At 43.0% G+C, this 128,798-nt stretch overlaps 3 protein-coding genes and 1 long non-coding RNA gene across 8 annotated transcripts in view; 3 read left to right on the top strand and 1 right to left on the bottom strand.

The window, feature by feature from the left end:
- Positions 1–2,049, top strand: part of TLR1 (toll like receptor 1) — a 7,735-nt gene extending 5,686 nt beyond the window's left edge. For both annotated transcript variants that reach the window (XM_088836274.1, XM_088836275.1), the window contains one exon: positions 1–2,049. This exon is cut by the window's left edge and continues 877 nt beyond it. In XM_088836274.1, coding sequence (XP_088692400.1) covers positions 1–1,580 — 1,580 coding nt within the window. In that variant the 3' untranslated portion in view covers positions 1,581–2,049.
- An 11,203-nt stretch (positions 2,050–13,252) lies between these two features.
- Positions 13,253–20,197, top strand: TLR10 (toll like receptor 10). Its single transcript, XM_088836273.1, has 2 exons — positions 13,253–13,505; positions 17,113–20,197. Exon 2 carries the CDS (start codon positions 17,201–17,203, stop codon positions 19,637–19,639), a length of 2,439 nt encoding a protein of 812 aa, XP_088692399.1. The 5' UTR covers positions 13,253–13,505; positions 17,113–17,200; the 3' UTR covers positions 19,640–20,197.
- A 13,380-nt stretch (positions 20,198–33,577) lies between these two features.
- Positions 33,578–70,450, top strand: LOC129562076 (uncharacterized). Of its 3 annotated transcripts, XR_016037435.1 has the most exons (7): positions 33,578–33,782; positions 36,512–36,734; positions 40,773–40,904; positions 57,836–58,983; positions 60,470–60,593; positions 68,212–68,392; positions 69,241–70,450. It is a non-coding gene; the product is annotated as an uncharacterized LOC129562076 (long non-coding RNA). The 3 variants fall into 3 exon arrangements; XR_016037436.1 differs by lacking the exons at positions 40,773–40,904; positions 68,212–68,392; positions 69,241–70,450 and adding an exon at positions 63,675–66,947; XR_016037437.1 differs by lacking the exons at positions 57,836–58,983; positions 60,470–60,593; positions 68,212–68,392; positions 69,241–70,450 and adding an exon at positions 53,277–54,029 and having other exon boundaries at positions 33,583–33,782.
- Positions 70,451–83,305: 12,855 nt separating this feature from the next.
- KLF3 (KLF transcription factor 3) lies at positions 83,306–119,100 on the bottom strand. Of its 2 annotated transcripts, XM_055434181.2 has the most exons (7): positions 118,961–119,096; positions 109,696–109,755; positions 103,957–104,052; positions 96,738–97,224; positions 95,708–95,858; positions 89,914–90,074; positions 83,306–87,272 (listed from the first exon to the last, which is right to left on the bottom strand). In XM_055434181.2, exons 3-7 carry the CDS (start codon positions 104,011–104,013, stop codon positions 87,091–87,093), a joined length of 1,038 nt encoding a protein of 345 aa, XP_055290156.1. In that variant the 5' UTR covers positions 104,014–104,052; positions 109,696–109,755; positions 118,961–119,096; the 3' UTR covers positions 83,306–87,090. The 2 variants fall into 2 exon arrangements, with proteins under 2 accessions (XP_055290156.1, XP_055290155.1); XM_055434180.2 differs by lacking the exon at positions 109,696–109,755 and having other exon boundaries at positions 118,961–119,100.
- Positions 119,101–128,798: the final 9,698 nt, after the last annotated feature.

Here is a 128,798-nt window from a genome sequence, read left to right as displayed (position 1 = left end):
TGGTTTGGCGTACAAACATTGAGTATTTCTCCATTTCAAATGTGAAACTACAAGGTTACTTTGACTCTAGAGATTTTGATTATTCTGACACTTCACTGAAGGCCTTGTCTATACACAAAGTTGCCCATGATGTGTTCAGTCTTCCACAAGGTTATATCTATAAAATACTGTCAAATATGAACATCCAACATCTCACAGTGTCTGCTGCGCACATGGTCCACATGGTCTGCCCATCCCAAATTAGCCCGTTTCTGTATTTGAATTTTTCCAGTAATCTCTTAACAGACATGGTTTTCAAAAACTGTACAAACTTGGTTAATTTGAAGACACTTATCTTACAAAAGAATCAGTTAAAAGAACTTGTAAACATAGTTAATATGACCCAGGAAATGAAGTCTCTACAACAACTGGATGTTAGCCAGAATTCCCTGATGTATGATGAAAGTGAAGGAAATTGCCCTTGGGCCAGAAATTTATTAAGTTTAAATATGTCTTCCAATATACTTACTGACTCTGTTTTCAAATGTTTACCTCCCCGGATCAAGGTTCTTGATCTTCACAATAACAGAATAAGGAGCATCCCTAAAGATGTCACTGGTCTAGAAACTTTGCAAGAACTCAACCTTGCTTCCAATTCTTTAGCCCACCTTCCTGGATGTGGTATCTTTAGCAGCCTTTCCATACTGATCATTGATTATAATTCAGTTTCCAATCCATCAGCTGATTTCTTCGAGAGCTGCCAGAAGATTAGGTCCCTCAAAGCAGGGAACAATCCATTCCAATGTTCCTGTGAGCTAAGAGAGTTTATCCAAAGTGTAGGCCAAGTATCAGGTGAAGTGGTAGAGGGTTGGCCTGATTCTTATAAGTGTGACTATCCGGAAAGCTATAAGGGAACCCCTCTAAAGGACTTCCATGTATCTGAGCTATCCTGCAACACAGCTCTGCTGATTGTCACCATTGTGGTCCCTGGGCTGGTGTTGGCTGTTACCGTGACTGTCCTCTGTGTCTATTTGGATCTGCCCTGGTACCTCAGGATGATGTGCCAGTGGACCCAGACCCGGCGCAGGGCCAGGAATGTCCCCTTGGAAGAACTCCAAAGAACTCTTCAGTTCCATGCTTTTATTTCATATAGTGGGCACGATTCTGCCTGGGTGAAGAATGAATTAATACCAAACCTAGAAAAAGAAGATATAAAAATTTGTCTCCATGAGAGAAACTTTGTTGCTGGCAAGAGCATCGTGGAAAATATCATCAACTGCATTGAGAAAAGTTACAAGTCCATTTTTGTCTTGTCTCCCAACTTTGTCCAGAGTGAATGGTGCCATTATGAACTCTACTTTGCCCACCACAATCTCTTCCATGAAGGATCTAATAACTTAATCCTGATCTTGCTGAATCCCATTCCACAGTATTCCATTCCTAGCAGCTACCACAAGCTAAGAGCTCTCATGGCACAGAGAACTTATTTGGAATGGCCCAAGGAGAAGAGTAAACATGGACTTTTTTGGGCTAACCTAAGAGCATCCATTAATATTAAACTGATGGGAAAAGCAGCAGAAATATGTTACACAGAGATTTAAAATTTTTCCTCTGCTGCATTTGGGAAAATGTTGCTGATTTTGGAAGCTCTAACAATGACCTTATTTTGCATCGACATGGATATAAACATGATTTTGAATTTAGGATATAGATAAAAATACAGGATTTACCTCATGGTTCAACAGTAAAGAATCTGCCTGCTAGTGCAGGAGAGACAGGTTTGATCCCTGGCCTGGGGGGATCCCACATGCTGCAGAGCAACTAAACCCATGCACCACAGCTACTGAGCCTGCACTCTAGAGCCTGGGAGCTGCAACTCCAGAGCCCAAATGCCACAACTACTTAAGCCTGTGAGCCCTAGAGCCCATGCTTCGTAATGAAGAGAAGCCATTGTAGTGAGAAGCCCTTGTACTGCAACTAGAGGATAGCCCCTGCTCATCACAACTAGAGAAAAGTCCACACAGCAACCAAGACCCAGCACAGCCCCAAATAAAATAATTATATAATTAATTTTAAGAGTGTGTATGTCTTTTCAGGCCCCAGTTTCTCGTGATATAATTTCAATTGAAACAATTAATTTCTAACACAAAAGGGATTCATCTATTTCTCATTGCTGCTGCTGCTAAGTCACTTCAGTCGTATTCGACTCTGTGTGACCCCATAGACGGAAGCCCACCAGGCTCCCCCGTCCCTGGGATTCTCCAGGCAAGAACACCAGAGCGGACTGCCATTTCCTTCTCCAATGTGTGAAAGTGAAAAGTGAAAGTGAAGTCGCTCAGTTGTGTCCAACCCTTAGCGACCCCACGGACTGCAGCCTACCAGACTCCTCCATCCATGGGATTTTCTAGGCAAGAGTACTGGAGTGGCTTGCCATTGCCTTCTCCGATTTCTCTTCTGCTGCTGCTGCTGCTAAGTCACTTCAGTCGTGTCCGACTCTGTGTGACCCCATAGACGGAAGCCCACCAGGCTCCCCCTTCCCTGGGATTCTCCAGGCAAGAACACTGGAGTGGGTTGCCATTTCCTTCTCCAATGTGTGAAAGTGGAAAGTGAAAAGTGAAAGTGAAGTCGCTCAGTTGTGTCCGACCCTTAGCGACCTCACGGACTGCAGCCTACCAGGCTCCTCCATCCATGGGATTTTCTAGGCAAGAGTACTGGAGTGGCTTGCCATTGCCTTCTCCAATTTCTCTTCTAGGACTGAATTTATTGAGTTTATCATGTAATCAAGAGAAGCACCTGTTCAAACAACTTCAGTTGGTATACGTTCCTGTGTGCCAATCAGGGTCAATGTTAGAAAACTTCATGCCTTTTGCAACTATAGCTGGGTTTCTATCAGTTCAGTTCAGTTCAGTTCAGTCACTCAGTTGTGTCCAACTCTTTGTGACCCCAAGGACTACAGCATGCCAGGCTTCCCTATCCATCACCAACTCCAAGAACTTGCTCAAATTCATGTCCATCAAGTCAGGAATGCCATCCAAGCATCTCATCCTCTCTTGTCCCCTTCTCCTCCTGCCTTCAATCTTTCCCAGCATCAGGGTTTTTTCCAGTGTCAGTTCTTGGCATTAGGTGGCCAAAGTATTGGAGTTTCAGCTTCAGCATCAGTCCTTCCAATGAATATTCAGGACTGACTTCCTTTAGGATCAACTGGTTGGATCTCCTTGCAGTCCAAGAGACTGTCAAGAGTCTTCTCCAACACCACAGTTCAAAACCATCAATTCTTTAGTACTCAGCTTTCTTTATGGTCCATCTCTCACATCCATACATGACTACTGGAAAAACCATAGCTTTGACTAGACAGACCTTTATCAGCAAAGTAATGTCTCTGCTTTTTAATATGCTCTCTGGGTTTGTCATAGCTTTTCTTCCAAGGAGAAATTGTTTTTTAATTTCATGGCTGCTGTCACCATCTGCAGTGATTTTGGAGCCCAAGAAAATAAAGTCTGTCACTGTTTCCATTGTTTCCCCATCTATTAGCCATGAAGTGATGGGACCAGATTCCATGATCTTCATTTTTTAAATGTTGAGTTTTAAACTAGCTTTTTCACTCTCCTCTTTCACCTTCATCAAGAGGCTCTTTAGTTCCTCTTCACTTTCTGCCATAAGGGTGGTGTCATCTGCCTATTTGAGGTCATTGATATTTCTCCTGGCAGTATTGTTTCCAGCTTGTGCTTAGGTTTCTATAGCAGATTTCTAAAGAGATTGTGTCCTCGTTTCCATTCAGCATTTTTCTCTGCATGTTGAAGGCTGTTTATTGTTAATGCTGGAGATTCTTCACCTGAAGGAATTTCTTCTTGGCCATGAGGAGCCACTTGGTCCACATGAAGGGCAATTCAGATATGCTGGAGGTTGTCCTTGGAAGCTTCCCTCAGCCAATGTTGGAAAGTGAATTGACAGATAAATAACCCAGCTTTCTCTCCCGTTTTGGGACAAACCTGGGGTCTAATTTACCTTCTCCCTGAATCTCCCAGTAGAATGGAAAAGTTCTGATTTTCTATGGTAGAAATGACTTTATTGGCTTGCTTTCTCTTTTTGTTTCATAGTCTCATTCCTCCAAGGGTGTTTCCAAGATCACCTCTGAAATAAACTACTTGTAGTTGCATACTTGTTTCAGGGTCCCAAACCATGGATGTGTTACGTTTCAAGCCAAATGGAACTTGAGTCTGGTTTTCTGTGGCCAGAGGTCTTGCTGAGATTCTAGTTATCTGAACTGGCAAGCAGAAGCACATTTGCCCTTTTGATCACGAGAAGAAATGTAGCCAATGTTTCCTGCTTCTACACACAGCATCCCTGTCTTTTGGAAAACCATTTAAGTCGGGTAGGAACAGATTGGAGAAGTGCAAGGAACGGGCTTTATCAGATTTTTTGCTCAGCTTTATTTTATCAGCTATTTTCTATCTTCATCGGTCACACTGTATGACAGCCAGTTCTCGACAGGTGTGTGGACTGACTTGTCACAGCTGCACCTTGTCACAGCTGCACCATCTACTTCTCAGTTTATGCCCTATAATGTCACTAGTAGCGCTGTTACCGATGGTTCTAGAAACCTGCTTAGTTCTTTGGTATAGGTACAAAACTGTAAGTACGTCAAAGGATGTGTATCCCTTGAAGAGATCCTTGATCTCTAAAGGGATGGGAGCCATTAAATGAGGCATAGTCTAGACCATTCCTCAGAATCCCCAGTGGAATTGAAATTTACTCACTCCTAGTCGCACAGAGTCGGACACGACTGAAGCGACTTAGCAGCAGCAGCAGCAGTAGTAACCAGGTCAATAATTCACTCTTGGATGGTTTTCTATTTTTCTTGTTTCATTCTTCTCAGGCCCCTAATTCTGGAGCCCCGAGATTACTTCTTCAAAATCAATGACCTACACACAAAGCTCATGTCTGAGTCTTCACTTTTGGGAGGAAAAACCCAAGTAACACTTACATATACTAGTTGTTTCTTGCCCTAAAAAACTTACAGTCAATCATAGGACATTACATGTATCCAGATAACTAAAACAAAAATCAATGAGACAAAAATATAAATGGAAGTTCAGAGACCATTTAGACTGAGTGAAAAAAATCTTAGAAGTGAAGGTTTTTCCTCTGGGCCTTGAAAGAAGACTTAAACTTTGGATTTTTCAATGTGTAGATGAAGAATGGAAAGGCCATTCTAAATAGAATGATGTATAGAGAAGAGACAGGAATACCCAGGCCTATTCTGGGACTGTTGTCTTAATTTGACTGGACCATGAAGTTTATGAAAAGCAGCAGTGAAATATTAGTACACAAAGTTAGATTAAGATCATGTTGTCATTGGTATACCTATGGCTGATTCATATTGATGCTGATGATGTTTGGCAAAACCAACAATATTGAAAAGCAATTATCCTTCAATAAAAATAAATTTAATATTAAAAACAGATCATATTGTCAGGGGTTTGAAAGTCAAGCTATGGAGACTTGACTAGAAGTCTAGGGATTGACTAGAATAGTCTAGTCTTGACTAGAATATAGGGCTATATGAAAGTTATCATTTATGCTTCTATGATAATTAATAGTAGAAAGCAATTTAAAACCATGAAATAGATGCTAAAAATGTATGAAAGTGCTCATTCTGTAAGGGATGTTGCAACAGTCATTAGAGCTAGATTTTCCTGTTTCCTCTAGGATGATTGCCCTTCCTGTATTGACCTTTAAGATTTCACAACCAAGTTTCAATTGCTCAGTACTAGTCATGCATCGGTTTGCTAGGGCTCCAAACCTCGGTGGCCTAAACAACAGAAATGTATTGTCTCTGAGTCCTGGAGGCTAGAAGTCCAATATCAAGTTTCCAGCAGGGTTGGTTCCCTCGAGCGGTGGGAGGGAAGGATCTGCTCCAGGCCTCTTCCCCTGGGCTTATAGATGACTGTCTCTCTCTGTGTTTCTTCACATGGTCTTCCCTCTATGCCTGATTGTGTCCAAATTTCCCTTTTTTATAAGGACACCAATCACATTGGGTTATGGCCCGTCCTGACAACCCAGTCTGAACTAATATACTACCTGACTACGTTTCCAAATAAAGTGACATTATGAGGTACTGGGGTTTAGGATGTCAGCAGAAGAATTTTGGAGAACACAATTCAACTGGTTACTTCTTATGAGTCTAAGAAAAATCCCTAAAGGGAGTCGTAAAGTCAGTTAAAGTTTATTTAACAAACTGAAGACTTGGAGAAGTTAGATCAATCCTTTGTGTAAATAACTGATCTTGTCAGTGGTCTTAAGGAATTTACTAGGAGCTTGAAATTGTATTTGTAGAAACTCCTGCTGAAGAATTCCAAGTTGGGAGATGAAGAATCAGTTCAAAATGTGAACAAATATGTATGAATAGTAAAGAAAATAAGAAAGACGTCACATGTAAAGGAGAGGAAACATTGCAGATTGGGAGAATGTAAGCTCTGCTTCTCAATGTCTGGGTTGTAATGCTGACTCTATTACTTATATGTGAATGGTGCTGGATAATTTACTTGATCTTTTCAAGCCTAAGTTCATTATTTGAAAAATCTGTATTGTCAAGGCTATGGTCTTCCCAGTGGTCATGTACAGTTGTGAGAACGCAGAACGCCAAAGAGTTGATGCCTTCGATATGGTTATGGAGAAGACTCCTGAAAGTCCCCTAGCCAGCAAGGAGATCGAACCAGTCAATCTTAAGGGAGAGCAACCCTGAATATTCACTGGAAGGACTGATGCTGAAGCCGGAGCTCCAGTATTTTGGTCATCTGATGCGCACAGATGACTCGTTGGAAAAGTCCCCGATTCTGGGGAAGATTGAGGGCAGAAGGAGAAGAGGGTGTCAGAGGATGACATGGCTGGATAGCATCACCGATGTAATGAACATGAACTTGGGCAAACTCCGGGAGATGGTGAGGGACAGGGAGACCTTTCATGCTGCAGTCCATGGGGTTGCAAAGACACAACTGGGCGACTAAACAACAACAACCCTTGGAGTTGCTAGGCAAGACCTTTGGATTCCCAGTTATGAATTAAAGGTTGGTTACAATATGCCCCCCTAAGGGCAGAGTTCACATGGCCACCTTTCCAAGTGGTTCTGGTGAAGCCCCTTTTCCTAGGATTGAGGTAAGAGGGAATTCATAATATACTAAAAACACTCTCCAAAACCCTCTTCCAATCCTTAACTCCTTTCAGATTCTCCAATCTCTTCTCTTAACTAGAAGTCAGCGAAGGGTTGAAGTTATCCAGTCTCACACTTCACTCCAGGGTTCTCGACCAAATTGAGATTAAAATAGTTCCATTTTTACCAGTTTTTTATATTAATAAGACTGCAGGGAAATGGACATGTTTATATAGTGATAATGTGGGGCTTCCTAGGTGGCACTAGTGGTAAAGAACCTATCTGCTAATGCAGGAAACATAAAAGACGCAAGTTTGATCCCTGGGCCAGGAAGATCCCCTGAAGCAGGGCATGGCGACTCACTCCAGTATTTTTGCCTGGAGAGTCCTATGGACAGAGAAGCCTGACGATTACAGCCCATGATAATAGGAGGGCCAAGTAATTTGGATTTTATATAAGTGTGTGTGTGTATAAAATCATGGCCTTTGACCTGTAATTCCACTTCTGGAAATCTATCCTGAGGAAATAAGTTGAAATGTGAACAACTATTTCTTCACAAGGCTTCCCTCATAGCTCAGTTGGTAAAGAATCTGCCTGCAATGCTGGAGACCCCAGTTTGATTCTTGGGTTGGGAAGATCCGCTGGAGAAGGGATAGGCTACCCACTCCAGTATTCTTGGGCTTCTCTCGTGGTTCAGCTGGTAAAGAATTTGTCTGCAATGCGGGAGACCTGGGTTCAACCCCTGGGTTGGGAAGATCCCCTGGAGAAGGGAAAGGCTACCCACTGCAGTATTCTGGCCTGGAGAATTCCATGGACTGTGTAGTCCATGGGGTCACAAAGAGTCGGACACGACTGAGCAACTTTCACTTTCATGTTAATTGCAGAGTTATTGTTAACAGTGAAAAATGTGAAACCCTTCAAATTTCTAACAGTGAAAGGATGTGCCAGGTTCATTTAGTGACATATTTTACAATTATTCAAAGTACTGTATACAGTTAAGATGGTAAGTTTTGTGTTATGTGTTTTTTTACCACAACCTAAAAAAAAATGTAGAGGACGTTTATTCATTAACATAAGGGAAAGCTTATATTACAACATAAATGAAAAACATAGGATGCCAAATAGTATGTACAGGATGGTTTTCAATGTTTAAAATATGCAGAGAAAAAAAATCTAGATGAAAATATGTAAAAACATTATCAGCACTTGCCTATGGTTGATGCTTGCTTTTGCTTTTACATTTTTCTGTACTTAAAATTTTTATGACCAACAACAACAAAAAGAAATGGGATTTAGGAGAACAAAACTCGGTCTCTGTTAGAGGTGGAAGCAGTAGAGAATAAATGTTATGAAGCTGGGTCCTGTGCATATGCATTCTGGAATTAAAGCCTGGCTCAATTTCTCTATAAACCGTGTCCTTGGATGAACTCTTCAACTTCTTCCAGCCTCCTTTTCATCATCTGGAAAATGGCATAAAAACCATACCTCGCTTATAAGATTGTTAAGAAACCAGAGTTATAATGTGTGGAAAGCCAGGGTCTGGCTATTCACTCTAGGGCTGGACGCGCACGATGGGCAGGAAGACACTCCCGGGACAGGCTACCCCAGCCTGGGTTCTGCCTCTTCCACCTCCTTCTAGCCACCCTGAGTGGTTATGTAATTCCTCTCTGCTTTGTTGCCCTGGATGTAAAATAGTCTCATACTGTTGTTAGGAGCATTAAATGAGTTAATATGTGTAATGTCAAAGAGTAGTGCCTGGCCCAAAGCAAAAGGTCAATAAATGTTAGCTCTTATGATGATGTCATTATTATTGCAGTTTCTGTTGTCTTCATTATCTTATGTCATCACATGTGAAACTGGAGATGAGCTGCTCATCATGTTCAGTCTAGATTGTCCTGGGCTGTCTATATATACAGACATATATTTCTATCTACATATAGATAGATACAGGTATAGATTTTCCCCCCTTTCTTGCCCCTAAAACCTAAGGATAAATTTCTGAGGACACAGGTTCTGATAGATGTTTATACAACAGGATCATTTGTAGAGGGAACAGGGTTAGCTGAGAAAGGGAGCCAAAGCTGGAAACAGGGAGGCGAGGAAAGGAGAAATAGCAGTATTTGGCATTATCGGGAAATATTTTGTGGTGAATTAGAGTTTCAGTTTGTTGGTTAATTGTAGCATGGCCATTTATTAACTTAAAACTCTAACCCTATTTGTTTACTATGGCAACCACTAACCATGTGTCTCTACTGAGTTATTAAAATGTGAATCTGAATTGAAATGTGCTGTAAGTGTAAAATACATATTATTCTATGAAACAAAGAATGTAAAATATCATGTTAGTAGTTTTTTATATTACATGTGAACATTTTGATGTAGCGGAGTAAACAAAATAATCAAAATTAATTTCACCTATTTCTTTTTGTCTTTTTAAACTTGTTTACTAGATAATTTAAAGTTACTTTCATGACTTGCCTTCTTTCTGTATTCTATTGGACAATGCTTCTCTAGTCCTTAGTAATAAGGAACCAAATCTCTGCAAAATTATTAGGCTTCCACTACAACCTTGACGTACACCTTTTCCTATTTGGAACCAGCCTGTTGTTCCATGTCCAGTTCTAACTGTTGCTTCCTGACCTGCATACAGGTTTCTCAAGAGACAGGTCAGGTGGTCTGGGATTCCCATCTCTTTCAGAATGTTCCACAGTTTATTGTGATCCACACAGTCAAAGGCTTTGGCATAGTCAATGAAGCAGAAATAGATGTTTTTCTGAAACTCTCTTGCTTTCTCCATGATCCAGCGGATGTTGGCAATTTGATCTCTGGTGCCTCTGCCTTTTCTAAAACCTGCTTGAACATCTGGGAGTTCACGGTTTACATACTGCTGAAGCCTGGCTTGGAGAATTTTGATCATGACTTTACTAGCGTGTATTGTCACCTTGCTTATTTAACTTATATGCAGAGTACATCATGAGGAACGCTGGGCTGGAAGAAGCACAAGCTGGAATCAAGATTGCTGGGAGAAATATCAATAACCTCAGATATGCAGATGACACTACCCTTATGGCAGAAAGTGAAGAGGAACTCAAAAGCCTCTTGATGAAAGTGAAAGAGGAGAGTGAAAAGGTTGGCTTGAAGCTCAACATTCAGAAAACAAAGATCATGGCATCTGGTCCCATCACTTCATGGGAAATAGATGGAAAAACAGTGGAAACAGTGTCAGACTTTATTTTTTTGGGCTCCAAAATCACTGTAGATGCTGATTGCAGCCATGAAATTAAAAGACTCTTGCTCCTTGGAAGGAAAGTTATGACCAACCTTGATAGTATATTAAAGAGCAGAGACATTACTTTGCCAACCAAGGTCCGTCTAGTCAAGGCAATGGTTTTTCCCGTGGTCATGTATGGATGTGAGAGTTGGACTGTGAAGAAAGCTGATCGCCGAAGAATCGATGCTTTTGAACTGTGGTGTTGGAGAAGACTCTTGAGAGTCCCTTGGACTGCAAGGAGATCCAACCAGTCCATTCTAAAGGAGATCAATCCTGGATGTTCATTGGAGGGACTGATGCTAAAGCTGAAACTGCAATACTTTGGCCACCTCATGCGACGAGTTGACTCACTGGAAAAGACTCTGATGCTGGGAAAGGTTGGGGGCGGGAGGAGAAGGGGACGACAGAGAATGAGATGGCTGGATGGCATCACCGACTCTCTGGACATGAATTTGAGTGAAATCCGGGAGTTGGTGATGGACAGGGAGGCCTGGCGTGCTGTGATTCATGGGGTCGCGGAGAGTCGGATACGACTGAGCGACTGAACTGAACTGAACTGAACTGAACTTATTTGTTTGAGGCCTCCCTGGTGGCTCCGGCTTCCCTGATAGCTCAGTTGGTAAAGAATACACTTGCAATGCTGGAGACCCCGGTTCCATTCCCGTGTTGAGAAGATCCACTGGAGAGGGATATGCTACCCACTCCAGTATTCTTGGGCTTCTCTTGTGGCTCAGCTTGTAAAGAGTCTGCCTGCAATGTGGGAGACCTGGGTTCGATCCCTGGGTTGAGAAGAGCCCCTGGAGAAGGGAAAGGCTATCCACTCCAGTATTCTGGCCTGGAGAATTCCATAGACTGTGTAGTCCATGGGGTTGCAAAGGTCAGACACGACTGAGCGACTTTCACTTTCACTTCCCCTGGTGGCTCAGTGGTAAAGAACACCCCAGCTTTCGCAAATTTAAAAATTTAAAAATTTAAAAATTTTCTCCCCTCCTTATACTCTTCGAGTGTAGTAAATGAATGATGAACAATTTGAATTCCCTAACCACGTGAGGATTTTTTTTTTCAGAAATTCAGGAAAAACTTGTGACTATTTTCTCTTACTGATACTTGTAATTAAACTAGAGGAGCTCTACCAAAACAACATATTTTCCACACCAGACTATGTGCTATACTGCAAGAGCTTTAGGGGGAAAGCAGCTTCTTCGGGTGGGCTGACTTGGGTCATGTGATTTTCCTACTGCTCTGCACTGGGGACTTAGGCCCTACCAAAAGCAAGACAGAAAATAGGCCTATAGACTATTAGGTGGTCAGGGGGTCCTCTGACCAATAAAGATGTTCCATTTTCGATGATGAGACAAAGAGCCAAGTCAGAATTCTTGTCTTGGGGGAGGTATCTACACAATGAGGCTCAGCTCTGCCCTTAAGTCAAGACACTGAGAAAGGCAGAAAGGAGTAGGAAGAAATAGGAGCAGAGGCAGCAGTAAAGAGAAGCTAGGAGTCAAAAGTGAAGCAGAAAGAGTCAAAGAGAAGCCAAGTCATAACTAGAGTAGAGAACAGCCCTTGCCCACTTAGGAGGGTACAGCAGCAAGACAGCGTGGGCATCAGGGCTGCCCCAGGGCGTCCTGAGGAGTCAGCGTCCCAGGTCTGTGTGAAGCCTGGACGTGTGCTGCTGAGCCTCCTCGTTTCCTGTGGGTTCCTTCTCTTTTTCTGTAGTGTCTTTAAAATAAACCTCTACCACTTGAGGTAATCCAAAGCTCTCTGTTGGTTGCAAGTTATACACGAAGGCAGAAATACGGTACGAAGAAGTTTGAGATGAGGGGAAGGCGTGAGTGAAGAAATGTGTACGAGTGATGACTGAGTGTGTGTGTGAGAGAGAGGGAGACAGACAGACAGACAGAGATAGAAGAATATTGGGTCAGGCATCGCTGAAGCCGAGTAAGAGGAGAGGGAGAAAAAAGGAAGGAAAAAAAAAGGGAAACATTTTTGAAGGGAATAAAAAATAATCACTAGCCAAAGATATCAGCACATACGGTTCTGAGCCTACTATTCTTACTGCTAACTGCAAATAAAGATTTAAAGATTCTAGAAATTCCAGGTGAAGGCAGAAGGAATAGTATACAAACCCTTGGGCACCTGAAGTAGTGAAAATTTTGGGCTTTGGAGTCAGATAGACTCAGTTTTAAATCTTGACTCCATCTCTTACTGGAGAATGGCCTTGGGGGAGTTTCTTATTCTGTCTGGACCAGATTCACCATTTTCTAACTTGGCTTGACTTGTTTCTGAAAATTAAATTTAAACATAAGTAAAGAAAAATTCCCCATTCACTGGGAGTGTAAAATGTTTTAAAAATGCTGGGCTCTGGGAAAGGGAAGAGTATGTCTTTGGACACAAAAAAAACGAAAAGTGTTTATTTTATTTTATGAGAGGGCTCTATAGAATATGTGTACTGGAGATGGATGGTACTAATGATTAAACAGCTATGTGAATGTATCATACTTAATGCCACTGAACTGTACACTTAAAATGGCTAAACTGGTAAATTTTACTTTGTGTGTGTGTTAGTTGACCAGGCATGTCCGAGTTGACCCCATGGACAGTAGCCCACCAGGCTCCTTTGTCCATGGAATTCTCCAGCCAAGAATACTGGAGTGGGTAACAGTCAGATTCTTTACCATCTGAGCCACCAGTATTTCACTGCAATTCTTTAAAAAAATAACTCAGGATTGTATAGGGGCTTCCCTGGTGGCTCAGAGGTTAAAGCGTCTGCCTCCAATGCAGGAGACCCGGGTTCGATCCGTGGGTCAGGAAGATCTCCTGGAGAAGGAAATGGTAACCCACTCCAGTATTCTTGCCTGGAGAGTCCCATGGACGGAGAAGCCTGGGAGGCTACAGTCCACAGGGTCGCAAAGAGTCGGAGACGACTGAGCGACTTCACTTCACTTCACACTTCCAAGACTGTATGAACTCATGCAACGTGTAATGCCACCAGCATGCAGTAGAGGGCAGAGGAGGGTACGCTTCACAGAAAAGCTTGATTCAGCCACTTCTGCAGCCAGTCCTGGTCCTGTGCACCTGCAGCTCTGTGGAGCCGCTGCAAGCCTGAGGGTAAGAACTCTAATTTTGACTGCTGTGACACTCATGAAAAAGAGAGAAGGGCTGTGTGGGTCTTTTCTAAAGAAAATGGGAGGAAAGGATTTATTCAGATTTTCAGATTTTCATATTCCATAGATGGGAAGAAAGTAGCCTTGTTCAGATTTTTAGTATTTATTATTTTGCCTATACTAATCTGAAGGTTAATGACTAGTGAGTGACCTTGGGCTTAGTATTGACCACTGCTGATCTTAGGAATTGTCCTGCAGTTGCTTGAGAGTTTGGGTTTCCTTTTTCTGGTTTCTTGAAATTCATGACCCCTAGCAGAGCATAGATGGCTTCGAGAGAGACACGTATGTGGGAAGCGAGGAAGAGACCACAGTGGCACTAACCCTGCCAACGGAATTCGTCTCGGTAATCACACTCTATGCTATTTCATTTCAGAGTTTGAATGCCTTCTGTTTGCACTCTGAAGGGACGAGATAGGTCTGGGTTCAAATTCACACTCTAGCAATTCACTGGCTCACCTTGGGCAAGTTACTTAACCTTTGGTTTTATCTCCTCCGTTTGCAAAATGGGGATAAAAATATCCATCATTTTGTTGGGTTGTTGAGAAGATTGAACAAAATAATGTATGGAAAGCATTTATCTCAGTGCCAGGGAAACAGGAAACACTCACAAAATGTCAGTCATTCTTACTTTTATTTTGTAAAGATCTTCCAACATTTGATGGGTTTTAAACCCCTTCTCCATTTTTTTTGCATCATTTGGAAAAGAGAGATTAGATTAAGTATTTGGCAAGCCACCGACTGTCATTTTATTTTATGGTGTCTTTTGACTTCGACTTAAATCATAAGCTATTTTAAAAAATCATTGTTTTTCACCTGCTTTCAGCACTCAGTAAGAGTAGCATGACTGTAATAAAAATATATTTGTTGATTGCACCTTTCATCAAGAGTTTACATCCTACTTTTTAATATGTTTAAATGAAATGGCATAATTTATATGCATTGCCTGAGAGAGAGGACCTTTCTATTATATTAAGAGAAGTTCAGAGTCAGTTCCACTTACTTTTTTAGAGTAAGTTTCAGATGAGATTGTGTTACTGGGTAAAAAAGAGAAGAGATGAGTAAAACATGAAAGCTATGACATCTCAACTTACAGGATTCCAGACAAAGCAAGTGGGTTAGATTTTGCTGCATTTTTCAAGGGTTCTAGCTCCTAGACATAGGAGCAACTTAAGATGAATTGTTATGAGTTGAAGTACTCTTTGAGGTAATAATGTTAAAAACACCTCATCATCTTAATGTCTATAAACTGCCAGTGTCCTACAAGCCATCCTGGAGCCTGAGAAGAAGAAAAGTCAAGGAAAAAAGTAGTACTAATCCTGTCTTCATGAAAAAATATTTTGATAATTTGTTCATTGTGGGTTTTACATTAATTTTACTTAAAAATTTTTATTAAAATATTATTTATCTTGATTAACAAGTTTCTTGGTGCCTCTCAAAATCTGTGCTGAAATCACCCTAGTCTTGGCCCTGATAACTGCTACCATTTGTGACATGCTAAGCGTGATACCATCTGAGCCACCAGGGAAGCCTGAGTGGTTTATATATATTGTCTCTTTAACGCCTTTGCACACAACCCATGTTACAAATGAGAAAACAGAACCTTTCAGCAGTTAAATGAATAATCTAAGTTATCATGGCCAGTGAGACGTTAAGATTGGACTTAAACCCAGACGTATTAATTTCTATCACTAAACTCATTCTCTAATCATCATATACTACATTATAACAAGAATTCATAACTCCAATTAATTCATTTGATATATATTTTTGAGAGCATAATATGTACCACACTGTGCTAAGAAATACAATATTGAGATCATTAATCTACTTATATATACATAATGTATATTTACTGAGCACATGCCACGTACTAGGCACTATCTTTCTGCTTGGAATGTAGAAGTGAGCGAGATCGTCAGACCCCTTCTCTCATGGGTGTGAGAGGTGGGAGTGGTAGTCAACAAATAAATAAATGAACAAAAGTTTCAGATAGTGGCCAGTGCTCTATTTTGTAGAGAAATAAAACAGGATGAAGGCAATAAACAGCAAGTTAATCTAAATGGCCTCTTTAGATTAAGTGGTCAAAGCGGGTTTCTTAGAGGAGATATACTCTAAGCCAAGACCTAAATGATAAGAAAGATCTGGCCAAGGAAGGATGAAAGAAGAGCATCCCACGCTGAGGTCGGGGCAAGATGATGCAGCCAAGAAACAGAGGGGCAGTGTGATTGGAGTGCAGAGGGCCAGAAGAAGAGTGATAGGCAACGAGATCCCAGAAGGAAGCAATAGCAGCACATGCAGGATGCGATGGTTCAGCATTTGGAGTCTGGATTTCATTCTAAGTGCAACAGTGTCGATACATTAGATAGGACATAGGTAGGGAGCTACAACAAGTGACTCCTAAATACAGTAGCTTCAACAAGACAGTGCTTGACTAAATGGCTTAATCCACGTCAGTCCTTGTAAGTAACTGATCTAAAACCTAAGTTGGGTGGCACTTGCAGATTTATTTACTGGATTTCTTGAACTGTGTTTAAGGAAACATTGAAGAATCAATATGACCTAGAGAGATACAATTTTATCATGATTCATGTATTATAGCACATTTTGAAAGTAGATTTATCTTGACTCATCCTAGGAAGACAAGATAGCAGAGTGGTTAAGAGCCCAGGTTCTGCCCTCACCATGAATTAAGTTTGTGTCTGTGGTGAAGTTTCAGGACCCCTTTAAGAACCACATTCTATCCCTATAAAGGCTGAATTGTGATAGTACTTACCTTACAAGGTGGTGGTTTTAAGGGTCAGTCTATGGAATATCAGTGAATGGTAGCTGCTGTCCAAAAAGACATCAAATGGCCACTGCCTCATTTGCGGGAGAGTCAGTATGGTGTGGAGATGCTACCAGATATGATGGATATATGTCATCATACATTTGTCCAAAACCTTAGAATGTACAACACCAAGAATTAACCATAGCATAAACTATGGACTTTGGGTGACTATGATGAGTCAATGTAGGTCCATCAATTGTAACAAATGCAACACTCTGATGGGGGTGGGGGTGGTTGATAATGGGGCAGGCTGTGCATATGTTGGGGCAGGAGGGATACGGAAAAATCTCTGTACCTTCCCTTTAATCTTGCGGTGAATCTTAAACTGCTCTTTTAAAAATGTTTTAATTTTTTAAAATTTCTTTTAATCTTCCTGAAGCTTTCAGGCTATCAAAAGGGGATGTAGTGATGGTGGTGGTGGGGACTGCTGAATATGACCTGGCAAGGCCGTTCCTTATTTGAACTGGGTGAGAGGCACTTCTGCCAATTATGATGTATCTATCTCCCTTTGGGGAATCTTGACTTGTCTCAGTGATGGGGGTGTAACACAGCAACTGGCTTGGAAATCTATGAACCAAGCTCTGAGATGAAGTCAAAGATTCAGTAAATGGGTTGGGACCCAATTCCAAATTCTTGATGAATATAATCAGATGTTGGCATTAAAGAACAGCCCTACAGGATTTAACAAGTCACATAACCACCTAATGGTATGTTGTCTTTCCAGGATTTGAATTCATCTTCCTCATTCATGTGAGCTAATGTGTGATAAAATTCATCTGAGCTGAACCAGTGATAAAATCCTTGGAATCACAATGAGACATATCAGAAGCATTTACGTATTTTGTAGTATTGTTACGTCTGTGCATAGTGGGGCTTCAGAGCTGCCAGAAGAAGGGGAGTTGACTACCAACTTCTCCAGTATGTCTTTAAGAAAGGTTCCTGAAGACTTGACCCCAATCACAACCACATTGGATTTGTCCTATAATCTCCTTTTTCAACTCCAGCATTCAGATTTTCGTTCTCTCTCTAAACTGAAAGTTTTGATTCTATGCCATAATAGAATCCAAGAGCTGGATATCAAGACCTTTGAATTCAACAAGGAGTTAAGATACTTAGATGTGTCTAATAACAGACTGAAGAGTGTAACCTGTTTCTCACTGGAAGGTCTCAGACATTTAGATCTGTCCTTCAATGACTTTGACACTGTGCCTATCTGTGTAGAGACTGGCAACATGTCACACCTGGAAACCCTAGGTTTGAGTGGGGCAAAAATACAAAAATCAGATTTTCAGAAAATTGCTCATTTGCATCTAAATACCATCTTCTTAGGATTGAGAACTCTATCTCATTATGAAGAAGGTAGCCTGCCCATCTTAAACACAACAAAACTTCACATTGTGTTACCAGGGAACACAAATTTCTGGGTTTTTTTGCATGATGGAATCAAAACTTCAAAAGTATTAGAAGTCACTAATATAGGTTTGCAAAAGAGCCAGTTTACAGGTTATGAATCTCAACAAAATCTTATTTTAGAGAATGCCAAGACATCCATTCTGTTACTTAATAAAGTTGACTTATCCTGGGATGATCTTTTCCTCATCTTCCAACTGGTTTGGCACACGTCAGTAGAGTACTTCCAGATTCAACATGTGACCTTTGGAGGTAAGGTTTATCTTGACCACAATTCATTTGACTACTCAAATACTGTAATGAGAACTATAAAACTGGAACATGTACATTTTAGAATTTTTAATATCCCCCAGGAGAGCGTCTACTTGCTTTTTACCAAAATGGATATAGAAAACCTGACAATATCAGATGCACAAATGCCTCACATGCTGTTCCCTATGTATCCTACAAGATTCCAATATTTAAATTTCGCTAATAATATCTTAACAGATGATGTGTTTAAAAATTCTATCCAATTGCCTCATTTGAAATCTCTCATCTTGAAGGACAATAAATTGGAGACACTTTCCTTAGTGAGTTGCTTTGCCAGCAACACATCCTTGAGGCACTTAGATCTCAGTGAAAATATGTTGCAACATGAAAATGATGAAAATTGCTTGTGGCCAGAAACCTTGGTCACCATGAACTTGTCATTCAACAAATTTGCTGATTCTGTTTTCAGGTGCTTGCCTAGAAACATTCAAATACTGGACCTGAATAGTAACAAAATTCAAACTGTCCCTAAAGAGATTATTCACCTGACATCTTTGCAAGAGTTAAATCTTGCATTTAATTTTCTAACTGATCTTCCTGGGTGCAGCCATTTCAGAAGGCTCTTAGTTCTGAATGTTGAAATGAATTTAATTCTCAGCTCATCTCTGGATTTTTTCCAGAGCTGCCAGGAAGTTAAAACTCTAAATGCAGGAAGAAATCCATTCCAGTGCACTTGTGAATTAAGAGATTTCATTCAGCTTGGAAAATACTCAGAGGGCATGATGGTTGGATGGTCAGATTCATACATCTGTGAATACCCTTTGAATCTAAAGGGGACTCAGTTAAAGGATGTTCATCTTCCAGAAATATCTTGCAACACAGGTTTGCTGATTGTCACCATTGTGGTTATCATGCTCGTTCTGGGGATGGCTGTGGCCTTCTGCTGCCTCCACTTTGATTTGCCCTGGTATCTCAGGATGCTACATCAATGGACTCAGACATGGCTCAGGGTTAGGAAGACAACTCAGGAACAACTCAAAAGAAGTGTCCAATTCCATGTGTTTATTTCATACAGTGAACACGATTCTGCCTGGGTGAAGTATGAATTGATTCCCAGTCTAGAGAAAGAAGATGGTTCTGTTTTGATTTGCCTTCATGAGGGAAACTCTGACCCTGGCAAGAGCATGACTGAACATACCATAAACTGCATTGAGAAAAGTTACAAGTCCATCTTTGTTTTGTCTCCCAGCTTTGTCCAGACTGAATGGTGCCATTATGAACTCTACTTTGCCCACCACAATCTCTTCCATGAAAGTCTTGATTACATAATTCTTATCTTACTGGAACCCATTCCACTCTACTGCATCCCTACCAGATATCCTAAGCTGAAAGCTCTCATGGAAAAGAAAGCATACTTGGAATGGCCCAAGGATAGGCGTAAATGTGGCCTTTTCTGGGCAAACCTTCGAGCTGCTCTTCATGTTAATTTATTAGACACCAGAGGGACATGTGAACTACAGACATTCACAGAACTGAATGAAGTGTTTCGAGGTTCTGAAATCTCTCTGATCAGAACAGACTGCCTGTAGAGCCCCACCCACTCCTAGGGAGATTGGGACCTACGTACACTATTAGGATGTAAGTTGATGCAACCTTTGTGATGGCAATTTGGCAATATCTATTAAAATGAAAAATTATCATTTCTTCATGTCAGTTCCTTGAAAGAGTTCTAATAACGTATCCTATAGAAACACATTTTGCAGAGATTTATGTAAAAATGGTGTTCATCCTGGCGTTGTTTATAATCCTAAAAAATTGAAAACAGCTCAAATGCCCACGAAGTAAGGATTGATCTGCTAAATCACAGTACATTAACACAACAGAATATTACATAGCCATTAAAACTGAGGTTGCTGTGTATTTATTAACTGGTATGGAGAAAATTATATTTTGGTTTATCCATTGAAATAAGAGTCTAAAGGAACCTAGACCAGCACATTGGTGTAGTAACAGTGTGTCTGGGTCTGGGAGTTTGGATTACAGTTGGTTTCTATGTTGTATATTTCTATAATGTTGGAGTTGCTCAGAATGAATCTATATTTCTTTTGCAAGCAGAGAAAACAATAAAGATATTATTTTATATATAAAGTACTTTTGATTATTTATTTATTCATTTATTGTTGCCCATGCTGAGACTTTGGGGCTTCGCCAATATCTTAGTCTCAAAGAATCCGCCTGCAATGCAGGAGCCGCTGGAGACAAGGGTTTGATCCCTGGGTCGGGAAGATCCTCTGGAGGAGGGCATGGAAACCCACTGCAGTATTCTCGCCTGGACAATCCCACGGGACAGACGAGCCTGGTGGGCTACAGTCTATAGGGTCACAAAGGGTTGGGCATGACTGAAGCACCTTGGCATGCATGCATGTGCTATGTCTTTGCTGCTTCTCACAGGCTTTCTCTAGTTGTGGCAGGTGGGGGCTACTCTTCATTGTGGTGTGCGGGCTTCTCATTGTGGAGGCTTCTCTTGTTGAGAAGCATAGGCTCTAGACACATGGGCTTCTGTAGTTGTGACACATGATCTTGGTTACCCCACAACATGTGGAATCTTCCCAGACCAGCGATCAAACTTGTGTCCCCTGCATTGGCAGGTGGATTCTTTACCTCTGGACCACCAGGTAAGTCCTAAAGATAATTTTTAAAGCCTACATGTCCTACTCATTTTCTTTGATCTTCCCTTCTAGCCTCACAAATCACTGAAAGAGAACAAGCTCTCTTAAAGTTTGCAAAATTGTATTTCAAAAATGCGCATTAAGAACAAACATGTTCTTTCCCCGATTAGGAAAATGTCTGTGGCTCACCCGCATGATAAAGGAAGGAAATGCCTATGAGATCTGACACCATCATCACTTATGTCCTTGCTTCCTATCACTGAGCCCTTTTGAACTATTGGTCTTTTCCCAGAACATGAGTCTCTTTTTATGTGCCCAGACTCTAGGACTTGCATCATGCCTGCCTGTGATACTTTCCTGCCCTAGCTTGTTCAGGAAATCTTATACATCCTTCAAGCAAAATCCAAATATTGACTCTTCTTTGAAACCTTCCTCATTTCTTCCCCAAGTATGATGCTCCTCTATTCTCTATAACATTTTGGACATATTTGTATCACCAAATTAATTACATATGTTTTTAAAACCCATTCTCCCTCTTCTATGAGCTCCACAAAGGTAAGAACAGACTTCCCTCTGTCCTCGTATCAGCAGCAGTTTGTTCAGTCCATGGTTCAGAAAAGATGCTCAATGAACTTTCATGGAATGGACATTGGGTTAACTAGAGAAATTTAGCAGGGACCCAACTGGCTTTAGGATGTGCATGCATGCTCACTTGCACAGTCATGTCTAACTCTGTGTGATGTTATGGCCTGTAGCTTGCCAGGATCCTCTGTCCATGGGATTCTCCAGGCAAGAATACTGGAGTAGGTTGCCCTTCCCTCCTCCAGAGAATCTTCCTGACCTGGGGAACCTGCATCTGCTTGCGTCTCCTGCATTGCAAGTGGATCCTTTACCAACTGAGATACTTGGGAACCCCAGCTTCAAGATAGAGTGGAATCTGAAGGTGAATTCTGAGAAGCTGAAGAGTAAGATCAGGCATACATTAAAGTTGGGAAGAGAAGACAGAGAACCCAGAATTGAAGGAATCCTGAGTATAGCTTGAATCAGAGAATTTGCCAATATTTGGTTGTTCTTAACTTAGGAAAGGCTTCCCAGATGGTGCAGTGGTAAAAAAAAAAATCTGCCTGCTAATACAGGAGATAAAAGAGTTTGGGTTTGACTCCTGGGTCAGGAAGATCCCCTGGAGGAGGGCATGGCCACCCACTCCAGTATTCTTACCTGGAGAATCCCATGGACAGAGGAGCCTGATGGGCTACAGTCCATGAGGTCGCAAAGAGCTGGACACAACCGAGCAATTGAGCACACATGTACTCGACTTAGGAAAATATCTATCTCAGCTCTTTCAATCTAATAAAACCAATCTCCTAAGCAGGCTAAAACTGTGTTCTGCATCTTACTTTATTTCCTTATGATTTGTGGTTTTATGAATTCCTCACAGTAGTGATCATTTAAAAAAGAATATTCAGGAAGGTCCCTGAGAGTATAGGGAGAAGTCTGGTGTGGATCTAGAAGCCAGAGTGTGTTTCCCTTTGGCTGACGGCTGTCTACTCTGAGGAGCTGGAGTTCAGCAGCCCTGAGGCTGAATGTCCTTCTTCCTCCTTCCTGGTCTGTCTGGTAAAAGGGGAAACCCTAGAAAACCACAGTGGAGCCATGACAGAGGACAGAGAGAATGCCTTTCTTCCCAGCACCCAGCAGCTGGGCTGCTGATATCAGTGTGCTTCAGGGCTTCTAGCAGAGTCAGATATACTGTATGAAGATTCTGTAAATCTTGTATAAATTACTCAGTGTAAGACTTTTACAGATTTGTTAGTTTGGAACAAACAAAGAGGATAACACCAGCCCTAAAGTTTTCAGGACTGGGTTATTCATGGAAGTTATTCCAGTTCTCAATCTAGTAGGTACAGTTTTTTTTTTTTTAAATAGACATTTTGTTATAATTTAAAAAATAACACATTAGGCTTAGTTCTCAGCAACTTCTAATTTCAGCAGCTGGACAACCCCTAAGTCTTCCTCACAATTATTTGAGATCTGAACTTTGTCTGTAGTCTCTCCCTACTTGCCAAGGCATCCTGCATTGGCAACCCAATACTCCTAAAACAATGTGCTTGTTTTATCAGTAACTCATGACCTGGGGCTGCTCCTCAGATTAACCACTGTTTATCCACAAGCCAGAACATGTTCTCTATATAAAGGATGAAGAATAATTGGGGTCCTGGCTTCCCCAGGAGGACAATTTTATCACTGATGCTCCGCCGGGGAAGCTTCCCACGGTACCCTAGCTCTATTTTCCTCCCCTTTGCCACTGGTACTGATCTTAGCCCTCTGTTATCATTTTTCTACTTATTTTGCTTATTCTGTCTTCCCCCGCTAGAATGCAAACTCCTTTAGAGCAGAGATTTTGTCTGTTTTGCTCACAGATGTTGTCTCCACCTTTGCCCAGGACAGTGCCTGATGCATAGCTTCTCTTCAAGGATTTTCTGAAGGAAACACAGTTTGTCTGTAGACACTTCATTGATTGACCTCCTCTGCTCTTCTGAGGTCCAGCAGGGCAGCCAAGTTCACCCACTTCAGTGCTGGGCCTTGTAAATCAGGCACATAGATTTACTAGTCAGGGAGCATTCCTCACGTTCAGCAAGTATATTTTTGCTTACATTTTCCGGGACCGGGCTTCCCTAATAGCTGAGCTGGTAAAGAATCTAACTGCAATGCAGGAGATCCCGTTCGATTCCTGGCTTAGGAAGATCCACTGGAGAAGGGATAGTCTACTCACTCCAGTATTCTTGGGCTTCCCTTGTGGCTCAGCTGGTAAAGAATCCGCCTGCAATGTGGGAGACCTGGGTTCAGTCCCTGTGTTGGGAAGATTCCCTGCAGAAGGAAAAGGCTACCCACTCCAGTATTCTGGCCTGGAGAATTCCCATGACTGTATAGCTCATGGGGTTGCAAAGAGTCACCTTCTTTCATTTTCCTGGCCCAGCTGTCAATAGGTTGTCTCCCCTGCCCCCACCTTTGGCTCTTCCCTTTACTTCCTCCTGTTGGATTCTGCTTCATCTGAGGGTCTTGCTGTGGATTGCCCTTGAATGATTTCAGAGTCTGCGATTATATGGATTACCACAAGTGGGTTTTATGGGTCAGTCCCCCATCACTGCCTCTGTTCTTATCGCTGTATCAGCTCTTCAAGAGGAGAAATGGAAGTTCTGGGTCTACAAGGTCTCTGCTGTGGCCCACACCTCAGACCCTGTCCATTCTCCCCTACACCCAGATCTCTGGAAAGACTTGAATTTTCTCTTTCTCGCTGTAGTTCCCTGATACCATGTCTATAATGATGGCTTTATTCTTAGGGTCTGGTACTGCCAGGCCTGACGATGTCCTCTAAGCTGGATGTCCCTAGCCCAGATCCAGACCTGCATAGACCCTGGTCTTCACTTGATCCTTCAAGGTACTCCCTGACCCTCTGCCTCGCACAGGAGGCCAACCAGGTATCCTGCAGAGCTCTTGATTTCATGCCTATGGGTGCTCTCAGGGACTGGTGTTGGGTCCCCATCTGAGGTGGACAGTCTGGCAAGCAGCTCACTTCTGCTGGTTAAAGCTGTGGAATCACTCCAGACTGGGCCAGAATGGTACACACACACTGGTTTGGGATAACTCTCTGGACCACAGAATGACTTTGGGGGTCTGGGATACCAACAGGTTACCACGAACCCTTGGGCTTGAGCCACCATGTAAGCCTGTGTCCCTCTGTGATTCGAGTGTGGTGCCACCTCCTGTCTTCAGTACCTGAGGCAGGTGTGACAGTGGATGCCACCCCCACCATGACCCCTGAGCCTCTGGCATCCAGGGTGATAACCACCACGCTGCAGGCTTTGTGCCAGGTACGAAGTAGTCCTTGGAGGGTGGCTTTCAAGGCTGAACACCAATGGGTCTTCTGGTCACTGTTCTCTCTTGCATCCTGTTGACATGGTGAAATCATGCTCTCCAGCCCTGTCATGTGGACGAGGGCAGTTCCTATTTTGTAGCAGTGGAGTTGAGCCTCTCTCTTCACGCATGGACCCCTCACTACCCTCCCCGCTGGCAGTGGTGTGAGTTCAGTCAACACTGAAAGGGCTCCCATTCTAGACATGCAGTGATCCCGCCTCAGGAGTCCAGGCTGGGATATGCCTTATTCTCTGTTTCCACCATAAAATTCTGAATGGTAAATTTAATAAGACCAGAAAACAAATATTAGTTTACATTTCCCTGCATACTTTTTGGAAGACAAGGCACGGTACCACCAACCTTTGAGAGAGAGAAATTGGAAGGCAGTGTGGACAGATGATGCAGGTCATGAGTAATAATAAAACCATTATCAGAGACAGGCTAGCAGAGAACCGAGGGAGAAGGCAGTGGCAACCCACGCCAGTACTCTTGCCTGGAAAATCCCACTGACAGAGGAGCCTGGTAGGCTGCAGTCCATGGGGTCGCTAGGAGTCGGACACGACTGAGCGACTTCACTTTCACTTTCACTCATTGGAGAAGGAAATGGCAACCCACTCCAGTGTTCTTGCCTGGAGAATCCCAGGGATGAGGAAGCCTGGTGGGCTGCCATCTATGGGTCGCACAGAGTCGTACACAACTGAAGTGACTTAGCAGCAGCAGCAGAGAACTGAAGGCACAAAAAGATCTACACTGTTTAATGGAAACAGGTCCTGAAGAGCCCTGGTCCTGTGATTAATTACAGCATTGCTACTGTTTATTCCTGATGGAAACTCTCCAGGAACACTACATTGGACAATATGAAGAGATGGTTCTTGGATTTGAACAGGAAGAGACAGTGCCTGGACTCTATAAAGAATTTTTTGATTTACCAAATAGACAGTGAACAATGTACAGGTAACTCTTCTCCACCCATTTCCAGGAATAAGTCACTATACTTCACATAGGTCTGTACTTTTAGAAACATTTTAAAATCAGATTATTTATACAGACAGGAGCTCTGCAAATTTTTTTTCCTACAGCCCTGCACACCCTAGAGGCAGCTTTGAGAAGGAGAATATCCTGGCGTATGCAGCCAGAACATACATTGTTTCTTATTTATTGGAGGCATGATGTCCTTTTTTTTTTTTCCAGTTTTAAAATAAGTTATTGGCAGCAGAACAGTCTTTGCCTTGAGTGCTAATGAGGATGTGATGAAAGTCCGTGCAGAGACTGATGGGTCTGACATATTGCAAAAGGCAAATTCCACCATATTAAGGTTATAGGACGTTCCTCTTAGGGTTTTTATAAAACCTGAAAGAAGAATCTCATGATGGGTGAGAGTACCACATTATTAACTTCTGTTCTCCCCAAAGCGGAAGTTAGAGCCTTAGCTGTGCCCACAAACTCTCTAATCCTAAGGCAGTGAAGTGTTTGTCATCCTGGAAGCACAGTACCTGTGACCCTGGGGGATAAAAAATGGGCCAGAGAAAGAGGCTGGAGGAACCTCTACCAGCGACTAGCTCTCATTGTCTTCTTTATGTTTTATTTCTAGTTGGAGGATAGTTGCTTTACAACATTGCATTGGTTTCTGCTGTACAATAACATGAATCAGCCACACGTGTACATCAGTTCAGTTCAGTCGCTCAGCCATGTCCGACTCTTTGCAACCCCATGAATCACAGCACGCCAGGCCTCCCTGTCCATCACCAACTTCTGGAGTTCACTCAAACTCATGTCCATCAAGTCGGTGATGCCATCCAGCCGTCTCATCCTCTGTCATCCCCTTCTCTTCCCGCCCCCAACCTTTCCCAGCATCAGAGTCTTTTCCTGTGAGTCAACTCATCGCGTGAGGTGGCCAAAGTATTGGAGTTTCAGCTTTAGCATCAGTCCTTCCAGTGAACACCCAGGACTGGTCTCCTTTAGGATGGACTGGTTGGATCTCCTTGCAGTCCAAGGGACTCTCAAGAGTCTTCTCCAGCACCACAGTTCAAAAGCATCAATTCTTCAGCGATCAGCCTTCTTCACAGTCCAACTCTCATACATCCCCTCATTTTTGTACCACCCTCCCATCCCTCCAGGTTGTCACAGAGAGCCAGACGGAGCTTCCTATGTTATACAGCAACTTTCCACTAGCTATCTATTTTACGGGGCTTCCCTTGTGGCTCAGTGGTAAAGAATCTGCCTTCAGTGCTGGAGACCCAGTTTCGCTCCCTGAGTTGGGAAGATCCCCTGGAGAAGGAAATGGCAAGTCACCCCAGTATTCTTGCCTGGAAAATCCCATGGATGGAAGAACATGGCGGGCTATAGCCCACGGGGTCACAAAGAGTCGGACACGACTATTTTACATATGGTAATGCATATGTTTCATTATGAGAAGGAAATGGCAAGCCACTCCAGTACTCTTGCCTGGAAAATCCCATGGACGGAGGAGCGTGGCAGGCGACAGTCCATGGGTCTCAAAGAGTCGGACACGACTGTTTTACATATGGTAATGCATAAGTTTCAGTGCCACTCTCTCAGTGTGTCCCACTTCCTCCTTCCTCTGCTGTGCTCACAAATCTGTTCTCTGTCTGCGTCTCTCTCTATTCCTCCCCTGCAAAGAGGTTCATCTTTCTAGACTCCATATGTACGCGTTAATATAGGATATTTGCTTTTTTCTTTCTGATTTACTTCACTCTGTATAACAGGCTCTAGGATCATCTACCTCACTAGGGCTCAAATTCATTCTTTTTTTATGGCTGAGTATATTCCATTGTATATATGTGCCACAACTTCTTTACCCATTCATCTGCTGATGGACATCTAGGTTTCTTCCATATCCTGGCTGTTATAAATAGTGTTGCAACCTCATTGTCTTCTTTTAACTCCTAGACTCACTAGCCCCATGGAGATCCAGAGACCATCAGCCCTCCTCCTGGTTCTTTTGTTTCTAGAAAAGAGCTGAATCAGTCTCCATGATGCTGTTTTAAGTATCCTGGCACACTGTGTAATAATACAAATTGCTGACCTTTCTTGGGGTTTATACATGTCTGTCACTGTTCTAAGGCTGTCATGAATTTTACTTGTTAATTCTCATAGACCTGTGAATTAAATTTTATTATTATTCTCACATAATAAGGTGCCCAAGGTACTAAAAAGGTTAAGGTTTCATGGTTAGTCTGATTACCGTGAGAAATCTAGGCAGTCTGATTATAGAGCTGGCTTTCGTATCTTTTCTGCTATTCAGCCTCCCATGAGTTTGGAAACTAACTACTGCCCTGCTGGACCTTGTTCTTGGATGGAAGGATATTGTTGCACAAGAGCAATTGGCATGATTTGGTGTATAGCCCGAATGCTGTCAGTCCTCACTGCCTGTGGCTACAGGGAAGGCTCATCAACATCAAGGAGCCTCATCCTTGGTCCCCGTGAATACTCCTATGAGACCCCAAGGGGCTGTGCATACGCTCACACTCCACACTGTCAGCCACACTCATGGTCTGGTGCTACTGCAGTCTACTGCACGTCAGCTATCTCAGGGGGCTAGCCTGGGGCCTGTCAAGGTCCAGGAAGGAGCCTTGCACTATTAATACTGCCGAATGAAGTGCCTTCCAGACTGTGTTAATCTTCATGTTGAGTGCTTCTCCTAATAATCCCAAATCCATTTATCTTGTGGTGAGGAGCCACGCTGAGTCCCACGGAGTGGTGGATTCAGTCTCTGTCTCCTCAGAACTGGGTGTCAACATCTCAGCATCTCAGAGCTGCCATGCTAGGATTCAGAGTCGCACCGAGTCAACAGGATCAATTCACACCTGTTAGAATGGCCATCATCCGAAAGACAAGAAATAACAATTATTGGTGAAGATGTGGAGAAAAAGGAACCTTAGTGCACTGTTGATAGAAATGTACATTGGTATGGCCATTATGAAAAACAATAGGGAGTTTTTTCAAAAAATTAAAAAGATAATCCATATGATCCAGCAATTCCACACCTGGGTTTCTGAAAAAAACAAAACAAAACAAAACCCCACTAATTTGAAAAGATTATACACCCTCATGTTCATTTCAGCACTATTTACAATAGCCAAAATACAGAATTAACCTACATGCTCATGGATAGTCAATGAATAAAAAAATGTGGTATATAAACAATGGACTATTATTTAGTCATTAAAAAATCTTGCCATTTGTGACAACATGAATAGATCTCGAAGACATTATACTAAGTGAAATAAGGCAGGCTGAGACAGCAAATATTACATGATCTCACTGATACATGGACTCTAAAACAAAACTAAAAACAAGTACAAAAAAACCTAGCTCATAGATACAGAAAACAGACTGGTGAAGAAGGGATAGATAGAAGCAGGGGTAGGGATATGAGTGAAATGAGTGAAGGGGATGAAAAGGTACAAATTTCTCATTATAAAGTAAGCCAAGGGGATACAATGTACAGTATGGTGACTATAGTTAATATACCGTATGGCATATTTGAAAGTTGCTAAAAGTGTAGATCTTGAACATTCTCATCACAAGAAAGAATAATTGGTAACTCTGTATGGTGACATGTTAAGGAGCTTGGTAGGCTGCAGTCCATGGGGTCGCTAAGAGTCGGACATGACTGAGCAACTTCACTTTCACTTTTTGTTTTCATGCATTGGAGAAGGACATGGCAACCCACTCCAGTGTTCTTGCCTGGAGAATCCCAGGGATGGGGGAGCCTGGTGGGCTGCCATCTCTGGGGTCGCACAGAGTCGGACACGAGTGAAGTGAAGTGACTTAGCAGCAGCAGCAGCAGCAGGGATCATTTTGCAATATATACAAATAGTGAACCATTATATTGTACATCTGAAACTACTGGAATATTATATGTGAATTATGTCTCAATAAAAAAATTGGGAAACATAAGACAATCCTATCAGTGCTTAGAGCTTTATCTGAAAATGACAAATAATTTAAAATCTGATGTCATATTAAATGACTCTGTTAGAGAAATAGATAAATAAACCTTCAAAAACAAAACTTATTATTGATTTGAGTGCACATAAATATACACTATAAAACTACCAATTCTCTAAAGTATCCAGTCAACATTTTAAAATAAAAAGTGATGTGGCTACATACACAATCTCATAAACCTTCCTAATTAAATACACTAAGGAAAGAGGCCTTTTATAGGCATGCTGCTGCTAAGCTGCTAAGTCACTTCAGTCGTGTCCGACTCTGTGCAACCCCATAGACAGCAGCCCACTAGGCTTCCCCATCCCTGGATTCTCCAGGCAAGAACACAGGAGTGGGTTGCCATTTCCTTCTCCAATGCATGAAACTGAAAAGTGAAAGTGAAGTCGCTCAGTCCTGTCCAACTCTTAGCGACCCCATGGACTGCAGCCCACCAGGCTACTCCATCCGTGGGATTTTCCAGGCAAGAGTACTGGAGTGGGCATAATAATAAAGGATAAAAATGGTAGAGACCTAGTAGCTGCTGAAGAGATCCAAAAGAGATGGAAAGAATACACGGAAGAACTATATAAAAAAGATCTTAAAGAACCAGATTACTATGATAGTGTGGTTAGTCACCTAGAGCCAGACATTCTGGAGTGGGAAGTCAAGTGGGTCTTAGGAAGCACTGCTATTAATAAAGCTAGTGGATGCAATGACATTCCAGCAGAACTATTCAAATCCCTGAAGGAGGATGCCATCAAGGTTTTGCATTCATTATGTCAGCAAATCTGGAAGACCCAGCAGTGGCCACAGGATTGAAAAAGTCAATCCTCATCCCAATTCCCAAGAAGCGTAGTACCAAAGAATGTGCTAACCATTGGACAGTTGCTCTCATCTCCCATGCTAGTAAGGTCATGTTTAAAATCTTGTGTGCTAGGCTTCAGCATTATGTGAACCAAGAACTTCTAGACATCCAAACTGGGTTTAGAAAAGGAAGAACTAGAGACAAATTGCCAACATTTGCTGGATGATAGAGAAAGCAAGGGAATATCAGAAAAACATCTATCTCTGTTTCATTGAGTACATTAAAGCCTTTGACTGTGTGGATCATGACAAACTGTGGAAAGCTCTTACCTATCTCCCGAGAAACCTGTATGCGGGTCAAGAAGAAACAGTTAGATCCCTGTATGGAACAACTGATTGGTTCAAGATTCACAAAGGAATATGACAGGGCTGTCTGCTGTCACCCAATTTGTTTAATGTATACGCTGAGCACATCATGATAAATGCCGGGCTGGATGAGTTACAAACTGGAATTAAGCTGGGCGGGAGAAACATCAACAACTTCAGATATGCAGATGATACCACTCTAATGGCAGAAAGCAAAGAGGAACTAAAGAGCCTCTTGATGAGGGTGAAGGAGGAGAGTAAAAGCTGGATTAAGACTAAATATGAAAAAAACTAAGATCATGGCATCTGGCCCCATTACTGCATGGCACATAGAAGGGGACAAGGTGGAAGCAGTGACAGATTTCCTTCTCTTGGGCTCCAAAATCACTGCAGACTGTGACTGCAGCCATGAAATCAGAAGTCAACTGCTTCTTGGCAGGAAAGGGATGACAAACCTAGACAGTGTATTGAAAAGCAGAGATATTATTCTGCTGACAAAGGTCCATACAGTCAAGACTATGGTCTTCTCAGTGGTCACATAGGGTTGTGAGAGCTGGACCGTAAAGAAGGCAGAACACCAAAGAATTGATGCCTTCAAAGTGTAGGGCTGGAGAAGACTCTTGAAAGTCCCCTGGACAGCAAGATCGAACCAGTCAATCTCAAGGGAGATCAACCCTGAATATTCACCGGAAGGACTGAAGCTGAAGCTCCAGTGTTTTGGTCATCTGAGGCACACAGAAGACTCACTGGAAAAGCCCCTGATGCTGGGAAAGATCAAGGGCAGAAGGAGAAGAGGGCGTCAGGATGAGATGGCTGAACAGCATCACTGATGCAATGAACATGAATTTGGGCAAACTCTGAGAGATGGCGAGGGACAGGGAGGCCTGGTGTGCTGCAGTCCATGGAGTCACAAAGAGTCAGACGTGACGGGGTACAACACGGAAAGAGGAAAACATCACATATTCATTCCAATAAAAATAGTACCATAAGTATGTGTAATCAAAATAACAATAGCAAAAAATTTAAATTTCTGCCCACTTAAAAATATTGTCAGATATTCTTTTGGCTTCTTTTCTTTAATATTTTTGTGAAAAGTGAAAGTGAAGGAAAAAATCTTCTGATGCTTAATAATAATAAATTATGAAAGTGAAATTGTGAATCATTAGCCTATTGGGCAAAAATAAACTTTGGTCCTTTGCTGTTTCCTTTCCCAGTTTTTGTACATGATTGTTACAGGATTCTTAACTGTGCACATACCATAAACCCGTGTCTTTTTTCTTAGCCTTTACAATTATATAGCAAGTTCGAATTAGAATTTTTAAACATTTTATTCTTTAGAAAAAGTTCCAGAAATCAGCTCCCCCAAGGCAAGTATGTGGTTTATATAATCAAAACAAATAGTCGAACTACATCTACTGCTGCTGCTGCTGCTAAGTCGCTTCAGTCATGTCCGATTCTGTGTGACCACACAGACGGCAGCCCACCAGGCTCCCCCGTCCCTGGGATTCTCCAGGCAAGAACACTGAAGTGGGTTGCCATTTCCTTCTCCAATGCATGAAAGTGAAAACTGAAAGTGAAGTCGCTCAGTCGTGTCCGACTCTTAGCGACCCCATAGTTGAACTACATCTGCTAGATGAGATTAAAAACAACAACGAAACCTCTTTCCTCAAAACTGGGTGTTAACACCTCAGCATTTCAAAGCTGCTATGTTGGGATCCAGAGTTTCACCCAGTCTCTAAGGAAATCCATTTGTTCAGCACTCACTCCTATCCTTCCTGGGAGCTCCAAACCAGTCCATGGGGGGCAAGGAGTATGAAACGGCACCCTATCCCTTCCACTATCCATCCTCCTTCCCACCCCTCCTTGGTGACCCCTCAAAACACAACCCCCTACTTATGCATATCAATTTATACCTACAAATAGAGAAGAGTGAACATCACCCAAACAGCCAAACTTCTCTTCCCAGTTTGGGTTTGGTTAGGACACCCTGCAGCATGCGCTGTGCTTAGTCGCTCAGTCGTGCCTGACTCTTTGCAACCCCATGGATGGCCAAGCTTTTCTGTCCATGGGGATTTTCCAGGCAAGAATACTGCCATGACCTCCTCCAGGGAAACTTCCTCACCCAGAAATCTAGCCCAGGTCTCCCGCATTGCGGGAGGATGCTTTACTGGCTGAGCCATTGGGGAAACCTGAGAATACTAGAGTAGGTTAGCCTATCTCTTCTCCAGAGGATCTTTTACAACTAGGAATAGAACCGGGGTCTCCTGCATTGCAGGAAGATTCTAAACAATCTGAGCTACCAGGGAAGCCCACCCTGCTGCATATTTTATGCCCATTAGATGGGCAGGTTTGCCCCCTAATGAGGCTCAGGAGAGGATGGAGGGGGTAAATTAACTCCAGAATCTTAGAAAAGAACTTAGAGCCAACATCTTCTTGAGACTTTACAAGCAAAAAGCTGGCTAAGCTTTACACTGAACTGATAAAATAGATCAAAACTGAATAGATAGCCCTTTGTTTTTCATTTTGAAGTCTCTGTCTTAAAACCAAAGGACTTTGGGGGCTTCAGGCCCCAAAAGGACACAAATGATAAGCGAAGATCACTAAAAACAAAACAAAAAACACCAAGCCAGATTAAAAAAGAAAAAAAAAAGGTCAAGAAAAGCAGCAACTCAAGAGGCACTGTAACTTCTCATTTTGCAACGTGCATCTAACCTTGAAGCCAGGGCCCCAGAGAAGTCGGGTTAGAAGCAGTTTCACTTCGTGATTGCTACCCGCGGGGCCTTTCCGGAGGCAGAAAGCAGAAGTTCCTGTTATTAAAATAGATCCCATTGTGCATGCGAGAGCAACACCGTCGGCCGGGCGTCTCTTCCGGCTAGTTCACCGTTTCATTTCTCAGATTGGCTTCCCCCAACCCATTTATATGAGCTCTATTGGAAACTCGGCTTTTGCGGGGAGCTATGGAGTGTGTGCTGAAGCATCTGGCCACTTAGTGTATAAAACGCCAAGTGAAACACTAAGTTCTGCGGTAAGTCATTTAATGAGCCCTCGTGTCAGAGAAAGAAGGTTCTGGGAAAACCCTTCATGACCTTCTTTACCGCTCACCTTGACTGGGGCGCCTGCCACGCCAGTCACTCTTCTGAGCACGAATTGCAGGAGGCTCGTGAGACTGGCACGTTAAAAGGAAGCTGTCCTCTTTTTCTTTTGTTGCTTCTCATTTTGATTTCTTCTTCCTCTCCACTACCTCTGAAAGGCAAGGAGTAGAATGGGGCCTGCTTTTCGGGTCTGCTTAATTCTTACTCCCAGGCCACATCAAAACAACAATGCAGAAATGCTGAAAGCTCCAGCCTCGGCACCACCTGAGAGCTTGTTAGAAATGCAGGATTTCAGGCTCCACCCCAGGCCTATTGAATTAGAACATGCATTTTAACAAGACCTCAGCTGATTCAGTTTGCTCGGTAGGGTTTGGGAAGCATTGGGAGAGAAAGCTTTGAAAATGAAGGGAGGTCTTGCCCTCCGCCGCCGGGGGTGGAGGGGTGGAGGGGTTGGGGGTGCGGGGGTAGCCCTGGTGTGACATATTGGGTCACAGCGACATCTTGTGGTTACCGTAGTAGTAGCGGTTGAGTTTTCCGGTGAGCAAGCCGCTATTGACTGTGCAAGCGTGCTCAGTAGTTCAGTCGTGTCTGACTCTTTGAGACCCCTTGGGCTGTAGCCCGCCAGGCTCCTCTGTCCATGGAATTTTCCAGGCCAGCAGTTAATTGTTCATCCCTGGAGGAAATAGATGAATGCTGCACTAGAGTCCAGAGGTCTCTGGGTTCGGCCTCTCTCCGCCAGGCTGTCAATCAAAGAGATACGGGCTCTTTTCCAAGGATGCCTTCTACCAGAGTTGAGAATGGTTTATAGGCACAAGGATTTTCTGCATTACAAGCAGCAGGATCAACAGATCTCGAAGTATTTCTTTCCTCTTCACAAGATTTATGATACAATTCATAAAGCTGTTAAAACTCTGTGGCACAAGAATGGTTCTGCTGCTGCTGCTGCTGCTGTCACTTTAGTCGTGTCCGACTCTGTGTGATCCCACAGACGGAAGCCCACCAGGCTCCCCCGTCCCTGGGATTCTCCAGGCAAGAACACTGGAGTGGGTTGCCATTTCCTTCTCCAATGCGTGAAAGTGAAAAGTGAAAGTGAAGTCGCTCAGTCGAGAGATCATAAAAGAGTCGCTCCCCCCTTTTAAGCATGAAGCTTGCTTTAAATAATTGTTTGTATTTGCTGAACTTTTAGTCTGTTTCAAGAACTAAAAGCCTGCATGTGCTAATCAATTAAACCTCACATCAATTCAGTGAGACCGTTCGGTTTAGTCACTCAGCCACATCTGAGTATTTGCAACCCCATGGACTGCAGCACGCCAGGCTTCCCTGTCCATCACCAACTCCCAGAGTTTGCTCAAACTCATGTCCATCTAGTCGGTGATGCCATCCAACCATCTCATCCTCTGTTGCCCCCTTCTCCTCCTGCCTTCAATCTTTCCCAGCATCAGGGTCTTTTCCAATGAGTCAGTTCTTGGTATCAAGTGGCCAAAGTATTGGAGCCTCAGCTTTAGCCTCAGTCCTTCCAATGAATATTCAGGACAATTTCCTTTAGGATTGACTGATTTGATCTCCTTGCAGTCCAAGGGACTCTCAAGAGTCTTCTCCAACAACCCAGTTCAAAAGCACCAATTCTTCAGTGCTCAGCTTTCTTTATAGTCCAACTCTCACATCCATACATGATTACTGGAAAAACTATAGCTTTGTGTATACGGACCATTGTTGGCAAAGTAATGTCTCTGCTTTTTAATATGCTGCCTAGGTTGGTCATCCTGGAGAAGGAAATGGCAACCCACTCCAGTATTCTTGCCTGGGAAATTTCATGGACAGAGGAATGTAGCGGGCTACAGTATGGGGTCGCAAAGAGTTGGCCATGACTGAGCACATCAGCAGGTTGGTCATAGCTTTTCTTCCAAGGAGCAAGTGTCTGACAATTTCATGGCTGCAGTCACCATCAGTGAGACAGGTGCTATATTTAGTTTGAAGACCTACCTGGCAGTGATACTTACTGGTTGAGAAAAGTCTATACTAACAAGAAATTTATGACGCTAGTAACTCTTGAAAGTGAACTTGCATTGAATTAAATCCAAGCACTTCTTCATATATTTAGGGAAGAGTAGTGCAGACATATACGATATGTTATCTACCTGGCCTCAGACTGTGGTTGGGATGTTTATATACTTGGAGCCTCTTGCAACAGCTCCAAGGCTCTCCAGAGGATTCATGGCTCACAGTCTGAGAGCTCCTGATGTAGAAACACCACCAGTCCTTCACTGATGCCATCCCAGGCAGTCATGAACACAACTGATTTCATCTAGTCTCTGATGATTAGCAGAATAGGGCTTGACTTGGCCTCAGATAGGAGACTTCTGGGGAGTTGGAACCTGATTTCCAAGAAGTTCCCCATGATTACACTTCTAGCTTGAAAAGCTACGTTATAGAGACAAACAGACTCCATGTCCAGTTGTTCCCTTCTCTTCTCCCACCCATACAACCTAAAAAGAATAATTCTCCTAAAACAAAGTTCTGTTTGAGTTCTTCCCCAACACAAAATGAGTCCAATTATGCCCAGCTGGTTATGTGAGCTAAAGCCTATTCTGGTATCTAGGTTTTCAAAGTAAAATCTAATACCAACCAACCTGCTTCCTGCTCTTCCCTTTACTCTGTCTAGTCTATTCCTCTAGTCTCTTCCATTGGAAAATGGTGGCCTCAGTGGAGACATCTAGGAGGCCACGTACTGGCTAAGTGACCCTCCTCAGGAAGCATTACCTTAATTAAGTCACTTGGAATGCAGAGGTCCTGCACAGAAACAGGAACACAGTTCTAGCAAGGAATGGACAGCGTTTTCTCAAGACCAAGCATGAGTTTACTGTGAAAAATATCATTATTGACAAGTAAGTATTGTTCTTTGTGACCCCATGGACTACAGCATGGCTTCCCTGTCCTTCACTATCTCCCAGAGTTTGCTCAAAACTGACTCATGTCCATTGAGTCAGTGATGCCAACCAACCATCTCATCCTCTGTTGCCCCCTTCTCCTCCTGCTTTCAATCTTTCCCAGCATCAGAGTCTTTTCCAATGAGTTGGTTCTTGGCATCAGGTGACCAAAGTATTGGAGCTTCAGCTTCAGCATCCGTCCTTCCAATGAATATTCAGGTTTGATTTCCTTTAGGATTGACTGGCAAACCAGTCTCCTTGCTGTCCAAGGGACATGGTAAGTATAAACAGCGGTGAGTATTCTCTGCTGCAGGCCCTGCCTCAGTGGAAGAAATCGCATAACCAGAAGGTTGCTTGATCAGTATGAGTCATGGCCATTTCTTGTTTCTGGTTGCCCAGTTTCAAACCCCTTTTTTCAAAAGTACATCATTTACAGACTTGCCTAGTGGTACTGTGGTCATGATTCTGTGCTTCCAATGCAGGGGGAATGGGTTCCATCCTTGGTCAAGGAACTAAGATCCCACAAGTCATGTGTTGCGGCAAAAAAATAAATAAATAAAAGCACATGATTTCCTTTTGGGCATTCTTTCTTCCCACTGGATGTATCTGGGAGACAGTGACCAAGGTTACAGCACTCCTTCATTAATGGGTAGAGAGATGGCTCAGGCTAGGACATGCTCTCTACTTGTTATTTGAATCTTGACGGGAGGATCAAAGAAACAGAAGAGAGTTCTATTTCACCCCAGCCTTCTAGAACCTGCTTTTTTAGACTTCCTACTGGAGTTTGAATCCTGTCCTCCAGAAATATCCTAATTCCTGCCTATTTCCAAGCCTCCATTCTGCTATTGATTCTGTGAACCCCCAATATCCTTCCAAAATATTTTTTTCTTTTAATTAATTTAATGCACTACTCAACTATTGCTAAAATAATGCTATATAAAAATATCACCCTCAAAATCTCAATGGTTTGTAGCAACAGAATTTTATTTTCCTAACCCACAGTTCTGTCGGTTGGCCAGGGTGGCTCTGTTTTAGACTTCAGGTCTGGTTAGGTCTGTTCCATGTACCTCTCCCTTGAAGACACCAGAAGCTATTCATGGCATATTCTTCTTATGATGAATGATAGTGGGCAAAGTGAATCACCCCAGTGCATTTAACATCTCTGGTTGAGCATCATATGTGTTATTCTGTTGGCTAAAGCAGGGGACATGTGCATTCTACCTACTTGAAGGCAGGCAATGAAAAGCCACTATAAAAAGGGCACCAATGTGTTTGTATTATTCTATTACTAGGAAAGAGTGTAAAGTCAGGACCATTAACCTACCTTGGTTAACCAGAAAATAATAAACTATTAACAGAAATTAATTTAAACCCAGATATTTTCACCAATCTTTTCCTTTATGATTTGTGCTTTCCAAGTCTTGTTTAAGAAATTCTTCCTTGCTGTGTATCAATTATATTTCAATAAAACTGAAAGAGAAAACAGAAAAGAAATTTTTCTTTGACCCAAGAACGTGATAGTCTTTATTTTGTTTTTCACACTTAAATCTTTAGTCCAGACTATGGGTAAGGCAGGGATTCAACTGAGTTTTTGTAAATGGCTGACCAATTGCCCTAGCATTGTTTTTTGAATAATTCATCCTATTCCAACTGATTTGTAAAACCACTTTTTCCGTGTATCAAGTTTCCATAAATGCAGGAGTGTCTTTCTGGACTCTTTCCTGTTTCTGTATTCTATTGTCAACCCCTGCTAATACTCTACTTCTCAATTATTTGGTCTTTAATCTTCATTTATTGATAGAATCAGCTTGTACAATTCCACATATATACACTCTAAAAGTACCCTGTCAACATTTTGTTTGGAATTTCTTTGAATTAAAGATTAATATGGGGGAGGAAAAAAGGTCTTTACCCTTCTTGCCTGGAGAATCCAATGGAGAGAGGAGCCTGGCAGGGCTGGCAGGAGGAGGGCCTGGCAGGAGTCCATGGAGTCACAAAGAGTTGGACACAACTGAAGTGATTTAGTACTCACATAACTATACACCTTATTTTATGCTTGTTAAAATGATATAAATGCAATCTTTTAAAAATAATAACTTTTAATATCATTAAAATTTGCTGCAATGTGTTGCATATAAACAACTTTTGTATACTGATCTCAAAGCCAGTGACTTTTATCATAATAGGTAACATTCACATAGTCCTCACTATGTGCCAGACACTGTTCAAGGCATTTTGTATGTATGGAATGCACTCAGTCTCCCGATGACTCTGTGAAGGAAGTTTTATTATTATAATCTTTTATAGATGAGGGAACTGAAGTGCAGAGAGGTTAAGTAAATTGTCTAAGATCCTAAGTGGTGAAGTCAGAGTTCAAACTCGTCCAATATCCAAAGCTATAACCAAACCTATATTTGTTGTGGTTATATTTACAGCTATATATATATATGTAACTGTATTTGTCTCTTATCATTGTTAAGCTCTTTCATCAGCTCTAATAATTTTCTGGTTAACTCATGGGAAACTCTTAGGCTTCCCATGCAAACAAGAACAACAAATACTTCAAACATCAACTAGCAAACACATGGTTAATGCCCTATTAAAGCAGGACAAGGTGTGGGGTGTGTGTGCGGCTGTGTGTATCTCTGTGTTTGTTTCTGTGTGTGGATGTGTGTATTTGGAAGCACTAGGAGGAGGAACTCTATGAAGAGCAGCATTCTCAAAGCTAGTGGAATTCACTGAGCCCTTGGGGTGGCTGGTGTACTTTCCGAAGGCCCAGGAATTTCTGGCATGGCAGCAGCGAGCCGAGTAGGGGCATCCTCAGAGAGGCCTGCAGGCTCCAGGGAGGCCTGAATAGGGAAAGGCCCAGGGCCAAGCTCAACAGAGAGTGTCAAATGACAGGCCTGCTCCTTCCCCACCCTCCACCCCCAGATCTGGGCTGAATCAAAGGGCCATTCAGGCCCCTCCCTTTCATAGACTGAGGCCACTGGGGCTGTCCCCTGAGGCTGAAACGCAGCAATCCCACGGGCTTCTGCTCCAAACAGGCTTGTGTTTGAAACCACAATATACTTGGCTCCCGTATTATACACATTACTTTCCTGGTGCTGAAGAAAAGAATTAGAAGAATGAAAGTGAGAGGCCTTGAGGGATGGGAATTCTTTTTTCCAGTCTAGTGAATGAGGTTAATAAGTAGAAAAATAAAACTACTCTCCGTGAAGGGTCTTTGGAAGGGTTACCAGGCCATGATAATTAAAAGCAAATTAAAAGGCTATATCATTCATTCAGCCTCAGTCGTCTCTCTCAGCCCTGAGGGAACTGAGTGTACTTCAGGGCAACGAGAGGGGGAAGAGGGGGAGTTGGAGGAGGTTGAAGGGGGAAGGACTGGCTTCCTCAGCCATGTGGGGTGGTAGCATTTAAGGAGAAGCAGGGACAGCCATCTCTGTAGCCATCTGCAGTATCCCACCCAAGTGAGTGAGTGAAAGTTGCTCAGTCATGTCCGACTCTTTGCGACCCCATGGACTAGACAGTCCATGGAATTCTCCGGGCCAGAATACTGGAGTGGGTAGCCTTTCCCTTCTCCAAATGTGAGGTCAATTAGGGAATTGACGGACTGATAATCCCCACCAGACCCCACTGCACATTGGACACTTGCTCACACGTTTCAAAGGAATATTTTCTAGTGCTTACAAAACAAACCCAAACTAACCTTAGGTGGAGTCATCTACCACGAGTCCCTTGTATCTCTCTGGTTCTGTTTCCTTTCTGTAAAATGAAGATGGCAAACTTGATCTTTTTTCAAACAGGGGTCTCCTGAGTCCTCTTGGAAACCTGGACTGGAGGAGGAGGGAGGAGGGAGTAGGGAGCTATAAATCGAGTCATTAGCCCATGTCTGATTCTACCATCTTTGATCTCAGACCATTTTCAGCATAAGCTGGTGGAGCAGTTAATTCTGATAGGACCATTTCTATGACCTACTGACTCTGTCAACTGTTCCAGGTAACCCCAGAGGTCAGAGCTGCTGCCTCTGCACTGGCTTGGTCCATGCTGCCACCTTGAAGAAGGTGTGGGAGTTTTCTGCCAGCATCATATCTTTCTCCAGAAGACTAGGAAAGACTTGTAATGACCCAGGTGGGTGGTGTATGACCACAGGTTCTGTGCTAGTAGCTTTAGGAAGTAGCCATGAGGCCTGGGTTGAAGTCAGATCCCACAGAACTACATCTGTATTTTCACAAACTCAGGTGAGATTTTGCATAAGCTTCTGCAACAGTTTCCCCGAGAAACCTTTTGTGAGCTCCCAGTTTGTGTTGTGATGCTTTTCTGAAGCACCTCGGTTTAAGTTCTACTGTAGAAATTAAAACGTTAGTGGTATTGCCAGTTCGTCCTGCAGTCAGAAACCGTGGTTTTTCACTATAAATTCCTAGGATCTGGCAAAGTCCCTGCCACTCAAAGGTGATTCATGTTTTTACCAGTGATGCCGCCAGCTGACAGCCAGCTTCAGCTGCTAGACAGACGGGCCTTCAGATGCTTCCAGCCTCCAGCCTTCAGGCCCTCTAGCTGAGGCCTGCAACACTGACGGCCAGAGACAAGGTGCCCTTGGCGTACTCTATCCAGATTCTTGACCCACAGGTTCGTTGAGCGTTGAGGTCCTTTAATGGACCAGAACCTGGTGGTCCGGAGTCGACCGATGGGAAAGTAAAGGACAGAGAAAGAGGCTGATATTCCTTGGTTTACGCAGAAAGCCAATAAAGCCCCTGCACGGGGCTTGCTCTGTTCACGAAGGCCTCAGGCGCCCTCTCGATGGGGTGAAAGCGCAGAGCGTCTTCTCGAGAGGGTCTTAGAAGCCTGGGCAGGAAAGTGAACCCAGAGAGCCTCTAGGCTCCAGGAATTAGCCTGAAAAAGAGAGAGAGAGGGAGAGGGAGAGACAGAGAGAGAAAGCAAGACATGGGGACCAAAGCTCTGTTGGAGCAAAGATGTTTTAATCAACATGGTGTGGGCATATATACTGTAGTTATTCTCAGCAAAGATAAAGATTAAAATTCCAGACTTACAAAACATAGGCGATCCATATTAAAGAGAGAGGGTTGTAAATAATCACTTTTACCATATGGTTCATAAAAAAGAAGAGGGTACTTATCACCATATAGAAAAACTAACGAAGGAAATGCCTGGATTCCTCAGCCCCCCCGGGAGAGGCTTGCCTCTCCTCTTAATTCCTGAATATTCAGGAATTAATAAGGAACAGAGAATTCCCGACAGAGCCAAAACAGCACACAGCCTCCTATTAGATGCTTCCTGACTGTTGAGCATAATAAATGTTTTTACCGCATCACTAAGTGTTGGGTATATTTGTTCAACAGCCATAGTAATTGGAACAGTGCTCAGTGATAACACTAAGAACATTACTAAGTGCTTGGCCATGAGTTCTTTTAGATCCCTGGACCTAACTAGATGGTAGAAAAGAGAAGGGCTATCCCAGGAAAAGAGCAGAACTCTATAGTGTTCCTCTAAAGTTTTAAGGCATAAATATCTGTAAGTATCTACTATAGTATAGTAGAAAAGATTATTTTAAAGATCAAGATCCTATCAAGCTGGAGGAAACTTAAACACATATTACAAAGTCAAACAAGCCCATCTTAAAAGTCTATATGTTGTAATATTCCAGCTAATATGACATTCTGAAAAAGGTGAAACTATGGAGACAGTACAAAATATCAGTGTTTGCCAGGGGTTAGGGAGGAGTGCTTGAACAGAAATTCTCTGTTCCTTATTAATTCCTGGATATTCAGGAAGGGGGTGTTTAAGGCACTGAAGCGATTCTATATGATACTCTGATGATGGATACAAGTTGTTTTACATTTGTCCAAACCCGCAGAATGTATCACACTACAAGTGAACACTGATGTAAACTGCAGGCTTTGGGTGATAATGGCGGATCAATGTTGGTTCGTCGATCCTAACCCTGGTGCTGATGTGGGGGAGCCTGTGGGTATGTGAGGACAGAGGGTCTACTTTCCACTCAGCTTCTTTTTCTTCTCACTCAGTTTTGCTGTGAACCTAAAACTGCTTTGAAAAACAAAGGCTATGCTTTTAAAGGGGGCCATTGAGGAAACCAGAATTAAAAGAGACACATGTACTCCAATGTTCATTGCAGCACTGTTTATAATAGCCAGGACATGGAAGCAACCTAGAGGTCCATCTGCAGATGAATGGATAAGAAAGCTTTGGTACATATACACAATGAAGTATTTTTCAGCCATCAAAAAGAATGCATTTGAATCAGTTTTAATGAGGTGGATGAAATTGGAGCCAATTATACAGAGTGAAGTAAGCCAGAAAGAAAAACATCAATACAGTATACTAACGCATATATATGGAATTTAGAAAGATGGTAACCTGAACCCTGTATATGAGACTGCAAAAGAGACATAGGCATATAGAACAGTCTTTGGGACTCTGTGGGAGAGGGTGAAGGTGGGATGATTGGGGAGAACGGCATTGTATCATGTATATTATCATAAGTGACCAGTCCAGGTTCGACGCATGATACAGGATGATTGGGGCTGGTGCACGGGGATGACCTGGAGGGAGGATATGGGGAAGAGGGAGGTGGGAGGGGGGTTCAAGAAAGGGAACACATGTACACCCAGGGTGGATTCATGTCAATGTATGGCAAAACCAACCAATATATTAATGTAAGATAATTTGCCTCCAATAAATTGAATTAAAAAAAAAGGGGGGGCCATTGAAATGTGGTTGTATTTGTTTAAGAGCCTAGGGATTCCTCCTTCCCCCTCCCCAGCCTCCTCAAGAATCAACAGACTGTGCAGTCATTGGTGGAATTTTTAGGGCATCAGTGCATTGGTGCTTGGGCATAAAACCTGACGCTGTACATCAAGGGTTAATTTACCTCAGGACTTATTCTTTCCTTCCTTTCTGTCTCTGGTAGAGTGTATATTATCGGGGAGCTGATCTGTTTCTAACATAATTTAAGGAGGCTTCTGTTTTTGCCTTGAGTGACAGTGAAAAAACTGCCAGCCTTAAAAGGCACAGCCCAAAATGAATGGTTTAGGACCAGATTAAATCCAGGACTCCAGGGCAGTTTGAATAATGAATTCACTATTCATTATTCATTTCTCTCTTTCTCTCTGGCATTTATTAATTAGCAACTGTTTTCCATTAAAATAATCAGTGGGATCATCCTTACAACTGATCAAAATAAATGTCATGTTTAATTTTGTGTTTTAATTAAAACTCGATGTTATAATTGGGTTCTATCCTTATATCTACTTGTTTAATAGATTTCTCCTCAGAAAATACAGCAGGTGACCATGTAGTTCCCAGAGTGATGATTTAGATGGAAGGTGATTGTATAGGGACTTCATAGTTTAAAAAAATCTATAATGATGATTATTAGTGATTTTGGTTTAGTGATTTAAGCTGATAAATCTTTAATCTGATTTATATGTGGGTATATGGCATGCATGCTAAATACCTTAGAAGAAAAGTGGTTGTCACTCTGTGCCACAGAACTTCCCAAAATCCAGGAAGGGGGAAATGATTTCAGTTTCCTTGGGCTGGGGACCTGCAAGACCAGGAAACTGATCACCAGAAACCTAGGCTGACAGGACTGAAGTCTGAGAGCTGCTTTCTGTGGGTTCTTCACAACATTTGTGTCAAGGTGACTATTATAGATGCTCTGCAGTCAAGGAGAGTTTTGGATGACTTGGTAGTTTTCTCTATAAGCCACTGATCAAACCAGACGTAAAGAATTCTGTTCAAAATTTAGTCAAGACTCAGTTCACTGGGGTTGGGGGGAAGAGCCAGGCAAGCCGGGATGTACCAGAGACTGAACCCAGACCTGGACAATGAGGAAGACGAGGGCAGGGATCAAGGCCAGGGCAGCTGGTAAACAAGACTCTCAATAGGGAACAAATTCCCCTCCCTTCCCATAAATGCAAAGGTTTCCTGGAGAGAGTAGTGTTCTGATTTTCAAAATATGTCAGTACTTCCCAAGAAGCACCCAGTGTTTAATAGGAAGCATCTAATCCAGCTTCCTTTTGGTAACATCTCAGCTGGGGTTAGCCCAGTTCCGTTTGTTCCAAAGTCAAAGTGGATGGTGATCTCTGATATACTGACCCAAAGAGGCAAGTGCAGTGGGAACTGTAGGAGAGCATGAGAGCCGACTGGGCTTTTTCCCCTCAATCATTCCAGTCCTTCCTGAGAGAGACCGACATCTTGGTGTGTGGCCCTGTTGGAAGTCAGCTGAACGTGATGATTTCTCAGAATCTTGGGTTATTCGCTTTTGTTTTACCTACTCACTGTTTCAGAGGTCGATGCTGTGGAGTTTTTGTTTAACTTTAGCCTAGTGGTTGAGAGCGCTGCTCCTGAAGTCAGTGCTGGGTTCACTGGCGCTCTAGTTGCTCAGTCATGTCCGACTCTTGCGATCCCATGGACTAAGCCAACCAGGCTCCTCTGTCCGTGGGATTTTCCAGGCAAGAATAGTGGAGTGGCTTGCCATTTCCTCCTTCAGGGGGCCTTTCTGATCCAGGGATCAAACCCATCTCTCCTGCACTGCAGGCAAATTCTTCACTGCTGAGCCACCACGGAAGCCCTCTGGGTTCAATACCAATGATGAAACTAACGTGAGTCTATTTAGTTCCTTCTAACATGAGTTTGAGTGTACTCCGGGAGTTGGTGATGGACAGGGAGGCCTGGCGTGCTGTGATTCATGGGGTCGCAGAGAGTCGGACACGACTGAGCGACTGAACTGAACTGAACTGAACTGAAATGCAAAAAAGAAAATGGCTGTCTGAGGAGGCCTTACAAATAGCTGTGAAAAGAAGAGAAGCAAAAAGCAAAGGAGAAAAGGAAAGATATAAGCATCTGAATGCAGACTTCCAAAGAACAGAAAGGAGAGATAAGAAAGCCTTCCTCAGCGATCAATGCAAAGAAATAGAGGAAAACAACAGAACAGAGACAAGAGAACTCAAGAAAATTAGAGATACCAAGGGAACATTTCATGCAAAGATGGGCTCGATAAAGGACAGAAATGGTGTGGACCTAACAGAAGCAGAAGATATTAAGAAGAGGTGGCAAGAATACACAGAAGAACTGTACAAAAAAGATCTTCATTACCAAGATAATCATGATGGTGTGATCACTCACCTAGAGCCACACATCTTGGAATGTGAAGTCAAGTGGGCCTTAGAGAGCATCACTACGAACAAAGCTAGTGGAGGTGATGGAATTCCAGTTGAGCTATTTCAAATCCTGAAAGATGATGCTGTGAAAGTGCTGCACTCAATATGCCAGCAAATTTGGAAAACTCAGCAGTGGCCACAGGACTAGAAAAGGTCAGTCTTCATTCCAATCCCAAAGAAAGGGAATGCCAAAGAATGCTCAAACTACCACATAATTGCACTCATCTCACACGCTAGTAAAGTCATGCTCAAAATTCTCCAAGCCAGGCTTCAGCAATATGTCAACCGTGAACTTCCAGATGTTCAAGCTGGTTTTAGAAAAGGCAGAGGCACCAGAGATCAAATTGCCAACGTCTGCTGGATCATGGAAAAAGCAAGAGAGTTCCAGAAAAATATCTATTTCTGCTTCATTGACTATGCCAAAGCTTTTCACTGTGTGGATCACAATAAACTGTGGAACATTCTAAAAGAGATGGGAATCCCAGACCACCTGACCTGCCTCTTGAGAAAGCTGTATGCAGGTCAGGAAGCAACAGTTAGAACTGGACATGGAACAACAGGCTGGTTCCAAATAGGAAAAGGAGTACGTCAAGGTTGTATATTGTCACCCTGCTTATTTAACTTCTATGCAGAGTACATCATGAGGAACGCTGGGCTGGAAGAAGCACAAGCTGGCATCAAGATTGCCGGGAGAAATATCAATAACCTCAGATATGCAGATGACACCACCCTTATGGCAGAAAGTGAAGAGGAACTAAAAAGCCTCTTGAGGAAAGTGAAAAAGGAGAGTGAAAAGTTTGGCTTGAAGCTCATCTTTCAAAAAACAAAGATCGTGGTGTCTGGTCCCATCACTTCATGGGAATAGATGGGGAAACAGTGGAAACAGTGTCAGAATTTATTTTTTGGGGCTCCAAAATCACTGCAGATGGTGATTGCAGCAGCTAGGATATTAAAAGATGCTTACTCCTTGGAAGGAAAGTTATGACCAACCTAGATAGCATATTAAAAAGCAGAGATATTACTTTGCCAACAAAGGTCTGTCTAGTCAGTTCAGTTCAGTTCAGTCGCTCAGTCGTGTCCGACTCTCTGCGACCCCATGAATCACAGCACGCCAGGCCTCCCTGTCCATCACCAACTCCCGGAGTACACTCAAACTCATGTCCAGAGAGTCGGTGATGCCATCCAGCCATCTCATTCTCTGTCGTCCCCGTCTCCTCCCACCCCCAATCCCTCCCAGCATCAGACTCTTTTCCAGTGAGTCAACTCGTCGCATGAGGTGGCCAAAGTATTGCAGTTTCAGCTTTAGCATCAGTCCTTCCAATGAAAACCCAGGATTGATCTCCTTTAGAATGGACTGGTTGGATCTCCTTGCAGTCCAAGGGACTCTCAAGAGTCTTCTCCAGCACCACAGTTCAAAAGCATCAATTCTTTGGCGATCAGCTTTCTTCACAGTCCAACTCTCACATCCATACATGACCACGGGAAAAACCACAGCCTTGACTAGACGGACCTTGGTTGGCAAAGTAATGTCTCTGTTTTTTAATATGCTATCTAGGTTGGTCATAACTTTCCTTCCAAGGAGTAAGCGTCTTTTAATTTCCTGGCTGTAATCAGCATCTGCAGTGATTTTGGAGCCCAAAAATATAAAGTCTGACACTGTTTCCACTGTTTTTCCATCTATTTCCCATGAAGTGATGGGACCAGATGCCATGATTTTCGTTTTCTGAATGTTGAGCTTCAAGCAAACCTTTTCACTCTCCTCTTTCACTTTCATCAAGAGGCCTTTGAGTTCCTCTTCACTTTCTGCCATAAGGGTGGTGTCATCTGCATATCTGAGGTTATTGATATTTCTCCCAGCAATCTTGATTCCAGCTTGTGCTTCTTCCAGCCCAGCGTTCCTCATGATGTACTCTGCATAGAAGTTAAATAAGCAGGGTGACAATATACAACCTTGATGTACTCCTTTTCCTATTTGGAACCAGCCTGTTGTTCCATGTCCAGTTCTAACTGTTGCTTCCTGACCTGCATACAGCTTTCTCAAGAGGCAGGTCAGGTGGTCTGGGATTCCCATCTCTTTCAGAATGTTCCACAGTTTATTGTGATCCACACAGTCAAAAGCTTTGGCATAGTCAATGAAGCAGAAATAGATGTTTTTCTGGAACTCTCTTGCTTTCTCCATGATCCAGCAGATGTTGGCAATTTGATCTCTGGTGCCTCTGCCTTTTCTAAAACCAGCTTGAACATCTGGAAGTTCACGGTTGACATATTGCTGAAGCCTGGCTTGGAGAATTTTGAGCATGACTTTACTAGCGTGTGAGATGAGTGCAATTATGTGGTAGTTTGAGCATTCTTTGGCATTCCCTTTCTTTGGGATTGGAATGAAGACTGACCTTTTCTAGTCCTGTGGCCACTGCTGAGTTTTCCAAATTTGCTGGCATATTGAGTGCAGCACTTTCACAGCATCATCTTTCAGGATTTGAAATAGCTCAACTGGAATTCCATCACCTCCACTAGCTTTGTTCGTAGTGATGCTCTCTAAGGCCCACTTGAGTTCACATTCCAAGATGTCTGGTTCCAGGTGAGTGATCACACCATCGTGAGTATCTTGGTAGTGAAGATCTTTTTTGTACAGTTCTTCTGTGTATTCTTGCCTCCTCTTCTTAGGCTATGGTTTTTCCAGTGGTCATGTATGGATGTGAGAGTTGGACTGTGAAGAAAGCTGATCGCCGAAGAATTGATGCTTTCGTACTGTGGTGCTGGAGAAGACTCTGAGAGTCCCTTGGACTGCAAGGAGATCCAACCAGTCCATTCTAAAGGAGATCAGTCCTGGGTGTTCATTGGAAGGACTGATGCTAAAGCTGAAACTCCGATACTTTGGCCACCTCATGCGAAGGGTTGACTCACTAGAAAAGATTCTGATGCTGGGAGGGATTGGGGGCAGGTGGAGAAGGGGACAACAGAGAATGAGATGAGTGGATGGCATCACCGACTCGATGGACATGAGTTTGAGGGAACTCCGGGAGTTGGTGATGGACAGGGAGGCCTGGCGTGCTGTGATTCATGGGGTCGCAAAGAGTCGGACACGACTGAGTGACTGAAGTGATCCGAACTGAACTGATAGTTACAGCAGGTTTGAAGTGAAGGTAAATAACTCTTCCTCACAATGTCGCTTACCATCCACCCCATAGGCAGACTACTTATTAAGCGAACATTTATTAACCAGTACAGAACTGTTTCTGTAAATTGTTCTTTAGCTGGAAGGAAGCCCAGTTTTCTGTCCCATCATAGGTGCTTTACCCATCACTCACATGATACATTGAATGACACATAAGTCATTCAGAGCAGACTCACCAATATCCAGACTCAGGGGACTCTTCCCTTGAGAGCTGGCAGTGACTGGAGAGTGAGCCAGGTTCCTCTGAATTCAGGGCTGTACAATGGAAGCAGTTAGAGTGAATCCTTAAGGGTGAAAGCTATAGATGTCAAGGGTCCATAGATTTCATTTGTGCAACTGTGGAGAATTTTTCTAAAATATTTTTGCTGAGTCACATGTTTTAAATACCTTTAATTGCTCCAATCAGATCCTGTGTCTAAAATCCATCATGCTAGTGAACAAGCAGCTATGATCACAGATGAAAACCCATTTCTGACTCTTGCTATGCTGACTGGCAACACATCAGATACTATTTAAGATACAAACACCTGAAGTGGGTATGGTAACCAGGAGCACAGACTTCCTGATGAGGATGCTGCTGCTACCCCCTGAACTGCTGATTAGCCATCAGACTAGACACCAGGGTTGTTGCTTAACCAGATATCACACATATCACAGTGTATACATGGAAGTATTTAAAACTAAAATGCAAACATTGAAACAACCATGTCTGCCACATCCTTATAACCTGGACCTGTTATTCAACATTTCTACATGTTAGTTTTCTCCCTTGTCTATACACATGGATTGTTAGGTTAATAAAATGCGATAGCATATGGGAAGTATCTAGGGTTGTACCTGACACACAGAAAGCAATAATAAATGAAAGCTGCTATTATAAGCTACATACCACATGCCATGGTACAGATTCACTTGTGTCACAGAAGGCCCTGGCTGTCTGTCCAGGGGTAGAAATAGGTGAGACTGGGGTTCAGGTAGGTGAGCTGGATGCCATTGCATGCCAGGGACTCGGTTGTTGCATTAAATAGCAACAACCTCTTACAAACCAGGAAATTAATTTTCCTCAGTATTGCCAGAGGTGACTCATAATAATCAAAGTCATTGGAGACTGATGCATAAGTCAACTTCCAAAGTGTAAATCACAATGAGAAATATAGCTGCCAAGCGCATTGGGATATCTGAGTTCCTGGGAGAAGGTGATGATATCTTCACTGGGGGTCCCTTTTACACAATGGATGCATTCCTGAAGACTTTGTGTTATTCAAAACCCATGTGATTCAAAGCAAATTTTCCCACTAACTAAAGTATGGAAGAGTATGTTCCCAGAGCACGTAAATCAACACCCATTGGCCTGTAACTTCCTTTTAATGGTGCTTTTCATTTCTTTAGATGCTCTCTGATATTCTGCAGAAATGAATCTGCTAACTTGCAAGCATGGCATATCATAATGGCTGTCAGGTCTTTAGAGCCTTTTTATGACATGTAGTATATGTGCTGCCGGAGCGAGCCCTTTTTATGATGTCTTGTGAAGGGAATAAATGCGTTGCTTTTGGTGCCTTTCTGCATCACCACATTATGAATACTCTGATGGCATGGTGATAGGTTATTTAAAATGCATAATAATAACACAACTGTCACCAGAATCAGGTGATGAAGTTTTGAGCCCTGTGACTAACAGCGTCTTTCGCAAGATACTCACAAAATGAAGACAGAATTTCTGTTTTAGAACCAAGGTGGCAGCTTGCAATTCACTTGGCTGAACAGGCTTTGAAATTGAGCAATTCTTGATTTTTAATTCTGGGGCTTTGTATGATTTCTCATTTTGAGCACAAAATGAGACCTTGTGAATGTCTTGTAACAGTTTCAGATATATGTAATTCAAGTTCACTTACAGTGTAACTGTGCCGGATTGACAAATTATTGCTTCTTGAATCATTTTCTTTTTAAGGCGGGTATAGTAGAAAGATGTTGGCTTTGAAGCCACCAGACAGATCTTGGTCTAATTTAGTTTTTGTCACTTATTCACATGTGGGACTTAGTTTCTTCATCTATAAAACTAGAATTATAAATCCCAGTCATATAGGGTGATTCTGAAGATGAATAGTAATATTTACCACTTATTAAGGGGATAATCAATTTATACATATATATTATTGCATAATATTACAGATATTCCACAAAGTAGAAATTATTATTCCATTGAGAAAAAAGGTTCATGGAGGTTAAATTACATGACCAAGGCCTAATACCTGATAAGCAGCAGAACTGGGGATTCAAAGTCAGGTCTGAATTGACCTCACATCAGAGACATTTCACTTTCTTCTTGAAGTAAATGAGGTAATATGTTTAAAATGACCAAGAACAGTATCCGACATAAAGTAGACAGTAAATGGCAATTGCTGTTATCATTATGATAACCTCCTCCTCTCGGTCCAACACACACACACGTGCATGCACACGTGTATGAAATACCAGTAACAAAGAATCTGTATCTTACACTGCTTTAACTTTCCTTATTCTCTTTCCCTCCTATATAAATATATAATACAGAAGGAGAAATGGAACTCCTTAAGGCCATTCCAGAGAGATTACAGAGACGAAGAATAACACTTAATGCTTTTCTTCCTGGAAGAGATAACTCTGGCAGAGTCACCAAGTTACCTGCCAAAAAAACTATGTTCATTAGTTTCCTATAAATGCCATAGCAGAGAGCAATGCACTGGCTGACTTCAAAAACAGATGCTCCTTGTTTCACAGTTCTGGAGGTCTAGATGTCCGAGATCAAGGTGTCTGCAGGGTCCCTTCTGTGGGCTGTGAGGGAGACTCTGTTCCATGCCTCTTAGTTTCTGGTGGTTTGCCATCAATCTTGGGTATTCCTCGGCTTGCAGAAGCATCACCCAGTTTCTGCCTTCTTCATCACGTGGTGTGTTCCCTCTGTCTCTTCACATTATCTTGTGCTGTGTATGTTCAAGTTTCCCCTTTTTATATGGACACCAGTCATATTAGATTAGGGCTTTAATCTAATGATCTCATTTTAACTTGATCTCCTCTGTTAAAAGCCCTGAAAAGTGAAAGTTGCTCAGTTGTGTCCGACTCTGCAACCCCATGGACTATACAGTCCATGGAATTCTCCAGGCCAGGATACTGGAGTGGGTAGCCTTTCCCTTCTCCAGGGGATCTTCCCAACCCAGGGACCGAACCCAGGTCTCTTGCCCTGCAGGCAGATTCTTTACCAGCTGAGACACAAGGGAAGACCAACACTCTGAAGTGCTGGGGGTTAGGTCTTCAGCATATCTTTTAGGAGGGACACAAGCCCATAGTATATATGTGTGTGTGTGTGTGTGTGTGTGTGTATGTGCAAGAGACCATGAATATGGCTAGCTCTAGACACAAAGAGACTTGCTGTTGATCCTATCTACCTTCTAGAATGCCTTCTGGCATGTTGGATGTATGAAGTTGTCACTCTTTGAGTTGCAACTGACAGACAACTTGAATTAAGTGAAGCAAAGAGAGAAAGTATTGGGTTATATAATCAAACTACAGAAATGGCGGGAAGGTATAGCCTTCAGGATCCAAAAACTGAAGCTGTCCAGTTTCATTCTCCGCGTGCTCCCTCATGGTCCCAGCCTTCTCCACGAGGTGCAGGCATGACACCAGACTACCCCACACTTCCCTTCTTATAGTCTTATAACCAGGGACAGGAGAGTCTTCTTAACTGGTTAGGGAAGGAGGTCAATAGGCTCTCCTTGGGTCACACGACCTTCCCTAAACTGACCCCTGATTCTTAGGGGATGAGGAAATATGCTTGGGTCTATTCAGGACATGTGCCCACCTCTAGCCATGGATCTAGGGGTGCTCAGACTGGCGAGGTTGAAGGTGGAGGGGAGTATTCTCTCACACAAGAGGATAAAACAATCAAGGCTTGTTACAGAAGGGCTTTGGGCATGCTTGCAGCTTGAAGTGCAGCTGAAGGTTTGATTTCCTACAAACTCGTCTAGGGACTCATGTCCCCAGCAGAGGTCACATGGGGGTTTTTGCTCTGTCCTGGAATCTCATGCTCCTTGTAGGATATGGATGGTGGCAGGGACTGCCCAACTTGACCAATTTCATTTCCCTTTCTTCCAGGGTGCAGAGCTGTTTTACATTTTCCAGCCTCCCTTGCAGTTTCTTGGTTGCTAAGTATTGGTGGTGAAGTAACTGAATTCTAGCTGAAGAAATGTGTTTGGGCGTGATGTGTGCCACTCCCAAGTCTGACCCAAGACCTCCACGCTCTCTCCCCCACTGCCGACCTGATGCCGATGTATGTGGCGGCTTGAAGTCACATATTGAGAATGGTGGAACCGCAGGATAGGAGGAGTGTAGGTTCCCGAATCCCTGCTTGGAGGAAAGCCAGCTGCTCAGCAGACTTTCGTGCAGCTTTAGACTGTACACGAGGAAGAAATAAACTTTGATTGCTGGAGCAATTACAAATTTCAGAGTCTTTTATAGCAGTGAGTGTTTCCCTAACCAACAGGTAGATTTCCTTCCCTTTCATCACCAGTGGTTCATTGCCCCTGTTGTCCCAAATAGCTGCTGGGGTTCCTGGAACCAACAGAACTGAGTCCTGACTCTGCTACTTTCCAGCTGTGTGACTTTAGGGAGGCCACCCACCCTTTTTGAGGTACAGGTTTCTGATCTGTAATCATACCCACTCATTGAGCTGCATCCAGCAAGCCTTGTAATTGCCCAGCAGGAAGACCAAGGAGCCCAGTGACATCAATGATTTATTGGATAGGGACTCCAGCAAAAGTCCTGGAGTGACGCTTGACTCTGTACAGCAGACGGCAGGCAGACGTGGCAACATGCTTCATTACTGGGAGGAATGGGAGTTTATCATTATAGGGGGAATTGATGTCAGGTTGGCTCATCAGTTACCAGGGAAACCGGCAGCTGGGGCAGGGGACAAGCACGTAGGCAGTCACTGAGCCCTGTGATGAGGAGGATTGGATAGCCATGTGAGTAGGGTGTGAGTGGAGGTGAAGCAGGGCTGGTCCAGCTGGGGACACACAGAGAGCAAAAGCACCGCTGTCTGGAGTGGCTGCCCATACACTGCTGCACAAGGGGTTAGAGTCTGAACTTAGACTGTGAAAGTACTGACTGTGGATTCTAGGTGTTGATAGTATTGTGTTTCATTTAAACTGCTGCAGGGTGACTTTGTCCAAAAGTGACTTCCCATCCGCCTCTGGCTTCATTGGAGACTATCTTGTCAGCTAGGAGATTCTCCAGTCTCAGAAGAAAGACTTGCTGACTCAGAACACTAAGTTATGTCCTTGGGCTATACTAAAATGCAGCTGCTTGCTGATCCTTCTTTCTGCTAGGAGACAAACCACAGTTCAGTTCAGTTCAGTCGCTCAGTCGTGTCCGACTCTCCGCGACCCCATGAATCACAGCACGCCAGGCCTCCCTGTCCATCACCAACTCCCGGAGTTCACTCAAACTCATGTCCACAGAATCGGTGATGCCATCCAGCCATCTCATTCTCTGTCGTCCCCTTCTCCTCCTGCCCCCAACCTTTCCAGCATCAGAGTCTTTTCCAGTGAGTCAACTTGTCGCATGAGGTGGCTAAAGTATTGCAGTTTCAGCTTTAGCATCAGTCCTTCCAATGAACACCCAGGATTGATCTCCTTTAGAATGCACTGGTTGGATCTCCTTGCAGTCCAAGGGACTCTCAAGAGTCTTCTCCAACACCACAGTTCAAAAGCATCAATTCTTCGGTGATCAGCTTTCTTCACAGTCCAACTCTCACATCCATACATGACCACGGGAAAAACCATAGCCTTGACTAGACGGACCTTTGTTGGCAAAGTAACGTCTGTGCTTTTTAATATACTATCAAGGTTGGTCATAACTTTCCTTCCAAGGAGCAAGCGTCTTTTAATTTCCTGGCTGCAATCAGTATCTGCAGTGATTTTGGAGCCCAAAAAAATAAAGTCTGACACTGTTTCCACTGTTTTTCCATCTATTTCCCATGAAGTGATGGGACCAGATGCCATGATCTTTGTTTTCTGAACGTTGAGCTTCAAGCCAACCTTTTCACTCTCTTCTTTCACTTTCATCAAGAGGCTTTTGAGTTCCTCTTCACTTTCTGCCATAAGGGTAGTGTCATCTGCATATCTGAGGTTATTGATATTTCTCCCAGCAATCTCGATTCCAGCTTGTGCTTCTTCTAGCCCAGCATTTCTCATGATGTACTCTGCATATAAGTTAAATAAGCAGGGTGACAATATATAGCCTTGATGTACTCCTTTTCCTATTTGGAACCAGTCTGTTGTTCCATGTCCAGTTCTAACTGTTGCTTCCTGACCTGCATACAGGTTTCTCAAGAGGCAGGTCAGGTGGTCTGGGATTCCCATCTCTTTCAGAATGTTCCACAGTTTATTGTGATCCACACAGTCAAAGGCTTGGCATAGTCAATGAAGCAGAAATAGATGTTTTTCTGGAACTCTCTTGCTTTCTCCGTGATCCAGCGGATGTTGGCAATTTGGTCTCTGGTGCCTCTCCCTTTTCTGCTAGGAGACAAACCACAGCAGATGTTAAATCCCAGGTTCTGACTCTGCGTCTCTGAACCTCTCAGGTAGGAATCATCCTCAGTTCCAGACTCATAGGTCTCTCTGCTTCTCTTATTCATTTTCTCATTCATTTGCTCGTGCATTCATGCATGTTCCATCGAGTGTTTATTCATTCATCCACGAAACAAACATTCATTGCATGTCAACTCTGAGCAGGAGATACAGAGGGGAGAAAAAAGGCATGGCCTCCCTCCCATGAGAGTGATAATATTGGGTGCTGCAGTGCCTCAGAGAAGGTACTCAGTCAAGGTGCTGAGGTCAGGAAGGATGTTTCACAAGTACAATGTCAAGTGCAAGTTTTTCCAGGCAAAGGGGTGGCTAAGCTCTTTCTACCATAACTACCAGCTATCCCTAAAATCAAGCTCCTGGAAGTGGCAAGTGGAAGTCCCATCCTTCAGATACACTGTCATCACCGCCACCACCACTTTCTAAGCCCTCCCCAAATTTTAAATTCCTTAAGAATACAGTGCTTTGTGTAGACCTGTAACTATCAAAAATTCTTTCTTTCACTCCTCTCTCCCTCCCCATGACCACTGATATTGCACTTGAAGGGGCATAACCATATTGTTTAAAAATATACACCATTTGTATTTTTTTTAAATTGTATTTATTTTTTGAGTGTGCTGGGTCTTTGTTGCTGTGCAGACTTTTTGTAGTTGTGGCAAGCGGGGGTTACTCTCTAGTTTCGGCTCTCCAGCTCTAGAACTTAGCTTCTGTAGCTGTAGCGCACAGATTCCTTATGGCATGTGGAATCTTCTGGGACCAGGGATCAAACCCACGTCCCCTGCTCTGCAAGGCAGATTCTTAATCACTGGACCACCAGGGAAGTCCCTGGGGCATCAACATTTTTAAGACATTCTGCATGAAACATTATGTAGTGCATACACTCTTACAAATCTTCACAGTAAATGTGTATATATGCAAATGCCTTAAAATGTAATATATAGGTACACCCGTTCACAAACATACACAATACATATATGTATGTATGTGAGTATACATATGTATAATCTCCAAATTTCTAAGAAAACTAATTGTTTCGTTGTGGTTACCTGTTGCCACGTCAAACACTAAAACTTTATTAAGTTTCCCCAACAGCAGAAATAAAAGGGAGGCTACAGCTTTTTTGCCATCATAGAGAAAGCCAGCAGACCCAGCAAATGTTGAATGGGTCTGGCTGATAAAAAGTTATCCCACCTTTTCCTCTGAGAAAGCTTTCCTATTGGTAGAGTGTTAATGACATCTTCCCTTCTTGTGATGTCTAGAGTGATGTGTCCCGTGACACAGGCCACGGTTTGAATGACTAGAGGCTGACGGTAGTTGAATGTTTACTGAACGGCGGGTGGGTTTATTGTTATCATATCATTATCTCTGCCATACTCTCTGTCTGTGCTATCTCCCTGTTAACTAAATTGTTAGAACTTGGGAATCCTCTGGTAGTCCAGTTATTAAGGACCTGTGCTTTCACTGCAGGGAGCATGAGTTTGATCCCTGGTTGGGGAACTAAGATTCCTCATGTTGAGTGGCATAGCAACACCACCCCAAAATTGTTAGAATTATTGATGACCATGAGACTGACCCTGAGGACTGAGAGAGAGAGGGTGGAAGCTTTCTTTTAGACGTTATTAATAATAACGGTGAAAATAGTGGTGATCGCATTTATGAGCAATAATCAACATATATTGTTGTTGTTATTTCCTAAGTCTTGTCTGACTCTTTGTAATCCCATGGACTACAGCACACCGGACTCCCCCGTCCTATCTCCCGGAGTTTGCTAAACTCATGTCCATTGAGTAGGTGATGCTATCCAACCATCTCATCCTCTTCTGCCCCATTTTCCGCTTGCCTTCAATCCTTCTCAGCATCAGAGCCTTTTCCAAACAGTTGACTCTTCCAGGCTTCTTTGTCCGTGGAATTCTCCAGGCAAGAATACTGGAGTAGGCAGCTGTTACCTTCTCCAAGGAATCTTCCTGACCCAGGGATGGATCCTACATTGCAGGCATACTCTTTACTGTTTGAACCACCAGGGAAGCCTCCATATATTGTGTAATTAACTATTATAATACTCATTTTCAGATGACACCACCCTTATGGCAGAAAGTGAAGAGGAACTAAAGAACCTCTCAATGAAGGTGAAAGAGGAGAGTGAAAAAGTTGGCTTAAAACTCAACATTCAAAAAACTAAAGTCTTGGCATCTGGTCCCATCATTTCATGGCAAATAGATAGGGAAACAATGGAAACAGTGACAAACTTTATTTTCTTGGGCTCCAAAATCACTGCAGATGGTGACTGAAGCAGAAATTAAAAGATTCTTGCTCTTTGGAAGAAAAGCTATGACAAACCTGGACAACATATTAAAAAGCAGAGACATTAATTTGCCAATAAAGGTTCATCTAGTCAAAGCTATGGTTTTTCCAGTAGTCATGTATAAATGTTAGAGTTGGACCAAAAAGAAGGCTGTTCGCCAAAGAACTGATACTTTTGAACTGTGGTGTTGGAGAAGGCTTTTGAGAGTCCCTTGGACTGCAAGGAGATCAAACCAGTCAATCCTAAAGGAAATCAATCCTGAATATTCATTGGAAGGACTGATGCTGAAGCTGAAGCTCCAATACTTTGGCCACCTGACGCAAAGAGTTGACTCATTAGAAAAGACATTGCTGTTGCTGCTGCTGCTAAGTCACTTCAGTCGTGTCCGACTCTGTGCGACCCCGTAGACGGCAGCCCACCAGGCTCCCCCGTCCCTGGGATTCTCCAGGCAAGAACACTGGAGTGGGTTGCCATTTCCTTCTCCAATGCATGAAAGGAAAAGTGAAAGTAAAGTTGCTCAGTTGTGTTCGACTCTTAGTGACCCCATGGACTGCAGCCTACCAGGTTCCTCGTCCATGGGATTTTCCAGGCAAGAGTACTGGAGTGGGGTGCCATTGCCTTCTCCAAGAAAAGACACTACTGCTGGGAAAGATTGAAGGTAGGAGGAGAAGGGGACGTCAGAGGATGAGATGATTGGATGGCAGCACTGACTCAATCAATGTGAGTTTGAGGAGGTTCTGGGAGATGGTAAAGGACAGGGAAGCCTGGTGTGCTGCAGTCCATGGGGTTGCAAGAGTCAGACATGACTGAACGCCTGAACAATAACAACAACAAATACTCATTTACATATTTTGCTTCATTTGTCATCTCATGTTTGAGATATTACTTCATTTACGTCTTGCAGCTGCTCTGTGAGGTAAGTTCTAGTGTCATCACCCTGATTTTACAGATGGAGGAAGGTAAGGCACACAGAGGTTTACTGATCTACCCAAAGTCACACGGCAACGGCAGAAGAGGGTTTGAACCTAGACGGTCTAAACTCTGGAATCCACACTCTTTACCACTAAGCCATGTTGTCTTTCATTACTCTCACGCAATTGAATCTTGGTAAAACAAGAAAAACAGTCATCTAGCTGAGGGGAGAAGAGATGCTCCAAAAGCCCCCAGAAGACCCCAGGCTCTGAACTCAAGGTCCCAGTTTCTAGCTTTCCCCTTCCAGCAGGGGGCGCCCATAGTCCACATATTCTGTATTCTGGGTTCCCTCTTAAAGCCTGATGCCTCCCCTATTGAGAACCACAACTTGTGACCCTTCAGTAGAAGCCCTGATCTTCAATTCTGTGTAACATTCTTGAAGTATTTATAGTGCATTAATCGAGGCAGTGACCCAATATGTGGAAGGAATCAAGGGAATGATCCAGTGTATTTCTTGGAGGACCTGCAATGGGCATTAATGTTGTTATTTAGTCCTTGAGTCGAGTCTGATTCTTTGCGATCCCAGGGACTGTAGCCTGCCAGGCTCCTCTTTTCATGGGAATTTCCCAGGCAAGAAGACTGGAGGCTTCTCAGTCGAGGGACAGCAACAGGGTTGATGGTCCTGAGGATGCAAGTTTCTCCAATATTCTGCATATTCTCCAGCTGCCAGGAGGCACCCTTGCAGGTTTCAGGGGGACCCTCTTCAGCTCTGCCAAGTCATCCTTTTTCTGTGTATACTTTGATATTAGAAATCTGATTCCAAATTGAATGAGAGAGAAAACACAGAGAGAAATACCCCAGGCCAGCCTCCAGGACGGTGACTCTCTAACACCATTACCTGAGTGACCCTGGACCTTCCCCACCCAGGGATCAAACCTATGTCTTCTGCATTGGCAGGCAGATTCTTTTTTAAATTATTTTAACTGGAGGGTAATTTCTTTACAATGTTGTAGTGGTTTTTGCCACCCATTGACATGGTGTACATGTGTCCCCCATCCTGAACCCCCTCTCACCTCTCTGCCCACCCCATCCATCTGGGTTGTCCCAGAGCACCGGCTATGAGTGCCCCGCTTCATACATCGAATTTGCATCAATCACCTATTTCAAATATGGTAATATGCATGTTTCAATGCTATTCTCTCAAATCATCCCACCCTCCCCTTCTCCCACAAAGTCCAAAAGTCTGTTCTTTTACATCTGTGTCTCTGTTGCTGTCTTGCATATAGGGTTGTCGTTACTGTCTTTCTAAATTCCATATATATGCTTTAATATACTATATTGGTGTTTCTCTCTCTGACTTACTTCAGTCTGCATAATAGGCTCCAGTTTCACCCACTTCATTAGAACTGACTCAAATGCATTCTTTTTTATAGCTGAGTAATAGTCCATTGTGAATATGTATAACACTTCCTTATCCATTCATCTGGCAGGCGCAGTCTTTACCATGAGCCACCGATGGCCACGTGTGTGTGTTTAGTCACTCAGTTGAGTCTCACTCTTCACAACTCTATGGACTATAGCCCACCAGGCTCCTCTGTCCAGGGAATTCTCCAGGTAAGAATACTGGAGTGGGTTGCCATTTTCTCCTCCAGGGGCATCTCTCTCTGCTAAGTCACTTCCGTCGTGTCCGACTGTGTGCGACCCCATAGACGGCAGCCCACCAGTCTCCTCCGTCCCTGGGATTCTCCAGGCAAGAACACTGGAGTGGGTTGCCATTTCCTTCTCCCTCCAGGGGCATGGATAACCACAAACCTAGTAAACCTGCAGAAACCCCAAGCAGATAAGCCACAAAGGCACTTGAGGCAGGGGTTTTTCTTATCACATTCAGAAAACTAGCCCCAGCTCTTAGGGTGGCCTTGACCATGTGAGTCCTACCCCACTACCTCAGACTGTTAAGGTGAGGGGCCATGCTATGCAGGCTGCCTCGCCCTTGTGAAACTTGTGCCCAGGTGTTTTCTCTCTAGTGACCTTTGTCACATCCTTTGCAAGAAATTAGCTCCAAGGAGCAACTGCAGAAAACCAAACTTCAACCTGCACCATAAACAGAAATGCCAGGAGACCAGATTAGGCAGAATTTGTATGTTTCACAGTGTGGGGGAAATAACTCTGAGAGGTCTGTCTCCAAGCCAGATGCTCCCTCCACCCTCAAAATAATCTGCAGTAAAGATCAGGTGAGGGGCTTCACCTTAACTGGCGGTTTCTCATCTAGGGCCAGCAACAGAATTGATGGCCCTGGGATGCATGTTTCTCCAACATCCAACACATTCCCCAGCTGCCTCTGAGGAGCCCTTGCAGGTTTCAGGGGGACCCTCAACAGCCCCTCCAAGTCATCCTTTTCTGTGTATATCTTTGTATTAGAATTCCGATTCAAAATTGAATGAGGAGGGAAAACCCAGAGAGAAGTCCCCGAGGCCAGCCTCCAGGGAGGTGACTGTCTAACCCAGGAGCCTGCCTGGGTTCAGATTCTAGCATCTGCCCCATAGAGGCTGAGCAACCCTGGGGCTGTTTATTTACCCTTTATCTGCACTGTGGTTTTCTCACTTGTGAAATGAAGATAATAAAATCCACCTCCTAGGGTCGTTGAGCACCTCCAGTGAGTTAAGGCAGGTAAAGATTAAACACAGTGCTTGGCGCCCAGGAAGCCCTCCATCAATCAGTCTGAGCTGCTGTAATGAAACCTAGTCATGCAGGCAGCTCTGGGCAAGAGAGGGTCTTGCACTCTTTCACAACTGCAAATTTCACTGGGACCAGGGCAGTTTTTTCTGCTCTGAGTGACACTGGGAGACTGCCTGCCTTTCCTCCAGAACTTAACACCCCCTCACCTCCTCCAGGCTGCAAACCCCATCCTTCAAGGTAGTTAACTAGAGGCCATGCGGAAGTTTTCTCTCCTGGAATCGGTTCCTGAGCATTTGCTCTTGTGACTAACTGGCTGGGAGCGGAGGTCAGTTGAAGTTCAAGAGGGCCTCCGTTCTGACTTTTACTGCTTATTGATTTGTGGCATTTATAAGCCTGAGCCCTGGGCCTCCAGGGCCAAGACCGCAGGCACAACAATGCCACCCTTCTCCGGTGGCCCTGTTTACCTTCCGGGAGCAGACAGGGTGTGGCCAGAACTTCTGGGGTGGTGAGAGCACAGCACAGGGTGTGGTGAGGAGGCGGGGTGTGGCTGCCCAGGACAGGCCTTGGGGAAGGCAACTGGGGAAACCAGCCAGGGCAGCCCAGGTCTGAGTGCGGAGGCCCTGCGGTTGCTGCTCTACTGTGGAGCAGTTGTGGGGACTCGGGTTCTCTGCTCCTCAAACACAACGACTGCAATAATAATAGCTTGTGTAGGTTGCTCAGTCATGTCCTACTCTTTGTGACCCCATGGACTATAGCCCGCCAGGCTCCTGGGTGTGTGGAATTCTCCAGGCAAGAATACTGGAGTGGGTAGCCATTCCCTTCACCAGGGGATCTTCCTGACCTACAGATCGAACCCGGGTCTCCTGCATTAAAGGTAGATTCTTTACCGTGTGAGCCACTGGGGAAGCAATAATAATGGCATCCCTTATATGAGTACTTCTAGCCACATGTGGCACCCTCCTGCTGCTGCTACTGCTGCTAAGTCACTTCAGTCGTGTCCGACTCTGTGTGACCCCATAGACGGAAGCCCACCAGGCTCCCCCATCCCTGGGATTCTCCAGGCAAGAACACTGGAGTGGGTTGCCATTTCCTTCTCCTGCAGCTCTACCTTAATTAAGTATGGCTCACAGAATCCCTACCACTAGCTGAATGACCCTGGAGACTTGGCTTACCTTTTTCTCCCACAGTGTCACCTATATGCTGGGGGTGGCGGTGGTTAAAGGCACTTTCCTTGAGGGTAGAGCAGGAGGTGCCCGGCTGGCATCCCAGTCAAGGTGCTGGAGTCTGGTGGTCCCGGGAAGGGGCAGGTGGAATTAGATCACATGATATCAGAGGAAAGGGATTTATCTTGGTGACTTTAGGACGCCGGTTCCATGTAGGAATGCAAAGTTTAGAATCCAGGAAAGAACTGACAGAGGATTTCAAATAAGATTTGATATGAAAGTGCCAACCTTGACCTTGAAATACATCAGTTGGCAATGGCAGACCCTGAGTAGAGTCCTGAGCATAGAAAACCAATATCTGACTCACTGAAATAAGTGTGAACAAAGTTGAGATCAACTACATAAAACATTTTACGGACCATAGAAGGCTTTCAACCAAGTAAATAAAGTATGTGGGGGAAAAAAAGGCACCTTCCTTTTCAGATTATGTGAGGATCAAGTGGAAAGCCCTAGAACAGCCTCTGGACCCAGGTAATGTGGAGCAAGCATCAGTAATTGCTAATGTAGATTTCATGTATGTGATTTCATGCCATTTCATGGCAATCCTGTGAGGCAGTGCCTTTACTGGGGAGTGGCCCAGGGCATGCAAAAAGAAGCAAGCAAAACTGGGATTTGATTCTGGAATTATCTGACTCTGAATCCAAAACTCTGGGTCCAAATAGCTGTGCCTCAGCGCTTTTTGTTTACCAACTCCATGTGAAGAGTCACTGGTTGAATGCCTTACTATGAGCCAAGCTGTTGCGACCTTTTTTAATCCACTGAAAGTTCCAATAACTTAATTCATAACCACACACAGAGCTCATCCAGCTGGGGACTGTGCTGGGTCCTGGATCTATCTCTGTGAGCAGAACCTTGGTTTGCCCACAGGGAGCTCACAGGCCAACCTGAAAACGAAGAAGAGGCCCTTCGTTGGCACATTTACACGTCTAATGACTCTTTCTGCTTGCAACTCCATCTGGACAATTTCTTTTTTATTTTTAAATCTTTTTTTGACTGTGCTGGGTCTTCCTTTCTCTGCATGGGCTTTTCTCTAGTTGTAGTTACTGGGGGCTACTGGATTTCCCTGGTGGCTCAGACGGTAAAATGTCTGCCTACAATGCGGGAGACCTGGGTTCAATCCCTGGGTCGGGAAGATCTCTGGAGAAAGTAATGGCAACCCACTCCAATATTCTTGCCTGGAAAATCTCATGGACGGAGGAACCTTGTGGGCTACAGTCCATGGGGTCGCAAAGAGTCGGACACAACTGAGCGACTTCACTTCACACCACTTCTCTAGTTGCGGTGCAAGGGCTTCTCCTTGTGGTGGCTTCTCTTGTTGTGAAGCACAAGCCCTGGAACTTGCGGGCTTCAGTAGTTGCAGCTCCCAGATTCTAGAGCACAGGGCCAATAATCGTGGCGCATGGGCCACAGGTATGGAGGTAGCATGTGGATCTCCAGATGTGAGATCTTCCCAGACCAGGGATGGAGTCCATGTCTCCTGCACTGTCACGTGAATTCTTTACACTGAGCCACCAAGGAAGCCGCGGACAATTTCTTGAGCTCCCTTATCTCTTTTGAGGGCCTTAACTAAACCATCAACCCCTACTTTGCATGAAATTCCCATTTCTAGGTTGAGGTTTTAAATGGACTGTTAAATAGGAGAAGGAAAGAAACTAGAAGAGATATTGGTCACCTGTTCCTCAGTCTTCAGTTTATCCTTGAAAGACTAGGAAGATTTGATAAGGGCTTGAAGAAAGGAAAGTCCACTGTAGGGTACACATACCTCTGGACACGGGTCTTCTCTAAGGTGTGGGCTTTAGGAAATTGCTTCCAGATCCTGGAAAAGAGGTCAGGAAAATGTCACTCACCGAGAAATTAGGAAGAAAGTCATTGATGAGATGGACTGGCTATCTGCAGGTATTCCCCACTCCACAAGATGTGCTGCAGGGGGAGACTTGAAACACCAAGATCAAACCCTTGCCTTTATGAAACAGATATTTACGGAATAGTCTACAGGCACTATGTGAAACAGTGGGGATTTAAAGATGAAGCAAACCCCCCCTAGGTGCCTCAGAGTGCTACCTGGAACTGGATGTAAACAAGAAAGGTATAATCTAGTCAACTGAATTAATCTGAGTGGTTAAAGTCTTGATGTGACAATAAAAATACACAGCCAGCACGGTGTCCTGGAAAAGAAGCATTCAAGGCCATTCTTAGTCTTTATCCAGCCCCCAGGAGGGCCCAAGATTCCATCAGGAGAGGTGTGAGCGGTTTGGGTCAGAGAAAGCTTTTTAGGACTCTCCATACTTGGCTAAATCTGTCACATTAGTACTTAGAGAGGCTTTCTCTGTGCCCTGGGCTGTTCTTAGCACTTGACATCAGATGGTCCATTTAATCCTCGCAATAAACCTATGGAATAGGTATACCGTCCCTCCAACAATTTCAAAATTTGATGCCTTGAGAGGTTTAAGTAACTTATTGAAGGCAACCATACAGCTGGTTAGGTAGCAGAGAAGGGCCACGTGGCATCGGGGCCCCTGCTCTTACCCACAGCACTAGTCCTTCTGTAGGCACCGAAATAGTCCTCTCATGAGTGGTTTGGATTCCTCGGTCATTGGATCTTGGGTGGGTAGCACACAGTGCCTGCAGGCCTCTCATTGTGATTTAATTATGTGGCATTGGGTTTATAGCCTAGTCTCATGTAAATGTTGGTCCCACGTTTCCTGGAGCCTGAAAACCTCAAGGTGCTCCAAGAAAATAAAATTCTCTCCGAAGGACCAAACCCCAAAGTGAATGGGTCAGGGTCCCCTCAAAGAACTGATGATACTGAAACAGGTCAGGACCCTATGGTCCTTCCCCACTGTGTCCTCTGCCTGCCTTTTGCCTGTGGAAGACTTTAGTCAAAGAGTAGGTTTAATCAGAGAAACGAGAACACGTGGAAACAAAGGAAAACAGTGGAAGGAGACCAAATAATAATCATGTAGTCAATAAGCTTAGTCAAAGGCCTTTGGTTCTTTCTCAAGGGCTGTAGATAATATTCTGAGCCATATCCTGTGAGCTGTCTTATAGAGACTAATACCAGGTGGAAGAAGTTAACTACATGATGACCACACTGTACCCACAACATAAGCAGTTACAGTTCTGAGAACTGGACTCAGAGAAATGGAAACAAATGGACCCTGGAACTGAAGATTAACTGCACCTAAAACAATCAAGATGATGCTGGTCAGACCACCGATGACCCGTTTGAAGATGACTGTCAGAGCTGACTGTGCTGTTCCTGCATATGGCCCCCTCCTTCTGTCTATAAAACCTTTTGCCCCACTGGTTGCCAGCTGGGGGGAGTTGGCTTTTGAAAAGATGTTTGCCCTTCTTCCTGAGTTGTTGGCATCTGAAATAAAGCAAACTTTCCTTTCTACCAACCTGGCTATTTATTGGTTTTTGAGTAGTGAGCAGCCAGATCCCACACACTCTTTCGATAATAATACAAGGACACGCAGCAGCAGAACCAGGGGTACAACTCAGTTGCCTTGGCTTCAGTCACAGTCCTTTATACTTGGAAAGGAAAAAAAAAAAAGGACATAAAATGCACAGGAATCAAGTTCTGAGAATGTCTAAGCCAACTTAGAAACATACTTTTAAAGTATCCCATAACTGGGGACTTAAGTATGTGTCACAGAGTGTGTTTCCTATCAGCATCCTAGCTCCTTCAGGGTGGGGACTTTGAGGCCCCTGTAGAGTGAGGGGAAGCCCAGAGCCCATTGAGAATGGAGCCTGGTTTAGAATCTCCAGGTAAGTGCTGAGCCCAGAAGGTGGACTTGAAGAGCCTACAACCTTTTGTAGAGATTTGGAAGTGGGTTGAGTTAAACTCTCTTGGACTGCAAGGAGATCCAACCAATCCGTCCTAAAGGAGATCAGTCCTGGGTGTTCATTGAAAGGACTGATGCTAAAGCTGAAGCTCCAATACTTTGGCCACCTCATGCGAAGAGTTGACTCACTGGAAAAGACTCTGATGCTGGGAGGGATTGGGGACAGGAGGAGAAGGGGATGACAGAGAATGAGATGGCTGGATGGCATCACCGACTCGATGGACATGAGTTTGAGTGGACTCCGGGAGTTGGTGATGGACAGGGAGGCCTGGGGTGCTGTGATTCATGGGGTCGCAAAGAGTCTGACATGACTGAGCGACTGAACTAAACTGAACTGAGTTAAACAGAAAATGCCTGCTAGGCCACCAGAGAAGTTCTTAGACTTCTCCGGGTAGAGTCTTAGGACTGTGTGTGGTCAGGGAGAGAAGGCCCGGGGCCCTAGCAGTGTTGTCATGGACCTGGCCTAGGATTTTACTAATAGAACATTGATGCAAGACTCCCAACCCAGCCCATTTCCAAGCCCTCAAGATATTACAGCAGGACCCAGAGGATGCAATTCTAATCAGAAAGGATCTTAGATTTGACTCTATTGATGAAAAAGTCCCTCTGAAATCAAGAAGATCTGAAAGAGCCAGAAAGTATTCATTGTTTCGATTCAACTCAGTTCAACTCAGTTGAATTCAACGTATTCAACTCAACATTTACTGTGTACCAGGCACTGTGTTGGGGCTTCCCTCAAAGCTCAGTTGGTAAAGAATCTGCCTGCAATGCAGGAGACTGGGGTTCGTTTCCTGGTCGGGAAGATCCTCTGGAGAAGGAAATGGCAACCCACTCCAGGATTCTCTCACCTGGAGAATCCCATAGGCAGAGGAGCCTGGTGGGCTACAGTCCGTGGGATTACAAGAGTCGGACACAACTTAGCAACTGAACCACCACCAACCAGGCACTGTGTTGGGAGCTAGGAATACCATAGGCAGCAAGATAGGCAAAACCGCCTGTAAGAAATTCATAGTCTGAAGTGGAGAAGACCTGCTTTTAAGACAGAGTCCTCCTCCTCCCAGGAAGTGACTCTTTCTCTGCAGCTCGTGGCATGAGGGGCCCCTGGGAAGAGTGGCTGCCAATTAGCCTGCAGTTCTCCTGTCTCCAGAATCAGCATTGCCCAAGACTTATTACTTCATTCAGCCTTCTGACACTGTTGAATGATTTTTTTTTTTTAAATCATATCTAGATTTCCCAGTTTTTCCTGGCAGAAATTTTGGTCTCCTGTAGGCTGCTCTGTCCTAAATGGAAGTGGAAGTCACATGACTTTAACTTTCATGTCCTTTCTCAGTTGTTTTTTGATGATTTAAATGGGAATCCAAGGTCATAGTTATGAATATCAAGTCTCTTACCCTCCAGCAGTGCAGAAATAAAGGCTTCTTTTTTTTTTTTTAAGAAGGAAAACCATCCTTAGGTTTTAAGGAGCTTCCTTCCTATACATTGCAGGTGGCTGGCACTGATGTGCTCTCTCACCTCAACTGTCTGGGAGATGTGTGGAGGTTTTCTCACAGGAAGGAGACCAAAGGTTTCCAGTTTTCAAGTGGCCAGTCCAAGATTCCAAGCGATGGATTCAGTTCCTGACTTAATGTTTGCCTGGGTAGTAGGAACTTAGAGGAAAATGCAAAATGTGAGTGTGTGAGTGTGTGTATGTGTGTGGGTTGTGGCTTACTTAAAAAGGGTCTAAATATGTGGATAACAGACTTGTGGTTGCCAGCGTGAGAGAGGGATGGACTGGGAGTTTGGGGTGAGCAGATGCAAACTGTTATGTATAGGACGGATAAACAGCAAGGTTCTACTGTACAGCACAGGGAACTGTATTCAATACCCTGTGAGAAACCATAGTGGAAAATAATATGAAAAAGTATATATAACTGAATCACTTTGCTGTACAACAGAAATTAACACATTGTAAATCAACTATACTTCAATAAAATGTCTTTGAAAATGAATAAATGAAAAGGGTCAAAAAGAGAGTAAAAGGAGAAGTAGGTTTGTGGCAGAAAGTCAGTGATAGCAATTTGAAGAAGCTGGTCCTGGTCACCATTTCTTGAAAAGCCAGGAGACTTTAAAAGATGGCAAGTAGCTCATCGGTTGCTGGGACCAGCCCCAGGGTGATTTTTTTTTTTTCATTTATTCAAGATGAGATAATGAGAGCTCAGGGGGTGCTTTCTGTCTTCTCCCTGCTCCCATCTGCTCGCCGACTTCACCCCACCCCACCTGGCTTACAAAGACACCACTTCTCTTTCCACTCTTGAGAGGCCTTCTAGTCTGTATTCTCTAACCAGGTCTGCAGCTGAGCAGGACTGTCAGCCATGTTTGCACCCTATAGAGTCCCAGGTGGATTTGCTGAGAAGCCAAGGAAGTTACCAGGGCTTCACTAGCATGGGCTTTTCCAAGTCCTGGGAGGTTTGTGATGGGGGGAAAGTGGGCACCAGTGTCCTGCTCCCTCAACATTTGCTCTTGTGATATTTGCAGAAGTATAATACTTCAACTAAGTTTGGTCAAGACGGCTGTCTGCTTCCTTCGTGACTTCGACTTGGGCTATGGAATAAGCACAGCTTTGGATTCTTTGGGGATTTGCTGAAAGGACTACTAACTGAGGAATTTCATTTTTGGGGGCTTTGAAGGATGTATTTCTTTTTTTTTTTTTGTTACTTCTGTGCTGCGTTGTTGTCAATGTGGGAATAACATCCAGGAATATTTTTATCACCTACAGGGCTGGCTCAACCTGGTGGCTACATGTAGCTGCAGGGCCAGAGGTTGTAGAGCAATAAGAGAAGATCGTTCAGCGTCTGGCCCAGATATGCCAGTGGAAGAGAAGTGAGGTTTGAAATGTACAGGGTCAGAAGCTAACCCAGGGGAAATGCTCCCAGGCATCAGGTGTGCAGAATCCCAGGCACAGGACTCAGTTCTCCTCAATATGTGATCCAAACAAAAGTTCTTTCCTGTCAAGAATCCACTCAATAATGCAACGAGTATCATTCTAAGTGAAGCATAATATGCCTTTTCTTTTTGATGGCATCACATGAAATAGATGTTTTTCAGAATTTCTGTATTTATAGGGCAAAAACCTGTAGCATTCTTACAAAAGTGTGTATATTTGTGTGTGAAGTCATACATACATCTGATAATTAATAATAAAAATCTAATTTTAATCAACCATACCAGAGGAAAGACTGACTTGTTTTTCTGTTCTCACTCTATAAAAAGTTATGAAATTATTATCATAGAAAAAAGCTATGCAGCCAAAAAATGTAGAAAAGCAAGTATTGCTGAAATGGTCAAGATGGTTTGTGAAGAGACGGTATGATATTGTTAAAGATTTTGTGATGTTTAACATATCTATGAGCATTTGAAATTTACTGAGATTTCTTTTTTCATTTGAAATAAATGTTCACAATCATAACTGATTTCATATTTTAAAATTTTGTATTTGTGTTCATAGTTTTATGTTTTTTTAAGCCTCTCCCCCCTCGAATATATATATATATATATATCTACAAAACTGTATCTACTCTTGAGTCAATTACACTGCGTTTCTGAGACTCATTTTCCATATGGCTGCCAGCCCATCCCTCTCTCCCCACCCCTTCCAATAAGGTTGTATTTTTCCCTGACTTTTTTGTCATTCTCACTTGCCAAGATAATCTCTTATTTAATCCCAGCCAACGTGTCTTCCCATGTCTTAAATTCTTGTAAAATCAGCAGCAAAGATCTTTGCAATGCCTGGCAGGCAAAATACTTGTAGGCATATTAAATTTGGTCTAATTAAAAGCTCAAATGCAACCAATTGTTTCACTCTTTGTTTTATTGGGGAAGGGAAGCCTTTAAAAGAAATGAGCCAGAGGATTCTTCTCATTTCAAACACTCAGTTCAACTATTTCCTTACTGTTATTTGTAATAAAAAGAAAGTTCTGATTAGGAAGGTTCAATGATTTTGCTGATTGAAAAAAATACGTACAGTAAACCTAATCTTGGTGGCACAATCTTAGGTGAGTCTTTGAGGTGGTGCTGGGGAGGTAGCTAATGACTGGTCCATGAGTTGCTAGACTAAACATTTGACAAATGTTTTTTAGTCTAATTTTTTCTTGCCTAGAATTGAGTACTCATGTTTAGACTAGTGCTCTGAGCTGAAGTGTAAGTTGTCTCTTTCTTTCCCCCGCTTTTCTCTCTTACTTTCTACTGTCATTCTTCTCCATCTGATATACACACTTTAAGTCATGACTTTAAATGTGTCTCTATTATTTTGGGCTCCAAAATCACTGCAGATGCTGATTGCAGCCAGGAAATTAAAAAACGCTTACTCCTTGGAAGGAAGGTTATGACCAACCTAGATAGCATATTAAAAAGCAGAGACATTACTTTGCCAACAAAGGTCTGTTTAGTCAAGGCTATGGTTTTTCCCGTGGTCATGTATGGATGTGAGAGTTGGACTGTGAAGAAAGCTGATTGCGGAAGAATTGATGCTTTTGAACTGTGGTGCTGGAGAAGACTCTTGAGAGTCCCTCGGACTGCAAGGAGATCCAACCAGTCCATTCTAAAGGAGATCAATCCTGGGTGTTCATTGGAAGGACTGATGCTAAAACTGAAACTCCAATGCTTTGGCCACCTCATGCGAAGAGTTGACTCACTGGAAAAGACTCTGATGCTGGGAGGGATTGGGGGCGGGAGGAGACAGGGATGACAGATAATGAGATAGATGGATGGCATCACCAACTCGATGGACATGAGTTTGAGTGAACTCCGGGAGTTGGTGATGGACAGGGAGGCCTGGCGTGCTGTGATTCATGGGGTCGCAAAGAGTCGGACATGACTGAGCGAATGAACTGAACTGAACTGATTCTTATAAAACAAGTCATTTTGTTTTGCGTGCATCCGTGCATCTATTTATATGGATGGCACGCGTGAATGCTGATTTGCTTCAGTCGTGTCTGACTCTGTGCGACCCTACAGATTGTAGCCTGCCAGGCTCCTCTGTGCATGGGATTCTCCAGACAAGACTACTGGAGTAGGCTGCCATGCGCTCTTCCAGGGGATCTTCCTGACCCCTGTGATTGACCCTGCATCTTTTATGTCTCCTGCGGAGAAGGCAATGGCATCCCACTCCAGTACTCTTGCCTGGAAAATCCCACGGACAGAAGAGCCTGGTGGGCTGCAGTCCATGGGGTTGCGAAGAGTCAGACACAACTGAGCGCCTTCATTTTCACTTTTCACTTTCATGCATTGGAGAAGGAAATGGCAACCCACTCCAGTGTTCCTGCCTGGAGAATCCCAGGGATGGGGGAGCCTGGTGGGCTTCTGTCTATGGGGTCACACAGAGTCGGACACAACTGAAGCGACTTAGCAGCAGCAGCAGCAGCAGCATTAGCAGGCAAGTTCTTCCCAGTGCCACCTGGGAAGCCCTATATGGATGGCATGCAATATTAATATTGCTTCCTACTTTTCTCACTCAACACTGATTTTGAGGTCTATCAATAATGGTTTATATGTTTTTTGTACAGTTATTATATAGATACTAGAAGTATCTGTTTATGTTTTGTTAACTATTGCCAATTTTGTTGAAAGAAATGAATTTTGGTACAGTGAAATCCACTAAAATTTTGCTATATGGTTTATATATTTCCAGTCTCGTTCATAAAATTTCTCCCTACCTGGAGCTCACAATGATGGTCTCCTACATTTTCCTGTTAGCATTTAGCTTGTTTTTCTTTTACATCAGACATTTGTTTTTGTATATAAGTAGAAAATCTAGCTTATTTTTATCTGACTAGTGTTCCAGTTTTTTCTAATCATTATCTAAATAGCTTTTCACCTCTCGAGAGGTCCATGGTGACCTAGTGATTTGTATTCCAGGTTTTCACAGCTGTGGCCTAGGTCCAATCTCTGGTCAGGGAACTGAGACCCCATAAAACATGTGAAATGGCCAAAACAAACAAACAGAAACAAAAAAACCAAACCTCTTAATGTGTGTTATTATCTTTCTTATGTATCAGGGGCATGGGTCCAATAGTGAATTCTAATGCGAACCAAAAGCAGCCTTCATATATATATATATTCCTAATGTTTATAAATATGTCTCCTACATATAAACCTTCAAGTTGCCAGCTTTCAAAGATGAGCATGGGTGTTTGCATGTCCAATCATGTAAGTCAGTTCCTGTGACTGGCATACATTGCCATGTGTGTGCATCCTCTTCAAGTGGTTGTGCTTTGTGTAGGTTACTAATGAAGACCTTCTGGAATTGGAGGTCAGTCGCAAAGAGTTGGACACGACTGAGCAATGTCTGTTTCACTTACTAGTTTTTGAGGCACAAGACCCAAACCTAGAACTGTACATGAGGGTTGCAGCAGCCATTTAGAATGCAACCCAGGGCTACTGTGTCATCTGTGATGAGAAAGAAGGAGCTACTAGGCACACATCACGGGATCTTTTTTTCAAGAGGGTAGATAGAATTGAATCCAGCAAGGAACCAGGAACCATCAATGTCAGGCTTGAGTGAAACTGCAGTTTGCCCCGTCCATCTCTCATTACTGACGATCCTTCAGCTCTCCCATCAGCCACGTCTTCTCCCTCCTCCAGTGAGTAGCTCTTCTTGCCTATTCACTCAATTCTAGCCCCTGTATGCCAGCTGTTGTGCTGTACTACTGTACTTTTCAAGGGACTGTACTGTATGATTAAGCATGTTTCCTTTATTTTGTATTTGTTTTTAAGCTATTATTTGTGTGAAAAGTATTACAAATCGATTGCAGTATAATACTATATGTGTGCTAAGTCATTATATAGTCAGTTGTGTTTGTTGGGTATCTGTGCTAACCTTGTTGGATTTAGGAACAGGTTGGACTTACAAATGTGCTCTTGGAATGGAACTTGTTTGTGTGTAGAAGACTCACTGTATATTAATAGCATATATATATATATATATATACATATAATGGCTCCGGGAATCCTTCAGTAACATTAGGCTTGTCTTGCTCTTTAAAGGAGATTTTCCACTATGGAAAATACAAACCAATATCAAGAATCTTAAACACAGGGACTTCCCTGGTGGTCCAGTGGTTAAGACTTTGCCTTCCAATGCACAGTGTGGGGATTCAATCCCTGGTGGGGGAGCTAAACCCATATACCTTGCCACCAAAAAGCCAAAACATAAAATAGAAGCAATATTGTAACAAATTCAATAAACTGCCCCCCCTGCCCCCCGCACCACACACAGAAGAGTTGTGAGCACAGATCTCTTGACTTTCTGTGTGTTTATACCTACTAGTACCCAAGGGCATGTCCATGTTTTCTACATATTTAAAAGGAGGGTAACAATCTTCATCCAGAGAGCCTCCACTCACCCCTCAGATGGGCCTGATGGTGTATGCATTACATTATGTGGCTTACCCTGCCCTTGTGCCAAAATTTAGGGAACCCATTTAAAGCAAACAGAAAGAAACGCGTAACTTTAACAATACATTGAAAAAATAAACAAACAAGGGAAGTTGAAAACAAATGTTCGGCAATTTTCTCAAGAAGTTAAAAAATGGCAACAGTGCAAACCCAACAAGAAGGAAGGAAGTAACCAAGAAACTAATAGAATCAGATACTCACCAAACTAACACAAACACCCCAGAAGATTAATTAGCTAATCATATTTGGCTGTTAGAAAAACTGGAATGATAGACTTCTGGCAAGGTTGATCAAGGAAAGAAAAAAAGACAGAAACACATACAAAGTAGGGTTATGAAGATGCAAATGATTGTGAAATGCTACCATGATGAACTCTTTCAAGTAAATATGACAACTTAGATGAAGCAGATATGTTTTTGGGAAAGTAAGAAAGGCAAAAATTGGTGGAAGAACAGATAATTTAAATAGTGTAATGATTATTTGGTTATTTAATGACTATTGAAAACAAAGACCTCCACTGTCCAGGATTTGGCCTGGATAGTTTCTCAGAGGAATTTTCCCAAACTTTCAAGAATCTCTATCTTCTATAAGTTGTTCCAGAAAATTGTAAAAGAGGAAAAGCTGCCAAAGTCAGTGAAGGGTCTAAATATACAAACAGATGATGACCAGATCATATATAAAAATAGAACTCTGACCCAAAATAGGCAATAATTGGCCCAGGAAACTAGTCCGTAAGCTATGGTAACCAGCCTAGGAAGCTAACTGACTATCTCCAAGTCAGACTTGTAGAAAGTTAGACCATTGTCTCTAGCAAACAACCCAGGAAACCAACAATAACTTTTGCAATCATCAGCACTGAATAGCCAGGACTTGATTAATAACTAACAGCTTCTCTAATTTTTGTCCCTTTTTTAGGACCAACAGGAGAAAGCCAAATGTGTACCCCTAACCCATCACACAGAAGGGCCCACTAGTTAGGCCTCCTACAGCCTCCCCATGTCAACGACCTCTAAGCAGAGGAAACCTTCAGCCTCTCATCTTTTTCACTAAGGCCTTTGAGTCTCTTCCCAAATGCAAGTGATGGCGGCTGACTCTCTTGCTTCAGCAAGCTCTGGATAATAGCCCCGTCTATTCTCATCTGGTTGGTCTTTGTTTATTTCTACACAGTTTAGGAAGCAAATGACACCTTAAGCAATTATAGGCTCATTTCGCTTATTGTCACAGACATAAAATCTTAAACACATTTTACATTTTATTAAAATATGCATATTTGTATATCCTGTGCACAAGCAGGCTTGCAATGAGAAATGTAAGAATGGTTTCACATCAAAGAAATCTATCGCTGTAAGCTACCATGTTAATCGTCTAAAGGAGACAATACATAAGGGTATCTAATGCAGGAAGAACATTTGTTGACATTTAATACCTATTTACATAAAAAATGCTCAGAAAATCAGAAGAAGAAAGGAGCCTCTGTGCCTCAATAAAGGTGAGTATACTAAAAATCCTACAACAGAAATCATGCTTATTGAACAAATTTTGATATATTTCCTTGAAGATAACAATAAATAGGATGCCACAGGGTGCCTCTATTACCCACCACAAATATTGCAAGGTTTAGCCAACATTGTTAGAGGAGAAAAGCATATGAGCTACGAAGACTGAAGAAGAAAACTAATAGTTATTACTGCAGTTATTATAATTATCTTTACTAATAAAACAATTCAGTAGTATCATCAGAAAAGGAATAGTACTAATAAGAAAATTCACCTTGTTTTCCAGATACAAGATCATTTTTATTAAACCAATGGTGTTCCTCTAGGACAGAAACTAAAAAATATAACAGAAATAAAGAGGGATGAGTAGGCATACTCCAAATATTTGTGGCACCTGGGACAAGAATACAAAATGAAGACACATCAAATATTTAAGTATCTAAAATTAAAAATCAAAGCTAGAACATCCCTGGTGGTCCAGTGGTTAAGAATCCTCCCTGCAATTCAGGGGATGCAGATTCAATTCCTGGTGAGGGAGCAAAGACCCCACATGCTGAGGAGCAACTAAGCCTGCACGCCACACCTACTGAAGCCCACGCACGCCAGAGTGCATGTGTCACAACTAGACAGCTTGGGTGCCACAACTATTGAGCCTACGCCCCACAGTTAGTCTCTGCACCATGACAAAAGATTCCACCTGAAGATCTTCTACACTGAAGATCTGGAGTGCCGTAACTAAGATCCGATGCAGACAAATGAATAAATATTAAAAAAATAAAGCTATTTAAATTAAGCTACATATAAGACATGAGTACATTTAACGATATCTACCAGCAAGCTCACCATTTGCTTGTTTCACTACATCACTGTCTGAAAGTGGAGACAGAGGACCAATGTTTCTTTCTGCCATCAGGCCAACGGCACATACTGGGTTAGGCTCCTGGGAAATACACTCCAAGACAGAGATCTGCATGTAGGTGGTTTAACGGGAGAACAGAACCTCAAATAGAGAATGGGCCCTGCATGAGAGTGTGGGGATTGGGCAGATGGGCAGGTGGAGAAGTTTTATTTAATTTTTAGAAATTACACGAACTATTATTAAATGTTTTCATCAGGAAAGCATTTAATTTAACATTACAATTCTAGTATTTATTATCTATCTAGTTGCCAATGTAAAAATTCTGTATCATGTCTCATCCATGTTATGTCTAACCCTGGGTTTTTTGTTGTGTTTTGTTGGTTTTTCCCCTTTCATTTCAGCAGTTTGATTATGATGTGTCTGGCTGGGGATTTCTTTGGGTTTATTGTTTTTCAAATTTAATCAGCTACTTGAATCTGGAGTTTGCTTTCTTTTCTGTCTTGCAACAAATTGGGGGAGATTTTACACTAAAAAGAAACCTGGGTTTGATCCCTGGGTTGGGAAGATCCCTTGAAGAAGGGAATGGTAACCCATTCTGTATTCTTGCCTGGAGAATTCCATGGACAGAGGAACCTGGCGGGCTACAGTCCATGGAGTTGCAAAGACACGATTGAGTGACTGACATGCACATGTTAAATTTTCTCTTTCCTCTGTGATCTCTGTAATTGAGCTTATCCAGTGAATATTTTTATTTTGGATATTGTATTTCTCAGTTCTAAATTTCCATTTGATTTTCTTTTTATATCTTCTATTTCTTTGCTGAGATTTTCTAGTGTTCTGTTTGTTTCCAGAATGTTCATAATTGCTTTTTTGAGAATTTTGATGAAACTTCCTTAAAAATCTTCATCAGACAATTCCAACACTTCCATCTTTGGGCATTAGTATCCGTTTATTTATTTTCTCACACAAGATGAGCGTCTCCTGGCTTTTACTATACCAAGTAATTTTGGACTGTATTTTAGAAATTCTGTGTATTATGTTATGAGACTCTTGTTCCTCTTTAAAATCTTCTATTTTAGCAAGCAGTCAACCCATTTAGATTTAGAACACACATCCTGGCCCACTTTTGTGGGTTGTGGTTTGAATGTTAATTTAACTTTTAAACTTTTGCAGTACTATTCTGGTCTGCCCCACTGTGTACTACTGAGAGGCCAGTCTGAAACCTGGGTGGTATTCCACACTGTGGTTCAGTTCACAAAGCTTTTGATGTGTTGATTCTGGTCAGTTTTAATGCTTGAGCCACTCAGAGATGAGCCTGGGACTTAGATTAAATGGTCTCTTTCTTCTACTCCCTCCTTTCCATAATCCTTTCCTGACTCTCTAGCTGGGAGGGGAAGGGGATGTTGCCTCTTTGCTGCTTAGTGCTTGGTGAATACTGTCAACAGGGCAATACCCCACAGCCTCTCAGCACCGTGCTTGGTGGGAGGAGAAGTGCTGCTTCTGTGTGTTTATTTAATGCGGAGCAGGGAGCATCGACAGAACTCCTCCCCACCGTCTCTCAGAAAGGGAAGGGAAGCCACTTTGCTTGACCTTCATTTTGTGCAGAGTGGGGATGGTGATGGTGGGCAATGGGTTGGGGCGGGAGGCTGTTGCACCACTTATGGTATTTGCCTGGATTAGGTCTGTTAGAGTTAAAAATGTTCCATCCTGTAGTCATCCTCTTGGTCTTTTGTTATGAAAGAGTTTTGTTTTTTTTCGTTTGTACCTGATAGTGGTTCCAGGTCATGGGTTGCTCTAGGTCCCAGGATATATGACAGGATATTAAACAAATAAAAAACTACTCAAGAAACTTACTGCTGGATTGTCCCTTAAGTCCCAAGTTCTCCAGCTGGTTTACCATCTTCTCATCACCTTTCAGAGTCTACTTATAGTCGCTTTTATGTTTTACTCTAGAGTTCTTGGTTGTAATTAGTAGGAGGAATAGAGTGGAATGTGTTCATTCTTATCTGACCTGAACCAGAGGCTCCTTTCTCAGGGCTTTGATTAATCCCATTATGTCTGTAAATGTACTTATTTTATATTCTTTCTGACAATTCCGCCACATGACTTTCTTCTGTTGTATTGTTTGCAGTGACTGCTGACTCTTGCTTGTAGTGTTTGTTAGTTTGACTTATGGACTTAAATAAGTAGGGCTTTCTCTGTGTTATGGGTTAAGGGTATGTTCTTCTAAAAGTGTTTTGCATTTTGCATTTACTCATGTCCATGGATTTATGTAGAAGATCTTGGCTTCAGCTACTGTAATCAAAATTGTGTGATGTTGGTGAAAGGATGGACACATAAGATTAATGAAATACAAAATCCAGAGATTGACCCATGCATATATATAGTTAATTGATTTTTTGACAAATATGCAAAGGCAATTTAATGGAGAAAAAATGGTCTTAAAAAATAATTCTGGAACAACTGGACAGGCATATTAAAATTTTGATCTTGACTCATACATTATATACATAAATTAACCCCGAATGGAGCATAGACCTAAATGTAAAACCTGAAACTATAAAACCTCTAGAAGAAAAAAAGCTTTGTAATCTTGGGTTAGGCAAAGATTTTTTAGGACATAAAAAATATAATCCATAAAAGAAAAAAATCGATCAACTAAGCTTCATCAGTATTAAACACATCGCTATTCAAAAATGGAAAGACAAGCCACAAGCTGGGAGAAAATATTAGCAAAAGGTCTTCAAAGGTCTCCTCTACCACACAGAGTTCTTTAGAAGCCAAGCCCTTGGGCGGATGACGTTCCCGAGTGTGATGGTCGATTTTATGTCACCTTGACTGGGCTGTAGTTGTCGTTGATCATTGTTCAGTTGCTCAGTCATGTCTGACTCTTTGCAACGCCACGGACTGCAGCATGCCAGGCTTCCCTGTCCTTCACTATCTCTCGGAGTTTGCTCAAACTCATGTGCATTGAGTCGATGATACTGTCTAACCATCTCATCCCCTGTTGCTCCCTTTTCCTCCTGCCCTCAATCTTTCCCAGCATCAGGGTCTATTCCTGACTGGGCTGTAGAGTGCTTGGATTAAACAGTGTTTCTGGGTGTGTCTGTGAGGGTGTTTTTTTTTTTTATGAGATTAGCATTTGAATCTGTGCACTCAGTAAAGCAGATTTTCTCCCTAATTTGGGTGGGCATCATCCAACTGGCGGAGAAGGCAATGGCAACCCACTCAGTACTCTTGCCTGGAAAATCCCATGGAGAGACGGGCCTGGTAGGCTGCAGTCCATGGGGTTGCGAAGTTCGGACACGACTGAGCGCCTTCACTTTCACTTTTCACTTCCATGCACTGGAGAAGGAAATGGCAACCCACTCCAGTGTTCTTGCCTGGAGAATCCCAGGGACGGCGGAGTCTGGTGGGCTGCCGTCTATGGGGTCGCACAGAGTCGGACACGACTGAAGCGACTTAGTAGCAGCAGCAGCAGCATCCAACTGGGGGCTTGCAGCAAACGAAGAGGTATGAGGAGAAGTTTGCTTCTTTTGCTTCCTGTCTTCATGAGCTGTGACACCGGTCTTCTCCTGCCCCCAGACTAGGATTTACACCTTTGACTACACTGGTTATGAGGCTTTTGGACTAGAATTAATCATTGGTTTTACTGGGTCTCTAGCTTGTAAATAGCAGATCATGGGACTTCTCAGCCTCCAATTCAACACTGACATCTCTTTATATCTACACTTACATATCTATACGTCCTATTATTTCTGTTTCTCCGGAGGACCATGACTACCTTCTTGAGAAGGAAGAAACACTGGATATGTTTAGTGTGAAAGAGAGATACAGTCTAGGAACCTGCAGATCCAGTTTCTGTCGTCTATCCATAATCCAGATCACTCAGGATACCCACAGGGAATGCAAAACCAGAACAGAACAAACAGAACTCAAAGCAATTAAGTATGTCTAGATTTGGTGAGAACTATTTGGTGAGACGCTTACTCCTTGGAAGGAAAGTTACGGCCAACCTTGATAGTATATTAAAAAGCAGAGACATTACTTTGCCAACCAAGGTCCATCTAGTCAAGGCTATGGTTTTTCCAGTGGTCATGTATGGATGTGAGAGTTGGACTATGAAGAAAGCTGATCGCCGAAGAATTGATGCTTTTGAACTGTGGTGTTGGAGAAGACTCTTGAGAGTCCCTTGAACTGCAAGGAGATCCAACCAGTCCATTCTAAAGGAGATCAATCCTGGGTGTTCATTGGAAGGACTGATGCTAAAGCTGAAACTGCAGTACTTTGGCCACCTCATGTGTCGAGTTGACTCACTGGAAAAGACTCTGATGCTGGGAAAGGTTGGGGGCAGGAGGAGAAGGGGACGACAGAGAATGAGATGGCTGGATGGCATCACCGACTCTGTGGACGAGTTTGAGTGAACTCCGGGAGTTGGTGATGGACAGGGAGGCCTGGCGTGCTGTGATTCATGGGGTCATGGAGAGTTGGACACGACTGAGCGACTGAACTGAACTGAACTGATTTGGTGAGAACTTACTCCCCCCAAGAAAGGAATAAGCTTAAAAAGAATTCTAATGACTGCATGCATCATTTTAACTTGGGGATCACACTCTGCATATATAGTCTCATTCTAGCCACCAGGTCTGTTATTGGCTGAGATAATAGGAAGTAGTAACAGGTTCCGTTCATATATCTTAAAATAAATGTCAAACCTCAAGGAAATCAACCCTGAATATTCATTAGAAGGACTGATGCTGAAGTTGAAGCTCCAATACCTTTGGCCACTTGATGCAAAGAGCCAACTCATTGGAAAAGATGCTGATTCTGGGAAAGAATGAGGGCAGAAGAGGGCGACAGAGGATTAGATGGTTGGATGGCATCAGAGTCAATGGACATGAGTTTGAGCAAACTCCGGGAGACAGTGAAGCCTCGTGTGCAGCAGTCCATGGGTCGTAAAGAGTCGGACATGACTGAGCCACTGAACAACAATAAAATAAATGTACCCTTGAAAGGCAATTTATTGTTTTGTGTGTACACACAGGTCACTCTGGTCTGTTCATTCAACTCAGACACCTATGCATATGTGCCTGCTCAGCAGCTTTAGTCGTGTCCGATTCTGAGATCCTTTGACTGTAGCCCACCAAGCTCCTCTGTGGGAGAATACTGTACAAGGCAAGAATACTGGAGTGGGTTGTCATTTACTTGTCCAGGGGATCTTCCAACCCAGGGAACGAACCCACGTCTCCTGCATCTCTTGCATTGCAGGTGGATTCTTTACCCATTGAGCCTCCTAGTCTGTGTTTTCACCACCGTCTGAACCCATTCTTCCCTTAACAGAGCCACTTCTTTCTTTGAAGGCATACTGGACTTGATAACTTGCCCCCGGCAAGGCTCCTAATCTCTTCTTCAGCCTTACAGCATATAAAATATTGGGCAATGGTTACGTATTTGGTGTGTGCGTGCTGAACATCTTAATTTGTTCAACCATTCCTCAAAGAATTTAGTTTTTCATAAAACCTGTATTTGTCATCATTCTGATCACTCACTCAGGCAGATTTCCTTAGATGACTCGGTCGCATTTTCAACTCAGCAGGTAGTATCATCTCACCCATATGCAGTGAAGGACTGCAACCAATCATTTGGACTAATTCAAGGTGACATCCCATTAGAATGCAATAGTCACATAAAATACTTTTAGAGCTTGCAGTCAATTATCACAATATAAAAACAGAGAAGTTCCCTGGAGAAGGCTGATGGATAGTATTCAAAGGCTGAATTCAGCCTCTCCCCATCTTCCTTCCCTCATCCCGTGAAGTTGAGTCTTGTGACCAGCATCAGTCAGACATTATTTTGTGCTACGCTAAGTCTGCTGGAGGAAGCTGTTGAGAGTGCTAAAAGCCAGCTTCAATTACATTTAGGGGTTCTGAGAGGGCAGACATTTTGTCTTAGAAAATCTAAATGCCAAGGACACAGCAGTGTCCACAGACATGGCTTATTAAAAGCTTAAAAAAAATCACGTTTGTCCAGATATAATTCCTGACTCTCCACTGTCCAAGTTATGAATTTTGATCTTTTATTAAAAAATTTTAAGTTATTACACACGTGAAACTGAAAATTCTTTTTGGAGGTAGGTAGGGTCAGAATAGGGAGAAGGAAATGGCAACCCACTCCAGTATTCTTGCCTGGAGAATCCCTGGGACAGAGGAGCCTGATGGGCTGCTGTCTATGGGGTCGCACAGAGTCAGACACGACTAAAGCAACTTTGCAGCAGCAGCAGGGTCATAATAAAATATTGCAAGAATGCACTAGGTGAGTTTGTAGGTTCATACTGGCTTGTCTAAAAGTTTATGGTTTGTACTTTTGGCCACCTCATGCGACGAGTTGACTCACTGGAAAAGACTCTGATGCTGGGAAAGGTTGGGGGCGGGAGGAGAAGGGGACGACCGAGAATGAGATGGCTGGATGGCATCACCAACTCTGTGGACATGAGTTTGAGTGAACTCCAGGAGTTGGTGATGGACAGGGAGGCCGGGCGTGCTGTGATTCATGGGGTTGCGGAGAGTCGGACACGACTGAGCGACTGAACTGAACTGAGACCAGGGACACAGCTTTAAGGCTGAGTTAACTCATATAGTGCATCCCCCAGTTAGATCTGCTTTTCTTTCCCTCCATTAATGACTGCCTATTAAAAGATGATTTACTTTGAAATTTGTTAAGGGTCTCTTTCGTTACTTTGCTAGTAAGTTTTGTTCCTAGTGATCACTGTATATATAGTAATCACATGATCACATTTAATATTCTGATGGTTTTATTAACAAGTATATAATACATATATTGCATACTGTATATAGTATATGAGGACTGTACAGTACAAATTTATGTTCACAGTTTGACATGACAAAATGTCATTACTGAATTCCCATTGGACTACAGAGTAGAAACAGAGAAGGAACATTAAACATTCACATCTTTAGTAAGAAAGATTACCAAAATGTTTCAGTATTTGCAAGTATACTAATGCATGCTAAAAACCTTTACCCATTCAGTCTTATTAGCTTATAAAATATATTACACTTTATTAAAAATTTCTGCATAGTTTATACAAGTATTAAAGTACTGTAAATGTAATAATCCTGCTATATTTGCAGGTATGGTTTAAGAGATGCTAAGCAGAAAGATTATTTTGACCCTCTAACACTAAGTACATAACAGCAAAAAAAAAAAGTGCTAGTATTTGTAAAACATAATATTGTTGTAGCCCTCGTTTAATGCATGTAAAATGGCTTTGTAAATGTATTATTGAAGTGAATTTGCAATCATTTAGAAACTGTTAACCTTGACCAAGAAGAGAAAGACCACTCTGAGCAACTTCATGCATGACAGTGATTCCTTCAAGATGACTGTGTATTTTCAAACCAACCAAATTATTTTAAAACCTTAGACCTTTGAGATTGTCTTTTAAACAATCTAATCAGGAATGATGTGCAGGTATACAGTATCAGCAATCTAGTTTTTCAAATTCCACATTAGTGCAACACTGATAGTGCAGATGGTGTTTAATAAAATATACACACACATATAGAGTTCCCCTGTAAATCTGTCCCAAGGCTCTTGAAACTTCCGGTAGTTAGCCATTTCCTCAGTTGAACATAGCTATGCTGCTAACACATTCTCCAAACCAGGTGATTTAGAATGGTAACGCCCACTGATGATGTAGGTTCACATTTTAGAACTCTAAAATTATGATGGTTGCAGATTTCATTTTTCTGACTTCTGCCCCAGGATGACACTTGGATAATCACCAAAGAAATTCTATAACCAACAGAATTTATACAACACCAACTTCATGTTTACAAATCATTCTCATCAATTTAAAATATTAAAAATTAAAATCACCATTGATAGTAACATGGCATATCATTAAAACCACACGTTCAAGGGTACCTTATCTTGTATTGGAGGTCTTCCACAATAACAGCTAAAAATTACTAAGATGCTAAATTTCTCAACTACCATATTAAAATACAAATATATATAAAAAAGGAAAATTTGGTTAACAGCCAATTGGTAACTGAAGTATATAGGCCAGCATGGGAACAGAAAAAAGCTTCCTGGGTTGCTTTATTTTCAGAGTTGAAGTGTATCCTTGTTACGAAGTGTATCTTTGTTACCATATCTTAAGCAGGTTGAATAGTAATGTAGTAAGTCTTAGCAGGGTCCTGCTTGCTTTTATGAAAGAAATTTAAATATGCGATAGCAAATAGGAATTAAATTTCATGAGAACCCATGAAGCTTTCTATCAGCTGGACTTCAACTCAAAGCTAATTATCCAAAGATCAATTTTCTACCCTTTTTTGCCTCTTTCCCCACCTTCAAGATGGGGTAGAACATGCACAAACTGGTTAGCTCATTAAAAAAAAAAATGTTCTTTGCACTCCAACTTTATTCATTCTTCGGTGTGTTGTGGAAGAACCATTTCAAGCTATAAACACTTTGGCATGAATGTGACTAAGCATCTACAATACAGACAATACCTACTTTTCCAAGAGCCATTTTTTAAAAAAAAATCCCTCAATTCATGTCATAGTTGCAAAATAAAAAAAAAAAGCCTCATAAGGATCGTTTAATATTCTAAACAAATTTTGCAGTGCTTAAGAAAAAAATAAAGAAAATAAAAACCAAGTGCCACATAACAAATTACTCTGCATTTCTCAACTACATCTCCTTTCAGTTGGATCCGAGGGCTGATAAGCGGGATCTCTTAGGTGCGCAGTCCCTACAGCTCACTTTTATTAACATGGCGCCATCCAAGTAAGCTCCCCACACTGATCGCAGGCCTCCAGAATCACTCATGCACTGATGTTTTAAAAACAACTGAACAGTATATTCCTCCCAGTTATGCTGTGTTGGATCCTGAGCTGTGGCTGGGATGAATCTTCAGGATTCCGTTCTTCTCTCTGCTCCTCCTTCCTTTATCGAGTGATGAATGCCATTTACATGCACCCACACTAGACCACCGTCGCCCACTTTCTTCAAATTTAGGACCAATGGCATTTCTATGCGTAGATTATTTTTATCGGCATTTACACTATGGTGCTCAAAAGCCTGCTTTTGAAAAACTTCTCCTAAAATAATGGTGCTATTAATCTTCAACATAAACACGAGTCATTTTCAGTTTGTTCTTTTCTGATAGGATATTTGATAATGACAGGAGATTGCCAGCTCCGACAGTAAACATTTGGGAATTTGAGCTACATTTATGAATCCCTGAACTGTGGTTTTCCAGATTTTTCAGAAATCTGTCCCCCAAAGAAAGGTATGTGTGCTTCACAACTATTTATATTTACAAATAGTGTCACTCGGGTCTTAGATTGAAGGAATCTATTAAAGCATTACCAGACGCTTGTTTATGATGTGTTTTGAACACAGATGACAGCCAATTAGGCACTTTGCAGCTCAAACAGAAAAGTTTCCATGTGAAGGTTCCATGATTAACTGGATAGGGGAATACAATTACCACTCAGTTTTCCTGTTTGCAAAACAGCTATTAAATAGGTGGGGTAAAAGAAGGTCATTCATACCCTTACCCAAAAGATTTCTTTTACTGTTTCTGGGCAGATATTTTTGTGGCATTCCTATGATCAGTGCTTGGTGATCCACATTAAGGACGTTGTAGAAATGGAGACAGGTGCATGGCGAAGCCCACTGTATCTGGCTTTGCAATAGGATTCTGCACAGATGAACATGCAGAGACTGAAACTCTGGGAATGCTCTGCCCAGCTACAAAATGATGAAGTCTCAACAGAAAGCCCTTGCCCAGCCTGAGCCCACCCTGCTCTGCTTCTGTTCCATGCCCCTTTGCTCCAACTCCATGCTAGGCAAATAGAGCATCCATCCCCTCAACTGACAGACACCACCCACCTAAATCAGCAGCTCTGGCTCCCTTCCCAGTGGTGGCAAAGACCTCCCAAGTAGCTGAAGGCACAAGGGAGGTTAAAGGATGTACATTTAGATGAAGTGACAAATCCAAGTTGACAAGCCAGATATGTGAAGGACAATGGAAGAGCTGACTGTACTAGCCAGACAGCCGGCTGCGAGTCTAGCTGATCTGTGAAAGCTTACGCCCTTCTTTTGCTGTGGAGCACCAAACATGATCACAGGGCACACAGGTCTGGATGTCTCTGGCAAGGACTGGCAGGCTGGACACTGTACTTCTAATACATTTACTCTGACGTTCTCTTGAGGAATACATGCAGAAACCGACAATTGGTTATGTTAGTTTACATGTTCCCTTGTTTTCACTACATTAAACGTATCTCTAAGAAGGGTTTGCTTAGCATCCCCGGAAAAAAAAAAAAGTGTTCACATTCTTTAGGTCTGACCCGTGGTAAGGAGAGGGAGGATTAGAGGATATTTACTACTGACCATATGGAAGTCTGAAAGATATAAATTCAGATTCAGACCAGCTGAATCGAAATTAAAATGTACATGTAAAAAATGAGTTAGCTGATGGGAAGGAGGATAGAGAGAGAGCTGGAGGGTGGGGGGCCACGCTGAGGCGGGCGGTGGAGGTGTTCACACGAGCATGTGGCGTTTCCTGTGCAGAGCAAGGTGGTCGGAGCGGGAGAAGCTGCGGTCACAGTCTGGACACTGGAAAGGTTTGATTCCAGTGTGTTTTCGGAAATGTCTTGTGAGTTCATCAGACCGAGCAAATTTCCATGTGCATCCTTCCCATGTACATTTGTAGGGTTTTTCTCCTGCAGAGAGGTGGGGGAAAGGAGCTTATTTTTTTCTAATAGCAAAAGGATATTAACAATTAAAGACAGCAAATATTTTTGAGCTAAAGCTCTTGACAATGGGAAGGGAGTTTGGGGGAGAATGCATTTGTGTATATTTAAGGCTCAGTCCCTTTGCTGTCCATCTGAAACTATTACAACACAGTTAATAGACTATGAGCTTAGTCATTCAGTTGTGTCTGACTCTTTATGACCCCATGGACCATAGCCCACTAAGCTCCTCTGTTCTTGGGATTCTCCAGGTAAGAATACTGGAGTGGGTAATCATTCCCTTCTCCTGGGAATATTCTCAACCCAGGGATTGAACTCGGGTCTCCTGCATCGCAGACAGATTCTTTACCATCTGAGCCACCAGGGAAGCCCATGTTAACAGGCTATATGCTCCAATATAAAATAAAAAGTTAAGAAAAATAGCTCTTGACAAACATTATTTCCAAGATATGATCATACATTTGTTCCTCAATAATAGTGCTGTATGAACCACTAGGGGACAGACAAGAAAAAGAAACCGTCTTAATATGTAATTGGCTTTCTGCTCCCCCAAAGCGGGTAAGGGTGGATTTTAAGAGTTCTTAAAGCATATTTATGGCACTGAAATCTACTCTAAGGGGCTACCAAACAATTTTGGGTTTGCCCTCAATATTAGCGACGAACCTGTTCTTGATACACAGTGATCTGTATTTGTTAACTTTCAAGTTGTAAACCTACTTAGGAACTTAGCTACATGGAGCATTATCAATTCAACGAGAAGCCCAAATCAAAAGTCTGTGGGATTTTCTTATTCAATAGTTTTCTAAAAATGTAAAAAGTCCCTTAGTCCCTATGAACTGAAATATTTATCAGGGATTTCAACATTTTGCTTTTTGATTAGTCAACACCACCAACGCCTAAGTATAATGCTTTAATGAAAACAGAGTAATTTCTCCCCACCTGTCAGGGGATGTCAGGTTTCTGCAACACTCTCCTGGGCGAGGATAATTCACAAGTGAGAAAAAGAAGGCCCTTGTTGGGGAGTCACAGGCTTAGCTGGTAAAGAATCTGCCTGCAATGTGGGGGACCTGGGTTTGATCCCTGGGTCAAGAAGATCCCCTGGAGAAGCGAACGGTTACCCACTCCAGTATTCTGGCCTGGAGAATTCCATGGACTGTATAGTCCATGGGGTCACAAAGAGTTGGACGACTGAGCGCCTTTCACTTACTTACTTACTTGTGGGGAAGTCACAAGGACAGTCAGTATGAAGGCAGCTAATGGCAATTTTACCTGTTTAAACTAGTAATAATGGGTAATGGGCATCACTGATTCATTTCCATTTACTATCTCCTCAGTTTTCCAGAAACCTTAAAGGACTGCCATTCCTTGGCATTTCAATGACATACTCAGGATTTATACTAACTACTTTTTGCACAGAATATACATATAAGAGGTAATTTTTCCTACATCTAAAGTGCTATCCAAATACCCAACATCTTTTTAATCTTATGCTGGCATGTGATAACATCCACCGCTCAAGTCCCATTCATGCCCCTGGGGAGGCACTCCTGAATCTGTTTGGCACTGCCCATTGAGTGATCCCCTAACCGCAAGGCTGTTGCCCTCAGCTCTGTCCACAGAAACACTGCGAGGAAGCCGAAGGACGGCTGCGAGCCGGATGGGTTCCTCTGCCTCCTCTGCAGGATGCACTAAAAAACTTCACTTCCACTCTGCCAGACGCTTCAGTTCCTTTCCTCTTCCGAATCCCAGATTGTTCTCTGTGTAAACATTCCTAACAAGAATGACTCACAAGGCTCCAAAACCCTCACATTCTGAGTTAAGGAAATGTACAGAGAGGCAGATGACTATTATGCTAGAACTTCACATCCAAGACTTTAGGTCATGTCAGATGAGGTCTCCCATAAACATTAATCACCACTACCAAATGCAATTAATCAGGTTTGTTTAAAAATATTTTTGTATGAATTCCTTAAGATGTTTTGTTCACGAGCCCAGGGGGCAACTTTAACGATTTTTATAAGATCTGCCGTGCCTGCTCTACATTCAACACCTGGCAAGCTGGAAAATACCCTAGAACAAATGTGGCAGGCAATGGCATACAAGCTCCCTCACTTTTAGAAGATGATAATTACCAATATTTCTTTACTTTTCTTCCCTTCAATGGCTTCCATTTCCATTTGAATTCCATTTCTATTAACTGCTGCATTTATTTGTTCTGCATGAAGAACTAATCTTTAATGTACAACATTTATTAAATGACAGCCTACACAAAGGCCAGGTCTTTGATGACAGAGGCCCACGGTTCAGGGCACTTTCCCCTCTGCTCCCAGTGGAGGTGTCATGCCCTTCTCTCTCTTACTACAGAGACCACAGAACTGCAAGTGGCTGTGAGAGACCTTGTTATGCATATAACCCTGCCTATGATCTATTATAAAAACAAATCATCATCAGAAACTGCATTCTTCACAACTGATGAGAGACAGCTGCAGCTGACTATGGTAACTTTCAAGACGCCTGAGAACATTTCACTGTAGTAAAATCTCTCAAAGACAGAACATTTAACACTCCTTTCTAGTACTTCTGAAGGTAACTGAAGCGAGTCTCTTACTACCTGTGTGTGTTCTTCTGTGTGCTTTCAAGTGGGAGCTTTTCGTGTACACTTTGTTGCATCCGTCATAATCACATCTGTGTATTCTCCGCTTCCTCTGTGTGTCTGGAGATTCCACAGGTAAAGGTCTCTTCCCGGGCTGCACGATGACCGAAGGGTGATTCCTAGGAAAGCCAATGTCAAAGGCAAAATGGTGAGGTACAAGATCCTTGCCTTCAGGCTACCAAAAGCATTAACAACACTGGGCAGAAACAAACAAACAAAAAACCCAACGAAATAAACAGAAAGAAATTAGCTGATCAGCCCAAGAAGCACTGCTATATTCATTCAACAAACATGGAGTGAGCACCTACCATGAGCCAGGCACTGTGCTTGGCACCGGGACACAAAGATGGATAAAAACAGGGTTCCTGCCCTGGAGGAGCTCACACTCTAGGGGGAGACAGACATGTAGATAAGTAACGACAGTAAGAAGGGTTAGGTGCTATGCTAGAGGGAGGTGCGAAGTGCTGGGAGAGTCTTCCCCTCGACAGAAATCTGCTTTGCAGAATTTTGTGGTTGGAGGCTAAACACTATTCTGTGTTGTCTCACAGGCTGCTCTGGCTTCCACTTACTTTTCTTTCGGGGAAAATATAAGAGGTCGAACTCCTAAGTCTCAGGCAACCACACTGTAGGATGTATCTATATTTTATCCTCTATGTAATCGGCATTTAGTTTGAGTCTCTTAAAGAGGCTTACATTTGATTTTGATCTTCAAAAAACAAAAAAAAGCTGGCACGCTGTCTTAACAAACTCAGACCTTTACTGTCACTGTTCCTCCTCCTTGGGAGGGAGCCTGAGGCAGGGCTAGTGGTCAGGCGAAGGACCGTACCCGGGAGCCGGCACAGCTCTGGGGCCCTCAGCAGCTGCCTGCCAGCCTCCCTGCCTTCCTGGCCCCTCTCCCACACCTGACTTTTCCTGTGCCTTCATACCTTTCCGGGGTGGGGGAGGGGGTGAAATAAAATCCTGTTAAACATCACTACTATGAACTTCCTCTTTTTCAGAAAGGAAGTTGGTGCAGAGAAATGGCAGATGAGGAAGAGCCAGGAAAAATCTCCAGTTTTCTCAGGCTTCTCCTGATGATTGATGTAAGTAATTAACAAGTTCTAATCCGTCCATTCGCTTCCCTAATGACTAATTACTTGATACATTACAATGTAGTTGGTCTCTAACTGTGACAAAAGACTTCTTTTTAAGTCTGAATCTAAATTTCTTAAAATGTTATACAAGAACATATGCGGGGGGGCGGTGGGGTAGGGGGGAAAGGTTGGAAAATAAATACTTAGTTCCTGAAATAAAACTTATTTATCTTGGTAAAAATATAATAATAAATACATCTCTTATCAACAACTTTTTCAGGCACCCAAAGAAGTGACTAGGAAGAGAATAAAAAGGTTCATTTTATCAAGTGACCTTACTTATTTCTCAATTATTAGCAAAGAAAACTGTTTTTCCATTTTTTTTTAAACTGTCAGTTTTGAGTATCCACTTTACCTTCCTACCCTGATGCTTAGAGTGACGATACGGAAGAATGAAGTTTAGCCAGTTTAGATACATGGAAAAGTGAATATGAACTGGTGGGGGGTGGGGGTGGGGTAGGGAACAAGGACTTCAGTTATATAAATGTATAAGTAACAGAGAATACAGATAAGTGAGATTTATGGACAGAGTTTTTTCTTTTTTTTTAATAAAAGCCATTAAGATCCTTCAATAAAAAGAAAAGTTTATCTGTTTACTTTTAAATTTCAACTTTAATGTCACTGACTGAAAATTTTCATCTTCAGAGAACTTTACGAAATAACAGTGCTGAAGGAAAAAAATGAACAGTTAAATGTATCTTATGTGCTTCTGGGACACTGGGAGAGAATCCCAGATGAGTTCAGAAGTCTTTCCCAGTTTTTAGATTTTAAAGGTTGGGAATCTAATAGTTTCTGGGTAGTAATTATGATCACTGCTTCCGTTACTCATTTGTGTAAATGTCAGCCTCAAAAAAGGTCCCCTAAAAGGCTGTGAGCTTCAGCTCTAAATCCCAGCTCTGCCACTGCTGGTCCCTGTGACCCCTGGCAAAGCAGTTACACTCTCCGTGCCTCAGTTTCCTCTCTGTAAAATGGGTACATTAATAGGATCTCAGAAGGCTGCTGTGAGTGATGCACACAAAGCACTTAACACTTGGTCCAGATGAAACATCTGCTCGATGGTAGCTGTTGCTATTTCAAGGTTCAGAAATCCACTTGCAAACTTCGTCCTTACAGTTGTCTAGTCTTGAGGAATTTTGGGAGGGATGTCCTAACACCAGACCATGGATCTCTACTCCAGGGTTCAGAGATGCTGGCAACATCGGAAAGCAGTAATACTCTGAGAGGGGTCAGCAGTCTATCTTGAAAGGGCCAGACATTGGTATAGGTTGAGGCTCAGGATCTTGCAATTTCATTCACCCTTCTTGCTCTCTTCACGGCTTATTTTTAAGGAGGTTGTTTTGAGAAGTAAGAAGTTAGAATACCTAGTAAATACCAGAGACCTGGTCATTGTTTTGAATTAAGCTGATCCCTCTTTTTTTATTTTTCAACTGTTTCTTTATGGCTGCACTGGGTCTTCACAGGCTTTCTCTAGTCATAGGAGAATGAGGGCTGCTCTCTAGTTGTGGTGCAAGAGCTTCTCATTGAGGTGGCTTTTCTTATTGTGGAGCATGGGCTCTAGGGTTCATGGGCTCAGTAGTTATGGCCCACAGGCTTTGTTGCATGAAGCATGTGGAATCTTCCTGGACCAGGGATCAAACCTGTGTCCCCTGCATTGGCAGGCAGATTCTTAACCAGTGGACCACTGGGGAAGTCCAAGCTCATCCCTGTTAAGTTTGCTACAATTTCATGTACACAACTCAATGGGGAAATCTGATCTTCAAGATTTTGTTCTAAATACACTTTCATACATGTAAATAAATAACAAAAGGAATCTGAGTGACTTTATAAATAATTCTAAAGCTACAACTTTATGATTAAGCAAAATGGATTTCAAAGCTATAGTCCTCCCCTGAAAAGGAATGGCTTTCTAATGCAAATATTATTGGGGTTGCCTCATTGAAATGGTACCAGGCATTTGGTTTCCAGTGATTCTTTCCTGGCTAGCTGGTTTCCTATGTGGGCTGCTACTGGGCATTCTCCAAGACATTACTTAGTCACATCTGTGAGAGAATTACTTGAAGAGTACATGCTCCAGTTGTGGCTACTCTGTTCAATTTTCTGAGAGGCAAAATGCATTCTTAGATCAGCATTAGAAGAAGCACATTACTCATTAATCATTAAAAGCCACTGAACTTGAGATCATCAAAAGAACATTACTTAAAATAAAGAGATGTTTTCTTTTCAGCAGCATTCAGAGCACAGAATATTGCCTTCAAATATTCTTCTTCTGAAATGTGTTACATTGTAATTCATAATAACCTAGACTTTGGAATAACCCCTTATAGTCAATGGACCCCTCCCTTTGTGAGTAGTTGACTTTAGAGCATCTTTTTTGTCATCTGTTCACGAACAATTAATTACAAGTGCTAAGCCATGTTACCAGGTACCTTGCAGAGACATATGTCATTCTAAAAAAGAGGCAATTCAGCTGTGTCCATTTTGTTTTGTTGTTGTTGTTTAGTCACTAAGTTGTGTCTGACTCTTTGTGACCCCATAAATTGTAGCCCACCAGGCTCCTCAGTCCATGGGATTTTCGGGCAAGAGAAGTGGGTTGTTATTTCCTCCTCCAGGGGATCTTCCTGACCCAGGGATCCAACCTGTGTCTCCTACATTGCAGGTGGATTCTTTACCACTGAGCCACCAGGGAAGCCCCCCATTTTGGTTGGTCTGTTTTTCCTTTCACTCAAGTACAGAAGCAGATGCAATTGGCTAGATATGATCTAAAAATGGCAGGAAGAGCACACATCTGGAAGCGGGAGATCAGCCCAGGTCCCCTCTGCTGTTGTTAATGGTGTGATTACAGGAGACTCACACATGTCTTGGCTCATCAGTTCTCTATTTGCTCTGACTCCCACATGCTTGTTTTGGGAGAATGAAATAACTCCTTTGAAAACACTTGGAAAAGTTCCTCTTTTTTAAAAAAAAAATTTGTGGGAAAGGAGTGCTATGCAACTGTGAAGAGTAACAATGAAAAGACCATCAGATAGTCTCCCTACTGGTGCGGCTGGGGCAGGAGATTCATTCTCTCCTTCTCATGTATCAGGGAGTGGATGAACTACCCTCCCCCCCAAAAAAAACTGATTTGGTTCAAATGATAATTAACCCATGAGCTATTACGAAGGCACCTACTTGGGTTGAATGTAGATACAACCAGAATTTATTTGAAGTTCCAGAAAATAGCTGTTCTAAAACCAGAGAATTCATATTCTGTTACAGAATTTGTTATGTAAGGGAGAGAGAAATGCAGAAGATAAAGTAGAAAGGGGGGCAGAAAAGCTGGAGAAAAAAGTGATATGGGGAGGAAAGTGACAGAAGGGAGTCTGAGGAGACGATAACTGTTATACTTCCTCTGTACTAGGCAGCTGGTCCTTAAACCCAATGTTGAAAGGACTGTAACTTAAGAAAAAATGGTCACACATATGGCGGAAAGTAGAGCTGGGATCAAAGATGTTGGGATCAAAGATGTTGGGCCCAAAGACAATGTCTGTACCTACTGCAAGCACAGCCCCCCGTGAAAACCCTGGAAGTCAAGGAGAGTGCAAACCACAAGAATGATGTTACTTGCTGCTGCTGCTGCTGCTAAGTCGCTTCAGTCGTGTCCGACTCTGTGTGATTGCATAGACGGCAGCCGACCAGGCTCCGCCGTCCCTGGGATTCTCCAGGCAAGAACACTGGAGTGGGTTGCCATTTCCTTCTCCAATGTGTGAAAGTGAAAAGTGAAAGTGAAGTCGCTCAGTTGTGTCCGACTAGTAGCGGCCCCATGGACTGCAGCCCACCAGGCTCCTCCATCCATGGGATTTTCTAGGCAAGAGTACTGGAGTGGCTTGCCATTGCCTTCTAGTCAAGGAGAGTGCAAACCACAAGAATGATGTTACTTAGCCTGTGTGTGACACCCTCACATGACAGCAAGCTAAACCACTGTTCAGGTGCCCGGGTGCTGATGGATACAGTGTAAACTTTCTACTGGATGGCATTTCTAAAGCAGACTGAACATTCTAGGGCACAACAGTGAAAAAGATTGGAGAAGAAAGAGTTCTTTCAAAGCCAAGCTTCTCTGAGCAATATCGTCAACTTTCTGTTGCCATAGGACTGGTTTTGGAGAATCTTTCCTGGGCTTTGTGGTTGGCCTGAAAATTTTGATCAAAGCCATACCCCATCACAGAAACACTGTGCTTTATGAGAAGTGACAACAGGAAGGACGATGAGTGATCCCATAAAGAGTTTTCAGGATCCAACCTTAAGTGGGATAGTATCTAGAACACCAAATTCGACCCACATTGGGATAAAGATAATGGGAGGACTATATACACATAGTCTGGAAGGACAGAAGAAAACAGGATAAAAATGATTTAAGGGGTAAAGTAGCAAAACGGAGGGTGACCGATTCACTGAAAAGTGACACAAGGAGTGTAACAGAGCACATTGATTCTGGAAAGATTCCATCTGGCCCAGGGGCTGCCCCAAACGACCAGGCGGTCCTAGCAATCCACACCACATCCCTCATCGGAAGCTCAGGCTTCCATTCCAGTTCTGAGATGCACGCTGCTGTGCAACTGCGGGGTAGACCTCAGCATACTTACTCTTGCAACAACGCCTGCGGGGGGGACACTGAGTTCATTAAAGGGGGTGACATTTCTTCGGGATAATAATCTGTCCTCTGTGGTTCGATCCCAGGTTCTATTTTAATTTTTTTCTGCAATATAGGCTTCTCATATGATTCAATTACAGGTACTAAAAAATAAAAATAGAAAAGTTACTCTATGTACACTTTACCAATGTCAGCCTTTAAAAGCTTATCCCACAACTTCTAGCTACCACACTGATGTGTGAGTATCTACCTTTGGCAAAATGACAGCAGAAATGAACCTGGGGGTGGAATTCCTACTTTGTTAGCAAACACTATGTAGGAAGTTGGACTTTTAAGACATAGCCCCCAGGGGATTTCTTCCTTATGACTTTTGGTTATCTCCTTTTACAACAACCTGCTGCCTCTGACCAATCAGTAAACAAGCTGGCTTTTAATAGCAATTCGTTATCACATGGTCTAAAGCAGCCATCTCCAATCTTTGTGGCACCAGGGACTGGTTTTGTGGAAGACAGTTTTTCCATGGACTGGGGTGGGGGTTGTGGGGTGGGGGTGAATCAAGCCCATTACATTTAGCATGCAGTTTATTTCTATTATTATGTCAGCTCCACCTCAGATCATCAGGCATTAGATCCTGGAGGCTGGGGAGCCCTGGACTGAAAATATTTCTTGGGAGCCTTTTGCACCTAGAACCATGCTGGCATGCAATAAAGCAAAATGTAAAGTCAAGATTCTTGTTATCCCAAAGTTGACAAGTACGTAGTGAAACTAATCGTTTCATGGCATTAAACAGACAGCCTGATTCTTGGGAGCTCTTCCAGGATCAACACTTAGAAAAAGGAAATGCCTTAGGCAGCCTCTCAGTTGAATATTTCCTTTTCAGAGTATAGCACCTCTTGGCTCCTTGTTTCCTCTGCTCCCTCAATCAGACTCCCTTGTAGTGAAGACCTACAAGTCCCGATTAATGCGGGGTGGCGAGGGCGGGGGCGGTAGCAGTGTGGATGAGTTGCAGAACAGAAAGGTACCTTGCATGCTACTACTGGAATTTTCCATCTCCTCTGACAAGGAGACCATGAGCGGCTGCTGGAGGTGGCTGGTGTACATGAAGGGGACGGGCTGCACGACGACGGGCTGGATGACGGGCAGGATACCCGGGCTCCGGATACCGTGGCGGGACAGGGCTGCGGCCATCACCGGCGGCATGGACAGCGGCACGCTGAAGGGCTGCACGCCGGGCGGCGGCGGCGAGTACTTCTTCCCGGGAGGGCTGGACGAGGGCAGGCTCAGCCCGGGCGAGGCTCGCCTGTGCGAGGGCTGGAACTTCAGGGAGGACGGCGAGTTCCCGGCGGAGGGCGGCGAGCTCCGCTTGTTGACTGTGAGGTCCACCGGCTCCATCTGCATCCCGTGAGACAGGCCTTCCGGCGTCTGGAAGAACTTATCCGACAATGGCGTGGAGTAGATGACGCCATACTTGTTGGGCTTTATCGACTCCATGTAATTAGACGGGTATGACTATTAGAAAAGACAGTAATGTGTCAACAGACAGGTGTGTTTGCTTCAAACACGAAATAAGATGAAAATACACAACAAGGCACATTCAGTTACATGGACTTTCATAAATGGTTTGGATTTAGATATATGCTTGACACTAAAAACAAAAAAATACCATGAAAGAGTTGGTCTAATAAAAGTAGGTACTAAAGTTAACATGGTAACTATGTCACACACAAAAATTCTCACGTTTAATTCTACAGTGATGGCCATATCCAATGTTAAGATTGATGATGACGCCTGGAAAAATTCTAAAACAGGTTATAAAAGGCTTATGGGCCTTTATCATTAGGAGTTGGGATTCACCAAGAACCAGCCAAGCCGAGGAACCTTATTGCTTTTCTGATGGGGTTTCTTAATTGGCAGGAAATACCCTCCTTGGCTTTAGTGTCCTCCACCTGAGCATACACAGAACATTTCCCATATACTTGTGGATAACATGGACAGAGTCACATGGTAGTGCCTTGGGATGCTCTCCAGCCACTGACCAATCCATGCTAAGATGACCACGAATCCTAGCTTTAGTGCTAAATGTCCGACATCTGAGGAAATGCCTCAGTATCACGCAACTCAGGATGGCTAGTCATCCCACACACTTAAATACAGAAGGCCACCCACACGAAGGTGATTATGTCCTTGGCCCCAACTTGTTCAACAGATTTATTCACAATTTGAGATACTGTAGAAGATGACTTAATCTCCAAATCTGAGGATGACACAGAACTATAAGAAAGAGCAAATATAATAGGACTCAAATAAGGACATGTGATGTTGGAAGGGACCTGCATACCAGCTGAGGCTTTGCCTTCTCTCCTTTCTACCTGTCTACACCCTCATCAAGAGACTGGGGGACAACCTAACAAGATCCTGGAGGTGAGATAAATAGTCCCCCCCAAATCTAAGATCTGTTCATAACTGACTTGTCTTCAAACACATTCCTTTCTTAAAATATCAAGATAATGTAACTCTCATTTACCAGATTAAAATATAAATCAATCGTAATTGCACGCTATGGGTACTGTCCTTGGCCATGGAATTCATTAAAATTACTTATACTCCTTAAATAAAATTTAAAGTCTGTTGTAGAATGCTTAAAAAAAAATTAAACTTAACATAAACCCTTTTCTTGCATGCATTTTAGGGGAACATATTTTCAGTGGTAACATGTCACGTCTGCCTGCAGAGGATTACTTATATTTGAATGTTTTATAGTAAGGGTGAAAAATAACATACTGTGCCTCTCTCCTGGCTCTAAAATTCAATGTATTTGTGATTCTAGCTCACAATGCAACTGAGAAAACCCACTAATGGGAACTTATAATTAAACAGCTTAAATGTACTATTAATTTCTGAACCTCCCTGGCCCCTTCAGTGGCCAATAATATGAGTTATTAATAACTGTGGGACAGCAGTGGTTTTGACTGGGATTACTACTGAGATCACACCCTTTCCTCTCTGGGCCTCATCGGGTGAATCTCCGAATCAGTGCTGCTTTAAAATCCTATTCCTGCACTTTCAAAATAACTTTATTATGTTCAAAAGCAGTTCTATAAAAGAAGCAAGAAAAATTACTAAATAAATATTAGACAAGCAAGTGTCATGAGGATATGTCGAAACTTGTCAAGGTGGTGTTGGATACTCTTCTAGGAGGCTGTGACGTTAAGATTAGAATTGGACCCAATGAGATGCCTATGAGATGAACTTAACACACACTGTGGTCCCAGGGTCTTTTCTTCCAGCTGTATACAACAGGTGTTTACTTCAGTGGGCTTTGATGTTATCAGATATTCTTCAGACTTTACTAAGCACACAGATTCACCTGGGAATCTTGTTAAAATGCAGATTCTGAGTTACTGGGGAATGACTCAAGGTGCCATAGATTGGCCTTGGACTAGCATGGCCCTAAATGATGAGATATAGAATAAGAACACTAATTTTTATTACTAACATTTGGTAAATTATTTAAATGCAATTTAAAGGTGGGGAGGGAGAATTTTCAGTAATAATACTGCTTAAAAACAAGGACATGAGGATATAAAATCAGGAAACACAAAACAAATTGTTGTTTTTAAGAATAGTTTTGAATTATGTATTGAAGACCAAATGAAGACTATTTCTACCTTTCTTTAGAATAAGACACACACAGGTGCAACATAAGGTGAGAGGCTCAAAATATACAGTAATATTAATATGCAATAGATTTAAATAGAAATATTAAAATAGGCAAAAGCAAGAGGCACAAGGTTTGTGAACAGAAATTACACATTATGTACAATGAGGGCTTAAGGAAGTAATTAACTACAGGAGGAAAAAAGATTTCTCCTAGTTCTAAAGTTTAGCCAGCTTGATATAATTTTCTAAAGGGCAAAAGTTCTGGTACAAGAAACAAAAACTCCAGGAAATGGGAGGCAGTGTTCACTGTTTCTACTCACAGAAATGTAGCTTCTCCCTTATTTTCAGCCCTAGTCTTCAAAGACATCCCTATGACCTAGATTTTAATACCAAGTTATTGGCAACTACATAGGAAGCAAGATGAGGACAAACTTTTCTTGCTGTCATTGCTGGAATTTTCTATCTGTGGGGTGAGTTTAAGGAAAGCAGGAATTTAGAACCTGGGGGATTTGCAAATTTAATAACAGTCTCAGGTTTCTCAAGCCATAAAGAAACAGCCACACAGAGCTGAATTTTATAAACATTATGCACAGTTTTGCTGAGAGTCTTCCCTCCCATGAATGCCTCCTGTCCCCTACACTGGACATGTGGTCTTTGGAAGCCTCCAGGGCTAAAAGCAGGGGGACTGTTTTCATCGACCTGGGCACACAACTGAGTCCAGTGTTAACTATTTCTGGTCTGACTGCTTCGCCTGAGGGTGAAGAAACGTGGTTCTTCAAACTGTCTCACTAGCAAACTTCACAGCAGTGTTTACCAGAACCTTCTATGAGGCATGTTTACTTTAATCATTTGGGTGGAGCGCATAAGCCACTGCAATCAGCTTGCAACAATCTGGTTCTCCACAGCATTAAGGACTGACACAGGGCTTGCGTGGGGTGTGTGCCTTGGGTGGATACACACTGGTAATAGTTGCTTCCTCTCTGTTCCAGAGCATTCCTGTGTTCTAATGAAGCAATGCAAATATGTGTGGCTGCACCAGCAAAATCCACATCAGCTGCAAGTAGAGATGAAGCAGAAAGAGGTCCTCTGGCCACTGCTGGGCATCCACGGCCCTACTGACTCAAGCAAAGGTCTCCTCCACTTCTGACCCCCACTAAGGGTGGCAAGGGGGTTACTTTCCCAAAAGGTCTGTTATTAAGAAGGGTTCTTTCCCTCAGTGGTAACATGCATTCAAGTGTTCACACCTCCGTGCCGTGGGTTATTTACTTGCTGTGGGTTATTTAAGTATCAGTGGAGTGGGAGATGATGGTCCAGCCCAAGTGCTCAGAGAACACTGGACAAATGGATGACGTGAATCAACATGCTCTCTGAGCAAGTTTTTACCACTGACTAGGCTCAGCATAACAATTTTTTGATTCTCAAAAAAAAAAATTTTTTTTTTAAGTGTGATGAGGAAAAAGGCACAGGGTCTGGATAATTTTCCAATGCTATCATTTCCTATGAAAGTGAGAATTAATAGTTTCTCATTTTATTGGAAATAGTTTTGGTGAAGTTTTCCATTACAAGCTGGTTAAAGTGGACGGAGTGACTGCATGAAACGTGGGTGAGTGTCTGTTTCACTATTCATTAATATGAAAAAAAAAATGCGACTGTCCATGACAGGGCGATGGCAAGTCAAAGGAATCTTCATACCAAGGGTGGAGTTCCAAGTGCAGGAAGGCGTGGTGCATTTATAAACAAACTCTTTGGAAACAGCAAATGTCATGCCCCTCTGTGCAAACAAAAGTAGAAAGCTCTCTTTCTACCAGGCTCAGAAAAGTCATGAAAAGTTTCTGTTAGAACACGGCAGAGGGACTACTGATTTTAAGTACTTCTTAATCTGTAAGGAGTCTCTTAGATGATAATTTTCATTAAAGAAAAAAATACACTTTCTTCAGAAGTAATCTTCCTTTAGGAACAGAAGAATATGAAGGAATACTTTTAAAATTTTATTTTCTCGTTTCCTGAATTAAATTCTAGTTTTCAACCGTCTTTGGCAGTATTGGTAAAAACTACTCCTCTACGTGTGCATTTTATATACACCTGCCATTTCTTATTTTACATATAAGTATCTCCAATTTTATAAATAAGAAAAAAATGGAGACTCAGGGAGCTGCTGATGGCTTTGCCAGCAACGCATTGACAGTAAGTAGCAGAGATCTATAGCACAGAATGAGGGGGAGGGGGCGTACTCTGCTCCCTGTTCTTGCAAACCTTAATAGGATCTACGATCCAAAGTCTAGTCTGAAAAAAAAAAAAAAACAAACAAAGTCTAGTCTGCCTCAAGGCACAAGGTTTAGTGAGCAGGATGAAGGTTTATACTTCAGTAAGAGAAAAATAACATTTCCTCACTTAATTATAGCAAAACACCAACTAGGCAGATTATTTTTATTCTTCTTAACTTTTTGGGAAAAGGGGTGAGAGAGGAGAGTAAATCAGAGTAAAATATTTTTATCCATATGTGGAATTGAAGCAAAAACCAATCTTACATGTTACTGCTTCATGTTTAGAACACTGACCTGAATAAACAAAGACCTCAACCTTTAGGTCAAAGGCAGAATGAAAAAGAGAAAAGGAATAAAGGAACAATAGATCAGATTTCATATAGTTCACCTATGAAGGAAGGAAAGATAAAATTTGATGATTTAAGAGCGGAAACAAACTTCATTGTAAGGACTGGAACTTGCTTTTGGTGAAAGAATATAATTAAATTCTATAAGCATCAGCAGAACTTGAAAACTAGAGCATGAAGGAGAAAAAGACCATTAATTGCAAAAATACTTCCACATATTTTAACTGCATGCATTAATATGTTACAGCATTACAAGTATAACTATTACAACAAATTCATTTTATTTCCATTTTTTTTTTTCAGCTAAGTGCATTTCCTTGTATGGTGAAGTTCATTTTAGCTTTAAATTAGGCTCCTGTGACACAGTCTCATGCTTGATTAAAGGCTCTGGAAGTATACCGAATAGTAAAATGCATCACTGATGGGCCAACATCGTTTACCAAATTAATCACAGTCTCCAATACTAAAACCCTATTCGTATTTCAAGGATACAATTAATGAGAACATTTTATACCTTAATATTCCTCCGGTATGATCATGCAATAGTTGGGGGAAGGGGTTGATGACAAAAGGAGTAACATTAGAAGCCAATTTAGCTTTTTGATTAATAAATTCTTATTGCTCTGTTATTATCATATGGTTATACAGTTGTCTGGCAAGAATGTAAATGCTATTTCCTTAAAGCCACTCTGACTTAACTTTTCACCATACACAGTGATAAACACTGGCGCAGAAATCTCCATGGCAACTCAGTTCCACGGGCCTTGGAGTGACCCCCGTGTCTCGTATAAACAGTTTTGGCAGGAACCTCCATAGCCAGCGCATAAGGATGATCTAATTTTTGCAAGCGTGTCGTTACCAACCTTCAGAGCCACAACTCAGGCCAAGTTTTTCCCCTTGTGAGTATTTTCCAAGCCCGAGGAAGAAAAGAGCAAGACAGAGTTGGGAGCGTGGCCGTGTTATTTCACATTCACTAAACCAGATCCCCCAAGTCTCAGCCGCTCCGGGCTCTGCAGTCAGACACCTTTCTGTTGTCAGCCCCGTCCAGCCTCCGCAGTGCTGTGGCTGCGCCTCTATAAACAACTGGGCTCATTTCTCCTTCCCTGGTGGTCGACAAGCATGGAGACCCGGCTAGCTTAGCACTGAAGTGTTGAAAGAGACGATGAGTGTAATTGCCTCCCAGCCACCACAGACTCTTCTGAGTGAAACAAAATTCCATTCTCAGGGTCAAGTTCTTTCGCTAGCATCTCCCAAGTCACAGCTCCACAAGGCTGCCTGCTTGGAGCTTAAGCAAATCATTTTATTCTTAATATATTTTTACATGAAAAATGATCAAGGGTTTTCTTTTCCCAATTTTCATCTTTTTAATGAGTTTTGTGAAGGACGTCCTAAGCACTGCGTGAGGCAAAATGGAGTCTTTTTTGCTTCCCATCAAAAAAAAAAAAAAAAGATTGACATTCACAAACATGTTTAAGAAACCCCTCTATATAGTCTGGGTGGTCATCTTGAGTGAAAAATATCTCTAAGTGAACTCACTCTTCGTACATTTGGAAACTGCTTCCTAATCATGATAAACATGGTGTACAGTTTTGTTTTTTTTTTTAACGTTCCCTATGCACATGAATTTTTAAAAACTAGTCTGGTCATTTTTTTTTTTCCTTTTGGCCAAAATCAATAATCTTAAGAGCTCAGACTAAAAAACTGATAACTAAGGGGTTTCTGTAAAACGATTTCTGTTGTTTAGATGTACCTGTGGCTCAAGTTCCATGCTGATGCTATCCTGGGGGTGGGTGGGGGACTTCAGCATAGCATTTAAGGAAACATGGATCCTGTTTAAAAGTTTGCCTATCAAATGCCTGTCAGGTAATAATGCCTGTCAGGTAATGAGTACTTTTAAGGAATAACACAACACACAGTGAAGTTATTACCACTTGGAATAAACAAGAGGCGTTCAGTTTTGAAAGACTTACCCCCGAGACAGGGTCCATGGCCTCTTGCTTGACAGGTACTGGATCGAACATGAGCATGCTTTTAGTTTCGCTTTCTAGGGTGCTCTGGTGTTTAGCCTGGAAAATAAGACAAGGTGTCTGTCTAAATCCTGAGGTCACTTTCAATATAAACCATTGAAAAAAATTTTCCCTACCTTGCTTCTCTGGTCCTTCCTCTCCCCTGCCCCCAGAATAGCTGGAATTTATTTTCCTTACCTATGAAAATGCCATTTTATGTAATTAAGACCAGACTCCATGGTTATAACCAGGGGGGAGAGCTAACTGGCATTTCTAACTCAAATACATAAACCCTGACGTTTCTGGAACAATAGGTACAGCCCTCCTGAGCAGCCAAGCTTGTTTAATAAGATTACTATGCAGCTCAATAGAAGTTCACATTATATACAAATGTTAAAAAAAACTTTCCTTTCCATCTTATCTCATGAAAGAAAAATCAGGGAAAAATAAGGCAGGCAAAAAGACAACCTGGAAACAATTATCACAGCTATCTTTGTTTTTATCCCTCCAAACTCTTTTTAAATGGACTGTAATATGCATACTATATAGTACCCATAATTTCACTTAACAATTATTGGGAAACTATTTCTTTTCCAGTAAGTATGGTTTCACACCATCAAGTTCATTGTGTCACTGTGTGAAACAATCAGATTTTTTTAGACCGTGCTGAGCAGCTGGTGGGATCTCAGTTCCCCAACTGAGGATGGACTCTGACCCCATGCAGTAGAGTGCAGAGTTCTAACCACTGGAGAACCAGGGAAGCCCCCAGTCAGATTTTCTTTTTTTAATTCCTCTTACTGGGCAGATTGCTTCTAAATTTTCACCATTACAGACAGCAATGAGCATTTTAATATTTGCATCCTTGTGCATGTCCTTAATTAATTTTTAAGATAAATTTTATGAAAGGGAGCTCTTGGGTGAAAAGCATGTACATTTTCCAAAGCATCTGCTGTATCATCTAGCAAAGATACTCTGTAATTGCCATCAACAAAACAGAACCTGTTTCCCAACATCTCTACTGGTCATGTGCATGATCATTTAAGAAAAATTAAAATCCCACGCCTCTTATTGTTTTCTAAGTACTTTTTAAATATGAAGGATATTAGCTTGTATTCACCGTCAATTTCTCCTTATTAGGAAATAAGCCAATTTTTAGCCTAATGTAAAGACAATGTCCATCCTGACTCTGTTTGATCTTTCTCTTTTTCTTTACTTTTCATGTGTTATCCCTTTTCTTCCGTGTTCTGTACTAGTCTGCTATTAGTACTATATCATTCCAACTGCTTCCTCACAAGACAAAATATTCAGTCTGATGAACATTTATTAATAACTGCATTTCACAGGTTATGAATTACTGCCCATGTACTACCCAGACCTTCAACAACTTGCTTCAGGCCCCTCTTATCCAAATTTGGTTTAAGTGTTCAGCACTTTGGTTAAAAGTGAGGTCTTCATATATCACTTTTGTTTGGGTGGGAAGGTGAACGAGTTCTAGATTGAGTTCTACCTGAAAAAGGCATAGAAACCCCTGTATTTCAGTATTTAAACTCCCCATCTCCACCTCCCTGATAGCAGTCCTGTTGTTAGTGACGTCCATGCTCTATGGGTTAAACCAAGATATCTTCACACACAATTATAAAAAGTAATACTGTGCAGTTCTTGTGCTTCACTGCTTTGCTGAAGAAAGACTGTCCTGGGTCTCATGACAACACGTGAGTATCATCATTAACTCAACATAAGGCCCTGACTGCAAAATTATATTTCCCTACATCACAGGACGTATTATAATCTGCGAACACAATTTGAAACCAGGCTGCTCAAATCAATGGTGCTACCACCCTCTTCTGTGTCCCAGTAAGAACAAACCCCATAGCCAGTGAAAAATGGATGATTTCATAATGAAGGATGAAAACCCCTTTTGTGTCTTGGGATCTATTATTAACCAGTTCCCAGCCTAGCAGCTGTACAGATGGATATGGTGCTAAGAATTGCTGTCCAGGGCCCCGGAGCGGACCATACACAAAAGATGTGAGACTGCTTGCTTATATCAATGAGGTCAGATGATTCAGCAGCCTCGACCCATGGCTGGTCATCCTCCCCCAAGCTTTTTAAATTTAATTTACTCTTCACAGATTCATCCACTCCACTATAGAGTATCTTGCTGCAAATCCTTCTAAGTAAAAGCACTCATATTCTCAGGAGTGTAGTGGAAGAGTTCTGATCTTGAAACTCAAGCAGGAGATCTGTACTTGACCCTCTCCATGGGGGAGTGGACGGCGGGGGGTAGGGGTGAGGCCCTTTTTTACATGCAAAATGCAGAGGGCACCTCTTTTGTCTACTTCCTAAAAGATTTATCTTCATGGTTTTGGGGAAATTAAATAAGATTAAAAATAATAATAAAAAAAAGAAAAACTCTTTTTGCCCTGCAAGTTGTTTATCTGAATATGCACACAAATTTTGAATCGATACACACAGCACTAAATTTGTTGATTCTGATCTCTGGAACAGTGTCAAGTACTTGCCTCTTTCCTAGAATATTTAGCCTTAGTGGTCAACACTACCCCCTCCCCAACACACACCCCCTTAAAAAACTCAGATTAAATTCAGTTTAAAAAGTAATGGGGGCTTTAATCCTATCTGAGATCTCATATAGGACCTTGTCACTTGATAACTGCACCATCCCAATAGTTTCCTATCATCTCTACACCTTGCCTTACCTGGAATCCTTTACTACCAGTAGGAGCAGCACAGTGGAATTAAAGATGATGGGGTCTGGAGCTCATTTTGGTTTAAATCCTAACCCCATCATTTAGCTCATAAAGCCCTTTTCAAATGAGTTTTTCAAATGTCTACAGCAGTAAGTACTGAACCCATTTAGAAATGAATGACACATTAGCTTGCTATAGTTTGTGTCATTTTAAGACATTAGTGAAATTACTTTCATTTGTTAGTTTTTATGTTTTATCTAAATTTAAGGAAATTAGTGCTTTCAAACACTTGAACTCTTTTTTTTTTTTTATTTCTAAAAAAGAATTTTATTAAAAAAGCACAAATGCAAAGAAATGAACAGAGGAAAATTTATGCGTCGAACCTGGAGTGGTCACTTATGATAATATACATGCTACAATTCCATTCTCTCCAATCATTCCACCTTCACCCTCTCCCACAGAGTCCCAAAGACTGTTCTAAATGCCTATGTCTCTTTTGCAGTCTCTTATACAGGGTTTAGGTTACCATTTTTCTAAATTCCATATATATGCGTTAATATACGGTATTGATGTTCTTCTTTCTGGCTTACTTCACTCTGTATAATTGGCTCCAATTCTTAAGAGAAAAATTCATCTAACATAAAGCATCCCTCCTAACAAAACTGGATTCATTTTTATTATAAAGTAATTGTAAGGGTTGTTTATTCAGAATTGTACCTTGAAGAGTAACTCAATCACTGATGAAGGGATACTTCTCATACATAAGGATCTCAGCTAATAAACAAGTAATGATATTATAGAATTCAGAATACCTCATTTTAAAACTCCTAACTAAATAAAGCATCACTTGACAATAAAAAGTCTGTGCAAAATTCAAATGTCACTGTGAACAGAACCACACTCACTGTCTACTCACATGTTTAACAGTACTTTGCGCTCAATCTTGTAGCTTCTAAAATGACTGATTATACTTTCAGTGATAGTCAAAGGCTATGGAAGACATGTAAAAAAAAGAAACATAAGAAAAAGACACACCCTAACCTTTAACAAGGAATTCTTGGGAGAGGTGGGGGCAGGTTTATACATACCTGTGTGCCTATTTTTAAATTAATTCTATAATTAAAACTTTTAATAAAAATAACAGGGAAGCTAAGCTAGAAGAAATCAGATTTAGGAATAGACTCAAACATATTAATGCAAATCAAACTTTTGTTTATTTATTTGCACAAGTCTAGACTCTGTACCTACTGTCTCTATCTCTGAATGGACCACTTTTGCCACTAGCATTGAGCTTATCTTTGGGTTCTGATCTAGAATAAGAAAAGAGTGACTGCATGTCACTGAAGGGCCTTCCATATAATTCAGCACTGGAAGAAGTGGAATCTCTAAACTTAGTGGCTTTTGTTATGCATGGGCAACTCTGAGCTCTGGGGCTGCTGAAAGTAAACTTAAAATGCTATAGAAAATCAATTACTACATAACCCTGACAGCAGTTCCAAGAATGACCATTAGGTGGCGTGCTTAAACAAGTATTTAAAGACTAGGACACAGGCAGTCAATTGAGTTTGCCAAAGTCAGGGTCTTTAAATCTAGTGGGTTTTAACTAGGCTCAGGAATTCTTATCACAGAGATTAGAAGGCCCCCAAAAGTGGTTCTGTTTTTCTTACAACTAGTTCCCAAACATTAACAGGTTTTCATCTTAGTTGTGTTAAACTAGCTTAGGAAACATACATTCTAAACTAGTAATCCCAGGATAACACTGCATTTACAAGAGGGAAAAAACAGGCAAAACAGGTTTTAAAAAAAAAAAAGTCTAAGTTATCAAAGTGCCTAAAAGCAATAATATAGGAAATAATCGCCAAAATAACTTCCCATCACGGAACAAACGTCTTCTTCCCCAACTGTTATTTTGCTGGGAAGGGCCAATGGAGAATTTTCCTTCAAAAGGAAGAAACAGATTTTCCTTCACACTCTACTTATACTTCTGACTTTTCAGCTGTCATAAGAAGGCTCAGATTTTTGTCAAGATGCACAACCGCATGTTTAGGTCTTAAGAAGCTTTGGTGAATCACTTACATGAAGTTTCACAAGCAATATAGTTCCCTCTCACATGGTCCTTTTCGGCCCTCCATGAGGCCTACTCGACAATTGCTTCATGAGGGTACAAATGAGCTGCAGAGCTTCGAAATACACACAGGCCTTAATGTAAGAGGCTATGCTGCCAGCCTCCTTTGAAAATAGCTTGTCTTGAAGCTATGGCACATTTTATTACAGAAACAACCTTATAAATAACTGCCCCTTCCTTAGAAGAATGGGGGAGTGGGGAAGAAAGGCAGAGAGGGAGGTGTGTGGCAGGGGATGGAGCGGGTTCTGGAGAGAAAATGTATCTGAAATAAATTTCTTGGCGATCTATCAGGATTTGCTCTGACATTCTCCCTTCTCTCCTGTCTAATGCACTCAAAAGGACCCTGAATTCTTCTCCCCCTGCCCAGCCTGACCCTGAAGCTTCCAGACTACCTGCCTCCTTCAAAGCTGATCTTTTGTTTCCTAGCCGACCTCAGCCAGGTATAAGGAGAAAAAGAGGGTGCCCAAACCAGTACACCATCTGTAAGTGCCCCTTTCAACCCATCCAAGCCTCTGGGCTTTAAAGCAGGAAGCATGCTGCCTCCTCTCACCTCTCACTCCCAAAAGGAACTTCAGGGAAAAAATAAAAAAGACAAATTAAAAAAAAAGGTGCGTGGGTGAGTGTGTGTGTGTGTGGGTGTATGTGAGAGCGATTCTTGGTCAGGAGGAGGACAGGTAACATCCCTAAACTTCCTCTCCAAAGAAACTTTTCTTTCTTTACTTTTGTACCCAAAGTCTTTCAAAAGCTCCAAGGAGTTGTGTATTTAATGGCAGCTGCTCTGGCCAGAAATCCAAGGGTCCGGGCAACAGATGGAAGTAGACATTTCTAAGTCGGAGCCTCCTTTCAGAACAGCTGAATGCTGGCACCTACCTGGAAAGGCGTCCCATTTTCCTGTCACTCGGTGATTTTTCTCCTACCTCAGTCTTCTACCTTTGGTGTGAAAGGAAAAAAAAAAATTCCGTGGAACACTTCTAAATCTTTGCCACTCAGAAATTAGTTATTTTGCATCAAAATGTTTTGTAAATGGAAAAGAAGTTAATTATTTAGTTTCAGATTAAATATAATGATCCATGAGCAAACAATCCGCCCTCTCTCCTCTCTGGGCTAACAAGCCACCCAATTTTACTTTCCTGCCTCCACCCAGCTGCTCCACCCTATGGAGGGTTGCCAAGGCAGTCCAACTTGTCCAAACAGGACATGGCTTCAGATAAGATTCTGCCCACACCCTGTACTTCGGAAAGACCAAGTGAAGCAATTGATTTTGCATGTAAATAAGGACAGGTGCAAAGGTAACAACCAAGCGAAGTCCCTCCACTTTTCCAGACTAGGGCCCAGCAGAGCAGGGGTGGGGGCGGGGAGACACAAACCCATACCCTTTAGGTGAACTCTCAAGTTCAATGCCACTCAGTTAGTGGCCTACCACATCTTTCTTACAGCAATTTCAGCGAACACTAGTCATTTTCCCTACTAAGGTTATGTACTGTTTTCCTCCCCATGCCAACAATTTTCATTTTTTTAAGGGCCAGTGACCCCAACTTGGTTTGAAAGCACCCCTCATGCGTAATCCTGCTGTGTACATGGCTTACGCAGCCTGCCTTGGCCCTCAGTTTTCTCCTGTGATGTGTTATATAATCAAATCCAGAAGGGCTGTGTGAGGCCACTGCCTCTCCACCGGGTGCCCTATCACTGGAGACCCACCCCACTCCACCCTGAGGGGCCTCCACCCATGGGGCCCCACCCTCAGAGTGTGAGGCTGGGAGGGACCAATTGGCTCCAGCCAGCTGCCAGTTCCTGGAAATTCCGGCCTGAGCAGTGATGGCTGGAACCTTGCAAATAACCAGAAAGAAGTGACATTGCTTCCCCCAGCTCCTGAGGATGCTACACTAAAAGCTTCACAGAGCCACAGAACCTCTGGATGTGGAGACGTGAGCTGTTGCTCTCCCTTCAGAAGCTAACAAACAGAGAATTCAACATGTCTCAAACCCAAATCGTCCTCATCCCCAAAAGGCTGTGCCCCATATCTGCCTTATCTTCTGGCCTCTCACCTCAGAATCCTAGAGGTCATCTTTCAAGCTTTCCTCACCAACGTTCCTATTTCTACTACTGCTATGGCCAGGCTCTCACACCTCAAGACTGTGTTACTGGGTCTCCCCTCCATTGGTCTCCTATGCTTGCCCTTTGGACCCTCCAAGCCATTCTGACCATTTCTCCCCCGACCTGCCACTTGCCACCTATACATCACAAAGTCCTCTTCTCCGTGAGTCTTTTCCAAACTCCTAACTTTCCTCCAAGGGAAACCCCTCGGGCTTGTAGAGCAGGTTCAAGCACCATGCTCAGCGCCCCCTTTCCTACCAGCTGCCCCCTGCTCCACCAGGAGCCCTTCACGCTGACTGCCCTGTTTCCCCCTCCCCGCCCCCAAAGCCTTTGTTCATTTTTGGCCCCGATGCTGGGCAACCAGAGTGGAATGCCCATCCCCTTCCGGCTTATCTAAATCCTCCTAATTCTTCAAAGACCGGCTCAAGGCTCTCCCTACTCAGAGCAGCCAGCTGATTGCTCCTGGGCCCATCTGAGGCCGCTTCCTCTTACCTAGATAGGTGGGCCTTTCTACCTTCCAAATAGGCTGTCCAAGACCACCACCTGGGCTGGAAACGCCTGAGCACAAGCATACTTCACAGCTCCTTCGAGGGGTTGCCTTCCTGCTCCCCAAAGGAGATCAGGCACACCCGCTAAGTCAAGGTTTTGCCAGGCATAAGGAGTGAACATAAAAAGCCCTGAGCTACAGGAGTCTCAGTCACTTCCCTTTCTCTTCAAATGCACTTGAAAATCTCCCTTAAAAAAGTAATAGGAGTGAGGGGGTGAGGGGGGCCTAACCTAAAGGAAACCAATTAAGCGAAACTTCCTCAAAAAACCTATTGCTCCTAACCTTAACCCTTCGTTTTTTATCACTCACCCAGAGAGCCCTTCTAAACGAGTCTAGTGTCAAGGTCTCTATTTGAAAACCTAAATTAAGGGCGGGGGTGGGGTGGGGTGGAGGACAGTGAGAGAGAAAAGAACTTGACGTGTGTGTGCTTGCGTGTGTGCACATGTGTGTTCACAAACATTTGGTTCGTTTTGCTTTAATGCTACTTCTATTGACCAAGGAAAACCAGGAACTCAGTAATGTCACAGGTTTCCTACTGATTATCACCACCTTCATAACTGGCACTCTCCAGGTCCCATTCTTTACAAGGACTGTGTCATTTCATGCCTATGATATGGGGAGGTACTACCTTCTCATTTTACCGCTGAAACAGAGAGGTAAAGTAATCTGCCCAAGATCACACAGCTGTTAAAGGTGTAAAGCTGGGATGCAAACCCAAAGCAGTCTGATTTCAAGGCTGGTGGTGACTTGGCTCTCACTTCCACTGCCTCCCGCAACAGGGTATGACCCACAGCTAGCATGGAATGGAGAGTTCTGCAGGCAGGTCCGTCCATTGTGGATCCGGAACCAGGGGCAGTGGATTTATGGCAATGGCGACCTCAACTCCTGCCTGCTGTCCCCTGCTACCCGCCACCTCCCCCTCCACACACCCCCCCCCCCCACCCGCCGCCCAGTGCAGGCTTGGATGCAACATCAAAAGACACAGTCTGAAGGCCCCGATTTAGGCACACTATTCTTCCTGGCCAATGCACCTGCAATTGGTCCATAAAACTGCTCAGAAAAAATTGGCAGCTTCACCCAAGTAAATACGGAAATCCTCATAATAACTGTACAAAGGTGGAAGGGTCAGGTCCTCATCCCCATTTTAGAAATGAGGAAATGAAGGAACAGAGGTGAAATGACTCGCCCAAATTCGCCGAGCTGGTGGGAGCTGCAGCCAAGAACAGAAGTGTGTCTGCTGCAGACCCAGGACTCTTTCTGTTCTTCTGCTCCACTCTGTGCTGTGGGACCCACTCTGAAGTCAAATCATCTTATACTCGGGCATTCCCCCAGGGCCGGCGGGGCGTGGGATGTGTGTGCTGCCACACTGGTCCATGGGAGGCAGTGCCATGGGGAGGTTCCAGCTGGCAATTATGATTTCAAAATGACTTTTCAGGTTAGATCACTTGGGACCTACTCCATCCTTGCGGCATAACTAAGAATAATGACCACACGCAATCTGAGATTAGCTCTAATGAGTAGGTGCTCAATAAATACTTGTGGGCTGAATACATGAATGGATGCCAAACTACCTTTCTCACATGCGAGGATAAAATGAAGGGCAAGGGCCTAAGAGTTACTGTACATCAGGTATCACACAAAGAAAATCTGTCCAGGGGCCAGTGGAACTAGTCTGTAAATCATCTTCTGAAACACAAAGTAAATGTGAAAATAACGCTTGGGAGAAAAAAACACCCTTGCTTGGAGACCTGGAATAGGAACTTGAACTTACTAATGAAAGCGGTTCTGGGGCTCAAAGCTTTGTAAGGGACCAGAGCGTACAGTGCAAGAACAGATAAAGGAGGGGATTTCAGTGATCAGACTTAGAGAACAGTAGTTAAGAGAACTAAAGCATATGGGCCAAAGGAGAAAAACCCCACACTGGACTGGACCACTGGTCGCTCTCCTGGGTAGAAGGGATTGACCTCAGTGTCCGCTGGATCTCTTCTGTCTAGATTTGGCCAAACTCCACTGATCTGGGCTGAGACTAGCTCCAGGCCATCCCTGGAAAGCCCCAGGCCTTCCAGAGACTGGCCACCATCTTGGACATGTCCCAGGTTGAGCTGGTCCTTCTGAAAGGGGGCTGCGTCTCAAGGGAGCACCCCCTTCCCAGGAGAGGGTAACAGCGAGACCCAGGGTTACATAGAAGCTGAAGGGCCATGTAAGTGACTACAGTTGGTCTCTGGCTCCCCTTAATAATGAGATGGGGAAATGGTAATGTATTCGACCTGCCAACACAATGGAATGAGTTTCCAATCCCTCTAGGAACCCGCTTTGCTAGAGAAAGGACCTTACTATTTATTAAATACTCTGACCAACAGACACAAAATATACTAATTGTTTTTTCTAATGTGCCATTAAACTATGGTGACAATCCAGAGAAAGCAGAGCCAGTTATTGCTTTGGGAGAAAACAGTCTTAGTTCTGGTTGAGAAACTGCGTTTGTAGTATTGTATCTCTTTTATTGCTACTAAATTTCAAGGAAGGAGAGTTGAGGGGGAAGCACGGCTCCCTCCCTTAGACAATGCCCTCCCTTATCAGGGCAGACTGCCGTCTGGTTTCCTGTCTCCAGCGCGGGCATTACTGTTTCAGATGCGAAACTGGGTCTAAGAAGGGGACAGATCAGGCTTGAAAATGAGAATGCTAGGGGTCACCACAATCCTTCCCTTCCAACTCACTCCAACGTGAATTCTGGCTGGAATACTACCAGATATCAATTGTTTTATGGCTCTAGGGATTTTCTTTTTTAAAGTTAGCACCATTGGTAACTGAAGCACTTCAGAAAGAAACCCAATTTTCAAAATAATGTAATTCCTGGTATTTAAAGGGTGAAGTTGCTTCCATTTATTTTTCTTAAACATAACGGGGTGTGAAAACAGTAAGAAATGCCACTTTAAGATAGCCATTCATTTTATAGCAAAAATGTTGACTGGCACACACGAAGGCAAATATCTAAAGAAGGGGATGGAGGTATATGATTTACATGGTTTGGAGACTACGTTCTCTATGTAGACCGTCCATCCCCGCCCCACCACTTTTTTTGGTGATTATAACAACTATCAGATTGGTACAATTTTCCCTAATTGTTTAGCTCACACTTAAAAGTTTGCATAATACTTCCTGATAGAATAATATTAGATTCTCATCATCTCTATTAACCATCTCCCTCTCCCCACAGATATGGAGGAAAGAATGATTTGAGAGTAAGCCAAATAAAGACTCCATCTATCAAATCTAGTTGGATTGTTAACAACTTTGGAGCTAAAATAAAAAATCTTACTTCAATTTGGGTTACTTATGAATTCAGTTTAAATTATAAGCAACTTAATATCACAAGTCTGTTTCCTTCAAAGAAGAAAGAAAAAAATCTTATTGAAATTTTCCAAACTGCCATCTTTTTTTCATGGAAGGTTATCAATATCCTACTATTTGACCCAATCAGCTTTCTTAATATCATACTGTGTATTTACTTTTTTATCCATCAAGGAAAAATGTGATGCGTTGAGAAGCTAAAACCGAACCATTATTATTATTATGATCCCCAATTTGGGGAAAGAATAAGGCCTGACGTGCTGCCTCAGAAACTCTTTCCATTAATTCCATTAGAGAACACTGTAGATAATTCCTCTAGATTTTAGAGAAAATCCCCACATAAGAAGTTTAAGGGAGAAATTTGCCAAAAAACTTTTCTTTTCCAACCATTTTATGCAAACTTTGTTTCTGGAGAACCAAGAGAAAAGTAGTTTGTTAAAATAGGTTTTAAATAGTTAACCCAGAAATCTGCTTACTCACAACTGACAGAATATACCAAAGAAAAAAAGGGGGCTGGGGGTGGAGCGGAGATTATGAGAAAGTTGCTGTTGTAAAACAAAAACAAAGAGCATTCTCCTTCTGTTTTCAAAATATTAGGTTAAACATTTCCAAACTATCATTAAATGAACTTATTCCAGTTCTCCTTTTCTTTGAGCTTTTTATTCTTAAAACAGTTTGGAAATCAGATATAGGATACAGTAAAATCTTTGTCCTTAAAAAGAAATAATCCTGTAGTGCTCTCAATACATCTTATAATTTGTTTCAATACACAGTTTCTCCCTTAAAACATAACCAAGACTTCAAGTCAGTACAAGCAGTCCAAGACTGCTTGAGCTCTCCGTTCAGTGAAGCCTCCTATGCCTCGTGTCCAGTGGTATAAACGCAATATGAGCCACATCCTACAGATCCTGCTAGATCTTCTGAACTGTAAGGTGTAACCCCATCCAAAATTGACAGCTCCAGGGCAGAATGCCTATCGCCAAACCAATACTCAAAACAAGAAGGAAAAACAAACAAAACAACCTTCTTTAGATTTCCAGCCAATACTCACACACACATATTTCTTGAAATTGAATTGATAAATTAAAAAAAAAATGTAAAATTACTTATTCACCCATATAAACACATTGGAGCAAAGGGTGTATGTAAAAAGGTTAACTGACTTTTGTCATTATGACATAACACAGGCATCTTAGGCAATCCTAAGTGTGTGGAGACATGATAACTCCCTGGGTGGGGACAGGGAGTTTAAGGGCAGGGACCATGGCCTGGTCTGGGCTACTGATCTACCAGAAAACAGCCTGAAACAGGAAAGAGCACACATATGCCACTTGGAATGTATGACGCAAACCCCAGCCTTGAAACAAAGAACAGGAAACAGCTCTGCTGGCTGTGCTGGAGAGAAAGCACAGAGAAACATTTAGCCGGCCCTCCCTGACCCTATATTCATGAGCAGCTGGAGTTTTTTAAGACAACAACAGGCGGGTGGAGGTGTTTGTTCTATGGGTGTGAATAATAACACCAGCTTTATACAGGAGACCTGCCCTATTTACAAATAGGAGCTTCCACATACAGTAAACATCATAAGTGAACATGTGATTTTATCATATTCAAGCAGCAGCAACCATCCTAATTAACACCAGCCTCCCTACCAATTTCTTTTGTCTCTTTCTCCCCCATCCCAATGGCTGGTCTCTAGCTACAGTCAAATTCTGGGTTGGGGTAATGCATACTGCAGTCTCAGAGCATCAGGAGGAAAAGGAGAGAGCAGTGCAGCGGAGAATTCAGATGATACTGGGGTCATCCCACAGAACCGAAATGGGACCAATTTTAAGTTCTTGAGCCACAGAACTAAATCCCAAGACAAAGAGTGTGGAGACGTCTAGAGTCATCCCAAATTTTCAGTCTTTCTCAACTGCAGAGTTACAAAGATATTTGCACAGCACTGCACATCTGTTCTACATGTACACACATCTACAGAAATCCACCTTTTGAGAATGCAATTCTGTGCCTGATATTTCATTTAATCCAATTGAAAAATTGTATACAATCTGTAGAATAGAGTATCGATTTTTATAAGATGTTCTAAAATGTCTATTTTCCTTTAGGTATTTGTAAGGCAGCAAAATCCATTCACTAGTCCTTTCCCCACGATTTCTCTTTATTTTGTTAGCCAGTACTGTTTAACTAGGTTCCCGGTAGCAGAGATTTAAGAATCTGTGTGTAGATATAACTACAGGTAAAAAGAAGAAAAGGAAAAAAAAAAAAAAGGCATCACTGTGTCCATAGCAACCAGAAGGTAGGGTTTTAATTTAGAAACTTTGCAGTGAAAAAAACAATAGCTTTCTCCAAAGCTATGTTGCCATGTTTTACATCTGACAAGGTTCTGTGGTCTAAGCAGTTAGTTGTGTTATTCTCACGTTAGGATTTTCATACTTGAATTTTCCTTCAGGCAGCCAGAATGCTCCTTATAGTCTATTTTCATTGACCTCACCCATGGTACATTAGACTGCTTTTTTCCTAACAGTTCTGCAGCAAACCCCACTGACTGTAGAAACTGAGATATCAGCTTCTTTAGGGAACTGAATGAAATTAATCAAACATCCCATTTAAGGTTTCTGTGAACAGAATAAAGTCAACTTCCATACCCCATGTTTCAAGCCACGGAAGAAACACATCCACTCTTTAAAAAATACTACTAACTCACAAAATTTTCAAGATGTTAATGTCATAAAATTGTTTTTCCCCTAAAAGCAAGTCTTCTCTTGGGTTATGTAGATTATCATCCGGATGAATTTCTCTTTTAAAAGTGCTCCTCAAATTCACACATATAAAGCACTCAGAAAAGGACTGCACAAAACTGTTATGTGAAATAACCTATAATGAACTGCCTTATACCCTACTTGATTTTGTTTAATAATTAGACACTAAATCTAAAGGAAGTCAGAATACCACTTCATACTTTTCTCTATACACCAGACTGTTATGAGAATATAATCAATATGTTTAAAATGTCTTGGATGACCTATCGAAAAATACATTCTGAGTTTGTAAAAATCAAATTCAGTGTACAATGTTTATTTTAGTGAAATACAAGAAGGTGAGCAATTACCAATTTCCCTTTAACCTGGTTTAGGAAAAAAAGTCCCATTCACACGGTCTTCATCTAGTTTTATATATTGCAGTAAAATTTAAAGTAGAATACTGTTCTCGCTTTTATCTGCCAAAGTAGCTATGACAATTCCAGGTATTGTCTGCCATCTCCAAAGGTAGGTCCCAAGCGTCCAGGTCCAGAGATTCCTCCCTCGGTCCCCACCCGGCTCGGGTCCCTAACACTGCAGGCAGTCGCCTAAGGCGTTCTCCGCCTCCAGCCACGCTGCAATCCTTCCTCCAGACACTGCGGCAGGTTCTCTCCTTGCACCCGAGGACGACTCTCCAAACCCGGCCAGCTCTTTCCCCTGCCCTCAGGGATCCAGACGCCCCGGCCAGCTCCTGGACTCCAGGACCGAGAATGGGATGCTCCCTCCACTCCCGATCGCCCCAAGTTTCTTCCCAGAGGGCCCGCCAGGCTGCTCCAAGTTTGCTCCGGCGACGGGTGAGCGGCAGCGCGCCCGGTCCGAGAAGGGGGGCGGCGGGGGGCGCAGGCGGGGGGCGGGGAGGGGGAGGAGCAGGAGCGCGCGGCCTCGGCGCTACCTTTCTCCAAACAACGTTGCCACACGCGGAGAACACTGAGATTTCTGGGGCTTTGGAGGGAATCGCGAGCGGGCAGGCGGGAGGCGGTCGGGGGACCACACAGGTGAGCCCCCGCCCGCGCCCTATCCCGGGCCGCGGCGGGCGCCGCTGGCCTCGCTCGTCGCTCCCGCAGATCTGCACGGTGGTTCTTCCCAATCCCACACTTTCCACCGCTGAACCCGGGGGCCCCCTCCCCCTCGCCTCCTCTTCCACCCCCGCCCCCGGCTGCGAGGAGCTGTTGCACTTTCCCAAGCCCGGGGGCGCCCCCACCTCCGCGTTGCACCCCCAGCCCATTCACCGCACGTTCCCCACCCCCCCCGGGGGGGGAAAAAAAAAAGGAAACTGGACGAGCCGAAAAGGGGGGCAGCGGGAGTCGGGGCGAGAAGGAAAGGTGAGAGAGCGGGGACTTACTTTTCGAGGCGCGGAGCTGAGCGCTGCAGGCGAGAAATAAAGGCCCGGATCCGCGCTGCCTGGAAGCCCGCGGATGCAGTGGTGTCAGCGCTCCAGGACGGGCGGCGGCCGCAGGGGACAGGGACGGGGACAGGCGCGCGTGCGGCGGGCGCGGCGCGGCTCGGCGGGCGCTCGCGCTGCGCTCCGGCTCGGGCCCCGGCTCCGCGCGGCTCCGCTCCTGGCTCCCCTCTGGCTCCTGGCACCAACTCCGGGCAGTCACATGACGCCGGCGCCGCTCGCTCTGCGAGCCTCCCAGGGCTGGCGGGGTAAGTAGAGGCTGGGACCCGGGGTGGGAGGGTCAGGGAGGGGAGAGGGAGCCGCCGCGGCCGCCCGGGCTGGGCGGGTCCCCACCCACTTGGGTGGAGGCAGCCGCCGGAGGGGTCGGCCGAGTCACTCGCGCAAACACGCACCCCGCCCTGCGCCCTTCCCCCGCCGCCCCCGCCTCCCGCGCCGCCTCCGCCCCGCCCCGCCCAGTCACCCGGGGACGGCCTGACAGACACTCATTATTCCCCGGAGCCGGGCGCCGCCCCGCCGGCCCGACCTGTCCCGCGAGGCGCGGCGCGGCCGTGGGGCTGGGCGTGCGCGGCCCCCGCCCCGCGCCTCCCCGCCCCGCGCGGCCCCCGCCCGCGCCCCCGCCCGGCGCCCTCCGCCCGCGGCCCCGCCCGGCCCGGCCCGGCCCCGCCGCCTCGCCGCCGCCCGGGCCCGGGGGGAAGGAAGGGCGGCGCTGGCCGCTCCGGGCGCCACAGGGCAGCAGCGCGCTGCGCCGCCTCCAAGACACACAGCCGGGCTCGCGGGCGAGCCGAGGCGGGGGACCTCGGGCGGTCCGGGCCATCAATCAGACGGCTCCGGCGGGAAGGGCGGCCCCGGGCGCGGTGGGAAGGGCTGGGCCCAGGGGCCAGCGCGGACAACTCTCTTAAAGGAAAACCAGAGGAAGGCCCCGCTGGTGTTGCAGATTCGGCAGAGACAGAGCGGCGAGGGAAGGGAGGGCAGTCGGGGTGACTGCAGCCCTAACACGCTCCCGCGTCTCCAAGGTCATTCACCGCCCTCCAGCGCGCCTTCTTTGTGCCCGGGGCGCCGGGCCCCACTTGTCGTCCGCCCCGGGGGGAGGTGCGGCCCGGCCGGTGGCGCCCCCGCCTCCCGGGGACTTTTCTCTGAAGGCCCGGATACCCCCGGGCAAACTTCCCACGGCCGGGCCTGCAGCTGGAGCGAAACGCCGACCGGGCGCAGCGGCGTTTGCTCAGCCGGGCTAGTCGGAAAACTTGGCAAACTTCGGTCCAGATCCTCCCGCTTGGAGGGAGACCTTGGGGGCGAGCCGAGGGCCAAGAGCGGCGACATTTCCTTACAAGTCGCCTCCCCAGGACCGAGGGCGAGCGTCCTCGGGGGCCTTCCCGGGAGCCTGGCCCCCGGGAGGACTTAGCAGAGCTTGGTACCCAAGTTTAATGCTTTTTGAGTTTCTTTTTAAACAGTATTAATGTAATAAAAGAATGCAATAAAAAGAACAAAAGACAAATTGGTTCAATTGTTTTAGTCCTGTGCACTGTTTAAAAACGCCCCTGCTGCAGTCTATGGGTTGTTATTGCTTCAAGATGTTTTAAAGGCCTTTTAAGTTCACCATTTTCACTTTGATGCTTCATCCAGGCATGGTACTACTTAAAACATAGAGATACCGTGTATTCGGAACCCCAGCGTGTAACTACACAATATTATAAAATTAGTACCGGGAAACCTCAAGTAATGAAATTGTTTATTGTTAAAAAAAAAATGCATATACATAAAAGACCACGTGGAAAATACCCAGAACTGACACCAGTTTATGTGCCATCCTGCTGTCCCATAAAATTAATCTTTAAAATGTAAAAGGATGACGGTTTTTGTTTCGTTTTTCTTAGTGAATAAAGACAAGTGCAAGGAAAAAAGTTGGATTTGTGTCAATTACCAATCACAACTTATTGATCATTGACAGCATTAAATGTCTGATCGGATGCCTTAGATTTGTATTAGCTGAAAAAACATTAGTGACGACTGATGAAATTGTTTTGCATTTCCATGCCTGGCTTATAGTAGAGACTGAAAAAAAACACAGGCTTCACTCAAGGGACACAGAATGATGAAAACCTGGAGTGAAGTAGGTCTATCTGAAAAAAGCGTTATTCAAGATAAGTAGGGAGTGTCTTTGATGTGAAAGGTGCAGGAGGGAAAAGAAAAGTCGTAAAAAAGGTTAATTAATGAACACACCATGTTCAGTGCCCTGTGGGAGACTGCTCAAACATAACTTACACAAAAATGAATCCAGCCAGTGAAGGACACCACCATCTTTCCAGGTGCCCAAACCAGAACTGCCTGAAGTCGTCCTCAACTCCTCCCTGCCTTGCTGGTCACAGCCCTGCGGTTCACTCAGTTCCAGACCTCCTCAGTCCCCACCCACTCCTTGGCTACCACCCAGTCCACCCCATTCCCACAGTGTCTTGTTGGTCATTCTGTTTGCAGCGTGGCTGAACTTTAAGTTAGGGATTGGAGCAAAGGATTAAGACTGCCTTTTTCTAAAAGGCAAACCTAAACATGTCAAACCCTTCAATGGCTTCTCTGCTGAGAAAATCTGAGTTTAGCCTCCATGTTGACCTGGCCTCCACTTATTATTGTAAACTCATTTCTCCCTGTTCTCCCCTTCCACTCTTTTCTCCAACACTTTCCTTTCTTCCAGCTCTCTCTCTCCACCTCTGGCCCTTTGCATATGCTCATTTTTTTCTAGATGGACTAGCCTCAGCTTCTCCCAAACTCCTTACCTCCACTCTCATTTCCCTAAATTTCTGTTCATCCTCTAAATAAATATAAAATTTATTTAGTTATTTAGTTAAATTTATTATTTAATAAATAAATAAATATTAAATGACATTTTCAATAAAATGTATTTTCTTCCTGCCGTCCCTTTGGACAAGTGGAGGCGGCTCCTTAGTGCTCTGAGAGCACCCAGGCTTCACCTCTTGTTAACACTTTTTATTCTTTCTTGTAATTGGCTATTTAACTCTTTACAGCACTGAAGGAGAAACTCTGTGAGGGCATGGACCGTGTCTTTTTAGCAAAATTGTATCCCAATGACTCAGATGCTCAATGAATATTTGTAAAATGATTAAATGTGAGGCATGAATTGAGAAGTCATTCAGGCTGAAAAGGTGAGAGGAGGCTTCAGGGTGGCAAGTGGCCATGTACCTCTGAAACAGTAAGGGGGAGGGTAAGGGAAGTAGAGTGAGATGGTACGGGTGGTGTCTAAGTCTTTTTTTCATTCCTAACACTAGCACAATGCGTTAAGCTGAGGTGCTGGATGAACCCCTAAATCCTAGGTAAATGAAATACCTTGTGCGTGGTCCTTACAGTAGCTACTTCACTGTTGCTCTTTGAGGCCAGCCTGCCAGTTTGGTTTAGGTTTAGGGCAGCATGTGCTCAGGGAAGGCTGCCCCTCCGTAGCTCCAGCATCCTTGCTCCCAGCCAATCATTGTCTTTTTGGGGAGTGACTGTTTGGACAGTAGATATGTGACCTTGTTCTAGCCACCAGTGGGACCTGAAGGGAAGTGTGCTGGGGCTTATGGGAAGTATGTTTCTTCCTGATGAAAGGAAACTTTTGTACGGATAAACCATCAAACCTACTTTGGAAATTATGTTAGGATGTGATACTTGAATGGCACCCATCTTCTATTAATAAGGAAAAGGCATGGTTTCAGATTTCCATACAGATAGCTCTTTCTTCAGTATTAGTTTTCAGCTCAAATATAACCTCTTTAGGAATGACCATACAATCTAAAATATCCCTTCTTTCCTCATTCGATGTCTAGCTGTCCTCGCTTCAAACAAACAAAAAAACAACCCAACTTTTTTCCCATTCGAACCTGGGATCCCTGAGAGCAAGGACATTGTCTTTTTCACTCCTGTTTCCCAAACTTCTGGAACAGTGTCTGGCAAATATAAGTTTTCCAAAAGTATTTGTTGATTAGTGGATGACAACTAAACAGTAACACTATGCTGAGACGGATTCAGAGCCTAATGGATACAAGCCACTGGAAACCTCCACTTTCTCTTTCAAGGCTTGTACCACAGTTCTGTTTCAGGCAATCTCTTCCTGACACACAAACACATATTCTTGAGATTCTTTCTTCCTCCTCCACTCTCTTTCAGAGCTTTTCCATGTTCCTCTCAGGAAAGTTTTTTCTCCTTGTGTGATGATGAACCAAATTATGAAGGCAGAAAGCTGTCACGTGCTTGTGAAATTATGAGCAACACAGACACATCTACCCTAAAGGAAAACATGTTTACTTTCTTGTTTCTTTTTATTCCAGCTTTATTGAGATGTTATTGGTTTGTAACACACGTAAGTTTAAGATGTACAGTATGATGATTAGATAGACATGTATATTACAAAATGGTACAACAATTACAATAAAGTTAGTTAACACCGCCATCCCTTCACACCTTTCTTGGGGGTGGTGATGGTGATAACATTTAAAACTTACTCTTAACAACTTTTAAGTATAGAATACAATTTGTTCATTGTCTACACCATGCTGTACCTTCAATCCCCAGACCATCTTCATCTTAGAGCTGGAAGTTTGTATCCTTTGACCAGCATCTCTCCATTTTCCCCATCTCCCAGCTCCAGGAAACCACCACTCTACTGTTTTTATGAGTTTGGCTTTTTCAGATTTCACATGTAAGTGAGGTCATACAGTATTTGTCTTTCTCTGTCTGACATTTTGTTTAGCATCATGGCCTCGGAATCCATCCATGTTGTTGCAAAAGGCAGAATTTCCTTTTTTTTTTGCCTGCCTGGGGTCCTAGTTGCAGCACATAGGATCTTTGCTGTGTTATGTGGGATCTCTCGCTGTGTCAAATAGACTCTCCAGTTGAGGTGCATGGGCTTACTTGCTCTGAGGGATGTGGGATCCCAGTTTCCGGACCAGGGATTGAACCTGTGTCTCCTGCATTGCAAGGCAGATTTCCAACCACTGTACCAGTAGTGAAGTCCCCAGAATTTCCTTCTTTTAAAGGGCTGAGTGATATTCTAGTGTGTGTGTGTGTGTGTGTAGGTATCACATTTTCTTTACCCGTTCATCTATTGATGGATACTTGAGTTGTTTCTATATCTTGCCTATTATAAATAATAGTGAACATGGGAGTACAAATATCTCTTTGAGAAAGTGATTTCATTTCCCTTGGATGTATACCCAAAAGTGAGATTACTGAATAATATGGTAGTTCTATCTTTAGCTTTCTGAGAAATTTCTACACTGTTTTTCACAGTGGTTGTTTTACATCCTCATGAACAGTATACAAGGGTTTTCTTCTCTCCAGTCCTCACCAACACTTGTTATTTCATTTTTTATAATAACCATTCTGACAGGTGTGAGGTGATATCTCATTTTGGTTTTGATTTGTATTTCCCTGATGATTAGTGATGCTGAGCACATTTTCATGCACTTGTTGGCTATTTGTGTATCCTTTTTGGAAAAACGTTTATTCAAGTGCTTTGCCCACTTTAAAATTTATTTTTTGCTTTTGGTTTTTACTATTGAGTTATGTGAATTCCTTATATAATTTGGATATTAACCCATTATCAAATAGATAGTTTGCAAATGTTTTCTTCCCTTCCATAGGTTGCTTTTTCATTTTGTTGACTGTTTCCTTTGCTGTGGGAATCTTTTTAGTTTGATGCAATCCTTCTTGTAAAGTTTTTCTTTTGTTGCTTGTGCTTTTGATATCATAGCCAAAAAATCGTTGCCAAGACCAGTGTCAAGGAGTTTTTCCTTATGTTTTCTTCTAGTAGTTTTATATTTTCATGTCTTATATTTAAGTCTTTAATCCATGTAGAGTTAACTTTTGTGAGGGGTATAAAATGGGAGGCCAGGGTATTCTTTTGCATGTATGTATCCAGTTTTTCTAATACTTTTATTTAAGAGACTGTACTTTCTCCACTGAGTGTACTTGACTCCTTTGTCAAATATTACTTGACTGTGTATATGTGAATTTATTTCTGGCTTTTCAATTCTGTTCCATGGTTCTATATATCTGTTTTTATGCCAGTACCATATTGTTTTGATTACTATAGCTTTGTAATATACTTCGAAATCAAGAGTTGTGATGCCCCCAACTTCTTTCTTTCTCAAAATTGCAAATCCACATGTTTTGAAGTAAAATTAGAAATGCTAAACTAAGGATCACTCATCTTGAAAGCATTGCAAAGGTTGCAGAGTTTCTCTTTAGCATCTCTACAGGTTTTCACCTATATTATCCATCCAACCATCCAATTTAGGAATGCCAGGAAAAACTGAAGTTGAGTTAGGTGACCATGACTTTTAATAAAGATCAAACTGGACATATGTCCTGTACTCCCACCCCAGGAATTCTCAGCATTTCTTGAGTAGGTGGACAATTGAAATTGTCCTGGATTATGTTTGTCAAAACAATATAATTGAAGGACAGTAGTACAAAAATAGTTGAAATGTTGGATCTTAGAATCTAAGTTGGAGAGATAAAACAGGAGGAGACTCTGGAGATCTGGGTCAAAGGATCAGTGAACTGAACATTTCAAATAAGTTGAAGAGTGGATGTGTTGGGAATAATGAAGTGAATGGTCTGGAAGTTTAGGTGGTAAGTAGCCAGAGAGTGGGGATATGTGAATTTCAGTTCAGTTCAGTTCAGTTCAGTCGCTCAGTTGTGTCCAACTCTCCGCGACCCCATGAATCACAGCACGCCAGGCCTCCCTGTCCATCACCAACTTCCGGAGTTCACTCAAACTCATGTCCGTTGATGCCATCCAGCCATCTCATTCTCTGTCATTCCCTTCTCCTCCCGCCCCCAATCCTTCCCAGCATCAGAGTCTTTTCCAGTGAGTCAACTCTTCGCATGAGGTGGCCAAAGTATCAGAGTTTCAGCTTTAGCATCAGTCCTTCCAATGAACACCCAGGACCCATCTCCTTTAGAATGGACTGGTTGGATCTCCTTGCAAGTCCAAGGGACTCTCAAGAGCCTTCTCCAGCACCACAGTTCAAAAGCATCAATTCTTCGGCGATCAGCTTTCTTCACAGTCCAACTCTCACATCCATACATGACCACGGGAAAAACCATAGCCTTGACTAGACGGACCTTGGTTGGAAAAGTAATGTCTCTGCTTTTTAATATGCTATCTAGGTTGGTCATAACTTTCCTTCCGAGGAGTCAGCGTCTTTTAATTTCATGGCTTAACGTTTAAAATTGTTGCAGTCCCTGGGGATAGCATGGGTCTGGGTGTGCCTGTGGGAGTGGAGGGTGAGAAGAGGGTGGAGGATATACCTGGAAATGAGGAGATGAGGGAAAGAATGAACGGGATATTAAACATGGTTCCATGTGGATCTTGAAATTACTCAGAATTGAGGCCAGACTTGGGAATCGAGATCAAGACCCAAGTCCTTGGGCCACATCTTCATTTCCCAAGAGACTGGTGAATGTCAGCAACTGGGAGAGAATGATTCGATAGATCATCCATTCCAAGTAGTTAAATCTGCTTTCCTTGAATCATAATTATTCAAGTTAAAAATAATCACTTATATTTGGTTGTTTTTATTAGTTATTGTACTAGTGAAATATGTAAGTAATTTTTCTACTTTTTCTTGCAACATACTATTTCTGCTTCATTGAGAGTTGAACTTGGCTTTGGGAGACTTACCGGGGGTCTCAAACATTATTTATAATATGATTTCCTTCTTTTTAAATATTTATTTATTTGACTGCTCCAAGTCTTAGTCGTGACATATGGGATCTTTAACTGTAGCACATGAATTCTTAGTTGCAGCATGTGGCATATACTTCTGCAACCAGGGATTGAACTTGGGCCCTATGCATTGGGAGCATGGAATCTTAGCCACTGGACCACCAGGAAAGTCCCTATAATACTATTTCAAAAGGAAATCAATTGTAATTTCCAAATCAGTGACCTACATATACAAAGGTATAGAATGTAACTTATTTTTATTTTGTGGAATATCTAGATTTCGCTCTTCTAGGAGGCAGAGATTAGAGAATGGGAGACCCACAAAGTAAGATAAACTACTTCCCATTTTTCGGCTTGTTTTGGTATGAGGCTCTGTTTCCAATCCTCTCCTTTGCATTATGGAAATTTTACTGGCCTTTAAATCCTGGATGAAAGTTAGCTTGGTAAATATTGGTTGAACAATCATGATCTGAGGTGGATGTAGAAGAGTTAGAAATATGTATATGATCCCTGTATTCAAGGGATTTGAGATAATATATTTATTTGCTTAATTATTACACAGTGTAGAATATAATGAGTAAAATTTAGAAAAGAATCATGATATGGGCCCTAAAAGGATAAAAAGGTAAATTGCTTCATTCAAAAGCTATGAGTATTCTTGCATGGTTTGGGCCCTGTCTTCAAGGAGCTTATAGGTTTGCAAAAGAAATCACATTGGTCAGGAAATTCCCAAAAATTTTCATGGAGAAGGTGATAACAGTGCTATAACTTCATTACTGGAGTTAGAGGGGGGCTCCACACTGCATTTTGGAGTCTGCAGAGGGGCCCAGGGGCCCTGGGGTGGGGTGTGTGGAACACTCAAGTGTGGCGTAAGGTGAGCTAACTAAGGTCAGCTGAGGCCGCACGGGAGCCTGGGGGGCGGGGAATGCAATACCAAGTAGATGCAGCTTTTTCCAGCAGACTTTGAGAAACCATGGAAGGTTTCTGAACAAGGGAGTTGCATGATAGCATATAAAATGACATTAAATACAACTCTAATGGAAAGTTCCAACAATGCAGTGCAGGAGGCAGCAGCTATGGTACAAGTACCGTGGGGAGAAATATATATATATACACATATATGCCTTCACCATCTCTTTGTCTCTCACTCCACACACACACACAAACACACACACACACGTGTTCTCCCTTCAACCAAGCCAGCAGAGGGATGGTGTGTGAATTATACTCTTGGGAAGAGGTCTTGCTGCCTTCCTTTTTCTGCTGATGCAATTGTGTGTTGCATACTTACACCCAAACCCTGAACTGTGACATGTGAAGCGTTTACCTCCGTGTGAAAGCCCAGTTGCACCAGTTTCCCTGGTACTTATTGGGGAAGAAGGTTTCAACTTTCATTCCTTAGTTTCCCAACCTGGCAAGCCTGTCCACACTCACAAATGCTTTAGAAGTTTGCTGATATGTCTGGAAAAGTAATAAGCATATGGTGGAACCACATGAAGAGTAGAAAATTCTTCATTGTCCTTGTAAAACAAAAAGACTTGCAAACAGCAGATAATACTAAAATCATAATATTATATCAAAGTGATAAGAGTGAGGGTGATTTTTTTTTTTTTTTTGCCTTTCAGTGCTCTTCTGTGTTTTTTTCTTTAGTGAGCATGGATTTGTGTGTGTGTGTGTGTGTGTGTGCGCGCGCTCAATTGATTCTGACTCTGACTGAGTATGTATTACTTTTGTAATAAGTGTGCTTTTTCAAATAGCTAAGAAAGTAACATGCATGCTATGTGTAATTAATTAAATGTAGGGCCTGAAGCACAGTTTTACAAGGCGGCCCCTTGAAGGCACCCCGACCCAGAGGTGTGGTTCTGTGCCTTGGAGTTTCAGGTGAGTGGTAGTGGAAGAAGAGGGGCTCTAGGAGGTGAGGCTGTGAGAGAGGGTGACCGTCTCCCTTTATTGACTCTTTGTCTTTTTAACTACTGCTCAAATAGCTGGACCTGTGCAAGTTCTTGGAACTGAAGTTCTTCCTCAAAATCACATGTATTTACTTTAAAAGCCGCTCCAAAGAGC

This window comes from Moschus berezovskii, chromosome 5 (assembly GCF_049115385.1).
Source record: "Moschus berezovskii isolate FMDL1 chromosome 5, NW_MosBer_1.0, whole genome shotgun sequence".
NCBI classification, from domain to species: domain Eukaryota; kingdom Metazoa; phylum Chordata; class Mammalia; order Artiodactyla; family Moschidae; genus Moschus; species Moschus berezovskii.
This window is presented reverse-complemented; position numbering and strand designations above follow the sequence as displayed.

Excerpts from the sequence above, each read along its gene's own strand:
- TLR10 (XM_088836273.1), top strand. The coding sequence starts at position 17,201 with ATGAGACATATCAGAAGCATTTACGTATTTTGTAGTATTGTTACGTCT.
- KLF3 (XM_055434180.2), bottom strand. The coding sequence starts at position 104,013 with ATGCTCATGTTCGATCCAGTACCTGTCAAGCAAGAGGCCATGGACCCT. Across the intron at positions 90,075-95,707 it reads CCGCAGGCGTTGTTGCAAGA|GAATCACCCTTCGGTCATCG; the intron begins GTAAGTATGCTG and ends TGGCTTTCCTAG. Across the intron at positions 87,273-89,913 it reads ACACAGAAGAACACACACAG|GAGAAAAACCCTACAAATGT; the intron begins GTAGTAAGAGAC and ends ACCTCTCTGCAG.